The sequence below is a fragment of the Micrasema longulum genome, unplaced genomic scaffold (assembly GCF_059751315.1).
Source record: "Micrasema longulum isolate JH-2025_06_02 unplaced genomic scaffold, ASM5975131v1 h1tg000074l, whole genome shotgun sequence".
Taxonomy (NCBI): Eukaryota; Metazoa; Arthropoda; class Insecta; order Trichoptera; family Brachycentridae; genus Micrasema; species Micrasema longulum.
In genome coordinates, this window is record NW_028277281.1 from 492337 (window position 1) to 628348 (window position 136012).

A 136012-nucleotide genomic window follows, 5' to 3' on the forward strand; every position below is an offset into this window, starting at 1 on the left:
GAGCATCAATGTTAAGCGATGTTTTGAGTATGTCTAAATGCTTGCAGACTGACTGGATTTCCTCCCTAGGGAGTTATTCATATTTTTATTTAACAGAGGAGGAAGACATTTTTCAGGAGGGAATATGGAAGTCTAGGCATTTACAGGGCTTATGACCTGTGATCACTGGTTCAAGTGGCCACTTTACACACTGTGTAGTATTCACTATTCTGCCTATATTCAAACTTCCTGAAAATTATTGAGGAATTTTCCACCTTAGACCTCAGTATTTTAGATTTTTTTTTGAGGAAAAAAATACTGGAATTCTTATTATTTACTCAAATATTTAAATTTTCAGTCCATTTCCTAAAAGTCGTAAATAACTTGTGCTGGAAAAATGGAAATTGAGTTACGGTTGAGTGCGATTTGAGTCTGTGACTTTTGGTCCGTGAGTCCACAATACTATCACAGGACCACAACACGATTCTTGAAATTCCGACTCTTCTCAAATCATCTGTTAAGTACTACATTTTTTAATTAATACGAAAACTTAGTGTCCAGCGCGGCTTCTAAAGTTACTCAGAAACTAAAGAATCGCCTTTTTAGATTTTTGGGTTAAAAGTTTAAGTCTGACTCGCTCGAACTTAAATTCTGCATTTTAGATCAAAACTTTTGTAGCTTCCATTAATGTTACGAACCTGATTGTTTTATGCGAGTAAGTACAATTTTAAAAACATAAGTTACAAAAAAATCCTGAAAAAACCTTTCAGAAATTTACAAAAAAAAAAAAAATTTTCAAAATCCCCATAAAAAAATCATAACTCAAAAACTACGCAAAATCGCTGAACATACATGGGGGTGATTCGGATCCCCCCAATATGAGGCACCTACACTTAACTTTTGAACGTCACTTCTCCGGCCACCTGTATATTTTTTAATCATTAAAATTATAATTGCATCTTTTATTTCTTAAAATAATTCTCCCAGTTTTATTTTGTAAAACAGTGAGTTTCTATTTTGAATAAAAAAATAATATTTTAACAAATATCTCAAGTTGATGCAAATCATAAAAGCAGTTATCACCCCCCTGCTAAAACTTTTCAACGTCCCTTTACAAGACAGGGGATGTAAAATATTGATCAAGTATATATTATTTCAGGCAGGTGTTATATTCGGTTCCCGTACCTGGTAGGGATGAAGAATGCAATAAGTCTCCAATATGAATGGAAAATGACGCAGGGTGCACAGTACTTTATATTTTTCTCCGTATCCGGGCGAATTAAGAATACAGTTTTGTCTGTTAAACAGAACAAAAATCCTAGTGTTTATCCCAGATTTTATCATGCCGATTTAAAGTCTTTAGCCAACATTTAACCATAAGATTTTTTTATCCCGTCAGTTTCGTTCGGTTCCTACTTTTTATTATTTTCTAAAATATATTTAGACCCCTGTACTTAGTAGCTTTACGTGTCATGTACAAGGCTAAGGTATTGAAAAAATCGTTTTTGTTTGTCTTGAAAATGGGATGCTCGATCACTGATTTTGGTTTATTACCTTTATGAGTCCAATCACCATTGTTGCAAAGTTCAAGAACAATGGCGCGCGATAACTACTTTTAACGACAGTGTGGATATTCCATCTGTCCTGCATTCTGCTTCAAGATTAAGGCGTTGTAAACTGAAAAATGGGCACTGAAATAACGAATGTTCGATACTCTGTGAAGAAATATCATCGCATGGACAATAGTCATCATTCTTCAATTTAAACCTATGTATATAGGTAACTTCTCATTGCTCCATGTCCGGTAAAGATTTGGGTCGTTTTGAAAGTACTTTGGTGATGACGACGGTAGTTTGCTTCATCAGCCAGCGTTGGGTTTAGTGATTTTACCTGAAGAAAAAGCGCGGTAATGATCTTCCCAACGCTGCTGCGTATTTTGTTTTATACAGCGTTCAGCAAAGCTCAGGAGAAATTCTGAAAAGAAAGGTGCCGTTCTTTTACAAGTTGCGGCTCTTGCTCGTTCATCCGCTTTCTCGTTTCCTACGATACCAGCATGTCCTCTTATCCAGCATATTTGAATAATCATCTCTCTGATTTTTAGATGCGTGATTTTACTCTGAATATCTACAATGAATGGATTTACCGACCGAGTATCAGTTATAGCTTGAACGCCCGAACGACAATCTGATAATATTTCGAGCACTGCGTTGGAACACAAATTTCAGCGAATCTTGATATTTTTTGTTGCGTGGAAGGTAGGGTAATCCGGTAAGTGACCGGCCGAAACTAGATTTTCAGCTGATACCGAAACCGAATTTCGGCTTCTGTTCTAGTTTCGGCCGGAACAAAAATTTTAAAAAATAAACTATCCGTACAAAGAGACATATTACAAATAATAACGTATCCCTAACTCGACGAGTCCAAGAGCCCTATGTTAAAATACGTAAAAAGTCACTTTAAAACGCCCAAAATTAGGCGAATTAGGAGTACTGTGAAACCTTACGTATTAATTATAAAAAATATTTAATAAAACACAATTTTAAAAAGGCATAAATTTAATAAGTAAATAAATAAGTATTGCAGGAGACTGCTGCGAGATATTGCCCACATTTATATACTCAAAATTAATACAGCTTTCGGTCAAAGAGGATTACTCGGTTAAAGTGTACAATCTATTTCGATTGTCCATAAGGACAATTAGTAAGTAATCTCCATATAAAATTGCCATTATGAAATGGATAGTGGAGGTGGGTTGCGCACGGATCGATGAGTGGATCAAGCCAAATAGGTAAAAAAATATTTCCTGATTATGAAATTTTGTCTGCAAGTTTATATGAATTTAATTGTGTTTTGAGTGATTATTTTAGTTTATTTTGCTCTTTTGTTTACGATTCGGTAAATTACATTTTTATTTTATTATTTTGTTAACTATGATAAATAACTAATTTAAAGCGTGTTTCATTATATTTATTGTAAAATGTTTTCCTCGGCACGGGACACCCCTGGGGAAACATTATTCTGTATAAAAAAAATATAAAAAATTGTAAAAGTATAAATGAATAAATATACTATTAAGCGTGTTGTCCAGATGCCCTTTGAAATATATGTATGTTTGTATATTAATATTTATTTTTTATTTTTGCTATTATTTAATTATGTACGTGCTTCCACTTTCCATTATGTTGTATCCCAACCCAACACAGGGCTGTTGGCCTAATAGAGTTTGGGACACGTCATTATTTTATATTTTTTGTAATATGTTTGTATTTTTATGAATAAAAAAAATAAATTATTTTTAAATCTGTTTAACATTCACCATTCTGCCCATGTTTAAACATTTACATTTCCTCAACTCGTCCATCCATTTTGAGAAGTCTTTACTTACAGCTTCTTTAAGCTGAAACCTTTATAATGTTTGGCATCTCTGCTGCAATAAATATAGATCTAAATAACTATCTTGGGAGGAAATTCATATTCCCTTCTTAAAAATGCTTTCGCTCTCTGTCGCAACAAGTTTAGATTTAAATACTAAGAAGGAAATCTATATTTCCTTCTCAAAAATGTTTCTCCTCTCTGTTGCAACAAATTTAGATCTAAATAACTCTCTAGGAAGGAAATCCAGCATGTCTGTGATTTTTTGGACATACTCAAAACATTGTTCTAATGTTTTTTAGCATTTTTTGGTTCGTTGTTATGTTATAATAACAGTTTTTAATGTACGCTGTAGGAACTTTAATTTCAGCCATAGAAGAATTATAAAAATATAAATATGAAAGATCTTAGAACTATAGTCAATAAATCACAAGATCAGTCTAGTTTTTATGTTATTTATGTATTTATTTATTTATTATTTATATACGGCCTAAGCCAATTACAACAGTTACATGAAGAAACATGAATGCAAGAAACTGATCAAAAAGAACATAGCAAAGACAAACAAGGGCAAAACAATAATAGTATACAATATATTAAAAAAAACGAAAGATCAAAAACTTTGAGCTAAACCATGCCAATCCAACTTCATCCCACACTGTTTAGTCGCGAAGAGATCTACGAAAAGCCGGAAGATCTATCCCAAAAAATTCGTGTGATGAATTGACTAATCTACACATTCTGGACATTGGGGCATAAAAACCAAAGTTGCTCTTAGAAGATTTTATAAATAGCAAATTTTGAAATCAAGGTTCGTAGGTTTTCACGGCCTTCAGAATACAGATAGTGTTTTTCTGGGTTATTATGCCGTGTTTGTGGGCTTTGTATTGCCGACGTTTCGGAGCACATTGCAGTGTCCATCTTCAGGGCTGAATGTATGAGTGTAGTTTTTAGTGTGTTTAATTGTGAGGAATTTGTACCGTGTCGCAGTCGGGCAATGTATGTGGTTAAGTGTGTGGGGTTTGTACCGTGGGCTTTGGAAGCTACCATGCTACTACTACTTTTCCATGCTACCTCACATCACCACCCATCTCAAAAATTAGGCATCATAAACACGCTGGCCAGAAGGGCAACACGTATTTGTGAAGAAAGTAACCTAGAAGAGGAATTGAATATACTGACAAAAGTATTAGAAAGTAATGGCTATGAAAAGAAGGATATAAAAAGAATAATAATGTCGGTAACAAATCCAAAGAATATTTCCAAGATGGATGATGCTAATACGGATAAAAGAATAGCGTTCCTTCCCTATGTCAAAAATGTCACGGATAGAATTGCAAAAACGCTTAAGAAACGGCACATAAGGACAGTGTTCGGTACGACCTCAAAAGTAAGAAACTTACTAAAATCAGTAAAAGATCGGGACCCACTTGAAACAGATGGAGTATATAAATTAAATTGCAAAAGCTGTGAAACAGTCTACATAGGGCAGACTGCCAGAAACATAATGACAAGAATAAAAGAGCACAAGAGTGCATGCAAGTTGGGCTACCCGGATAAATCAGCTCTTGCAGAGCACTACATAGAAACAGGGCATAATTTCTCATTTGAGCCAAATGTCCTTGGAAAGCCCAAAAATCATCAAGCCCGTTTAATAAAGGAAGCCATAGAAATATACAAGCATCCTAATAACATAAACAGGGATGATGGGTTACGACTACGAACCTCATGGTACCCGGTGCTTCCAAAGCCCACGGTACAAACCCCACACACTTAACCACATACATTGCCCGACTGCGACACGGTACAAATTCCTCACAATTAAACACACTAAAAACTACACTCATACATTCAGCCCTGAAGATGGACACTGCAATGTGCTCCGAAACGTCGGCAATACAAAGCCCACAAACACGGCATAATAACCCAGAAAAACACTATCTGTAGCAAATTTTGACTTCTGGTGACACGGTTGGGAACATGAAAAGAAATTGATTGCAACAGAGATGGGACATCACTTAAAGAATTAAGTATTTTGAAAATGCATGTAAGGTCCATCTCAGTTCTACGTCTCTCTAGACGTTATATTAGACAGTGGAAATACAATACCAAATGATTTGAATGGACAATAATCCAATATCTCAAATTGTGCTAATTTTACACCCGAGTACAGCCGAACGTAATCCGACACATCCCGGGAGCCTTATGCTGTAAGGATGTGACATTTGTCACCCGATAGTCAATTGGGCATCTCGATTGCTTTGTCATAATGCTATTCTTGAAAACCCTCCGACAGTTTAATTACAAAGACGAACGAGAAAATGGCAACACTAGCAAATCCGCATTTATCTATGGCCTATGGCCTCCTGCCACACGTAAACTTTTATTGTTTCTTGTCAGACTTCTTCCGTTGAACATTTTGTGTATGGAATATTATTTAAAAAATATATATTTTCCTGAGACCCTGCAACATTGATAATTATTGTTCGCCTTTGACATAACACACATCTACATGTTATTAGAAATATTTCATATTCATTTAATGGATTTTTAAAACATATTGTATAATACATATCTCAAATACGTATTTTGACATTGACGAGCGAAAAAAATAATTTGAAATCATGCTTCTAGTGAAACTTCATTTGATAATGGATTAAAAATAAGTACAGTTATATTTGCTGCACATTTGTTGATACGCCATCATCATAACATTGATCAGTGTTGTAAATTTTAAGTTAAAATACAACAAAAATACCTACTCGTCATTTAAAAGCAAACGCCGAGCGTTTTACAAGAAGAAAGTTTTCAGTTTCAGTGCTGCAGAGCAGCGTTTATTTTATAATTAAAAAATACAAACAAGAATTTGTTACTAAGTCTAAAGACTTTTCGGTGGAACACATTTGTTTTATGACAGGTTTATATTACATTTATTTTACTTATATTTTACAAATTTATTCATAAACAGGTACTATAAAGTATCTAGAAGATATTTCTTCAGTTCTTTTTTTTTTCATTTGAAGATCTTTCATGTTAATGATGGTTTGTGGGAGGTCATTGAACAATCTTGGAACAACGCAATTTAATGTTCGCTCTCCGAAGTAATTTGTAATTCGGGGAACAAACAGGGAGCCCTTAGTTTTTAATCTAGTGTTGTGAGTGTGGGAAACTCTTTTTTTATATTCCGGATCAACAAAGTGATCTGCAATCAATTTGTAGTCACAAAGTTGTTTTACCGGCAGGACATTACAGAATTTAAAATATACACCTTCGCCCATATGTTTCGTCTCACGGATTATGCTATCCGGTACAATTCCCCTCAACAGTCTCACCTGAATATCATAAATTTTACCCAGATGAGACTGGAAGGCCCAGACACGCACTCCGTAAGATATTATGGATTCAATGAGCGAGGTATAAATGTATCTTAATGTTTTGAAAGGGAGTATGCTTTTGATTTCATAAATCAATCTAGTGTTGTGAGTGTGGGAAACTCTTTTTTTTATTCCGGATCAACAAAGTGATCTGCAATCAATTTGTAGTCACAAAGTTGTTTTACCGGCAGGACATTACAGAATTTAAAATATACACCTTGGCCCATATGTTTGTTTTGCCTCACGGATTATGTTATCCGGTACAATCCCCCTCAACAGACAGTTTGACAGCTGATGTTACAATGTCGCATTCGCTTGTCAATTTAATCTAGTGTTGTGAGTGTGGGAAACTCTTTTTTTATATTCCGGATCAACAAAGTGATCTGCAATCAATTTGTAGTCACAAAGTTGTTTTACCGGCAGGACATTACAGAATTTAAAATATACACCTTGGCCCATATGTTTGTTTTGCCTCACGGATTATGCTATCCGGTACAATCCCCCTCAACAGACAGTTTGACAGCTGATGTTACAATGTCGCATTCGCTTGTCAATGTCGAGTGCTTTGGGGCACTCGAGAAAAAGATGGTCGATTGGTTTTCAATCGACTGCATTCGTATGGGTGGTTCAAGAATGCTGTCACTCATCGAATTACGGAAGTCGCATACGATTCTAAAGACGAATGAGTCCAGCCCAGTCCAGTGAGCCGAAGTTTCGTTCAAAAATGTCGGCCACTAGCAATCATACAAATTTTTCAGTGTATTTCACCTTCAGGCACAATATTTCACTTTATTCTGCCAGAAAATTAACCCAGGGCCTCGAGCATGGTAAGGCAACCTTATCTCCACTCGATTTCGTTCTACAAGATTTTTACCGGAGAGCAGCCATCGAGTCGAAAAACACTCGTCCAAGGTGTTATTTTTTTTATTTTTTTTATTTAAATCTTAAAATAGGGCACACATATCATACATATTGTTATGTGTGTTCTAATAATAACATTGCAAATATATTTAATTTATAAATTGTTTATCACATATGTCTTGACCATTATTTTAAATTTTGATATGTTTTTTTCTTCATAAATATTTTTTTCCATTTCGTAATACTTTTTAATTGCTTTAAATAAAATTTAATTTTGTGACTTTGCCTTTTTTCTAAATGGAAGTCTAATTTTGTTCTTTTCTCTAGTATTGTGATCGTGTTCATGCTGGTTCCGATCAATTTTTTTCCAAAATTCTGTTTTTTTATTAGAGTTTATAATTTTATGAACAAATATCATTGTATTGTAAAATATTCTTTGTTTATATGTTAATAATTTCATTTCATTTACCATCGACTTTACCCTCGTATATCTGTTTTTTTTCAAAATGATTCTAAAGGCTTTATTTTGTAATACAGTTAGTTTATCTATGTTTTCTTTGTTTGATAAAAATAAAATGCTACTACAGTAGTTAACGTGTGGTTCAATAATTGCTTTGTAAATAGTTTTGCAGGAGTCCTTATCAATAAATCTTCTGATCCTTCCCAAAATTGATATTTTTTTTGCAATCTGATTTATTACCATCTTAGCGTTTTGGTGAAATGTAAGTTTTGAATCCACATTTCACTCACAGAGCTGTATTTTTAATCAGTCAGGGTTCACTGCGACACTTTAACACCGTTTATGTCAAAACACCCTCGGGACTCGTTGTAAGTAATTTATAAATAATCATTTTTTGTAAGAATGCATACTTGTGGGTTTTGAGAACGCGCAGCCGGTTTAATGTAATTACGAAAGTAAACGTAACTCGTTAGTGACACAGGATAAATGTATAAGCAAGTTAGTGTAGAGGCTGTTTTATACGGATAACTAGTAGACAGACGCCTTACGCTTAAATCCAAGTCGCTGGCCCTATAGCATGGAATACGTTCCCAGAGAGGAGCGAGGCTGTGAGAGTGAAGTGATATTTCGAAAAAAAACTTAAAACCCACTTGTTCTCTAAATCATTTGAATAAATCCGGAGCATGTGATAGCAATATTAATTGTTTTACTTAAATTACAAATTTCTAAGTTTCAATGAAATTTATTATTTTTTTATTTTTCTTATTTATTTATTTAATTTTACAATACGCCCAAGGGCATTTACAAAAACTATACATGTAAGAAAAGTTAAGAGAAGGTAATATAGAAGTCTAGGCATCTACAGGGCTTAAGACCTGTCAATGGCTGGTTTAAGTGGCCACTTTGCACACTGTGCCCATTCACCATTCTGCCCATATTTGAACTGTTGAATTGTTGATAAATCCACCAAATTTAAACATTGAAACCAATATATTTGTCAACAATATTTTGAGTTTGTCAAAATTTTTGCAGACAAGGACTGGATTCAACTCCCTGGGGAGCTGTTTATATTAACATGTTACAACAGAGATGAACAGAGACAGGTTATAAGCCCTGTAGATGCCTAGACTTTTATATTACCTTTTCTTAAATGTTCTTCATCTCTGTTGTAATATGTTAATATAAACAGCTCCCCAGGGAGTTGAATCCAGTCCTTATCTACAAAAATTCGGACAAACTCAAAATATTGTTGATAAATTACCTGGTCCATGAAGAAGTATAGAAATTGGAAAAATAACATTTTCAGGCATTGCCTAGTATGCAGGTGAATTTTTTTTTTTTTTTTTAAAGGATTAACCCGCTAAGCCTCTATCTTGAGGCTTGTCAGCAGGTGGGATAGAGAGGATATGTAAAGAGGTAATGAAAAATCCAATGAAGATCTCTGGGTAAAACTGACATACGATCTCGATATTACGTTCATTTGTGTATTATATTTCCCTCCGGCGAGTGAGACGAATATATATCAACTGTTCTTTGACAGGGTATTGTCCAGTTTAGAGCTACTTCGGGACAAAAGTGTCATTATATTGGGGGACTTTAACATGCATTCAGCAAAAAACATAAAAAGTATAGAGGCTAACCTCACTTTTTTGTGCTCGGTGTTGGGTCTTTCGCAGTATAATTATATTTTGAACTCTAGGGGTAGAACGCTGGACTTAATATTCAGTAGAAGAGTTGTTGGTGTGTTTCGGTCATTATCACCTCTTACAAGAGAAGATAATTATCACCCCGCACTTGAATTTTGTTACAATCTGATTGCAGATCGCCCCCGTCGATCCAGAGTTCCCGCGGAGGGTACGGTTAGTCAAAGAGGATGGAATTTTCATAAAGGCGACTTTGACCGACTGTACTCTCTCATGGACGGTATCGACTGGGGCGAGATGTATAAAATATCAGATGTAAATGAAGCGGTACAATATTTTTATTGTATTGTTGAAGGTGTATTTGATTCCTGCTTCCCTAGAAAATCTCAGGCTACTGGTGGGAGGCGATATCCGAAGTGGTTTTCTAGGGATATTGTTAGAAACATACAGACTAAGCATTTCTATCATAAAAAGTGGAAAGCTTCTGGCTGTCGCGGTGATTATGAGATGTTTGGGTGTTACAGATCTGTCGTAAGACGTAGCATTCGATTGGCGTACCGGGAGTTCATTTCCAGCATGGAAAGCAACATTCTTCATGATCCTAATACCTTTTGGGACTATATAAGGTCACAAAAGGCGGATGGTGGGAGTGTTGACTCCATGACATGGGGTGAAAAATTGGTTCGAGGTGCAAACATAGCTGAAGCGTTTGCAGGTCATTTTAAAACAGTATATAGCAATGAACCTCCGCTTCTAGATGTTAATATTGCTAAGCAATGTTCACAGACCGGTGCACAGTTTATTGATGTTCAAAATATCAATGAGAAGGATGTGGCCGACACTATCAAAAAATTAAGTAATACTAATTCTCTCGGACCAGATTTTATTCCGACATTCTTCCTAAAAGGTTGTGTGGAACTGATCAAAAAACCCCTCTGTTTTTTGTATAATCTTTCTTTTAATACGGGGGTCTTCCCAGAAACATGGAAGACGTCAAAAGTAACACCTATACATAAAAGTGGATCTAAGTCATCAGTAGAAAATTACAGACCTGTAGCTGTTCTTTCTGCACCAGCGAAGGTATTTGAAATTATCATATGTAGAATCGTCACTTCCCGAGTAGAGCCATTTATTATTGATGAACAACATGGGTTCAGGAAAGGCCGCTCGGTTGAAACCAATCTAATGGTTTTTACAAACTACGTCACGGAAGCTCTGGATGCAGGACATCAGGTAGACTGTTCATATAATGACTTCGCCAAGGCCTTTGATACTGTCGACCATGATGTCTTGTTAAATAAGCTGTATGAGATCGGTTTCTCGGATGGTATGTTAAAATTAATGGCGAGCTACCTCCAAAACAGAAACCAATACGTCTCCTACGGTCTATTCGCGTCAGAGTGTTTCCATACTTTCTCGGGTGTCCCGCAAGGCTCTAACCTGGGTCCATTGTTGTTCTCAATTTTCATTAATAATATTAAAAATGTAATTTTGAACTCGCGTTTTCTGTTGTTTGCGGATGACTTAAAACTGTTTTTAAAGGTGACAACTTCTGACGATTTTCGTCTTCTCCAAGCGGATATATCTAATATATCTGAATGGGGAAGGCGAAACAAACTTAGGTTTAATGTTTCCAAGTGTTCGGTCACGTCCTTCACTAGGGCCCAAAAAACTCTTTTTTTTCGCTACAAAATGAATGACCAGAATCTGATACGAACATCGAATGTTAAGGATCTGGGCGTTAGATTTGTAAGCACTCTGACATTTCATGAACACATAGAGACAATCAGTGGTGATGCATTGAAGATGTTAGGATTTGTTCTGCGTACTGCCAGGGTTTTCGAAAATACCCGCGTACTGAGAACTCTTTACAACTCCTTGGTGCGAAGTAGACTCGAGAGTGGCTCGATGATTTGGGGGCCACATGAACTGAAGTACTCTCTTATGATAGAGAAAATCCAAAAGAAGTTTCTGAGATATCTCTACATGAGAGAGTGCGGGTATTATCCTTGGCTCTACCCGACCGAGTTTCTCCAGGGTATGCTTGGCTACAACAGTTTAGAGACTAGAAGGAATGTGTATTTGACCACACATTTTCTGAAATTCGATAATTCTGAAATTATGATGAGCATTGGTTTGTATGTTCCTGATAATTACCTAAGACAGCGTCAGCATAGATTGTTTCATATTCCGATATTCAGGACCAACCTGCCTATGGTTATGCCTGTTGGAAGAGCTACCGCTATGTTGAACAACATCGCTCTGGATATTGATCTGTTCCATGTATCCGAAGGGGTTTTCCGGAGCAGGATTCTTCGACTCCTTTGACATGAGTCTCTTTCGTGTATTTTTTTTCCTTTTTTATAATATGTACGTATTGAATATATTTTTGTAATGTATATGTTATATTTAAAATAAATAAATTGAATTGAATTGAATTGAATTGAAAAAATACATTACAACACCCAGACCAATTGAGAAAAAAACCTGTCTTGGATTTTTTTCTTACAACTAGCGGGAATCGAACCCGCGACGCCAGTTTCACAGTTGGCCGTCTAACCAACTGCGCCATGGCGCCTGATAATTCAATTAGATGAATCTCACCCGCATAAATAAATGTTTCAGATCTTTAACTTCACAAACATCAACAGATGAAAGAATTGAAGGAATAAAGATGTTCAAATAATAATAAATAGTTTTAAACAGTGCATTTAAGAACTTTCCTACGATACCAGCATGTCCTCTTATCCAGCATATTTGAATGATCATCTCTCTTATTTTTGGATGCTTAATTTTACTCTGAATATCTACAATGAATAGATTTACCGACCGAGTATCTGTTATAGCTTGAACGCCCGAACGACAATCTGATTATATTTTTGTAATAACCCATCTCTCTGGTGGTTTCTTTAATAACCATTCGAGAGCTTCTCGTATTGCGAGTAGCTCAGCCTGGAAAACTGAGCAAAAATTATCTAATTTAAATGTTCTGCCTGGTAATTCTTTATCACTCTCAAAAGGAACGAATGCCGCTCCCTCTTTTCCGTCGAGCAGGCTACCATCCGTAAAGATTCTAATTTCATTGGGAGCATAAGGAGGTATATCTTTGTCAAGTAAAAGAATATTTTCGGGAATTCTTTCGCACGGGTGAGGTAAATCGAAGGTATTATATTACAATAATGGCACTTTATAAGTTATCCATAATAAAACGGATATTTGGAAAAAATATATTGTGTTAAAACGCGAATTGATAAGGATCTTTTATGCAAATGCCCCGTCACAACAGATCTCCACAGGTCGCAGTGACTTTTATTACTTTAAAAATAAAAAAAGTTATATTTCCCTGTTCTTAGCAATTTTATTTTCCATATTTCTGACCCGTGTAAAACGACCGTGAGTAATTTCTTATGTAATCGTGCAAGGAGAACGCAATGCTGGGAATGCACAAGGCGCATAGATTTAGACGACCTTTGCTTATTATGAAGCATAGCAGGGTTGCCAAAAACAAAACTGTTTGTTTTTGTCATTAAAATAAATTAATTGAAAGATAACTGATCACATAACACTAGAATTTGATCCAGGATACGGCTCTACCTAATGTAGGGAGTACCGCTTTACCCACCGTTAAACTACTGGGAGTCATCATTAATTCTGACCTTTCTCTTGACGCTCAAATTAGTAGAACGATAAGTTCATGCTTCTACCAGCTGAGACAAATTAAATGCATACGCAAAAATTTGCCGGTTGATGCCGCCCGTCAATTAATAAATGCGTTTGTAGTGTCTAGAGTCGATTATTGTAATGGTATCTATGCAGGTCTACCAATGAACAAAATGACTCGCCTACAATCTGTATTGAATGCCGCAGCGAGACTTATTTTCGGAATCTTTTAATTCAGTCATATCACTCCACTACTTCGGGAACTACACTGGCTACGTTTTCCACAGATGGTCGAATACAAACTCTGTTGGCTTATGTATAAGTCACTGCACAACTCGGCTCCGGAATATCTAAGGGAACTATGCATTCCAGATGAACAAGCTGACAGGCGTCTAACGCTTAGATCAGCTACGTCTACGGCGAGAGGAAAAGTTATTATACCTCTACGCAAACAGCGCACTAAATTTAGTGAACGCGCATTTGCGGTCGCAGGCCCTATGGCATAGAATGCTCTCCCAGCAGAGGTGCGAGGCTGTGAAAGTGAAGTGATGTTTCGGAAAAAACTTAAAACCCACTTGTTCTCTAAATCATTTAAATAAATCCGTAGCACGTGACAACAAAATAAATTATTTTATCTAATTACAAATTTAAAAGCTTCAATTCAATTAATTTAACAATAGAATCACCATGTAAAGCGCCCTTGAGGTATTTTATTACGAAAATGGCGCTACATAAGTTATCCATAATAATAATAGGGCATAGATTTAAGAATAGTCCAGAAGGCGCGTAAAATCATATTTGAATACATCGGACTGTGTCCAAAAATCCCCCCGCTATGCCCCACTTTCGCCAAGCGCATTCGTGATGTCACCGCTTAATATTGCACGATGGGAAAAAATATAATCATAACACAAATGTAAGGTAAAAAAAAAAAAAGCAATCTGTTAATTTAAATATTGATTGACACAACAGAGTAGATAAGTAAAGGGAGTAATTGAATTAATGAACTTCGAGCTTAAAATATAAAACAAATTTTATTTTATATAAAACGGATATTTTTATATTATGTTAAATAATATTTGATGTTTTAAAGATAATGTCGGTCAAATGTCCACCACAGAGTTGTTTAATCCTATATCCAATTTTCATTAGTTCTCTCATTAGATGAGCAAAAAAGGGTAAAAAAATTTACTACCCTGGCAACACTAACGAAGTGTTCATTTTGTTTCTTTGACAATCTGACAGACGGAAAAATAATTCAATTTTTAAGTAATGCATTTGCTACATACACATTCATTTGCTAATTACACGTGAAATGTGATTCTTTCCTGTTTCTTAAAGATCATTGCAGTATTTTTGCACTATAAAAGGACACAACGCGGCATAGTTGAATTCAAATCAGGAATTGCGTACTGAGCGACGTATACAATGAAACTATGGGTCAAAACGTAAAACTACTAATTTATGAGTAGTTTAGTCGCCTTCTGTTTGATGCGCGTATGCGGTTTCTGGACTATTCTTAATTCTATGCAGTAAGGATTCTTACGCGAAACTTTAATTTTCAAAAATATATAACTTATAAATTAAATACATGTTTTACATAATTTATGAAATTAAATTAATTTATTAAAAACTGCAATTGACAAATGCGTGAGAAATCAATGCATGACATGTAAATCTAGCTTTTTTCTGTTGTTTTATTATTGTTTTCTTGTTTATTCAAATTAATAAAAATAAAGGAACAAAAAAAACTAGATGTACCTGTCATACATTGATTTCTCACTCTCATTTATTTATTTATTCAAAGGGATATGGTGAAAGAGTGGTTTCCCGTTGCCTTCTCTGGTGGATTTTCCTGTCGGGGTTACCTTCCCTTAGCTGGTTGGTTCTGGTTTGGAGGCGCCAGAAACTCGCCTTTCATCCTCTCGTTATCTGCTGCGATCACACCGTTACGAGTGTGATCCCATTGCCCGGGGTTCGCGACGTGGACGCTAACGAGTAGGACTAGTCAGTAGTGTTGCCAGCGGAGTGCAACTGGGCGTACGCAGCATTTTATAGAATCACACCCTCCAGCAAGATGTGACTCACTGCGACCCTACCGACAATTCGAACCCCATGTTTCTTTATATAAATAAATTAAATTTAAAAAAAAGATATTTATCATAATTAATATGTTAAGTCAAGATTCGTGCTAATATTGATATTTTCGATTAGTTACAATATTTGAGTTTGTCTAAATGTTTGTAGATAGAATACGGCGGCCTCCGTGGTGTAGTGGTCAAGACGCTTGACTCACACACGAAAGGTTCCGGGTTCGATTCCCGGTGAGAACACAAAAATTAAAATGTGTATTTTCTCAAGCCTGGGTGTTCTGTGATGTAATTCACCACTGTAATTGGGCCTCCTGGCCTGTTGTGGTGCAAAAATAAATAAAACAAAAAAATACTGAATTTCATCTCTTCGGGAGTCATTAAGATTAACAAATTACAACAGTGATGGAGAATACCTTAAAGAGGGAAATATGGAATTCTAGACATTTACGGGGCTTATGACCCGTCATTGGCTGGTTTAAGTGGCTTCCATATTCCCCTTTTTAAGGTATTTTCCATCCCGTTGTAATTTGTCAATCTTAATGAAATCTAGTATTTTGTCTACAAACATTTGGATAAACTCAAATATTGTAATAAAACCGACTGTTCCAAGAAGAAGTTTAAAAATTGGAAAATTGTTTTCAGGCGTTGTCTAGTATGTGAAATAATTCAGTCAGATGAATCTCTTCACAACAATAAAGATTTCAACTCTTTGACTTCACTTAAATCAACAGGTGGAAAAATTGAAGAAATATGGATGTTCAACCGTGGGAAAAATGGTGAATGTTACAGAGTGTAAAGTAGCCAATTAAAGTTTTTAATTCTTCGTTTTTTATACTTACGCACACACACACACACACGCACCATTTCCCTCATTCATTCACACGCGCATATGCACACTCTCCCTCATTCATTCACACATTCACATAAACACACATGAATACAAACGTCACACACATAAAATAATGTAAGCTCTTTTCTTATATATTATTTTATTTTATTTATTTTTATTTGGGAAAAAACAACAGTTTTTACATGTTTTGTATACAGAAAATAAGTATATGTATATATATATATATATATAAACGAAAATTGTAAAAACAGTCAACACAAATTTTCCACAGTGGTGTAAGCTATTGATAAAGTACATTATCGGTATTAAAATAAAAGCAATCTAAAAATTAAGAAATGTTAGACAAGTAGAAGTTGCAAATAAAATAAAAATACATTTATTTAAATACAGTAATAAAAATAAAGTAAAAAGAAACAAGATAAATTTAAATTTAAATAATAAGAAAAGAAAAAAGTTTTATAAAAATAATGTAAAGGGTACAAAATATGATAATGTACGAGTATGTGTTTTATTAGATCTACAGTGGATTGTTTTAATTAGCTCCAGTATTGTTTATATATTTCTACTCATTTCTTTATGTTAGGGCTGTAAAAATGCCAAATAAAATAAAATAAATAAACCAGCCAATGCCAGCCCTGTAAATGCCTAGACTGCCATATTCCCCTCTTTAAGGGATTCTCCATCCCTGTTGTAATTTGTTGACTTTCGATTAACGCGTGCTTTTCGAAAATCGTCTATCTTTCGGCGAATTGTCCCATCCTTGTTTTAGAGGATCGGCAGGGTGTCAAGTGCCACGGGCCACGGTTGAATGGCCGCGCCTTGAGGACGGCCAGCGGCGCTGGTGCGAACTGGAACAGAAGCGATCTGCTGCGTACCTCAACGCTGGCGCTGCGAGGGTTGCAGAGAGGATAGACAGCCAGGAAGCTGCCAATTTACGATTTTTAATTTAATTCAGAAAACTTTTTTTTCGTCTGTGCGTAGTGTCCTAGAGTTTGGCTCTCCGATTTCTAATCCTCAATATTTATTTATTTATACTTTTACATTGTTCGTATTCTTTTTTTTTCTATGGAATAATGTTCCCTCACTAGGGTGGGATGTCCCGTGCCGAGAGAAACATTTTACAAAATGTGAAATATGCCTTAAAATAGCTATTTAACAAAGTTAACATAATAATAACAGCTTACCCGCCACATACCGCACACCGCATCTGAGGACATAAGTCTCCTTGGCGGCGCCCACATACACGGAAAATTTGCTCGTTGTCAAACGAGAAAAGCTGCCCGAAGGAACCCTCTGAAATCTGGTAGCCTTAGCATCTTTGTGCTAAAAGAAAGTAATCCAGAAGTACATAATGTGTACTTTATTGGAATGAGAAGAGAGGGAGTGAATTCTTCACTGTCTGGGATTAAATTGATTGGACATGATCAATTCGCCGAAATGATTACAAAACTTTTTAAAAGCCTAAAAAAACGTAATAAATCCAATTAACCTAATTATCATTGCGATAAGAAACAGCTTACCCACCACATACCGCACACCGCATCTGAGGACATAAGTCTCCTTGGCGGCGCCCACATACACGGAAAATTTGCTCGTTGTCAAACGAGAAAAGCTGCCCGAAGGAACTCTCTGAAATCTGGTAGCCTTAGCATCTTTGTGCTAAAAGAAAATCTTCATTCGGTTCAAAAGAGAAGCTCCATTCGGTAATCATAGATAATGAGATAAGAAACAATAAAAACTAAAATAATCATAAAAAACATAACTAATTTATATAGACCAATAATTGTCCTTGTGGATAGTGGAAGTAGATTGTACACTTTAACCGAGTAGTAGGCCAATCCTCTTTGACCGAAGGTTGTAAATATTTTTTTATTTTTTTGCAGCATCAGGGTGGAGTATCTAGTAACTCTTGTATTTGTAACGAAAGTTAGAGAATAACCAATTTTTTTCTTTTTTGCTTAGTTCGTAGTCATATTCGTACCAGTTACCGAAATATTAATTAATTAAATACAATTTGCAACCCCGCTACATCACAGGAACGGGCGGGTTAATTGAGACAAAAATCATTAAGAATCACTATAGATGTTTTAAGAATAAATAAATACGTTTGAACAAATAACAACAGGGATGGAGAATACCTTAAATAAGGGAATATGGAAGTCTAGGGCTAATGACCTGTCATTGGCTGGTTTAAGTGGCCACTTTACACACTGTGGAACATTCACCATTCTGCCCACGTTTGAACATCCACATTTCCTCAACCCTTCCATCTGTTGACTTTTGTGAAGTAAAAGAGCTAAAACCTTTATTATGCGGGTGAGATTCGTCTGGCTGAACCAAATCACCTACTAGGAAACGCCTGAAAACAATTTTCCAGTTTGTATACTTCTTCTTTTACCAGGTAATTAAATCAACAATGTTTGAGCATGGCGAGTCCAGCCAGTCTGCAAGCATTTGGACATACTCAAACATTGTTAAATAATGAACATGCTTAAGCTATCGCAGTTATAAGTCAACGCGTGTGTAATCTCTAAGTCAACGCTCGTGTCGGTTTGTTTTTTGTTTTCCTTGTAAATAAATACAGTTCATTGGTGAAATATCGGCGTTTACTGTAAAAAAATAATACAATATATTGCATTTCCAAAATAGTAAGGAGTATCTAGTACAAAAAAGTGAAAATTTAATTACAATTACTGTGGCGACTGCTTTTCTTGACATTTGGCTTTCCAACCGCCGCGCCGGCCAAATGTAATAAATAGCATGATTAATAATAAATAAATAAATAAAATAGCGGTTTTGGAATATTTTCCATATTTACACCGGTGAAATTCAAATATGTGATTGCGCAGCAGGATTATATGTCGCGAAACGTAAATATTTTGTACATTTAATATAAGGTGTTCACTGATGTTCTTTTGTAATCGCGAATACAATAAACAACCATTGTGAGAAATTGTTATCACGTCGCTTATTAACACGTTAATCGTTATTTGTGATTGAGCTCTGATCTGTTAGACATTTTAAATTTATATTCTGCTTAACTCTTGACTTTTAACTTTTACTTTTACATACGAGTACATTGACTACTAGTATCTAATGAATTATTGATGGTTGTGAATTTTTAGTAATAAATACTAAAGATACTTCCTTTCAAGGTAATGCCGCTGCATGACATAACTATACTATTTTAAATATCGTCAACTTTTCTGCTCACTCAAATTTAAAACACACATTTGATCATAATATTCTTAATTACAATACGCGTTACTCGGGGAATCTTCGTGTGTCTAAGTTTCGCTCAACAAAGTTTGGCAGTAGGTCCTTGGAAAATATTGGCCGTTCCGAATATAATAAACTGCCTGGTGATCTAAGACACGAAAAACTTAATAAAAAATCCAGAAGTGTCGCAATTCAAAAATATTTCTTAAATCTTTTTGATATTGATAATTATTAATGTAATTTATATAAGATGGTGTTTTTTGTTTCTTATACAATTTCTAGTATTTAAAAAATAAATTTATATATTATTATTTGTATAAACATGTTTATTCTGATCTTTCCGGCTGTTAATTTTTATCTGCTATTCATTGTTTTTATAAATGTAAATAATATTATTAAGTCAGTATAAATATAATCTTCACCAACAAGCTACAAAAAGTGGCTTGGTGGGATTTTAGTTTTAGTAAAAATATAAAAAGTGATTTTTTAAAAAAAAAAATTATATATAATGTTTTCTTTTTATTTCGGATGTATTAATTTGTATGATATTATGTGTTGTCAAAAAATGTTTTTTCTTATGTACGGTCCCAAATGAGTTTCTAATAACTCCTATGAGTATAATATGTACTTTTTGTCTTATATGTTTTATTAATAATAAAAAATTAAAAAATTATAAAATATATATATATATAAATGTTCATGGAAGCAGAGAGAGGAGGAAGGTAGAGTTGGAACTATATCATGTCTTCTCCCTTTTATGTTCTTTTTATTACGAGTGACGGAAAACAATATTTTCAATAACCTATTGATCAAATCGCTCTACGACCGCATATCATAATATCGATGGCTTAGAACTAAAATATTGTAAATCTGATTTTAGCCGAAAGTGAGTTAAGTACTGAAAAGTATTAAGTTTAGCCTATTTATTTATTTTGTTCATTAACGTTTACAAAAAATAAGAATACATGTTAACATACTAAAGAAAAAACACAGAATATACAGAAAAAATATGTGAAATTAGTTTGAAAGGATACAATAAAAATTTATACAAAGTAAAAAAAAACAAGAATAACAAAGGTCAGCAAGAAAAAACAAAGATAGCTTATGAAATAAATTCTGTAAAGCAAACAAAGTAAATAAAGTGTTACGGTAAGCAAGAAAAAAATGTATGTTAAATTAATAATCAAGTAAGCATATATTATCGCGAAAGAAAAAGAAATAAAAATATATATCTATGAAATGCTTATTTACCAATACTACAATTCAATTTGACATAATAGTAAAAAATAAAAAACAAGTATAAGGTAATAAAAATAAACAAGTAAGTATTTTTTTAGTTTATGGAATTGAATTGTCAATAATAGTTTGACGAGCAGCTACAAATAAACAAGATATTGTGGACTTATACGATAATAAAGTATTGGACAGAATGTCTATATTTTTATGTACGAGTATTAAAATATTGCATCTCCTAAGCCTACCAATCTAAAGATATATACTTATTAAAATCAATCTAAAGATATATACTTTCGGACAAAGGGATTTTGAGTATTATTAAATTAAAATCTATAACCTACTTCCACTATCTATTAAAACAATTAGTAACGAGAAAATGTTTAAAAAGGCTATAAAAATGGATTGTGGAGCTAGGTAGAAGTAAAATGGATTGTCTTATTCGGCCATACCAATATTGAATCAACTGCTCTACGAGTGTATAGCTTATGTTAGGTTTTTGTTATTTTCATTGTGTTTTTTGTAATATAAATAATATAGATGTAAATAAATACCTTGTTTTTTAAACTGTCTAAATATTTGTTGATTATCTTCGTTTTTTTAAGTTAGTCTTCTTTGTTTGTTCTCAAATGTATTTTTTTTAAAAATATATTGTTAAGTGTCCTCGGCACGGAAAAACCCCAGTGAGGTCACATTATTTTTATTATTAATTATAGTTTGTAAGCAAAAAATATGAATAAATAAATAAAAATATGTAGTAGATTGCAAAAAAATATCAATTTTGGGAAGGATCAGAAGATTTATTGATAAGGACTCTTGCAAAACTATTTACAAAGCAATTATTGAACCACACGTTAACTACTGTAGTAGCATTTTATTTTTATCAAACAAAGAAAACATAGATAAACTAACTGTATTACAAAATAAAGCCTTTAGAATCATTTTGAAAAAAAACAGATATACGAGGGTAAAGTCGATGGTAAATGAAATGAAATTATTAACATATAAACAAAGAATATTTTACAATACAATGATATTTTTTCATAAAATTATAAACTCTAATAAAAAAACAGCATTTTGGAAAAAAATTTATTGGAACCCGCATGAACACGATCACAATACTAGAGAAAAGAACAAAATTAGACTTCCATTTAGGAAAAAGGAAAAGTCACAAAATTCAATTTTATTTAAAGCAATTAAAAAGTATTACGAAATGGTCAAGACATATGTGATAAACAATTTATAAATTAAATATATTTGCAATGTTATTATTAGAACACACATAACAATATGTATGATATGTGTGCCCTACTTTAAGATTTAAATAAAATAAATAAATAAATCCTTTGGACAATATTTTTAAAAGCACATATATAGTATTTCCATTACAATATATTTATTTTCATGCCAAATAAAAGTTCATGCCAAAATATTTTATTTAGATCATATACAAAACCTTATTTCTATAAAATAGGATTAAATCTTCCAAAATGTGCCAAGCTTCAAATGCAAATTCAAATTTTCTTAGTATTTATTATGATTTATGCAGGTACAATATTATAGTTCTAAGCCATCGATATTTTAGTCATATAATTATAAATGACTATTTTCTGGGTGGTTCTGTGAAAATCAACTCAAAACACAATTATTATTAACCACGCGATAAACGTAGCTTTATTACATACTATTTTGAAACAATACATGCACAAAAGTTTATTAAAAAATACCACAATGAATTTCAGCAGATATTTCCATTTTTGTTTAACGTCAATACCGAGCCGATTCCTTTTAAAATGAATAATGTCGAAAACGGCCACTGCAAACGCCACAAACGTCTCGCACAGAGACATGCATATTTTATAGGCCCAAATTTTTTAAAATTATTTTTTACTGATAATATTTCAAAATTTTCCTTCTTTTAAAATTCGTGCACTATCCTGGATTCAAACTAAAGATATGAACTCTTTTTTTCTATGATTTATTTTGTTGCCCTTTCATATATATAGCACCAACCTGAGAATAGCATAGTTGACTTTATAGTTGTGGCGATTCAAATTTAAATAATTACTACTTAAAGTATCTTAAATATATTGTGTGGGACATTGTTAGATTCCTAAACATTTCTTCTTCGTGTGAGTTTATAAATTGTTGTGAAATTGTGTGTTTCTTAATGACAGTTCTCAATCTTCGGATTTGATATTTTACACTGTGAGTATTGTCACATTGATTTGTTTACTTCATCCTTGGAGTATATAGATGTACATACTCTAAGACTTCATCCAATATTCACGGATAAATATTATTAAAAGAGACCATAGACTACTGAACTTATTTAAATAAAAAAACCATAAACAAACAATGTCTACAAGATCGAATTCCACAGAGCAGAAGTTCATGGAATATATAGACAAAAAGTTTACTGAACTAAAAACAGATTTATTCCGTAAAATGGAAGCAGAGTTCTTGGATATTAAAAAATTCCAAGATTTTATTAATGTTAAATATGAAGAGATAAATTCGAATCTAAAAGTACTGATGGATTTACCAAAGAAACATGAAAAATTATTATTAGAATGTAAAATATATGAAGACAGAATTACTGCTATTGAAATAAAACTTGCAGAGGCTGAGCAAACAACCCTAAAAAATTCGGTGGAAATAAGTGGCATAAAAATTTTACCATCGGAAACTACTCTAGAAGCTTCCAATAGAATAGCAAAATCTTTTGGCATACAACTAGACCCCTTGGACAAGGCTATTATTCCTCAGGCGATAGCAAACAAACCCCGTCTACTCATATTTAAGTTTAACGAACACGACAAACTTAAGACAATCGTAAATTCTAAAAAAAATCCCCAAATCTTAAAAGACATCTGTGCTGAAAATTCAAAAATTTACATAAACGAAGCAAAATCCAAATACTACAGGGACCTATTTTGGAATACAAAAATTATATCTAAGGAAAAGGACTACAAATTTGTGTGGTTTAAAAATGGAAAGATTTTGGCCAGAAAATCGGATGACTCTGAAATTTTCCAGATTAAACATTTTAAAGATATAATGAGAAAATTCATCTAGCTACTTATGGCTTGTGCCAAATGAATTTTATGTATACTTTTTTACATTATGCTTCCTGATAATATAGATTATTTTGATCAAAATTGTTCACCAAAAACAATAGTGACAACCTCTATATCTGATTTGAATACAGTTCTTACTACCAAATATACACCACAATTAAAAATCATGCACCAAAATATTAGAAGTATAAACAAAAATTTTGAAGAATTTATAGTAATGCTTCATGAAATAAAACATGAATTTGACATTATAATCCTTTCAGAATGCAGAATAAATCTTAATAAATATACTCCGAAAAACATAAAAAACTATAAAGTTTTCAATACTACCAAACATCACCAACAAAATGACGGAGTGATTGTGTATATAAAAAATAACATTTACGCCACAGTGGTAGAAGTCTCTATTGAACATGCAAATTGTCTGAAACTGACTATAAATAATGACACATGTATACTGGGAATATATAGATCTCCATCAGTTAAAGATATATCTCCATTTCTTCATACCTTGGACTCCACACTCACTGAAATACGAGATATCAGGAATTTATATCTTATTGGAGACATCAACATCAACACTCTGGATTCAGAACATCGACACGCTAGAGCAAATGACTATGAATTTCTTCTCCTTGCTCATGGCCTACTGAGTGCCATAAATCAACCTACTCGTGTAGATATTAACCCAGCCAGTGTAAATACAACTGGAACTTGCATAGATCATATAATGATTAAGTCGAATAAAGACTTTAACACGGTAATTCACCAATCCACTATAACCGACCATTATACTCTTATTTTTACTACTCAAACAGAGCTCACCCAGAATTCTCATAATTATTCTTCAATTAAAAATAAAATTGATTATGATAAACTAACCAACTCATTAACATCGAAAAATTGGGATGAACTATATTCAATCAGCAACCTAGAAGATAGCTGGAATTATTTCATTGAATTCCTACAGACAACAATACGTCAATCTGAATCTCCCACCATTAAAATTGCACATAAAAATAAAACAAAAAAACCATGGATAACACAAGGTCTGCTTAAAAGCATTAGGAAAAGAGATAAACTACATCAACAAACAAAGAATAACATTTATGACATTAACCTACTTAAATTGTACAAACAATATCGTAATCTTTGTTCTAAACTTGTAAAAACATCTAGAGAAAATTACTACAAAACCCTCATCCAGGAAAATAATGACCCAAAAAGATTTTGGCAAATTATAAGAGAGATGTCCTATACTACTAATAAAGGCACATTACAACCAACTGAAATTAGAAAGGAAGATAAAAATATCAATTTTGAGGAAAATTCTGAAGAACTACTCAATTTTATAAATAATTACTTCGCCAAAGTTGGATCCAATTTGGCAGAAAAAATTGATAGACCTGGTACCCATTTAGCCTTTGCTAGTACCACCAAATCTAAATCAGTATTTAAAATCTCTCCAACGACTGAAGACGAAATCAAAATCATCATTAATTCTATGAAGGCTAGTAGCTCTTCAGGTACTGACGAAATTACAATGAAAACTGTTAAAACCATATGCAATAATATATTGAAGCCACTTTGCTTCCTTATTAATAAAACCATAGAAGAAAGCACCTTTCCAAATAGTTTAAAATTAGGATCCGTAATACCCGTATATAAGAACGGAAATAAATTAGACATAATTAACTATAGACCCATAACTATATTAAATACATTTTCAAAAATTATTGAAAAAGTTATCAAACTTCAATTATCTACATATCTAGAAAATAATAACATTTTGTCAGAAAATCAATTCGGCTTTCGAGAAAAAAAAGGAACAACAGATGCAATAGCAAAAATGATCCAGTTTATAACTACCCATTTGGATAGAGGTGATAAATGTATTGGTATCTTTCTCGATCTATCTAAAGCATTTGATACTATAAATCATGTTACACTTTTCCAAAAACTTAGAGGAATAGGCATCGACAATAAAGAACTAAAATTATTTCAAAGTTATATGCACGACAGAAAACAAGTTGTCAAAATAAATAATAAAATAAGTGACCAAACCAATATTACCTACGGAGTACCTCAAGGTAGTATTCTAGGACCAATCTTATTCTTAATATACATAAATGATCTGTGTCATTTAAACATTGATGGTTCTGTTATAAGTTTTGCTGATGACACCGTTCTATTATTCAAAGATAAGACATGGAAGGAAACATACGAAAAATCCGAAAGATATCTGAATATAGTAAAGGCATGGCTAGATACTAATTACTTAACTCTTAATAAATCTAAAACTAACTTCATTCCATTTCAAATCAGTTCTAGAACCTATTCACAAAATGCTGATTTTAACATCAAACTACATAATAATAATTGTCTTCAAAGTGCTCATTGTAATTGCCCAATACTGGATAGGACAGACAATGTCAAATACTTAGGAGTTATTATTGATATAAATTTAAAGTGGAAACAGCAGATTGAAAATGTTACTAATAAACTTAAGAAATTAACGTATTTATTCAAAACAATTCGAAATATAATTAATGTACAGGAACTTTTAAAGATTTATTTTGCATTGTGCCAATCAATTTTGGAGTACGGTATAATCGGTTGGGGTGGTGCGAGTGACACAGTTCTAAATAGTGTATTGGTTGCACAAAAATCCATCATTAAAATAATACTCAGAGTCCCGATACAGACATCCACTGAAGAAATATTCCATAAATCACAACTTATGACACCAAAACAATTATACGCTAAAACAATACTCACTTATAGATTCAAACACTACTCTTACTCAAATGAAAGACATAACCCCCACAATACATCACATACAAATAATATAATCACTAGATCCTCAACACATAAACAACTTAAACAAATACAAACTAATACCACTTTCAGACAAAGGGATTTTGAGTATTATTCAATTAAAATCTATAACCTACTTCCACTATCTATTAAAGCAATTAGTAATGAGAAAATGTTTAAAAAGGCTATAAAAAAATGGATAGTGGAGCTAGGTAGAAGTAAAATGGATTGTCTCATTCGCCCATACCAATGCTGAATCAACTGCTCCACAACTGTATGGCTATTGCTAGGTTTCTGTTGTTTTCATTGTGTGTTTTGTAGTGTTTTGTAATATAAATAATATAGATGTATATAAATACCTTGTTTTTAAAACTGTCTGAATATTTGTTTAATTATGTTTGTTTTTTAAGTGAGTCTTCTTTGTTTATTCTCAAATGTAATAAAAAAAAACTAAATTGTTAAGTGTCCTCGGCACGGGAAACCCCAGTGAGGTCACATTATTTTAATTATTAATTTATAGTTTGTAAGCGAAAAATATGAATAAATAAAAAAAAAAAAATAAATAATAAGAAATATTTTTGTGTTTTATTAAATATTTTTTAATTACTATAAAAAATACCATATTATCTTTTACAGAATATTTTATTTTTTCTTTCTTATGTTACACAAAAATATTATAACTGTCCATTATTTATTATAGGAGCAAAAATTCATTAACATTTTCTTGTATACCCACGAACAGGCCATGCCTTAGTGGGATTTTTTTGTTTACTAGTTTTGGTATTAATATGCATTTCATTGCTATGTAATTATGCTTTATTTTTTTAATACTCTGTTTTATCACTTATGTTTATTGTAAAAAAACAAATATATATATATATATATGTATACATATATATATGTCCAAATGTTTCTAGACAGTCTGGGTTTCGTCAGTAATTAAGATCTAAATTGAACATAGTTTTGCAGAACCAAGCCAGCCATAGAAAAGTGAATCTAAGATAATAGCACTTGTGTGAAAAGAGTGAATAATTCAATTTACGCAACAATCGGAATGTTTTTTTATTCTGATTACTACTACTTCTACCATCACATCATTTCCCCGTAGGGGTAACATTCACCAGTCTACCTATGTTTGAACATCCGCATTTTCTCAAACCTATTTTTGGGCCAGGGAAATTTTTTTTTAGCCGGCTTCTAAAACAGTTTTTCCACCTCTGATCCGAGGACAATGGTGGATAGATAAATGTTCCTCTTTGCCCCTTGACATGGGTCTCATGTCGTATGATATAATACTATAAAACAAATAAATAACTTGATTGTGAGCCATAAATCTACCCACATCCTCGTCATAACACTTCCCTTCTTTCCTCCACTCGTTTGTAATAAAATGGTTGTAAATATTGGAAGCCCAGGGCCGGTTGCTTAAAGAAAATACAATGTGAAGAAAAAATAGTACATGTTTCTTGATAAAGCTTTGGTTTTGTTTTACTTTTTCATTTAACTTTTTTCTAAGTAAAAATAACAGATAATTGGACATAAATAAATTGTTCACAGCATGCAATGTGTTAAAAACAATGAATTTGTGGGGGTCATATTTATTTATTTGTTTATATTTACACTTTATATTAATATTCAATAAATATACATATAAGGGCGGGCATATTGCCAAGGCAATTTTTTCCTACCTACCCAAACCGTTCAGTTTGAGAAAATTACAAGCACATGGACATATTAAATGCGAAACAATAATGTTCTGTTCCTCGATCAGCACAGCACAAACTATGGCTCGCATGCACCAATGTCCCGATTGTGTCGCATTGTAAACTCGAGACAAGATCTGGACTTTTTTGGTGCCAGTCTTTCTAGATTTAAACAATCACTAAAATATATCAGATCTTCTCTTGATGTAGTAATTATTACTTAATTTTTGTCCTAACTTTAATTTTCTTTAGTTGTATTTTATTTCAATTGTCCCTGTATATATTATAAAGAAATGGATTTAAATGGACTTTATAAGTCATGAATGCGTGCTTAATTAGTCTGACTAATTCATGCGTTTACTAATGTATAACATCCCAAAGTGCGTATGAAGACTGGACGGAAGAAACATGCTCAGTCAATAATAGTTTTTTTTTTTTTCACATTTCTTACTGACTGTTTTTTTTTTTTTTTTTAATTTATTTACAAACCCTTACGGATTATAACATTAATTTTACAAAAAATAACATAAATTTTTTTCATTCATACTCTGTTGTTCAAAATAATATTTTTTACATCTTTTGAAAAGTTTGTCTGAGTCTTTTGTTTAGTTTTGTCTGGTAGTTTATTGTATAATTTCAGCAACTGGTTCATTAGTCTTGATTGTCCTTGTCTTGTTTTAGAAAGTTGGATATGGTATTTGTCTGATATTCTCGTATTATGTCCATGTTGACTACAATTTTTTACAAGTTTTAGTTCTTCGTCTACAATTACATTAGTGGCTAATTTATGGATAAATTTTAATGATTCTAGTTGAAAGAGTTCAGTTATATTTAATTGCTTAGTTTGTTTAAAAAGTTCTCTAGTTGCAGTTAGATAGGGAAGGTCATATACTAACGTTAATATTTTATTTTGTTGTCTTTGTAGTCTGTTTATGTCATTTAGACATCCTGCTCCCCATAGTTGTTGCGTATAACATTTTTTTTTTTACGTAGGCTTCATACATTAGAATTTTTTCCGTTTTTGGAAAAAAGTTTTTGATTTTTAAAAAAAGACTCGATAATGTCGCCACTTTGCTAATTAAATTGTTGATATGAATTGTCCATGTCAATTGCCTGTCTATTGTTAGTCCTTAGTATTTAACATGTTAAATTTTAGTAAGTCGTTCATTATTTATTATTTATTATTTATTTATTTATTTATATTTTTTCCTCTTGATTCGAAACTTTTTGACAACTTCGTTGATGACTGATAATATTTATAACGTTTTTTAGATTACATAACCGTGCGTATCTACAGGTAAAATTTACAGATTGGTATATTTTACTCAAATTCATGAGCAAACTGCCTAAGTAAGGTTATTTTCCCTTCAGTCTTCTAATATTTATTTGTGTTTTCTTGGTAGCATTCATTCGCTCATTGTCGCGCTACGGTCAAGGTTGTATTTTGAGTTTAGAGTGTTTGATTTTCATCAGAAAAAATGAAGATTTCTGTAAATTTTTTGAGGTATCTCTACATGAGGGAGTATGGTAGTTATCCGTGGCTCTATCCCACTGGGCTCCTCTTGGGTATGCTTGGGACCAATAGTTTGCAACTTAGAAGGGATGGGTCTACACTGACCCATTTTTTCAGACTGTTAAGGGGTTTCATCGATAACTCGGCCATTTTAGAGAGTATCAATTTTTATGTTCCTGATGGCTATCTCCGACAGCGTCAGCACAGACTGTTTTACCTCCCGGTTTCCAGAACCAACCTGCCTCTGGTCACGCCGATTGGAAGAGCAGTCAAGCAGCTGAACATTATCACTTTGGAGATCGACATCTTTCACATTAGTGAAACTATGTTTAAGAGGCAAATACTCTTGCTATTAAGTCTAGGCACTTACAGAGCTTATGACCTGTAGTTAGCTGGTTTAAGTGGCCACTTTACACACTGTAAGATTTGCCATTCTGCCCATGTTTGAACATCCACATTTCCTCAACTCTTTCATCTGTGGACTTTTGTGAAGTGCTGAAACCTTTATCACGTGGCTGTCAACAGATGGAAGAGTTGAGGAAATGTGGCTGTTCAAACGTGGGCAGAATGGTGAATGTTACAGTGTGTAAAGTGGCCACTTAAACCAGCCAATGACAGGTCATAAGCCCTGTAAATGCCTAGACTTCCATATTCCCTTCTCAAAAATGTTTCCCTCTCTGTTGAAATAAATTTAAATATGAACAACTCCCTAGGAAGAAAATCCAGCCAATCTGCAAGCATTTGGACATAATCAAACATTGTTTTATTATTACTATTTTTTTATTTTTTTTAAAACCAACTAAACTTCTAAACACAGTTCTATATTTTATTTGTTTATATTGTATTTTTTTAAATTTACTTTGTTTGAACACTCATCTTATTATTTTTATTTTTATACCTACTATGCTTCTTAACACTGATCCTATCTTTAATTTCTTTATATTGTATTTTTAAAAATTTATCTTGTTTATATACTCATCTTTTTTTTATACCAACTTAAATTCTTAACACTATTCTATCTTTTATTGCTTTATATTGTATTTTTTTAATTTTATGTGGTTTATGTACTCATGTTTTATATATCTTCCATGTATATAAAAGCCTTATGGGCGTAAAAAAATAATAAAATTAAAAAATATTCAATTACAAGTAACCAATGGAGACATTAAAAATTTTCATACAAGTTTAGACGTTTTCGTACGTATTTTTGTTCATTTATTTCAAAATAAACGAATGAATCTCTACAATGAATTAAATGAAACATCAAAGAGCCGGCTCTGTTTATCTACATCTGATAATTTATCGCACTTGCAAGCGCGCATTGTTTTTCACGCTTGTCGACATGGGTATTTATCGTGGCCAGATAAATAATATGTCAACATCATAACAACACCACAGCCCCATACGATAATGGCAATTTTACTGTTAGCAGTTAGCACTGACATTGATACGGAACCAAATTTACGACTGGCACGCTTGACTGAAGAGCTGATATCCCGGCTCGGTTCCCGGCGGCGCAAGCAACTTCGAATACGGGTAGGTGCTGTTGCGGTGTTCTCCTGTTCGTTAAGTTTTCATCGACCATGTGAGGACTACGCCAAATGTAGACGGACTGTATCTGAATTACGCTATTTACATAATTATTAAATAATAAAGTAGCCTCTTTTAACCTACTCTCCAAAATGCATCTTAATTTCCCCTTTCGGGTGACAAGAAATAAGTATTTATTCCATCTGCCAGGCTGTAGCACTAACTAAGCTTTAGTTTCGACTTTAAACCATCATGAATCCAATGCATATTTAATAATGATCAGTCGCATCATTTTTGAGAGTATTTAAATGCTGGGCTTCATTTTTAGAACTTCCAAACCCTTTATAAAACCAAACACTTTGAAAACTTTACATTACACTTTTGCACGCAGTAACTTGGAGTTTGCATCCGTCGTGTGGAGCCCACAATACATAACAAACATAAAAAGGATTGAAAATGTTTAACGAAAATTTTAAAAACAATAAAACGCTTTGCACTTACAGCCAATCTGCTAAACAAAATAGATTTTTTACCCCTGAAAATAGACGCACTAAATCTAAATTATGCTATTTATATAAATTATTAAAAAATAAAGTAGACTCTTTTATCCTACTCTCCAAAATTAATCTTAATGTCCCCTTTCGCGTGACAAGAAATAAGTATTTGTTCCATCTGCCAGTCTGTAGCACTAACTATGCACAACACTCTTTCCTCTATCGTTCTTGCTCTAAATATAATGCTTTTTTTTCATCTATTGATAAATTTTACATGCCCCTTAATTTATTTAAAATTATTTCTCTCATTTGACTCATTATTTCTGGCTGCGATACGATCCCACTTACTATTTAATGATGCTCACACTTACACACACCTGAACACTTACTCCTACAATAATACATATAAACACACGTCTACACTTACTCTCATAACACAATTTAATAATATGTATGATTCTTATTTAGAAATTTCGCTGGTCTGTCTTTAAACGATTTTTTTTTTAATGTTATTTTATTATTGTCGACTGTTTGTTTCTTTAAAATAAATAAATAAATGTGTAGTTTTATATAGAATAGAAGTTGCTGAAACAACTTATCAAAATTACTAGAAGAAGAGGAAATCAAAAACATATTTTAGTGCCATGTACCGTATTTTGCTTACCACTTCATCCCTTGATGCCCAAAATCCCCAAAATCCCCGGACGGTCAAACCAAGTCGTGGAAAGGGAGAAGGCATAGAATTAAGAATAGTCCAGAAGGAGAGTAGAATCATATTTGAATACATCGGACTGTGTCCGAAAATCCCCCCCACTTTCGCCGCGCGCATTCGTGAAGTCACCGCGTAATGTTACACGATGGAAAAAAATATAATCATAACGCAAATGTAAGCTAAAAAATAAAGCAATCTGTTAATTTCTCTAAAATTTTATTGTGCACGCGAAAAAATTGTTTGACACTACATAGTAGATAAGTAAAGGGTCATTATTTAATAAGAGTAATTGAATTAATGAACTTTGAACTTAAAATATAACACAAACTTTATTTTACATAAAACGGATATTTTTATATCATGTTAAATAATATTTGATGTTTTAAAGATAATGTCAGTCTAATGTCCAAGATAGAGTTGTTTAATCCGAGATACAATTTTTATTATTTCTCTGATTAGATGAGCAAAGTAGGGTAAACAAATTTACTACCCTGGCAACACTAACGAAATGTTCATTTTGCTTCTTCGACAATCTGACAGATGGAAAAATAATTCAATTTTTACACATACACATTCATTTGCTAATTACACATGAAATGTGATTGCATCCTGTTTCTTTAAGATCCTATCAGTATTTCTACACTTTAAGAGGACACAACACGGCATAATTGAATTAAAATCAGCAGTTGCGTACTGAGCGACGTCTACAAAGAAACTAATGGGCCAAAACGTAAACCTACTCATTTATGGGTAGTTGAGTCGCCTTCTGTTTGATAAACATTTAAATGGACAGAACACATACAATATATAACACAAAAAATTAGAAAACTTTCCCATATCTTCAAGTTGATACGTAACATCTTATCCCTAATTAAACTCAAACAACTATATTATATTTTATGTAACTCAATTATAACTTATGGGATAATAGGATGGGGAGGCACTTATAAATCAATATTAAAACCTCTCGAATCTGCTGAAAACCCGATTGTAAAAATAATTTTTCAAAAGCTCTTCGGGTACCTTCAGGTCAAGTTGCTCGAAGAATTTGATATATTAGATATTAGACAATTATATATATCTAGAATCATTATGTTTGTGAAAGCAAATCTCAAAAGGAACACTCCCACACTACCAGAAGTCAAACTAAAGAGTGGGTCATGGGGTCTACCACAAACTCTGAATTCGGGCAAAGAAATTTCAGGTTTATGGGCCTCAAAATCAATATGTTACCCGAACATTACAAAACCATGACCCGAGCTCAATTAAATACATTTGTAACTAAATAGTTACTGGATTTAGATAGAGAAAATCGGAAAACTTACTAAATAATATTCTAATCTAATAAATGGTATATATATATTGTATAACTTTACAATAAATTAACTAGTAGATAGTCATGTTATTGTGTATTTTTGCATAAAAATGTCTGCTTTAAAACAGGTTGTACCTAATTAGGCAGACTAGACATAATCCAGAGCAATCTATTACCTAAGCGTGTATGTAGTAGATAAATAATTTATAATTTTTGTTAATAAACCATGATTATTAATGGTAAGCTGTGCATAATCGCTTTTTTAGACAATTCGCCCCTGCTGCAGGTGGTTATATACAAGTATTCAATAAAATTTCGTAAATTTACTGTCTAAAGAATGTAAACGCGAGTGTTAGATATTCATTCGCCTTCTCAGCATCTTGGCAAGGTCGTTCTCGACAAACGTTGGCGTGTTATAATTACGAACGAGCTAACTGTGAAGCGGGTAACCGTTTGTTGTCATTATGTGAATTCTCTGATTTATTGTATCTGTGGTGAGGAGACAATTGCGAGACGGGACTAATATCTTTCATCCGTTGGATCAAGTCAGTATTATATTAACAACAGCCAATGTTCCCGTTAGATCGAACGGGAAACGGAGATCTGTTTGGGCAGGCTGCAATTTATTATAAAACGTCTTAAATATAAAATAAATTAAACCAACAATATTTTGAGTTTGTCCATGACAAAGATTGGACAGACGGTGCGTGTTATGTTGACCTCCCATCTTCTTCTTTACTACTACTACTACTGCCATCTCGCCATTTCTCCGCACTCCTGTCTGATGGTAAAACGATGCATCTATAGTTGCATCTTTTTGCCGTAATACGACTCAAAATATTCTGCTCTCTGAGATCTGTCATATGGTAGTTAAGATAATTTTTTATAAAGCTTCCTAGCCAATTGCCAACTTGGTGTAACTGTTGTGTGCCCTTTTTTATATGGTATCGAAACTATTTTATTTTTGATCTGGCTTGACATTTTTATATGGGAGGTTACTGATACACGTGCTCTGTAAAGGGCAACAACGCAGTGTTGCCAGATCGCTTGCAGTGTTGCCAGTCTCATTATTTTTCTGCCACACCTCGTACAGTACTTAGATATTGGTTATCTTGCGATTTCTCCAAGTGGCACCTTTCTGAACTGAAGCTGTTATTATCCATTCCATTTAATGTAAAGATTCACTTTATAACCCAATACATTGGTTCCAGGAGGACACATTGAAATTAGATTCCTAACTTAGTACGTCGTGACTACAACAATTTATTATTAAATGTAAAGTTGAATGTTATTAATTATAAGTACAGTAAAGCCAACGAGTGTAGTTGGAGACATCTTGCTATCTTCTAAAGTGAACCAAATATAAAAATTCCATCTTCGAAGCTGCCTTTTATTGACAACTGGAGGGGGATGCGATTACTCTCAACACCTCACACGGCACATAGCACTTCCATATTCCCTTCTCAAAAATGTTTTCCAATCCAGCCAGTCTGCTAGCATTTGGACATACTCAAACATTGTTGAATTAACTACCTGGTAAAATAAGAAGTATATAAATCGGCAAATTGTTTTCAGGCGTTGCCTAGTAGGTGATTTGGTTCAGCCGGATGAATCTCACCCACGTAATAAAGGTTTCAGCTCTTTTACTTCACAAAAGTCAACAGATGGAAGAGTTGAGGAAATGTAGATATTCAAACATGGGCAGAATGGTGAATGTTACACAGTGTGTAAAATGGCCACTTAAACCAGCCAATGACAGGTCATAAGCTGTGTAAACGCCTAGACTTCCATATTCCCTACTCAAATTTTTTTTCCCTCTCTGTTTAAATAAATTGAAATATTTATCTTTTTTTCATAATTTAAGTTTACAATTGACGGGCCTATTGCCAAATGGTAATTTCTTCAAACCAATCCATAAAATATGAGTGTTATTAAATTTTTACTTAAATTAGTAATCGTGAATGTTTCAAAGTGTGTAAAGTGGCCACTTAAACCAACCAATGACCGGTCATAAGCCCTGTAAATGCCTAGACTTCCATATTCCCTTCTCAAAAATGTTTTCCCTCTCTGTTGCAATAAATGTGAATAACTCCCTAGGGAGGAAATCCAGCCAGTCTGCAAGCATTTGGACATAGTCAAAACATTGTTGATATTTTTTTTGATCACTTAAAACATACAAAAATACAAATAAAAGTCTACTAAATCGTTTTCTTATTTAGCTAAATAGGCTTTCATACATATTAAGGCATTTGACGCCTTATCGGAAATCCGACTTCTATTTTTAGTAGCGAAATTGCATACCATTTAAAAAAACTCTTTCACACTCTGCGGAAGTTGGTTTAACAGATAATTAAGCTTTGTATAGCAACTTTAAATTCGGAGTATATTTTCCAGAGGTATCAAGTAATTGATAATTCTTGTTTAATTTCAATAAACATTGTCGCGTTTTTTAAACTTCCTTATGAGCTTTACTTGTACATGTAGATTCCTTTAGTTCATCAAATGTTTTTTCTCGACATTTCGGCGAATTCCACATAATTCAGCTCGTTTTCATAACTGTCGGAATCGGATTCTGTCGGTAAAGGAAATAACCGTCGAAATAGTGACTGCTTGGCTGATGAAGTCAGTTTTTTTCCCGAAGGTCGGGGATTCCCAATTAAAATTTTACCGGAGTCGAAATCGATCATTTTCCCGGATATTCCCGGGTTTCCGAAATTCCGAATCCGGGAAAGAAATCCTAATCACGACAAAAAACTGCCCGTTACGTAAGTAAATAAATAAATTCTAGAATTGATAATAATAAGTATGAAAAAAGCATTTGATAGTCTTTACAAACCTACACTCTGGAAAATACTAGAAGCATATAGGATACCGTAAAACTAATCGAACTTATTAAAGCCTTTCACTCAAGTAGCGGATGCCAAATCAAAATTAACAATGTTGTCATATATTGGTTTGAGGTCACCATCGGAGCTCGCCAAGGTTGCGTCCTCGCACCCTTCTTTTTTATAATCCTTATGGACTTCAATCTTAGAAATTCAATTCCACTAGATCAAGGAATATCCATCTCCCCCTTCCAAAAACTCTGCGACCTAGAGTATGTCGCTGATGCGGTTTTATTTGACGATTCAGTCGGGGGTCTTCAGGTCACGCATGGGCTTAAAAATCAATATTGCGAAAACCCACGTACTGTGTAACACTTCGTGCCTTGATGCTCAAAATCCCCTGACTCTGTCAAACCAAATCATTGAAAGGGTCGAGAGTTTCAAATACCTGGGAGTATATATTACAGAAAATGGCAGCTTTCTAAAAATAACTGGGAGTGCGACTAGAAATAGCAGGCGCCACATTCAACAGTATGAAGGCTGTGTGAAGATCGGATATTTACTTACTGAAAATTAAATTCCACCTATATAGCGCCTGCATAACACACATTCTCCTCTACGGATGCAAATCGTGGCACCTCACTAGGGCCCAAAACAGCAAAATACCGAGTTTTGAGAATAGGTGTCTCGGAAGAATTTCGCGTGCGCGGTGGTTAGTATTTGTGAGGAATAAAGTAGTGAGAGAACGGGCGCTGCAAATTACGGTAACAACTGTCATCAAGCGGAGGCGATACTGTTTGCTGGGCCATATACTGCGGATGCCTCCTGAGTTGTCTTCTTTACAAAGCATCAGGTTCTCGACGCCCAGGACGTCCACTGCCGACTGTTCGTTGGCAGTTTATGTCAGAACTTCGGGTCGCGAACCTGACTTGGGAGGACGCACGGGGAGCCGATAGAGATGCAAGAAGGTTCATTGTGGACACCATATGCCCTAACTAAACATGGAATAATGGTGATGAGAATGAATAATTTTTCCATGTCTATACTTTAATGGCGTGTTAACCATTAAAGGTATTAGCGGTATAATTTATAATGATCTCACTTTGTACGGTTTTATCGTAATAAATTTATTAGGTTCCGTTAGATCGACATTCAGTCATTAATAAAATCTAATGATTTGATACCCACTAATAAACTGTGCTCTCCTACACAAAACTGTGTTGTTTTGTTCTGAGGATAGGATTAAGCGAGAATTTGCTAGATTTCATACGGGTTTGAGACCATCTCACTATCCATATATCGATATATATTATAATAGAACAAAATAAATCAAAAATTACAATTTTATATCTAAAAAACAAAAATAGAAAATTAAAAGTACCTATTAAACATAAAATTAAGAATAGTCCATAAGGAGCGTAGAATCATATTTGGATACATCGGACTGTGTCCAAAAATTCCCCCACTATACCCCGCTTTCACCCCGCGCATTCGTGATATCGCCGCCTAATGTTTGACGATGGGAAAATATATAATCATAACACAAATGCAAGGTACAAAAAAAAGGAATCTGTTAATTTGTCTAAAATTTTAATGTGCACGGGGAAATATTGATTGACACAACAGAGTAGATAAGTAAAGGGTCATTTAATAAGAGTAATTGAATTAATGAATTTTAAACTTGAAATATAAAACAAATTTTATTTTACATAAAACGGATATTTTTATATCATGTTAAATAATATTTGATGTTTTAAAGATAATGTTGGTCAAATGTCCATGATAGAATTGTTTAATCCGAGATCCAATTTTCATTATTTCTCTCATTAGATGAGCAAAGTAGGGTAAAAAATTTACTACCCTGGCAACACTAACGAAATGTCCATTTTGATTTCTTCAACAATCTGACAGGTGGAAAAATAATTCAAGTTTAAAGTAATGTATTTGCTACATAAACATTCATTCACTAATTACACATGAAATGTGATTCTATCCTGTTTCTTTATGATCCTAGCAGTATTTTTACACTATAAAAGGACACAACACGGCATAGTTGAATTCAAATCAGGGGTCGCGTACTAAGCGACGTCTACAAAAAACTAGTGGGTCAAAACGTAAAACTACTCATTTATAAGTAGTTTATTCGCCTTATGTTTGATGCTCGTATGCGGTTTCTGGACGATTCTGGATCTTTGGCTCTTTTGACTAATGAGTTTGCCGACCACTGGTCTAGTGCCATAATCCAGGGAGAAACTGCCGTCATACAGTTGTACGAAGAAGTAGGACCGCGTATGGAACATCTGAATGGCTATGAAAATCTAACAATATTGGTAAAACTAAGTAATCTTCAAATGAAGAACATTTTGAATAGTTGAATAATATAACATCTTAATCATAGAATTAAGAATATTCCAGAAACCGCATACGCACATCAAACAGAAGGCGACTAAACTACTCATAAATGAGTAGGTTTACGTTTTGACCCATTAGTTTCTTTATAGACGTCGGCGTCGCTCAGTACGCAACTCCTGATTTGAATTCAACTATGCCGTGTTGTGTCCTTTTAAAGTGTAGAAATACTGCTAGGATCTTAAAGAAACGGGATGGTATCAAATTTCATGTGTAATTAGCAAACAAATGTTTAAGTACCAAATGCATTACTTAAAAATTGAATTATTTTTCCATCTGTCAGATTGTCGCAGAAACAAAATGAACATTTCGTTAGTGTTGCCAGGGCAGTAAATTTTTTTACCCTACTTTGCTCATCTTATAAGAGAAATAATGAAAATTGGACCTCGGATTAAACAACTTTTTTGTGGACATTTGACCGACATTATCTTCAAAACATCAAATATTATTTAACATGGTACAAAAATATCCCTTTAGGGTAAAATAAAATTCGTTTTAAGTTTAAAGTTCATTAATTCAATTACTCTTATTAAATGACCCTTTACTTATCTACTCTGTTGTGTCATTCAATATTTCCGCGTGCGCAATAAAATTTTAGAGAAATTAACAGATATCTTTTTTTTTACCGTACATTTGTGTTATGATTAATTTTTTTTCCATCGTGCAACATTACGCGGTGACGTCACGAATGCGCGCGGCGAAAGTTGGGCATAGTGAGGGAGATGTATTCAAATATGATTCTACGCTCCTTCTGGACTATTGTTAATTCTATGATCTTAATATTTACAAGCATTATTACGTAAATAATCATATTTATATGATTGTCGAATCCATTACGTAGGTTTGTTACTAACGGGTGTCGCGCTTGCCCGACCGTTGACATAATTTGGGTTCCGCTCATTAAACTGCGGGTCTTATGCATGGGAAAATAAATCTTCACGCTCTGGAAATAAGGGCAATTTTCGACGCGCCTATTAAAATAGTTTTGACAGCGCCATCTTGGTAGTGATGATAAAATTTCTGCTATTGAAATTTTATTTCATAAGCATCAGTTCAGTGCTACGGGAAATTGGATATAAATTAGAGCATTTGATTGCGAAACAAAGTTTCTCTAAAATCAATAAAAAAAATACTAAGAATTATTTTAATAAAAACGAACTACTTTAAATGACGTCACAAGTTCTTCTAAACCAACCAATTAAAGAGTTAACATAAATACTCTTTTTCAAAACGTTAAGATACATATATACCTCGCTCATTGAATCCATTATATCTTACGGAGTGCGTGTCTGGGCCTTCCAGTCTCATCTGGGTAAAATTTATGATATTCAGGTGAGACTGTTGAGGGAAATTGTACCGGATAGCATAATCCGTGAGTCGAAACATGTGAGCGAAGGTGTATATTTTAAAGTCTGTAATGTCCTGCCGGTAAAACAACTTTGTGACTACAAATTGATTGTAGATCACTTTGTTGATCCGGAATATAAAAAAAGAGTTTTCCATACTCACGACACTAGATTAAAAACGAAGGGCTCCCTGTTTGTTCCCCGAATTACAAATTACTTCGGAGAGCGAACATTAAATTGCGTTGTTCCAAGATTGTTCAATGATCTCCCACAAACCATCATTAACATAAAAGATCTTCAAATGAAAAAAAAAGAACTGAAGAAATATCTTCTAGATACTTTATAGTGCCTGTTTATGAATAAATTTGTAAAATATAAATAAAATAAATGTAATATAAACCTGTCATAAAAAAAAATGTGTCCCACCGAAAAGTCTTTAGACTTAGTGGGTAACAAATTCTTGTATCTATTTTTTAATTATAAAATAAACGCTGCTCTGCAGCACTAAAAAAAAAAAAAAAAACATTAAGGTAGTGCATCATTTTAATGTTCCTTTATAATATGTAAGTAAATCAGCGCCAGAGACTACACATAGTTAATAATTATAGTTTGGAAAATATCTGTACCTCAGAGGCAGACAGGTGCAAATCCAGAATTTGATGAAATGACATTTTGATTTTTGTATCCAGTTTATGACCACAAAAAATCAATGTTGGAATTTTTTGAGGGGACCCCCCTAAAAGCTGTCAATTGTCTAAGAAATGAGATTGGTGAAGTTTCAGCTCAATTGGATAAGGTTAACTCGTGCCTCATCAAGGTTGAAGTTTTAACTTTCTAAGATTTTTTTTTTTAATAAAATACCTAACAATTTAATTACATACGCTGTCCAGATTTTGCTTTATTTATTTTTTTAATTGGTACATAAAAAGGGGTGTAGTTAAAACTGTTTCCAAAGTAAATACAGCACAATCCAAATTGAAAATAATGGATTTAGGAGCAAAGAAAAGCAAAAAGGTATAAAACACAAGAAGAAATAATGTTCTAAATTTTATTTAAATATAAAAAAGAAAGTATTATAAAAGAAAGAAGTTTTTATTATTTTTATTTACATTTACAATTAATTATCAGATTAAGGTGGTAGATAACATGGCTTTTGAGTCAGGGTTTTTTTTTCGATATTCCGATACAACTTGTAACTGAAACTGTCTTGCATTAATTTTACCTCTCTTTCAGCTGTGTCATTGACAACCTTGAAACCGTTCATTATTTTTTTGCTTTTAAATAGTGTGCATTTTCACACCATATCTGTATCTAAAAAATCTGTATCAATTTCGAATCTTTTGAAAAAATTAAGAGTTTGATGAGAAACAGAAAAATAAATATCTTTGTCCAATGAATTGTCCACTCGATGGAGACTGAGTTTTGCTTCCACGTCCCTATCACCACATGTTTTTTCTTCAATTGGAATTAATTGTAGACTTTTTAGAGCCATGCTTGTTTTGACACTTTTTTCTAAATTTTCATCGAAGAAAGAAAATGTGACTTGCTCAGACTTGAGGTACCACAGATGATTTATCATTTTAGACAGTGCCTTGTCTGCAAGTTCTTTATCGATTTCTCCACATTTTAAACAAGTAGTTTTCGTTTTATGAGGAAAAAACGGCGATTTTTTTCAAGAAATCTTTTTTTTCAAATTTAATTTCGATGAGGCACGGGTTAACGTTATCCAATTGAGCCAAAACTTTCCAAATCTTATTTTCTAGACAAAAAGCAAATATAAGGGGTGTCCCGCCGGCATTAGAACGAAAATATTTTTTCACCTTATACCATGTCCATTGATTTTGAAGTTCACAAAAGTCAACAGATGGAAGAGTTTAGGAAATGTGATGTTTAAACATATGCAGAACGGTGAATGTTACAGTGTGTAATGTGGCAAAAACTAAAGGCCACTTAAACCAGCCAATGACAGGTCATAAGCCCTGTAAATGCCTAGACTTCCATATTCCCTTCTCAAAAATGTTTTCCCTCTTTGTTGCAACAAATTTAAATAAAAGTAATCAACTCAAATGTCTTTATTTTTTCAATTTATAGATTTTAATTTAGATTTGTTCAATACATAGATTTATTTATTCAATACATAGATTTTCTACAGTACAGAAATCCTACAGTCATTTCTCTCTTCTATCCGTGCCTCATGTCTGAGGATGGTGACTACGCCTGACTCCAGGCGTGGCTCGTCTGTGGACAGTCTCCCTCCATCTGGAACGGTATTGCGCTCTTCTATAGGCATTTGTCAGTGATGATTCTGATAATTCAGTTACTGTGCCACTCCATCTTGTCGGTCGACGTCCACGCGACCTTGTCCCTTCGACACTTCCCAGGAGAGCAGTTTTCTCCAAACTATCACCTGGAAATATGCCCAAAGAACTGCAGGATTCTTTTCTCGCACGTGGTCATTTACACAATAATATAAGAAATGATTTCAAACCCATAATTAACAATGTACATAATGTGTCAAAAGTTTATATAAGAATCATAAGCTATAGGAGAATCTTAAAAACAAAATATTAAATGTTTGTACATAATATTTACCATTATACATTTTAAAGAAAAATGAAAAAATAATATTGCATTTACCTATAGTTACGGACCTACAACAATAACGCCCGAGTGCTGTCGCTAATTTCCTTTTTGAATTTAGTAATATTCAAGTTGAATATATCGCTCGCATCATTAATTCCAAAATCATATTAGGGCTTTCGAAAGTCTGTTAAACAGTTTTCAAAAGGAGTTTCTTGGGATCTGAATGACATAGTTTGGAGGAAGAAACAACGGTAATTTTTCCGTCATAACTTATCAAATCAGTGAAATTTTGATGGGCAAGAGCATTTGGAGGCATCTTTGGTTATTTCATTCTCTGGCCCTTCTTCGAAAGATCTTGCCCTGAAATGCATATTTCCTTCTCGATATGTTCTCTGTTTTATATGAATTAATAAAAAATACGAATACGATAATAAAAACCATCAAATGTTTCTAAAATTTTATTGCAGCCTTATAAATATACATATATAATTATTTGGCATCGTAAGAATAAAATTATCCGTCAATTGGATTTATAATCATCACAAAAAGACTAATAAACTTAAATAAATCAATAATCAACCAGTGGAAGAACGAAGAAACATGGATGTTCAAACATAGGCAAAATGGTGAATGATAGTATGTAAAGTTACCACTTAAACCAGCCAATGACTGATGTTATTTGATGTAATTGACATAACTACAATATGGATAACAATTATATCAATTTGCTGCAACTCGCTAAGAAACAGTCTGAAAGCTGTCTGGATATCGGACATTTACCCGGTAAAAACCAAATGATACCTATACAATGCCTGTATAGCACTTTTTCTCCTCTCCTGGCCCCTGGCCTAAAACAGCATACAATTCAGGTTTGAGAATGGGTTCCTGAAAAGAATACTGGGTGTGCATTGGTATGAATTTGTAAGGAACGCAGAAATAAGACAACGGATGAAGCAACCTCCAGTGACAACTGTCATCGAGCCAGTGGCGATACGACCAGCGGGCCATTGGGTATAGTTCGTTTGCAGATCGTTCCTGAACTACGAGTCGCGACCTGACTTGGGATGACACTGGAGTCGGCCAGACAGATTTCACGGAGACCATATGCTCCATCTACGGAGCAGACACGGATGAAATGAGTGAAGTATGAAAACACGTAGAAAAAAATATTTTAAATGATGTTTTTTCAATTAAATATTTCATCAATGTTTGAGTATGTCCAAATGCTTGCAGGCTGGCTGGATTTCCTCCTTAGGGAGTTATTCATATTTAAATTTATTGCAACAGAGAGGGAAAACATTATTGAGAAGGGAATATGGAAGTCTTAAAGGTTTCAGCATAGAATTAAGAATAGTCCAGAAACCGCATACGCACATCAAACAGAAGGCGACCCAACTACTCATAAATGAGTAGGTTTACATTTTGACCCATTAGTTTTTTTGTAGACGTCGCTCAGTACGCAACTCCTGATTTGAATTCAACTATGCCGTGTTGTGTTCTTTTAAAGTGTACAAATACTGCTAGGATCTTAAAGAAACAGGATGCAATCACATTTCATGTGTAATAGCAAATGAATATGTATGTAACAAATGCATTACTTAAAAATTGAATTATGTTTCCATCTGTCAGATTGTCGAAGAAACAAAATGACCATTTCGTTAGTGTTGCCGGGGTAGTAAATTTTTTACCCTACTTTGCTCATCTTATGAGAGAAATAATAAAAATTGGATCTTGGATTAAACAACTCTATCGTGGACATTTGACTGACATTATCTTTAAAGCATCAAATATTATTTAACATAAAATAAAAATATCCATTTTATGTAAAATAAAATTTGTTTTATATTTAATGTTTAAAGTTCATTAATTCAATTACTTTTATTAATAGACTCTTTACTTATCTACTCTGTTGTGTCAGTCAATATTTCCGCGTGCACAATAAAATTTTAGAGAAATTAACAGATTGCTTTTTTTACCTTACATACATTTGTGTTATAATTATATTTTTTCCTATCGTGCAATATTATGCGGCGGCATCACGAATGCGCGCGGCGAAAGTGAGGCACAGTCTGGGGGGTATTGTTGGACACAGTCCGATGTATTCAAATATGATTCTACACTCCTTCTGGACTATTCTTAATTCTACGAGTTTCAGCTCCTATACTTCACAAAAGTCAACAGATGTAAGAATTGAGGAAATGTGGATGTTTAAACATGGGCAGAATGGTGAATGTTACACAGTGTGTAAAGTGGCCACTTAAACCAGCCAATGACGGGTCATAAGCTCTGTAAATGCCTAGACTTCCATTTTCCCTTCTCAAAAATGTTTTCCCTTACTTTTGCAATAAATTGAAATATTTCATAGTCAGTCTCTGAAGCGGAAGGCAGAGGTGACACGCGGAGACATTTCAGATGATCTTTGCCCAAGAACGGGCGACGCGCCTTGTTTGTTTGCTAGGCTTACATCGTTTCTCTTTCATTTACAAGGGCTGCAAAACTGAAGCCAGGTTTTTGCTGAATTTCAGCACGCCGAACTAAAAGGGCTACCCATCACCGCCTTAGGGCATTCACAGGAACATGAATGATACAAATAGGCTACTTGCGGCAAATTGACAAAGTTAATACCCTACCATAATTGGTAGTTTAAACTTGTATACGACACATCGGGCATGTGGTGTCGTGATCCAGCCAAGAGTCGAAGCAGTGTCGGTGGAATTTGTGGCCACATCGAAGCGTGCTGATGACGCCCCCGCCGTTTACATTCTCCAGACAGATGGCACACTCCACCACCGCTAGGGAGATTCTACACTTACAGATGGGACAGCGCTTCTTGACCGCGCTCCACTGCTCCAGGCACTGCGGGTGGCAAGCGTGGGAACACGGGAGCGGACTGACGGCTTCAGCGCCTTTAAAAACGTCTAAACAAACCACGCACTTGTTGGTCACATTGAACCATTTGATCCTCCGCTTACAAACCGGGCATTTCTTGGCCTGCGGTAGGTATTCGTCCATACACTGCGTATGCAGAAGATGCCCGCATTTAGTTCTGCGCTTGGGCATCGCGCTGTCTTCAAACCGCTCGAAACAAATTGTGCAATTGAGTTCATAATCGAAATCGTCATCGGATCCTTCCGGTGTCGACGAATAATCATTGTCGTCAAATTCTCTCTCGACATCCTCATAATGGAATCCATATCTCTCTCTCGCTAGGTTGTAGACATCCACAAACTCATCAGCATCGCTAGGTTCTTCACTCGCTGCAGATTCATTCAGTCGACAGAAATAATCTTCTAAGACTGTATGCATGTACATTATATTCTTCTTGCAAATCGGACACCTCTGTTTTGCCGATAAGTACTGCTTCAGGCAGTCATCGTGGAATGTGTGGGAGCAGCCGGTAGTGAACGTGACATCTCGGCTATTCAGAATGTCCAGGCAAACCACGCATTTGTTTGTGGTGTTTATCCAATTGGGTATCGAAGTTTGGCAGACTGGACAGTGTTTAGTGATGGGAAGCCACTTGTTCATGCACTCCGTGTGGAGTTTATGGCCGCACTTGGTCACCCGGTGGGGACCGGCGAAGCGGACGCCGAAGTCGAGGCCGCAGTAGGCGCACGCGGTCTTGTGGTTAATGTGACCGCTAGACGAGCCGGCGTACTGGGAACCGGACATGTGGTTCATTGCACTCCAACTGCGAGAAAAATCAACATTAATTCTATATTATTAAAAAGATCTCGGAGTTGTGATTACTTGTGATCTTAAATGGGAAGTGAGAGCTTTATAAAGAAGAAAAAATAAAATAATTTGAGATAAATAAGTCCCTCAGATAACAACATAATATTAAAATTCCTAAACTCCACACAAGTCATGGTCAAAATAGCTTTGTCTTTAAAGGTGTAAAAAATTATAATAATCTTCCCAGTGAACTAAAAACAATTAAAAATAATACATCAATAAATAAATTTAAAGTAAATCTAAAGAAATTTTTTGAACACATGTAAAAACTACATTAAATTTTAATTAGTATGAATGTATTATTGTTTTATGTTTTTTTCTTTATATATCCTATGTTTTTATTTTTTTCTCATATTCTCGTATATTTAAAATTATATAAACTCTTATAAATAAACATCTACAACGGTGTAAGTCACTATCCAAGCACAAGAGTTAGTCTCTTTTTTTGGAGAGTTACAGTGATAACATTTACTAGATGTATAAAAATATATTTGTATAGAATTTTTAAAAAACATGTACCTTTTATGAAATTTATTAATAAAAATAAAAATATATATTTTATTTTATTCAGAAAACATACAGTCATACATAAAAAGTATTTAAAACAACGATATTCTAACATAAAAAGACCAATTAAGTTTTCATAAATTATGTAAAAGATTTAAACATAAAATGTGACAAAAAAATTTCATAAATAAGAAACTCAAGTGAGAAAAGAATAGTTGTTAACGTTTTCCATGGAGGTTATCATTGGTAATAGATAAAAATACCGAATGCACACTCCGAGCCATCCACGCACACACACATGAACGCACATATAAAACATACACAAACACACACATTACATGCGGCACATATACATAGCACAAACCACTCGAGATGTACATTCAGCAACTATCCCAAATAATCGACCCCATGAAGAAATTTTCTGTACAAATGCAACATGCAGTTAAAAATGTCTACATCAATTCTGAGTCCATTATAATATGGGTGGGCCTTAAATTAATGTCTAGTTTCAATTAACAAAAAATAAATGATTGTAGAACTTAGAAATGCTTTATTTATATTTTCAGAAACTGCAATAATTGGAAATTTTAATGATATCGAAGTTTCAAAATTTATACTGCCAAGTGAGTTCCACCAGCTTGTTGACAATGTTTAAGGCGGATTTGCAAATTCTCAAAAACACGTTGACAAGTTGCTGCGGGATGGCGTTCATTTCCGTACAAGTTTTGTTTTAACTGATTTATTGTTGTAAGATTGTCTTATATTTCAGGCGAATTAAGCGGACAAAGGCAACCTCTTCTGGCTCTTTCTAGAGCATATAGGACATGCTCAACGGATGCACTCCCGGTTCTAACGGGCATGTTTCCTTTGGATCTGGAGGTTCAGCGACGATCTGCAAATTTCCACCTAAAAAGAAGGCGTTCCTCTGTTATTGGTGGCGTCCGCCTACTCCCAACTGAAGGAATGTCTCAATCTAATATAAAAAAATGACTTTAAATGCTCTTCTTAATGCTTGGCAATCGCGATGGGAATCTTCCCCTTCAGGGAGGGTTACCTTTCTTTTTTTTCCTTCAATCCGCCAGCGCTTAGAATCTTCTTGGGTTATCCACGATCACTGGACTACGCAGTTTTTATCAGGTCGTGGTAAATTTAATCAAAAATTATTTGTTTTTAATATTGTTGACTCCCCTTCGTGCTGCTGCGGATATCCTAACCAATCTTCTGAACACATCCTGTGGTCTTGTCCCTTTCCCCTTCTCTATGATTACCGAATGGAGCTTCCCGCTACTATCCGTGGCCCTGTTATAGGTCCTGTCGGATATACAGATCTGGTGGCTTCTAAAAAGAATTTCGAGGCTTTTAAAAAGTTTTGTAATCATTTCGGCGAATTGATCATGTCCAATCAATTAAATCCCAGTCAGTGAAGAATTCACTTCCCTCTCTTCTCAATCCAATGAAGTACATATTATGTACTTCTGGATTACTTTCTTTCAGCACAAAGATGCTAAGGCTACCAGATTTCAGAGACCTCCTTCGGGCAGCTTTTCTCCTTTGACAACGAGAAAATTTTCCGTGTATGTGGGCACCACCAAGGAGACTTATGTCCTCAGATGCGGTGTGCGGTATGTGGTGGGTAAAATGAGTTTGAAATGAGTTTCCCGGGGAACATCTCCTTCAAACGGTTGACGATCGGTATCATTCGGCTTCAACTCTTGCATCAGCTGAATTTTACAGGCTTTTAGATGTAAATCGTAGCGTAAAATTCTTCGTAAAGTGGTCCTCTTGTTGTTTAAGGCTTGGCTTCTCTTGCGAGTCAATTGTCGTGGATTTTCCCTTGATGATTCACTAAAACGCTGAATAACTTCTGGTATCCTCGCTGACTTCGGGAGGCCTTCATTCATTATTCTAACCGTTGAGCCGGGTGTCTCCAACATTTTGATCAATTTCCGATTAGACTTTGCGCTTGGTGCTTGACTAATGTCTCATAAACCGAATTGAGCACGGTACATTCGTCTCAAAATCGTCACGAAATAATTGTTTACGTAATATGTTTACGAACACAAAACGCGCGCTGCTATTCCATGAATGGCTCCATGGCGACTAAAAATTCCACAAAATAGCACGTCTAACGCTACCCCCCGCACCTACCCTAGGTATTATTAAAAAAATAACGAAACACAGTTAAAGCCCACCTGTATAAGCAATGAGTTTACTTGACCTTTAAAAATAATGTCAATGGGCTCACATATTACTTTAAATGTTCCGATAAAACCTATAATTTAAACCCAAACAGTGCACAAAAGTTAGTTTGTAACATCTTAAGAACTAGTATAAACTTTTAATAATATTACAATTTTTTTATCAAAATTTCTCAATAACATATTTTTTCAAATTAATTTTAAATATTTTTGATGTTTGAAGCACTTACTTTATGGAACATTATTATTTAATATATTAAAATAAAATAAAATCACTTTGTTTTTATGTACCACTTATATTTTTTATGAAGATGGCATCGAAATTCTACATACAAACAAAAAAGGATATGCACTTGATTATTTTGAAATATTGGAGATTAGAAAAGCTGTAAATAAAAATTTAAATATTATTAATAATCAAATAAATCTTAGTAATAGTCCCAATTTAAATATGTATATAGTTTTGAGATTCTGTTTTTCTCCTCATTGGTAATCTTATCTTTTTTTTACCTCTTGTTTCATATGTATGACATTGTTGGTTAAATTTTATTATTGTTTTTATTTTATTCATCCCCTTAATTATTTTATGTATAAAAATTGCCACATTATATTTAATTTTCTGCTTAGGTGGCAAAATGTTTCAGCAATTTATGTACCTAAACAATTTCGGAGATGTGAACTTGCCCCAATAGAGTATAAGTCGATATTCGAAGTATTTGAAAGGGGAAGTCAGGTTACTGACTGCATAATAAATGTAAACAACTAATGTTTTGAACAAGTAGAAGAATTTGTATATCTGGGAAGCATGTTTTCAAGAGATGGAAGAGTAGAAAAAGATGTTGAAAGGAGAGTGAATGCGGGCAACAAAATGAACGGAGTACTAAGCACAGTAATTACTAATAAAAATATGTCAATCTAAGCTAAACTGGCAGTGCACAACGGAGTTTTAGTCTCGACACGTATGTATGGAAGTGAAACATGGAACTGGCAGAAGAAGGATGAAAGCCGCGGTTGAAATTCGATCTTTTAGACGAATGTGTGGTAACTCAATGTATGACAGGGTTACGAATTATGAAATCAGGCAAGAGTGTAAATCTGAGTCAAGTATAATTGATAAGATTAAGAAAGGGTCTCTGAGATGGTTTGGTCACGTAGAACGAATGGACGACAAAAGAGTGGTAAACAAGTATATATGGCAAAAATGAACGGTAACGTGAGACGAGGACAACCAAGGAAGACGTGGCATGATCAGATAAACCAAAATCTTAAGTCTGGTCATGTCAAAAACAGACAGTACCGAAAGGCATGTATGACAAGATGTATGAATGTGGAAGAAGCTAGGAATGTATGCCAGGATAGACGTGTGTAGCGGTCCATTCTCTCAGCCTACCCCTACGGAGAAATGGCATGATGGTGGTAGTAGTAGTAGTTTTTTTTTTGTAAATTGTTGGAATTACGCTAGTATTTATTTTCAATTCCTGCTCATACAGCCATAGTCGACAAGTCGTATTACTGATTGATAAAAATGTTGTCTGCTGCACGGGACTGTAGAATCAATATTGCATCATCAAAAAACATGGCCAGCAAATACTTCTTTCGCAAGAAGCATCACATAAAATGAACGAGAAACATCTCTGTTGTATTTTTAATAATTGACTTTTCTGTTAGGTACTTCATCTCTCCATCCCAGAACGTCCCGACGAGACCCTAGAAAAATATGGCAACCCTAGTTATATTACTGTGTAGGAAACGCTACCACCAAAACTTGATTCCATTTTTTTAACTCCCTTCAATTTCTATAAAACATTATGATTATGTATCGTACTTTCAAAAAGATATTGGTTTCGTAACGTCTCGTTTGGAGCGCCTGTTTTGAGGCTGAAATTTCACTATTTTCACCAACCGGTATCAGCATATTAGCATTCGATAAGAAACGCAATGGTGTATTTCACATAAATCACACGCTAACGAAATGATTTGATAATTTGACGGTCCAAGCCTCGATCTAAAGTCACATAAAACGATTTCACAAGCACATTTTTAAATGGAATATTTTTACGGGAGTCTAATTGTATTTGTATTCGAGAAAATGTATTTCAACTATGAATAAAAAACGTTTTATTTAAACATACCAGTCAATTCCAAACAGTAAATGGAGGTTATAATATAAAATCGAATGTATTTTAGCAACAAGTTAACAGAGATAAAGATAACACGAGCGGTTGAAACTTGAAACAATTGAAAGTTGAAAAGAATGAAAATGAAAAGATTCGTTTGTTTTTTGTTTTCAGCGTTGCCAACAATGCCAACATCTGACAAGTATCAAGCGAAATTCAGTAAATACTATCTTCTTCTTCTATATATATAAAAATTAATGTATTATAGACTCGATAACTACTGGACCAATCTACATGCGATTTTTCACAAAATAAGAATAATAATATCGTTAATATGTTTATCAGAAGAAAAGTTATGAACGAATATGTTTTTCATCAAACTTTCAGGCTAAAATGCATATTCCAAAAAATTCGGAGAATGTTGTTTTATTTGTATTTTTAAAAAGTTAGTATTTTAACGTTTACGTTTGAATGGATGCTGAATTGATTAATTTCCTTACGATTTTTTGAACTTTACTGACATTTGATACCTTTTTGAAAAACTGATTCTTACACAAAATGCACCACTGTTCGTAAATAGCGCAGAGTTTGACATTTGCGAAAAGAATTCTATATTTGAAAATTTACAATTCATATTTTGGAATTCAACCATAAACAAGTACTTATGGGTCATCTGGTTTAATTTGTCACAGTTCACAGTTGATCGAAACTTCCATTAAAAGGATAACATCATAGCCCGGAAAGGTCTTTGAAATTTGAAATAGCACAGCATTGTGTGAGGGCTATGACAGTTGCCAACAGGCAAGAATTTAATATTATTTTTTAGTAGGTACTATGTACGCTCAGGGTCTAATTCCACTAGTGTTGAAAAGTATTAAGGATGTTAGTTAAATAAAAATAGAATTGAGCAAACTATGCCGTGTACTTGGCTCGCGCCAGTGTTATGCATAGTTCACAAGAGGGCAGAATAATATTGTACATACAGTATACATCTCACATGACCATAAATTTAAAATACAGGGCAGTGTCTTGGTCTCTATTTTCGGTTCAAAGGCGAAAAAATGTCCGGTGTCTATAAAGTGTTCCGCTATTGCAGATTTGTCAGGATGCCCAATTTTACACGCTCTTTTGTGTTCGTCAATCCTTTTATTTGCTGTGCGCCCTGTTTGTCCTATGTACACTTTATCACATCCTTGGCAACTTAGTTTATAAACGGCTTCCGTTTCCAGGGGGTTCTTATCTTTTGGGTTCAATAAATGGTTCTTTATTTTTCCCACAGTCACAAACGTTGTTCCAATATAATATTTTTTCAGCACTTTGGCTATCCTGTCAGTAACATTTTGTGCATATGGTAGAAATACACAGTCACCCAAACAATATAAACAAAGACGGCGGGCTGAAATTAAACTCAACATGGTCCCCCCCAGAAAGCAGTGAAACTTGGTACAAACTTGATTTAAGATTGATGGAGGGTTGAAAAGGACAATTTGACGCGACAAGTTTTTATTAAAAGTTGCTGGAATCTTGTTACAAGTTTGAAGAGACAAGTTTTTGCCGAAACTTGCTGGAAACTTATGTCAATAACGGTATTTCAGAATCCGAAAGTCATAGAATGATGATCAACACATTGCCATATACATTAAAATACGAAGAGAATTATTTTTTTGATTTAAACCGTTATATTTAATCCAAGGACTTTTCTACAAGATTGATCTTTTTTCGCACCACAACAGGCCGTGAGGCCCAATTACAGTAATGAAAAACAGCACGGTACACCTACCCAGATAGCAATTTAAACTTGCCTCAAGCTTGTATCAAGTTTGAAGTATCAAGAGTTCAAGCTTGACCCAAGTTTGAGATTGCAACTTTGTAAACTTGAGGCAAGTTTAAAGCAAACGTCCTAGTTACCATCCAACAAACTTTCATGATGTTTGTTTTTAAAAACATCCTACAAGTTTGCCACACCAACTTTCATGCAATTTTGGGTTTATTTCTACAAAGCCACAAAAAAACTCGAAGCTTCTTAAAAATATTAAAATCAAATAAAATATCTTGTTTTTAATACTCAGTATAAATATACTGAGCAAAAATAAATATTTTGAATAAATACGGGATCCCTCCTATTTTTATTAAAGCGTGCTACCAAAATTTATCTTTCCCAGTTTTTATCTTATTTAAAAAGTCTCTCCAGGAATGTGTTTTTCCATCTCAATGGAAGAAAGCAAACAGCAAATATCTCATCCACTGCATAATGTTTACAACAGTTTCAACTGATTAATTATTAAATATCACAAACATTATACTATTATTGAATTGAATTGATTGAATTATGTTTTATTTACAGAACGAAAAGGCTGTTGATAATATATGTATATAATAAACCAATACTTTAACCCTAGACGCTCTTATACTTCACAAAAGTTAACAGATGGAAGAGTTGAGGAAATGAAGATGTTTAAACATAGGCAGAACGCTTAATGTTACACAGTTTGTAAAGTGGCCACTTCAACAAGCCAATGACAGTACATAAGCCCAGTAAATACCTAGACTTCCATATGTCCTTCCCAAATGTTTCCCCTTTGTTGCAACAAATTTTGATTTGAATATCGGATACTTTTTACCATGAGAAATCCCGCCAGTCGAAAAGCTAGTAAGTCATAAAACAGTTTTTATTTATTTGTTTCAGAGTTGAGAGACAAAATAATGCACCGGACTCTGATCTCCAGTCAATTGTCAGAATTATTTGTCATCACATCACCTGACATCACCTGACATCACATCATCTGACTTTGTTGTCAAAAATAGCCCGTATTTTTTATTTATTCTAAATAAATAAACTGAGTAATAATAACAAGATATTTTATTTAATATTAATATATTTTTAAGAAGGTTCGTGTTTTTTGTTTTTTATTTTTTTTGGTTTGTGTTTTTTTTGTGTTTTTTTGTTGTTTTTTCTGGGTCAAGCTTGAACTCTTGATACTTCAAACTTGATACAAGCTTGAGGCAAGTTTAAATTGCTATCTGGGCCAGCACTACATACTACAAAAATGAATAGAAATGTGTCTGCCGACTGCAACACGGTACAAATTACTAGTACCGTCAAACATGACAATTTTGCCCAGCAATAACAATTTTGCCCACTGCCGAAATCCTTAACAAAAAATCATGTATTAAAGTAAGAAAAATTACTGATATCATTAGAATTACATTTGGTAGGTACTTAAACACATGCTTTTTTTCTACAAAACACTCAGTTTACCCTGAAGATGGCTCATGCAATGGTAGCCAAAACGTCGGAACAAATCCAACACACACGGTATCACCCAAAAAAGGAACATATTAATAACAGTGACAAACTTGATACAGGCTTGAGTCAAGTTTATATTGCTATCTGGGTTGACATGAATTATTTGACATCACAACATCATCTGACTTTCTTGGCAAAAATAGCCTGTATTTTTTATTATTTATTCAAAATAAATATACTGAGTTATAATAACAAGATATTTTATTTAATTTCAATATTTTTAAGAAGCTTCGAGTTTTTTGTGGCTTTGTATAAATAAACCCAAATTGCATGAATATTGGTGTGGCAACCTTGTAGGATGTTTGTAAAAACAAACATATAAGTTCGTTGGATGGTATCTAGGAAGTTTGATTTAAACTTGCCTCAAGTTTACAGAGTTGCAATCTCAAACTTGGGTCAAGCTTTCACTCTTGATACTTCAAACTTGATGCAAGCTTGAGTCAAGTTTACATTGCTATCTGGGTGTGTTGTTACTCAAAACGATTTTTTATTTTTTTGGTATTTATTTACTACTAAATAAAGAAACCTTGCAGTTTATATAAAACATCTTCAGATTTATCATTTTTTTAAAAGTTATTTCTTGAATTTCTTTATGGCCGCTGTTTCAGTATCGTGAGGCAAGTCATTGTACATTTTTAGTCCATTGTTCAAAAGTCAGGATTGGCCCATTCTTGTTTTGGCTCTTTGTATGTGGTAGTGTTCTGATCTTGGAGTAATAATACGCTACCGGCTAATAGTCGCCCATGCCGACAAAAAACATTCTACGATTATCAACTAGGAAGTTAGCTACCATTTGCGGCAATACAACGCGGGCCGTATGCACTAAGGTCGAGAATTGCAAGCGCAAACTGAAACAGTCTGTCGCACGTTTGTTGTTAAACTAAAAACTGCTCTTCTCGTGTTGTGATTGTGTACAATGTCAGTTACTCTTGTCAGCGAAATGTCATCGCCTTTGATGTGTCCTTGTGTTATTTTGCGAATTAGCTCTAGTGTTTCTAGTTTTCTCAGGCTGTTTAAAAGGTAAAAGATAATTGAATTCGCCTTCCATATCCTTGGTACATTAATGTTCTTTCTTTTTGCGGAACATATTGTTTTATTTTATAGAACATGCAATTGAGCTTTGTGTTGGTCTATTTCATTTTAATATAACAATAAATAAAATACCATCTCCAAAACATTTAAAAGGAGATAAGCATTTTTCAATGGGGAAATATCACTTTTTTTTGCAACTTAAAATCAATAAAGGTCTATGAAATACTGTAGAGCATAGGTTCCCAAAGTTGACCCGTCTAACAAAAACTTCCAATCTTGGGACCCACCTCTTAGCTGTCTTAGAGAAAAGAGGGCATAAATATTGGTAATGCTCAGATTCCCCAGTGGCGAGTCGTCGAGTTGAGAACTACTTAACGCTGTCTTATTTGTTCTAATTGAAGTGTTACTAATATGAATGAAAGACTGTTGGAATAAGAAACACAACTTTTTTCACCAAATTCCTCCACGGACTGGCGGCGGACTTCTTTGAAGCTGGATTTCAAAAGTGGATAAGTCGTCAACAAAAATGCGTTGAAAAATCTGGTGATTACGATGAAAAATAGTTAAGAAATTAAGCTTTCCAATGATGTATTTTTCAGTTCAAATAAAAAATGCCTTAAACCTGAAAAAATCTGAGAACCTTATATTTTACACAACCCTCGTATTATTTTTATCGGTATTTGTAGTATGTTATATTTCTCTATTGCAAAAGGAATGATAAGATGGAAGATTTAACTCGACATTAGTTCTAAAAATTATTTATTCAAAATAATTGACATTTTAACATAAATCATTAGAAATAATAAGTCACATTAATTAAGGCAATTATTTTATCACATTATGACACCGCCCGTGATATGATTTTTACAAAAATTGTGCTTATCAAATCCGATAACAATAAACTTTATCAACGACATAATATATAATCTACAGTATCTCTGTTTAAATCGCGTCTGAAGAAACATCTCCTTTCTCTTCCTTAATCTCTCCTTCTTTTCTCTAATTCTTTTTCCCGTTGAATACTAGTATTGGTTTTAGGTAATTTATATACAAACATCGCTATTTTTATTTCCATATATCTTATCTTTAGTTTATTGATTATTGAATGAATGATTATTAATACGTTTTGAAACTTGAATTATATACATGACACTTTCATTTTACCGGTCGGTTGGAAGAAATTGCCATTTGGCAATAAGCTTGTCAATATACAAGTTAAATAAATAAAATATAAAAGATATTATTAAATGGAGACACCTTGCGAGCCTAAAGTCAGTGCATTACTGTAGGGAGGAAGGAAATTGGCTTCAATGCCATTTTCCTCTGACCTTTGTCATGATCAGACGTGATGCTACGCAGAAAAAATAGCACTGTATGTGGTGAGAAAATGCTTTAATATACAGTACTGGTGGATTTTTATAAGCTGGCCCGTGCGCTATACTTACACATACGCATTGTGTAGTATCAGTGAATAAGCCCATGGTATTACCTACATCGCACGGCATACGCATTATGAAAATAATATCTGTCTCCCTCGCGCTCAGACGCGCTTATGAGGGTGACATAAACAACTGTTGCTTTATTAGTTGCTAATGATATGGTAATACAATATACACAGGATGCTTCTGCGTTCGTCTGAATTTTGCTGCGATTCTTGATAGTAAAAATATAATAATATGTACAAATATTAAATTATGGATTAAAAACACTGGTTTATAAATATGTAGGTATTTTCATTTAATCAAATCATGAATATGTCGATTATGTAGTGATGGTGCTTTCGCAAAACTTAAACAAAAACATTTTTAATGTACAGAATACTGATTCTTAAAATCTTCTCTCCTCGCGTCCATCATCAGGGTTGATGTTGATGATGGACGCTGTAACGCGATCCGAAACGTCGGTAGAGAGTACGAACGACACACGGCATAATAACCCAGAAAAACTTATTGTGCATCTTAACGGCCGTGAAAATCTAAGAAGTTTAACTTAGTTTTTAACCACTATTTTTTTTTTCTTTCCACCAACCGGTTTCATAGCTAAACAAGTTTCTTTCTCAAGGTTTACTTAACTAATGAATTATTTGAGATATGAATTCGATGAGACATTCAAGTTTGTTAATAAAAATTCTCGGTTGAAGTTCAATGTAATTTACCATTCCCGTTCACACACAAAAATAATGTAGACGTACATATCAGGCGCGTGCGGTGAATATAATCAGTAGGTATGCCAACAAAAAAATCATGTCTTTACCCTTAGTAGGCATGATAGTACCTACATAGTATAGGTATAAGTAAATATCTAATTAAAATCAATCTAGCATAGAATCACTTTTATAAACTGCGCTCGAGGTGTTATATTACGAAAATTATGCTATACAGTAAAACCCCCTTTTTAGGGTTTTTCAAGGGAGCAAGAAAAAAAAGTGTAAAACTGAGGAAAACGCTAAAGTGAGGAAATTAAAAATGTATGGAAAAAAAATAGGAATTACAAAAAAATAATATTGATTTGCTACACTATAGTGTACGTATACTTCCAGAAAAGTTGTAAAAACGGTGATAAGTGGAAATTGTCAATATTTTTTTTTACCTATTTTCAATGATTTCACTAAAAATATTTTTATATTTTGTTATGGTTTTACCACTTACATAGGGCACATGTTGCATTTTATCAGCTGGGGGTAGATAATAACGTACCACCCAAGATGTTAAGTTGGTACCTAGCTCTCAGATGCATTTAGTATTTTAGCCTTCTGCTAAAATAATGGGTCTCCCCTATGGGATGACACTTATCTTATCTTATCGCTATTTGTAATCCCAAAATCGTGTATTTTAAATTCTGTTATCTACAGCTGCTATTTTAAAAGGCAACTAACAGAATCCATTAGTAAAGTACCACATGCATCGCCAAATGGGGGCATGTAGACAGAAATAACCATGAAGATAAAAATAACTACCCAAAAATTGTATTATATAAGTTCCTACACAACTACACAGTCCTTTGAGGATGAATTAGAAATGTGATCTCTCGAGGTTACAGCGTCCCTCTGACGTAATACTTGGTTTTAATATACACGGTATCTTTCAAGTGTCACAGTAAAATGGTTTATGTAATGTCTTTCAAGTAAATAAATTAACTTGGACTTGGAGTGTTGAATCTCTGTGTGCTACACTACATCGGCACATAACAGAGGGGAGAGATAACAATTTTTTCAGATAATATTATGTAATCTGTTTTTTTATTTGATTTAAAAACAGCATGTTAAAATTACTTTACGTGTAAATAAAAAAAGAACAGAAATGTAATATTGAATTCGCATAATTTTCCCCTAAATGTTGGGAAATTTTATTTATACGGTATCACTTTTTTTCTATGGCATCCCTAAAAACAACTGTCATAGATTGTGGCAAAACTATTTCCACTTTTATGACAACTTTTCAGAACATCTTTTTTACTTTAAATATTTCTACTGTTTTAAACATCGCAATTTGATGATATTACAACTTTATTGTTTCTAAACGTTTGCGAACTGCGTATCATGATTTGTACAAGTCAATATGATGTTTTTGTTCAAATGAAAACTAAGACTAACCGGTCAAATACTCCGATATATCAAATAAAAGGTCAATTACTCTGCAACAACAACAACAAACTATCACACCGTTTCTCCGTAGGGGTAGGCAGAGAGGATAGAACGCCATATCACTCTATCTTGGCATACAGACCTCGCTTCCTCTACATTCATATATCTTCTAATGCACGCACGCCGATTATTCCTACTTTTGACATGTCCATCTTTAAGTATTTGATGGACTTGATCGTGCCATGTCTTTCTCGGTCTTCCTCGTTTTCTGCATCCATCAACAATTGCATCGTAGATCCTTTTAGCCATTCTTTCGCTGTCCATTCGCTCTACATGTCCAAACCAACGCAGCACCCCTTCCTTGATTCCGTCAATAATGCATGTCTCAGCCTTACACACTTGGCGGATCTCGACATTTGTGCACCTATCGTACATCGTTTTACCACACATTCGCCTGAGGGATCGCATTTCGACAGCATTTTTTACTTACTTTCATCATTATTTTTCCAATCCATACTTCGCTCCCATACATTAGAGTTGGAACTAGAACTCCATTGTGAACTGCTAGTTTTGCCTGCTTTGAATTTAGGTTAAGACAATAATTTATCTATACGAGTCTTGTAGAGCAATTTGACAACGCTATGAACCTAAATGCGCGTGCGCGTAAATTCGATCACTAGTTAGAGGTGTGTAGTTCGCAAACGACCTTGTCATACTGACAAGGTCGGAAACATTGAACTAGAGATATGTTTCTTTCATCTCGGTCAGTTAGTTCGTGAACGAAAAGATCGCCGAACTAAATGGCTCTTTGTGTCATTTGGATCTTTCATATCTTCTTGCCTTGTGGATCTCTAGCTCATTTCGTTCATTCATTGAACGAGATTGTGTCCATATCTCTGTGGTTAGTGGGTAGATTAGGTACCTACATATACACTCTGCGTCTATAGTAGGTACCTAAATGACTAGACTGGCTGCTTTGTTCTTTGTTCCTTTATCGTCCCGCGCGCTGCACTTGAAATTTAATTGACACTAATTATGAAATGAAAACTAATTTTAAATCGGGTTGTGGTCCTGTGGCTAGTGTCTCGGACTCACGGACCGAAGGTCCGTGGTTCGAATCCCACTCTACCCCAACTCGATTCCATGTTCTAATAGTGAGTTATTTACAACTCGTTGAAAATGGCCCTCAAAATTAAATATTTGGGTAAATCATAAGAACGCAAATAATTCTTTTTTTAAATAAAAAAAATGAAAAATGTCATGATAAAAATACTATTTTATGAATTATTATTTACGTTGAGATGTAAACCTTAGGTATTCATATTTCAGTACTGCACTCAAATGTGAACAAGAGGTTAGTTTGTTCGCTGGAGATTATTAGGTATTCATATTTCATTAATGCCCTCAAATGTGAACAAGAGGTTAGTTTGTTCGCTGGAGATTATTAGGTATTCATATTTCATTAATGCCCTCAAATGTGAACAAGAGGTTAGTTTGTTCGCTGGAGATTATTAGATATTGTATATTTTTCTGTTCAATATCAATATTTAAAGTAACACTTTTATTAATTAATTTATTTATTTACTAATTCATTTTAAAAATATTAATATTCACAAACCTATAATAATTAATTAACATAAAACATATACATAATTGCCGTAATAATGAACATAAAACATATTAAGTTACTTAAAATAAATAGTGATTAAAATATAGCAGAATAACAATCCAATCGGAAGATATAACATTAAAAATAATTACAAATAAAACAATGTAAAAAATAAAAACCTAATGAGGAACTTCAGCCCTACGGGAAATTGGATACAAAAAATGTTTTCTTAAGCGGGGTAAAAATTAGAGCATTAAATTGTACCCCAAAGTTTCTTGAAAATGTACAGAAAAAATAATCAAAAATATTTTGATAAAAACGCACTACTTTAAATGACGTCACTGGTTCATGTGAATCAACCTATGATCTGAGAGCTATGGAAGATTTCCGGTCTGCTTGTCGCTTCTGGACCAATGGGAAGAACTGAATGAGAATAAGCGGAAATGAACCTCTGACGTTACACGCGGAGTTATTTCAGAAATACAAAACTTTGAAAAATCGTAGCGCCGATAATACGATATATAAAAATAATTTTTATTGACTTAGTTTAACAGTCTATTAATAAATAATTTTTTTTTAAAAACCACTGAACTTCCTCATTGTGGAAAAACTTTTAAGGTCATTTTGTGCTAGAGGCCTATTATTGTTTTTTTCTTTTTTTTACATTTGCAATAGTTTATTTTTATTTATTTCATTTTATTTTTGCACCACAACAGGCCAGGAGGCCCAATTACAGTGGTGAATTATATCACAGAACACCCAGGCATAAGAAAAATCACATTTTAATTTTTGTGTTCTCACCGGGAATCGAACCCGGAACCTTCCGTGCGTGAGTCAAGCGTCTTGACCAATACACCACGGAGGCCGCCAATAATAATATATTGTGTAACTGCACGCGTTTTAAATATAAAAACCTACTTTAAAAAAAAGCTAACCCGATAAGGGGGTTTAAAATATTTATTATTTAAAAAAATAACAAAAAATTAAGTGTTAAAGTAAAAAAAAAACTAATAAACCTTGCATGAAATATAATTTTCGTGTTAATTTGTAAAATCTATATATTTAACATTCTTTTTGAAAATAAAACAATTCATCTGTTTTCTACAGGTTTGTGATGTTCCAAAAAATCTAAAAAATAATATTATAAAATCTATGAAGAAGATCATCCTGACAAACCAGCCAAACGTTTAAAATTACGTATTGCTTTATTCACAGCTCAGATAAATAAAGAAATGTTTTTAAAAAAGACTATGCCTATTAATTATGTACACACTTCTATTTAAATTTTGGTACTCCTGTTTTGTATTTACTTTTTATCTTACAATTGCAATATCCTGGACTTATTTTTTGCTTTTTTTACATTTTTGTATTTAAAAAAAAAAAAAAACTCGCTTCTTAGTGTTAGTTATAGTTAAAATCAACAAATTACAACAGGGATGGAGAACACCTTAAATAAGGGAATATGGAAGTCTAGGCATTTGCCTATGTTTGAACATCCATATTTCTTAAAGTTAAGTTAGTAGTAATTATTATTATACAAATACCATATAAACTGGCTTGGTGAGAACTGTAATAAAAATAAATAAATGTAATATTATATGTAAATAACAAATAAATAAAAAAATAGAATAACCACTGACCGATTTCGTGACATAGCCAGTATCGAAGATGTCGCAAAAAAAAATATTCAAAATTTGTGGATTTAAGCATCTCTCATCTTTTATTCCTGTAATAAATTGTGTAAGCTATTCTAATTTCAACTTTTTTCAGTCAGATCACAGACGATAAATGGTGAACTAGGAATATTCAAGAGACTTTCTGCATAGGGGGCATGTGGAACTGTGGTTCTGCCAGGTGTCGAGACAATATCTGTGGAATCCATGGCCGCACGGTGCTCGTTTCTTGTCCTCAATTACGATGAGTTCAAAACAAATGCAACACTTATCCACGGGCCGTTGCGTTTCGATGCATTTCCTGCAGATTGGGCATTTCCTGGTAGTTTCCTTCAACTTGTTCAAGCATTCCAAGTGAAGCCGGTGACCGCATGGAATATTCGTAGCATCTGGGTGTTTGTAGCTTAAACTCTCGAGGCAAGCTACGCACTTGTTCTCGGTGTTTATCCAGTTGATGAACTTCCCACACGTCGGACACTGCTTGGTCTTGGACAGTTCCCGGTCCATACAGCGTCTGTGAAACGTATGCCCGCAATAAGTTACCTTTGTCTTAACTCTTTTGAGTTCTAACGATAATCCGCAGATTTTGCATGTTTTGTTGAGTTCTTCATTTGAGCCGGGCTCTGCAGTTCTGTTACTTTGATTCGTTGTGTCCCTAGAATAGTTGGATGTTTGTGGAGATGGTGCAGAGGTTCCATTAGAGGCTGGTTGATTATGTCGAGCCGGTGAAGATCTTCGATAAGAGGCTGGTTGATTATATCCCCTAAAAAACACAAATTAATTATTTTTAGTAAAAAAAACATCGATGGCTAGCAGCAATGATGTATAATGAGGAAATTCAGTGGCTTTTTATTTATTTGTTAATAGGCTATTAAACTATGCTAAAAAAAAAATTTAAAAATTATCTATCGTATTATCAACGCTATGATTTTTTAAAGTTTTGTATTTCTGAAATTAATCTCCCTCAAATTGGTTTGTAGGTCCTAATTTTAATAATTTGTAAGATATCCGCGTAAATGGAACCTCAAAAGAAAGAGCGATTATCAAGCATGTTTCCAAAAAGGTTTAAACAAAAAAGCACACACCGCTTTTTTTAAAATAAGGTTTAAAAAAGTATTATTAATAATTTATATTTTTTATGAACTTTAAATATCTGAAAAAAAATGCCTAATGACACAGAGGCCTAAAACATGTTTTGCTAGATTGCTTACACATTACTTTAATTAAATAAAATAAACATTTACTGATTTATCATTCAATTGTATTTGGTGTTTGCTGTCTGTATTTGGTGCATTCTTAGCCAATGAGAAGTCGTCTTATGTTTACGTAAATAGTAAAAATTAGCGTCGCCTTTGTCCACGGTATCAATCGTTTACGTAAATGGCATGTGCCAAAAAGAGCCAACTATATCTCCGGTTGCATCCCGCCTCTAGTTCATTTCAGCTCCGACCTTGTCGCTGACAACACGTGTTCAGGATCCCGGTCAGATTTCACAAAATTTATGAGACTCCCTTGGTCCATAATACAACTGCATAAAAAACATTTGTTAGCGAAACAATGTAACCTACTACAATATGTCAAATGAACTTATTTACTAAGTTTCTCAATAAAATCTACCCTACACTATTTGCATTACGTAAAACTAATTTTGGAACTAACAAAGACAAATATATTGATTTCAATGTTTAACCCTTACGCTGCTACGCAGTTTTTCAAGAATCTAATCAGAAATCCTCTTATTTATACATTTAAAAAATATTTTATCGAATACGTTGTTTTCCAAACACACTACTGTTTTATCAATTAATAGCAATTCCAAGAAAAATCTTCCATTTCATAAATATCTAATTCAAGCCCAATGGAGTGAGCAAGATAGACAATTTGTGCCACAAATAGACAATTTTCGTACAGCGGTTGTAAACCCTTTCTTAATTGAAAATAAAAACAAACAAAACTGATCTCGTACTGCAATCTCAAGGCGCATTGTTATTATTGAAACGAAATAATTATGATAGTTTTTTTGTTGATTGCGGGGCAAAGTGCTCTGTTATATATTATCAGACATACCACTTCCATCAATGCATCTAAACAAAAATTGAGTAAAATATATCTTGAAATTTGTTGCAACAGAGAGGGAAAACATTTTTGCCAAGGGATATGGAAGTCTAGGCATTTACAGGACTTATGATCTATCATTGGCTGGTTTAAATGACCACTTTACACACTGCGAAATATTCACCATTCATGATTATTTTTACATTACCTCAACTCTTGCATCTGTTGACTTTTGCAAACTAAAAGAGCTGAAACCTTTATTGAATTCGGCGAGTTTCATCTGGATAAATTATTTCACCTCCTAGGTAATGTCTAGAATTACTTTAAATTTTTTATGCAAGTTATTTTAATCAACAATATTTTGAGTATGTCCAAATGTTTGTAGGGAGTTATTTAGATTGAAACTTAAAGGTAACCGGTAAATGTACTAAGAAGTGATATTATTTCTTGGTAGTTGTTTTAATATAATTTTAATTATAAAAAATAATGTTTTTGTACAACTGTCTCACAAATTGATATCTCTTCTAAGAAAAATATTGTTATAAAATATATTGTACACGAAATCGAAGAAGCTTTTCTGAAGTATTTTTGGATCAATATCAAGCTGATATACCTCATTTACGTTTTGTTTGTAGAATAGTTTGTAGAATAGTTTGTAGAATAGAGTTTGTATCGTAATAATTACGTTTTGTTAGTAGAGTAATAATTACTACCTAATGAACAGCTAAAACATTTTGATTTCCCATTACTGTGGGTACCCATTATAATAAATTAACAAATGATTTTTTTAATATTCAAACATCCTAATTGACAATCATTAGGTTCCATGGTGAATTATTTGTATGTTTTATGACTCTTTACTTATTTGTTTATATTCTTAATTATGGGGTTTTCCGGTGATATAGGGACCTCACTAGATAAGAGTTATTATATTAAAGGTAAAGTATTCAATTAGTTATTCATTACGGAAGTACATCAATATTTTCATAATCACTGAATCGGGTTCAATAGCGGGGAAAACACCAAATATAATTATTTTCCTCAAATATCATATAGGTGATTAAAAATCTAACTATTAACATTGATTTATTTTTTATTTCACTGTTTTTGGAATGTAAAAAAGTTCACTGTTTCAGGTCCCGACTAGCTAGAAGTTTCCTGTGTTTAGTAGTTTCTCTTTTCTTAAAAGCACTGCGAATTTAAACATCATAAGTAAATTTATAATGAGGATGTTTAGTGGTTTAAAAAAAAAAATTGTTAATGGACAAAGCTTTTTTTTTTCAATTTTTATGTATCGTACTATCAGCGCTACGATCTTTTAAAGTTTTGTATTTCTGACATAAATCAGCGTGTGACGTCGCAAGTTCTCTTCCGCTTCTTCTCGGTTAGTTCTGTTGATTGGTCCATTGACGATTAGCAAACCGGAAATCTTACACAACCCTCTTATCATTGATTGATTCATATGAACAAGTGACGTCGTTCAAAGTTGTTGGTTTTCATTAAAATATTTTTAATGATTTTTTATTCATTTTCAAGAAACTTTGCCTTACAATTTAATGCTTAAATTTTTACTGCGCGTAAGAAAACATTTTTTGTATAAAATTTTCGGTAGGGCTGAAATAGGTACGAAACTAAACAATAACCCGTCGAATAAGTCAGTTTTATGTTTTGAAAATGTTTTATACCACTGACGGTTAAGTGCAACAAGCAGTTCCCGAATTCATTTACCCTTTTGGGGATTATGACGTCAGCATCAGTCTAGCTAGAACTTTATGATAGGGATTAACAACAACGATATATCGTTGTTTAGCAGTATAAGGGTTAAAATATATATTTAAGAACCAAAATGTATTTACAAGTAATTCAAATAGATCAAGTCAAAGAAGGAATCGTGTGCTAGAAATACCACATTGTAAAACGAGGCTAGCACAGAGACTTACATATTTTTTTATGGACCCAAAAATTTAAAATTCTTTTTTTACTGATAATATTTCATTGATCCCAAACATTCAAAATTTTCATTTTTTTAAAAAACACGCACTATCCTGGATTCAAACTAAAGATATGAACTCTTTTTTTCTATGATATATTTTGTTGCCCTTTTTATACGTTTTAATATTTTTACGTTTTTTTTTTAATATTTTTTATTTCCTTTTTAATTAGTATACAATAAAAAAGAACCTTTTAATCTTTTACAGAATATTTTCTTTTCTCTTTCTTATATTACACAAAAATATTATAACAGTCTATTTATTATAGGAGCAAAAATTCATAAACATTTTTTGTATACCCACGAACAGGCCATGCCTTTGTGGGAATTTTTGTTTACTATTTTTACCGTTAATTTGTATTTCTTTGCTATGTTATTACCCTTTTTTTTTAATACTCTGTTTTACATCTTATGTATATTGTAAAAAAAAAAAAAATTAAAAATAAGAATTCATAACTTAATAAATAAATCGGCCTCGTGGTGTAGTGGTCAGTGCATTTGCCTACCACGGAAGAGGTCTCGGGTTCGATTCCTGACATGATTGACATAAAATATTTATTTAAACATGTGTTTTCACATCAGAATATTCCGTAGTTCCTGGACTGACACCTGATGTGTAAGACTGATTATCTTACCTTCGTGTAACAAAAATGATCAAGTTACGATGCGATTGGTGAATTCATTTCTCCCTAACGCCAAAGTAAAAGCTAATAAAATAATATATAAGCATCATTTGGTTATATTTTAAAGAATTTCTTTACTGGCCCGGAAATCGGTAGATAAATACTCACGCCTGTTCTCGATAATTTTTGAAAGCCAAGTAAATTGCTACCCCGAGGGCTACAATGATTCCAATTTGAGGGATGGCGGAAGGAAGAGACATGTTTTGTATCTGAAAGTAAAATTCATATTTTTAACAGTAGTTGATTCCATTATATACTGATTTATTTATATTGATTTATTTACACCCATAGAGTTTTCACATTGTGGTTTACACAAATAGTAAAGTATACATCAGCGCCGTGGCGAATAGTCCGCATAAGCGACTATGCGCATTATAATATATATGGCTTACCATTACACTTGACTATCGATAATAGATGTTATATGTAGAAATATATATATATACAGTGAAACCTGTATCTATCGTTTTAAAAGGGACTTATTGAAATAAACTATGAATGCGGGAATAAGAGGTTAATACACAAGGAGATAAGATCGGGTAAAGATACCGCCCTGGCAATCTGCATTACCATTGGCAGGTTCAAATTCTAAAAAAAGATACAAGTTTCAGGTGTAAATAAAAGTATTTAAATAAAATTAGAAGGAAGAACAAAAACAAAAAATATTGAAGTTTATTGCATTAGAAATAATCTTTCATCGACGTTTGTTTTTTTACTGTTTTATTCCCGTAAGTCAACATTATACTTTCCGCTTTGCAAATAATATTTTTTGGCATCAGTTATTGAATGCGAGTAGTAGAATGTTTTTAATCTTTCGAAGATAGTGCATGCTTTTGAAAATGAAGGCACAGGCGGCGGCTCCTCTTCAGCTGTCTCCTTCAACCTTGCTTCACACGAGCTTTCGATAGTTTCTATCCCACACGTTGGGATATTGTCTTCAAATGTGACAAAATTGTTGAAATTCGTCTGTATCAAGTCTTAGCCAATCATCTTCAGAAACCTTAACTTGTTCTAATTGTCATTATATCTCTCTCTCTCTTTCGAACGTTCTGCGCATTAGAACATACACAGAATATTAATATATGTCAAATACGCATCATCTTTAAAACAGGTGATAATACTAATATAAAAAATTATCGTCCTATCTGTATTCAATCTACAATATCAAAACTTTTTGAGTCATTAGTATTGGATCAAATTTATCCAAAATTACTAGATTTGATAGAACATAATCAGCACGGTTTTGTGAAGGGTAGATCTACCGCCACGAATCTACTTCTGTACCAAAATTATATTGTGGAGGCATTTACTAGAAAAAAACAAGTTGACAGCATATACACTGATTTTTCGAAGGCATTCGATAAGGTGTCTCATAAACTTCTTTTAAGGAAATTACAAGCGTCGGGGATAGAAGGTAAATTGTTGGAGTGGTTTTCATGTTATTTACTTAATAGAAAATTACATGTTAAAGTTAATTCTACAAAATCACAACCATTTTACGCTTCTAGCGGCTTACCACAGGGAAGTCACTTGGGACCAGTACTGTTTTTAATTTTCATTAATGACATTGTTTCCATTTTTGAGGATGTAGAAGTTGTCTTGTTTGCAGACGACATAAAAATATATAAGGAAATATCAAATGTTAATGATTGTAAAACACTTCAGTTAAACTTAAATAAACTAAATAGTTGGTGCATACAAAATAATTTGTTTTTGAATGTAAGTAAGTGCAAATCAATTACTTTCTGTCGTAAAAAAAACCCTATTATGTATGAATACACTATAAATGATATATTGCTCGAAAGAGTGAGCGAAATAAGAGACCTGGGTATAGTGTTTGATGTAAAATTAGATTTCGTTAATCATATTAACAACATAACGAACAAAAGCATGAAAACATTAGGTTTCCTGCTTCGCACTGTCAAAGATTTTAATTCACTTAAAGTAATAAATATTTTGTATGTAGCACTAGTTCGTAGTCAGTTAGAATATAATTCCACTGTGTGGTCTCCTCAGTATAAATTACACATAAGGAACATAGAGAGAATTCAAAAAAAGTATTTGAGATTCGTAAATTTTAAATTAAATATTCCCTTAGATAACATAAATTACACGTATTTATTAGACACTTTAAATTTAATTTTATTAGAAGATCGTAGAAAAATAAATGACCTCCTTTTTTATTTTATATTTTAAATTCGGAGCTCGATTGTTGTGAACTCCTGAATCTCATTAACTTCAAAATACCTAATCGACTAGAAGTACGGAGTTGTTTGCAACTACGAGTACATACGTGGGTACTAACTATGCACGACACTCTCCCATTCCGCGTTTACATTCCTTGGCCAACAAATTTACTTGTGAAATAGACATTTTTAATACGACAATTATCAATTTTAAAACGTTCTTAAATGCACTGTTTGAAACAAATTATTAATGTCGTAATAAAACTTTCTTTTTCATACAATTCTTTCTCTGTTTTTGATGTGTATTATTATTATCTTATCTCTTTCTGATATTAATTTATCAAATATTTTTGTGTACCGTATATTATATTATTTTCACATATATACTTACTGTTAACTAATTTTCATTATTTGTTTTTAACAATAATTTGTTGACACCATTTTTTTATAATTATAAGTATATGAAAATGTAATTAATTTTTTGTTTGAATTCTTTACAAGTTATTTACAATTTGCTTTTTAATTCAATTACTTTTATTATATCCATTTATTTTTTTTTTTCTTTTTTACAATGTTAAGTTTCACTTTTTATTTTGCATGGCAGTATGCTTCTTATTGTTTCTAAATGTATACAAAAAAGCATTGTTTATCTTTTAAATTTTTACGCACTATGTTTGTACTTATCTGTATATTTTTTGTAAATGCCCCTTGGGCGTATTGTAAAATTAAATAAATAAAATAAATAAATAATTCAAACGATGAATGCGGTAAAATGGTGGATAGAGAAACAATCGATGCAATCAATTTTTGTATGTTTTATATGAAATTATTTTGGAGTTGGAAGAAATAAACGACACATCCGGGAAAACGATTATTCGAGGAACGATATATAGAGGTTTCACAGTATATATATGTGGGAATTCTGGCAACACCGGGCGGAAGCGGATGCGAGACGCCAGTCAATGTACGAGCGGCGTTGTGCGGAGACCCAGTTGAAATCTTAAAAGTGATTGTATGAATCAAGTCTAATAAAGAAGTTTAATAAGAAATGTTTTCGTTTTATCCTATTCACTGTTCTAATCCTACAACTTGGGGGCTCGTCCGGGATACGAAAAAAAGTGAATTAAATCGGAAATAGCGAGTTACGAAGAAGTTTCGAGAAGAAAAAAGACGCCATTTTTAAAATAGCCGTTGCGATTTGCGATTCATAAAGTGAATTAAAATCGGAAATAGCGAGTTACGAGAAGAAAAAAAAGACGCCATTTTTAAAATAGCCGTTGCGATTTGCAATTCATATTCAAGTGAAATTACGAATCGAGTGATTCCGAGAACAATTGTGTAAACTGCAAACATAGATTTATATTATATCTAAAAACATTTCGTGCCGATTTTGACATAACCGTGAAGCGACATTTTGTAAATTTTGAATCGTTTTCGACTCGGTGACAGCGCGCAACATGCCTCCGAAAATCGACAAGGCGGATGGAGAAACGGCAAAATTCACATTTAAGGACATTGAAGATGCCCTGACTGTATTTAGCGGCGAAGACAACTCCTGCGTCGACAAGTTTTTTGAAGATTTCGAAGATGCTGCGAATTTGGCGAATTGGAACAGCGTGGAGAAATTTATTTATACGAAAAAATTATTACGAGGAACGGCTCAGCTTTTCGTTAAATCGGAGTCATTTAAATCATGGTACGAGTTGAAAAAGGGCCTACAAGAAGAGTTTGGGAAAAAAGTTAATCCAGCCGCCATTCATCGCCTACTAGCAACGACAATGAAACTACGCGACCAAAGTTGCATCCATTATTTTTATCAAATGAGGGAGATAAGCAATCGCGGAAACATAGATGATGAATCTTTAATGGAATACGTTATCGACGGCATATCTGATTCGGAAATAAACAAATCCATTCTATATGGTGTAACAAGTCTGAAAGAATTTAAATGTAAACTCGATATATATTCCAAAATATCGATAAAGCAAAGGTCAAAGGGTGAGACCTTTAAAAATCAATTAAAAGAAAGTTATCCTAAAGTATCGAAAGACAGGTGTTTTAACTGCGGAGGGATTGGCCACAGGTCTGGAGAATGTAAATTTAAAGATAAGGGAACGAGGTGTTTTAAATGTAACGACTTTGGGCACATTGCGTCCAAATGTTCTAATTTAAGAGTAAATACCTCCAAGACCACACTGAAAGTAACCGTCCAAGAATCAGAATCTCCGCTCTACAAAACAGTAATGTTAGGAGGGAAATCAGCAAAAGCATTCATAGACACTGGTAGTGATTTAAATTTGATGACAATTTCGCAGTTATTGAAGATGGACCAGGTTAATCTAATCGACGATCCCTTAGAGCTCCGAGGAATAGCAGAAAAAAAGGTGACCACAGTTGGACATTTCGAGACGATGATGAAGATAGATGATTGTGAGTTCCCAACTACCTTTCATATAGTACATGACGCAGTGCTTCCCATGACAGTCCTCCTTGGCAGGGCTATTTTACAGAACGTCGACATGATGGTGCGTGTTGGAGGAGTTGAAGTCACAGAGAATACTGTAGATGAACAAGTAAAGAGTTTATACTTAATCGAAACAAAAGATAACTACGATCATGTAGAGTTAGGAGACGAGATTTACCGAGAGAGAATAAACACAATGGCCTTCAATTATTCTAGGGAGTTGCCTAGAGTTAAAGAAACAAATATTAAGATGAGAATTGCTTTGGAAGATGAGGCACCCATTTACCAGCCACCCCGACGTTTATCCCCTCGGGAACTAGAAGTTGTAAATAACCAAGTAGCGGAATGGCTCAACGATGGGATTATTCGCCCAAGCAGATCCGACTTCGCGAGTCCAGTAGTGTTGTCAAAAAAGAAAAGTGGGGAGATGCGTCTGTGCATAGACTACAGGAGACTTAACAAGAAGACGATCAAAGAAAGATTTCCAATCCCGCTGATAGATGATCAAATAGACAAACTACGAAATGCCAAAGTTTTCACTACGCTTGATTTGAAAAATGCATTTTTCCATGTACCAGTAGAAGATAATTCCATCAAATACACTTCGTTTATCATACCAAATGGACAATTTGAGTTCTTGAAAACCCCTTTTGGTTTATCCAACGGACCAGCTGTTTTTCAAACTTTCATCAATGCTGTGTTTAGAGATATGATGCTGAGTGGAATTGTCCTTACTTACCTAGATGACCTAATTGTTCCTTCCAACGATGAAGAAGAAGGCCTACAAAGATTGGAACTAGTCCTGAATAGAATGAATGAGTATGGACTAATAATTAATTGGAAGAAGTGCAGAATACTGATGAGGTCCGTAGAGTATCTCGGACATGAGATCCAAGAGAATGAAATTAGACCGAGTAGATTAAAGACCAACGCTGTGACTAGGTATCCAATACCGAAAACCTTAAAAGATGTCCAGTCTTACTTAGGGCTGACAGGATACTTTCGGAAGTTTATACATAACTATTCTAAAATAGCAAAACCACTGACGAATCTACTGAAGAAGGAAAATGAATTCATATTCGAAATCGAGGAAAAGACGGCCTTTGAGATGTTGAAGAAGATTTTGTCAAATGACCCCGTTTTAAAGATCTATGATCCTCATTTACCAACTGAACTACACACAGATGCAAGCTGCGAGGGATACGGTGCAGTTTTACTTCAAAAGGATCCGTACGATAATAAGATGCATCCCGTATATTATATGAGTAAGAAGACAACAGATGCAGAACGAAAATATCCCAGCTATGAACTAGAGGTACTTGCGATTATAAATGCTTTAAAGAAATTCAGAGTTTACCTATTGGGACTGAGCTTCAAGATTGTGACAGACTGTAAGGCCTTTGTCCTTACCCTGAAGAAGAAGGATCTCGCACCACGAGTCGCCAGGTGGGCACTACTGCTTGAAGAGTATGATTACGTCGTGGAACATCGAGCTGGCGAGAGACTAAGACACGCTGATTCACTAAGCCGACACCCTGTTGATTGCTTTATTCTTGAAAACGAACTAATAGCGCGATTGAGAAGGGCCCAATCCAACGATGAGTATTTAAATGCCATACGAGAGTTACTCACTCTTGGGAAGAGACACGAAGACTACACCTTAGATGGAGGAGTAGTCTACAGGGAACAAGGAGGCTATAAGCTTATAGTAGTTCCAAAAACTATGCAGACTGAATTAATAAGAATGTACCATGATCGTGGCCATTTTGGCATTACCAAGACAAGAGAACTTCTAGAGAGAGAGTTCTGGATAAAAGATTGTGCAGCAAAAATAAAACGATGCATTGAAAATTGCGTGGCCTGTATATTAGTAGACCGAAAGAGAGGAAAGCGGGAAGGTTTCCTACATCCTATAGACAAAGGTGATAGCCCATTAGACACTTATCACATAGACCACTTAGGACCGCTGCCTTCAACAAATAAAAACTATAAATATATTCTAACAATAGTAGATGCTTTTACTAAGTTTGTGTGGATCTATAGCACAAAGACTACAAATACTACAGAAGTTTTAAATGCCCTGAACCTGCAGCAACAGACGTTCGGGAATTCCAGAAGAATTATAACAGACAGAGGTGCTGCATTCACGTCCACGGAATTTAAAGAATACTGTGAGATACAAAATATTGAGCTTATCAACATAACAACTGGACAACCACGTGCGAATGGGCAAGTAGAACGCATGCACCAGATTATCATTGCTGTCATATCAAAGCTTAGCATAGATGACCCCACTAAGTGGTACAAATTTACCAGTAGGACACAGCAGTTTTTAAACAACACATTCCAAAGAAGTATTGGTCGCACACCATTTGAAGTATTGGTAGGTAAAAAGCAAAGGAGTCAGGAGGACTTCAAGATTGAAGAAATAATCAGCACTGAGCTTCTGGAACAATTTATGAGTGAGCGGGAAGAAGTGCGTGAATCTGCAAGGCAGGAAATCGAAAAAGTACAAAGAGAGAACCGGCGCGAATTTAATAAGAAAAGGAAAGCTAGTAACAAGTATGCTGTTGATGATTTAGTTGCAGTGAAGCGAAGTCAATATGGACCTGGTCTAAAGCTCTGTGCTAAGTTCTTTGGACCATACAAGGTCACCAAAGTATGTGGGAAAGACAGATATAACCTGCTAAGAGTTGGTGGAACTGAAGGCTCACGGGAGACGACGGCGTCAGCAGACCTGATGAAGCCTTGGAGAGTGGACGACACCGATGATGATTCATCCGAGGCGGATGACTTGCAGGATGACCGAGTTGTGGGAATTCTGGCAACACCGGGCGGAAGCGGATGCGAGACGCCAGTCAATGTACGAGCGGCGTTGTGCGGAGACCCAGTTGAAATCTTAAAAGTGATTGTATGAATCAAGTCTAATAAAGAAGTTTAATAAGAAATGTTTTCGTTTTATCCTATTCACTGTTCTAATCCTACATATATTCCTCCAAAAATAAATATAAATATCGGCGCCCGGCCCGTTCCCAGTGAAGGAAGAAACTAGCAGATTACATCACTACGCATCATGGTGCACTAGGTTATATATCAGGCGATAATTATGATACAGTGATAAATAAGATTAATTATGACTTAAGAAATATTTCAAAATAGTTAAAAGTGAAAAATTAATATATTACAACAGAGATGAAGAACATTTAAGAGAAGGTAATATGGAAGTCTAGGCATCTACAGGGCTTATGACCTGTCAATGACTGGTTTAAGTGGCCACTTTACACACTGTGTAACATTCACCATTCTGCCTATATTTGAACATCCATATTCCTTCGATTCTTTAATCTGTTGATGTTTGTGAAGTTAAAGAGCTGAAACCTGAAGAAGTCCTTGTCTACAAAAATTTGGACAAACTCAAAATATTGTTGAAAAGTGAATAAATTAAAATTAAATATCGCAAAAACAAAATATATGAATATTGAGGAGAAAAAATATACTCCTGGATACAATATTAGTATTAATAATCTAGCCATAAATTCTGTGGAAGAAATAAAGTATCTCAGAGTTTACTTACTTTATTTGTTTATTTATTAACGGACTTTATCCATGTATACAATTTATAGGGTTTAAATATTACAATAAAAGAATAGTTTAAAACATTTAAAAAAAAGAAAAACATTGACAAACATAAGGGACATCGAGACAAGATCTGGACTATTTATTTAGTGCTCGTTTAAATCGTTGTAAACTTAAACCAAAAAAGTCCAGATCGTGTCTTGAGTCAACAATACGACAAAGACGGGTCATTGGAGAATTAAGGCCATAGTTTGTTCTATGCTGATCGATGAACAGTACTTAATTGTTTCTCAACCTACGAGTCGGAATATTGAATTTTACTTGTCCCAGTAATGATGGAACATCGATTATACCATTTAGTATGCCGAACATATATATATAGTCAATATTAGTTCTACGTTTTTGTAAACTAGAAATATTGAACAATGACTCTATATCAGCATAAGAATAGTTACCTCACTCTAGTCCAAGCATCCACGCTACTTTTCGAAGCGAGTGATGTTGGACTGATTCAATGTGATTTATGTTATTGACATAGAATGGATACCAGACCACGGAGGCATATTCTAGAAGAGGGCGAACAGTTGAGCAATAAAGAGTTTTGATTGTACGGACATTAGTAAAATCAGAGGATATTCTGTTAACGAAGCCAAGTAATTTCAGTGATTTATTTACTGTATTATCTATATGCTCGTTGTATGTCAGTTTATAGTCCAAAACAACTCCTAAATCTCTGATGGACTTGACTACATCAATTTTGGAGTTTTCCATTACGTCCTCGAAAGAAATCGGTCGTTTCATTCTATGAAATGACATTTTTTTATATTTAGTTCTAATTTATTGACTTTTCACCATCGGTTAAAAGAGTAAATGTCTGATTGAAGAAGAAAACAGTCTTGTAAAGTTTGAATGATTTTGAAAATTTTGTTGTCGTCCGCGAAGAGCCAAAAGCGAGAGTAAGAGAATGATTAGATAAATATTTCAATTTCAATATGTAACAAAATAAAATTCATTTACGGGATGATTGAGAAATGTAATAGATGTAAAGAGTAGTGTTCTTATCTATAAAACAATCATGGTGTATGGTAAGTAAATCCTTAAGCCTTGTTTACACGAAGACAATACAATGGATTGACAATATTGTCATGTCCCGGCTCCGTGGACAGCCTCGATCACACAGAACATAAACGCTGGGACAATACGAAAATTCGGCCGCAGTTCACACGTCACCGCTACGAAAATGAATACACGACGTCGTTTGTTACGAGCGAGTTTTCGAAAAATATGATTTCTTTTATACCAAGATGTATCGGAATTGTTGCAAGATGAACTAGATAATAATAATAAGAAAACTCTATGGATTAGGAATTGGATGGCGAGCAAATATCTAAAAATGGTCACTTGAAATCGTATTGTTATTATATATCGAGTCTTAAAAAAGAGGAACGAAAGCAGTTGAACTTTCCGACAAATGCTTGACGATTGTGAGATGGCCAATTTATAAACAAATGAATACCTAATATTTTTAATTGAATCGGCATTCACTTCGTAACACTCCATTATAAATTATTATGAAAATAAAACTTTACTATTTAATTCTAAGTCAAAAACAGAGCTGCTAAACAAGAGTGGCATTTACCAGATATCATGCGAATGCAAAAAAGTCTATATTGGACAAACAGCGCGAAACCTTAAAACTAGGCTAAACGAACACCGCCGTTGCCTGACCAATAATAATTTCTCGGAGTTCGCGAATCATATAATAGACAGTAACCACTCATTTCATAATCACACCCTAAAACTCCTGCACCAAGTAAATAACAAAGGCAGTAATATGAATAATTTAGAAATTATAGAAATTCACAAAAATTTAAATTCTGAAAACAACCCAATTAATAATCACACATTCAACTGGCCTCGCCTTTATTGACTATGTTCCCTTTGCGACCACCCTCACCGCACTCACCCTCTTAGACCCGCGTCTGTTAACACTCTCTTAGCCGAGCGATGTCTTCCCACACATTAAATCTTAGACTTACTTATTGCAACTTCCACTTATGTGCTAAATTTTAAGAAATAAATTCGACTTAATGTTCTGTCCACGTTTTCATATCTGTACTTAAGATAACCATCCATTCATATGCCAACACCTTAGATAAGAAAAAAACCCCCCTGCTCTAACTGATTCCTTTCACTGATTAATCTGTTTATTTTTTAAATTTATTTCAACAGAGAGGGAAAAATTTTTGAGAAGGGAATATGGAAGTCTAGGCATTTACAGGGCTTATGATCTGTCATTGGCTGGTTTAAGTGGCCACTTTACACACCGTGTAACATTCACCATTCTGCCCATGTTTGAATATCCACATTTCCTCAACTCTTCCATCTGTTGACTTTTGTGAAGTTAAAGAGCTGAAACCTGGGATTCGAATCCCCCATAGACTGATTTGGTCAATTTCACTTTATGTGCATAAGCGTTCGGCAAACTAACAAAAATGTATAAAATACACGAATAAGTAAAATATGTGTGCGCGAAAATATGAATAAATTATTGCACGGTCATAAACACTTCCAATGTTTTATTCTCCTGATGCCATATACAAGTAGGAGTAGCCATAGAGTAGAAAGCACTCATTTCACTCAGTTCTGATTCTACTTCACAAACAGAAGTGTATTCTGCTTCCATCAGGACACAGAAACAATTTATAGTTCCCGGCATTATATTTCGTACATCGGCACTTGGAAATGGTCTGTCGGCCATTTCATCAAACTTGACATTGTAGAGCGTCGTTCAGATTCCAATCAGAGCAGGGCTGTTCAAGTTTACATACTTATAATGAGGAATTACAGCCAAACCCGGAATTAAATTTTGAAAATGTTATCGTGTACACGTGAATATTTAAAAATTTTGGAGTAGGATGAAATATCTCAAAAACGCACGCAAAAATAAATAAAAAATGTTAAAAATAGTATTCATTTTAAAATCGTAAATAATGACGTCACTCCTTATATCTACGTGTAGTATTTCCGGTTTCCGCTTAAAGCCCCCGCAACGTTTGACCATAGAAAAAAAAGGGTATAATTTGACCTTTCAACCAGAGATTATGTCAACTTTCTAGGTTTTTCTAAATCGAAACGTTCGTAAAAACAACCATAACATAGAAATGAGCAAATTACGATCAACTAAATGAAGTAATCAAAGCAATATTCCATAGATTCTTGTCAGGTCAGTGAAAGTGAGAACGCCAACCGTTTCATGACGTCACTACTGAAAAGTGACACACTGATTACAGTCATTTGGCGCGGTATTTGATAAATGTAACTAAAAAATCATATCTTTGTAAATAACGCACAAAAATATATATATTTTTGCTTAGTTAAATAGTACGCTAATAGAAAAAAAAAATTAGAAAACAGTGGAATTCCTCATTGTAAGCATTATAAATAATAAAAAAAATTATAAATAACTGTTAGCATTTTTATAACTGATGACTTATGAGATGTCAAACTTTAGAGAAGAAGGGATGGTTTATTTTTGTTCAATTTACAAATTAATATGCTATTTTTAGATTTACAAATTGTTAGGAACAAAATAACCTAAGTAAGGGTAATAACGGGGAGTTAATTTATAAATTGAACAACTGCTTACGGTAAACTAATTCTTATTATTTGTTTTTAACATTAATTTGTTAATACCATTTTTTTTAGATGTATATATGTACATTTTTAATTATTTGCTTTTTAATTCAATCACTTTTCTTCTATCAATATTTTTTTCTTTTTTACTATGTAAAGTTTCACTTTTTATTTTGCATAGCATTATGCTTTTTTTGTTTCTACATGTATACAAAAAAGCGTTGTTTATTTTTTAAATGATTACTTACTATGTTTGTACTTACATGTATATTTTTTGTAAATGCCCCTTGGGCGTATTGTAAAATTAAATAAAAAATAAATCTAAAGGCCGTTTTGCATTGGGCATAAAATGGTACAAGATCTTGTGCAAGTTCTAGAAAATTGAAGTTGACAAGTGACAGTTAAAAATATTATAGTGGGTTGCGCGCGCAGATATTGGCCCAAATATTGTTTGAAAAATAGGACGTATGTTATGTTTTTATAATTTGACCACATATTTCATCCAATTTGTGTATTTATGACACAATATTTATTGGACCAAATTCTGAACAAGATCTTGTACCATTTACGGACCGTATAATCGGGCTTAACAAAAATAAACGATCACTTCTTCTGTAACATTTGACATCTCATAAGTCATCAGTCATAAAAATGCTTACAGTTATTTAATTATATATCATGAAAATTCAACATATCTAGAATTTTCGAAAAATTGGTGTTAAGAATTATTTGAGAGAAATTAAATACTTGCGGAAACCAATTTGGATTTAAAGCAGCTCTATCAACAGATATGGCAACATTTGCATTAAAACAAACAGGGCCTACCATAAATCAATAAAAACGAATACGTACGCGTGCTTTCTGGATCTGAGTAAAGCGTTTGACCGCGTAAATCATAAAATGTTATGGAATAAAATGGAGAAGAGAGGAATTCCATCTTGTATTATCAATACTCTGGCAGCTTGGCACACACAATGGGAAAATATTGTAAAATTGGGAGATGCTACATCTTCGCCTTTTTATTTAAAATGTGGAGATGATCTTACCGTGCTCCTTAATTCAACCAAAGTCAGATGTCATGTAAACGGTGTCTGTGCTAACAATGTTGGTTATGCAGATGATATGGTATTATTGACCCCATCTATTAATCGTATGAGATTGTTGCTCAATATTTGCAAAAAATATGTAAACGACCACAATATGATATACAATGCCAAAATATCTGCTATACTTATATTTAAATACAAGAGGTCATTTTCTGAATTCGTGCACCCACCTGTATTGCTGGACAACAGTTTAACGGTAACCGCAAAAGTCAAGTATCTAGGGCACATACTGACTGATGATTGTAAAGATGATCAGGACATAGAGAGACAGAGGAGAGCCATCGATGTCAGGGCCTTTATGCTGGCAAGACGCTTCTTTCAGTGCAGTGACGAAGAGAAGAAAATCATCTTTACATGTATTTGACATCCATGTATATAGCGGAACTATGGAACAATTATACGCAAGCAGCATGGAATAATTAAGGGTCACATATAATAATTCATACTGCCTAGGTACTGCAGTGCCTCCGAAATGTTTACAGCTGGGCGGGTAAACGAAGAGAGGTTCTGAGCTACTGGCGGGAGACTTCTATGACTAGGGAATCAAAAAGATGGTGACCCGGAAAAAGTGCATCGAAGTCAACAGGGACTATGTAGAAAAATAGGTGAAAGTCTAAGCTTTCCAATGATGTATTGCTCGTTGTAAATAAAAATGGTTTTCATTTTTAAAAAAAATAGGGAAACTTATTTTACGGACAACCCTCATATTAACGGATACTGTACTACGGCCCATTTAAATCTTTAATAAACGATTTCTAATAAACTATTCAAATGCGTACTTTCTTCTTTACCACATCCGCTCCTGGGTGGAGCATGTGGACATCACCAGTCGCCTCCGGGAGACCCTACCGCCAGCCGGCACTTTCGCCCCCTCCGCCGAATAAGGTCGAAGGGTCGTCACCGACGGCCTTCCAGGACGGTGCGAGCCCGCAGGTTTAAAGAACGGGCAACTCGGGTTTAGGTTCTCCCGAGGCATGGGTAGCACGTGCTCTACATTATCTCCGATGAGAACGGTTCAGTGATTTCCATGAAGTCGCGTACATCGTTTTTTAAATTTGGCATCGGCTCAATGTTTTTGTTGATTTGAAGTCTGATTCGGTTTCTGATCAAATTTCACAGAAGGAAGCAGATTAAATGTAATACAGGATAATGAAGTTATCAATTTGGCCTTAATACAGAGAAAAATAAATATCCAAAGATCCATGACCAGTCTTTACAACTACCGCGAAACCTTCCAATTTTGCCTGCTTTTTTGCTATTATGTTGGTTTTCTTTTAAAAAAATGTATGTTACGCTTTTTTTTTTTTTAAAAAGAAATATTTGCGTTCTTATGATTTACCCAAATATTTAATTTTGAGGGCCATTCTCAACGAGTTGTAAATAACTCACTATTAGAAAATGGAATCAAGTTGGGGTAGAGTGGGATTCGAACGACGGACCTTCGGTCCGTGAGTCCGAGCACTAGCCACGGGACCACAACCCGATATATTTTAATTACGAAGAATGACCTTGGTAATCATTAAATTGGGTTGCAATTGTAAATTCAGTCATATTTAAATGCGATTTCAAGCAATTTAAAATTTTGATGGCGGGCAAAATTACCACCACATGTTAAATTATCTCATATGGCGTTCTTGTCTAAGAACTACTTTATCGAATTATTAGTTCAAGGGCAAAATTAATGTTTGAACATATTTTCAATGGCTAACTAATAAAATATTCGTCTAAAAACAATTGGGCAAATTTACCCGCCGAACTCTATTTGTTTTCATACAAGCAATTGATAGGCCTTAGGGTTGTCAAAATCTGGTTGATAACTTAAGAAAAATTAATAAATCTCGTTTATTTAAAGAAATGTTTTATTTTTTAATGTTTTATACCTAAATGACAATTTTTAATATCAGGTAGGTACACACATTTTTTCGCACAGTGATTCAGAATACGATATTACGAGCTACTTGGGGTAGAAACCCATTAACATAGAAATGGCAAATTGTAAGTAATTGGGGAAGCGCATTAGTTTTTGAGCTCCCACAGTAAATTTTAAGTCGATTCGTTGAAATTTTGACCGTTATTACGTACCTAATCCCATGCGATAACAAAATCGGTTCATTTGCATCGTTTCGCCGCTAACTGCCACACTTCTTTACGTTGTTCCTTTAAGTGCATTTGTGTTATATTCATCCTTATTTTTGGTTCATGATGGCTTCAGCTTTTACAGATAAGACATTTTTTTTTTTTTGACAAACGTTATTTATTTAACTGAAAAAGAAAAATAAAACTCAGCATCGAAAAATCATCACACCTTTTTTAAAAGTTATCTTTTCCCAGCACATACATATTTTTTTATGTTCTTGCGTATTTATCTAGCTTTCAAATAAATCTAGTTTTAACCCTTGTATAGCCTCGTTTAGGGAGTAAGATTTTTTGTCCTCAGGTTTTTGCCCCCCGCACGAGAAATAACACGCCTTCTTCTTTTCGATCTCTTATGTCGTGACAATATTGTCAACCGAGCAAAATAGGGAGCTTCCATTGCTTCCACAATAAATTATGCTACGTCTAAGTTGCCAAGGCTTCCAAAAGATGACATTAAGAAATAAGTGAAAGTGTTTGCTGCTGTTCTGACCAGAAAATGGAAGGTAGCTCGAAAAAGGATCAATTCTTTGCACAGTTGGCTACAAGAAGAGCTCTGGTCAGCGCAAAACCAAGATGCTGGTGAAGTTACATCTGCACAACTTGCCGATACACCCACTTGACCTGTAGCAGGACCGGCATCTTAGCATCTTAGACAGTTTAAAGAACAGGCAACTCGGGTTTAGGTTCTCCCGAGGCATGCGCAGCACGTGTCCGAGCCGGGTCCACCGCCGCATCCTCGAGACGCTCATTATGGGAGGCTGCTGCGTCTGTTCTCGGACTTCAACGTTAGTCATAAAATCGAACCAATATAATAGTGTATAACACTAACAAAAATCGCGTTTTTACTTGGTTCATCGACGGCACTAACACATTAATAGAGGCTATTAAACATTTGAACGCACCGTGCACTATCTCCCATTTCATTTATAGAAAACGTCACTGAAAAATTACAAATTTAATTATTAAAATTACGTATGAGAACGACTTATTCTACACTATCTCCGAGGAGAACGGTTTAGTGATTTCCATGACGTCGCGTACATCTTTTTTTAAATTTGGCGTCGGCTCAATGTTTTTGTTGATTTGAAGTCTAATTCGGGTTTCTGTACTAATTTCACAGAAGGAAGCAGATACAATGTAATACAGGATAATGAAGTTATCAATTTGGCCGTGATTCAGAGAAAAATAAATATCCAAAGATCCATGACCAGTCTTTCTAACTACCCACCTTCCTAGTTGGAAACACAATAACGTCAATACCAGACTGACTACAACAGATTTAGTAAAACATTATTTAAGTTGTAAAAGTATAAATTATGTGTACTTGCCTTTCGTTCAATAAATCGAAATAAATATTCTCAGAGACTCCGAACAGTCCGAACTGAAGAATTGCTTTATCTTCTGGGCCTGTGGTCCGTGCAAAAGATCACCACAGACTATCACTGCCAGCGTTGCCAGACCCGATCAAGCGAAAAAAGGTAGATTCAGAAAAATAAATCGGTAGATTTCGGTAGATTCGGGAGAGGGAGTGGGAGGGGAGGAGGGGGGCAAAATAAATTTGACAGTTGTTCGAAATTAAAGCGCCGTTTTGCCTAAGGCCTTTGTTTTAAATACGCTTGGTAAATGAACAATTGAAAACCAAAAGGACTGCAATAAGTGAATCACCAAAATATAGTGGTTTATAATGTCTTCTTTTTCTTACAAAAAAAATGTAATATAAAAAATAATAATAGGTACTTATAATACACAGATTAAAATTCAAAATATTATTTTATTGAATGAATGACACAATTTTATCAAAATATATCGTATTTTTATTGTCAAACAAAGAAATAATTAACGTTTTAAAGTTCTTTCAGTGCAACTTAAAACTGAATCAAAACTGCTAGGTAACTGCTAAAGCACTGAACAAATTATCTACATTTCACTTCATAAATTAGACAAATATACATTTTTCAATAATGTCATGAAATTCTATGCCATGATTTATTTTACCATATTATATTCAAGAATACTAGCCAATTCCATAATTAATATATCATTCACTGTATACTTATGTACGATAGATAAGCAATTTTTTTAATAAGCAGCTGATCGCAATCGAAGTGAGCAAACAAGCAATAAATTATTATAATATGAATTTGTTTTATTTGCATTGAACTTTTGTTCTGTGGAAAAAATAAGGAAATGTATAAAAATCGGTAGAATTTCAATCGAATTCGGTAGATCGGTAGATTGCTCCCAAAATCGGTAGATCTGGCAACGCTGGATTGTACACATATAAACAGAGATTATGCATGACACATGACAGTGTGTACAACATACGAACGTACAATAATGATAATCTAACTATTCGATTATGAAAATAATCGAATCGATTATTAGATTTTTGTATTAATTTGTAATCTTCATTCGTAATAGTATATGAGGGTACTACTTACAAACCCGGCAAAATCCCCGTGGCTTGTGTTGCAGACTCACGGATCATAGGTCCGAGGTTCGAACCCCACTCTACCTCAACTTGATCCCATTTTCTAATAGTGAGTTATTTACAACTCGTTGAAAATGCCCCCAAAATCAAAATATTTGGGTAAATTATTAGAACGAATTTTTTTTTCAATTTTAAATAATGTAAGGCGTTTTTATGCATAATTTTACTAAAATCATTGACAAATATAAATATTATCAAATTTAAATGGGTACAAACCAATCAAATAAATGTCAGTCTACTTTAATTATACCGTGCCGTTCAGATTAAGATGATATGTGTGAAATAGGTTATTCTCCGTCGGATATTACGAGGTTGGTTTATTTATTTGGAAAGAGTTGTTATAATGAACCACGCTGGGGTCGCTTGGTCCCCCCCGTTCGAATCATGTGTAAGTATTAGATGCTTAGTGAGGGAAAGGTTAAATAAGTATAGGACAGTGTTTTTTTTCTAGTAAAAAAAATGGCCGAACCATTTAACCTGCTAGACAACCCCTGTAGTTTTTTTTTAAAGTTATATGCTTCTTATACCAGTTAGTTTAATCAACAATGTTTTGGGTATGTCCAAATGTCCGAATCTTACCCAGATGGTAAAGGTTTCAGCTCTTTTACTTCACAAAAGTCAACAGATAGAAGAGATGAGGAAATGTAGATGTTTAAACATAGGCAAAACGGTGGACGTTACACAGTGAGTAAAGTGACCACTTAAACTAGTGAATTACAGCTCATAAGCTCCGTAAATGCCCAAACTTCCATATTTCTTTCTCAAAATTGTTATCATTCTCTGTTGCAACAAATTTGGTTCTAAATAAACTCCCTAGGGAAGAAATCCAGTCTGTCTACAAACATTTGGACATACCAAAAACATTGTTGATTAATCTAACTTATATAGAAGTATAAAAAATTGAAAAATTGTTTTCAGGTAGTTGTCTAGTAGGTGAAATGGTTCAGCCGGATGAATCTCACCCACATGATAAAAGGTTTCAGCTCTTTTACTTCACAAAAGTTAACAGATGGAAGAGTTGAGGAAATGTACATGTTCAAACCTGTCTGTACAGAACGGTGAATGTTACACAGTGTGTAAAGTGTCCACTATAACCCGCCAATGGCAGGACATAAGCCCTGTTCCTATATTTCCATATTCCTTTCTCAAAATGTTTCCACTTCTGTTGCAAATATTTTTTTTATTTTAAAAAAGGAAATATTTGTGTTTTTATTATTTACCCAAATATTTCAATTTTGGGGCCATTTTCAACGAGTTGTAAATAACTCAATATTAGAAAATGAGAATCAAGTTGGGGTAGAGTGAGATTCGACCCTCGGACCTTCGATCCGTGAGTCCGCAACACTAGCCACGGGACCACAACCCAATTTAAATAAAGATTTGAATATCAGATACTTTTTACCATGATAAATCCCGCTAGTCATAAAACAGTTTTATTTATTTGTTTCAGAACTAAGAGACAAAAAAATGCACCGGACTCTGATCTCCAGTCAATTGACATGAATTATTTGACACCACAACATCATCTGACTTTCTTGGCAAAAATAGCCTGTAATTTTTATTATTTTATTTTATTTTATTTTATTTTATTTTATTTTATTTTATTTTATTTTATTTTATTTTATTTTATTTTATTTTATTTTATTTTATTTTATTTTATTTTATTTTATTTTATTTTATTTTATTTTATTTTATTTTATTTTATTTTATTTTATTTTATTTTATTTTATTTTATTTTATTTTATTTTATTTTATTTTATTTTATTTTATTTTATTTTATTTTATTTTATTTTATTTTATTTTATTTTATTTTATTTTATTTTATTTTATTTTATTTTATTTTATTTTATTTTATTTTATTTTATTTTATTTTATTTTATTTTATTTTATTTTATTTTATTTTATTTTATTTTATTTTATTTTATTTTATTTTATTTTATTTTATTTGGGAAATCAACAATTCTACATACATATTTTTAGTAAACAAACAGATATAGTGTATAAACTCAGAACTAATAACAGATTTCCACATAGTAAAGAAAATATATCACATATCAAATAAATACATACAATTTATACATATAAAAATGTTATTTTCATGTACTCAATAATCAAAGATTTTTAAAATATTTATTTTAAGAACATTAAGTTACTGTAAATTGGGCGGGATAAGGACCAAAATTCTTGAAGAGAGGATAGGGAGGGGAGGGGAGATGTACATATTTATTATTATAATGTCTACTAAGTTACATAATACATTTTTAGGGTAAATTTTAAATCTGACAGAGTGATGTTTGTGTAATCTATATTATTAAATTTTGTATTGTACATTGAAAAAGTCCTATGAAAAAAAGCATTTTTAACATACGATGTTTTACTTATTGATACATGAAACAGGTGGTACCGTCTACAAATCCTGACTGGCACATGTATTGTTATTAAACCAAGCAGCTCTGTACAGTCAACCATTTCTGTCATAATTTTGTAAAGCAGTAGTTGGTCCGCACACACTCTGCGGTATTGAAGAGAAATGATTCCATGGAAGGTGGAGGCAGTGAGAGTAGATACATAAGAAATACCGGTTTTGGATTTAAGGTACTTTATAAGTTTGTTTTGAATATTTTCTATTCTACTTGTATATATATGGCATACTGGGGATTCTATATCTGAGAGGCGTATTCCAAATGGCTTCTGACAAATGTATAATATAATGAAATAAGGGCCTTTGGATTATTAAAGTGTTTACTCATTCGAATTATGAAACCTAACATGCTCAATGCTTTGAAGGTAATTTTATTGATATGCGATTCAAAAAGTAGTTTTGAGTCTAAAACAATCCCAAGATCTTTAATTTCGTGCTTTCTCATTAGTACATTATTGTTTAGTTTGTAATCAAAATTAAGAATTTTTCTTTTCCTTGTGAATGTAATACAGACACATTTTTTTATATTCAAAAACAGTTTAGTTTCAATACAATAGTCAGTTAGACGATTAAGATCGTCTTGAATCATGAGGCAATCTTCTCGAGATTTAACTTTAGCGTATATTTTCATATCATCGGCATAAAGAAGAAATTTTGAATAATGAAAGCAAACATCAATGTCATTTATATATATATATATAAGAAATAATAGGGGACCGAGTAGACTTCCCTGGGGAACACCAGAGGAGATTTCTGCCCAGTCAGATTTATACCCACCAATTACTACCGATTGACATCGATTACTAATATATGATATCAGCCAGCGCAGAAGATCACCATGTATACCTATAGCCAAAAGTTTGCGTGTTAAGACTAAATGATCAACTTTGTCAAAGGCTTTACTGTAGTCAGTATATATAGCATCAGTTTGGAAACCACTTTCCATTGTGTTTAAAATATCATTTGTAAATAAAGTAAGGTTTGTAACGGTCGAGCGTCCGGAGAAAAAGCTATGTTGTTAAGGACAGATATAGGATTTTACTGCATGGAATAATTTTTCGTAAATAATTTTTTCAAATAATTTAGCGAATGTCGATAGTATTGAAATTGGCCTATAGTTGTTTGCGTCATTTTTTGATCCAGATTTAAATATTGGTGTGATGTTTGCTTTCTTCCATTGAGATGGAAAAACACATTCCTGGAGAGACTTTTTAAATAAGATAAAAACTGGGAAAGATAAATTTTGGTAGCACGCTTTAATAAAAATAGGAGGGTCCCGTATTTATTCAAAATATTTATTTTTGCTCAGTATATTTATACTGGGTATTAAAAACAAGATATTTTATTTGATTTTAATATTTTTAAGAAGCTTCGAGTTTTTTTGTGGCTTTGTAGAAATAAACCCAAAATTGCATGAAAGTTGGTGTGGCAAACTTGTAGGATGTTTTTAAAAACAAACATCATGAAAGTTTGTTGGATGGTAACTAGGAAGTTTGATTTAAACTTGCCTCAAGTTTACAGAGTTGCAATCTTAAACTTGGGTCAAGCTTTCACTCTTGATACTCGTACTTCAAACTTGATACAAGCTTGAGTCAAGTTTACATTGCTATCTGGAATGAATTATTAAGGATATACAAATAAATTATTGTTTTCCGTAAACGTGTTTAATTCAGCGTAACTAAATGATACAAAGTTTTTAAAAAATCATGAATATTTTAGAGAAAAAAACATAATTGGCTTCGTATGCATTTTTTTTCAAAAATCTTTACACAACAGTTTTAAAATTGAAGTCCTTCTGAATTGAAAGCATATACAACTCGTCAGCAGGTTCTTTTATGCTGCTTCGATTTTTCAAACTTAACCTGCATTAATCATAATTTTATTTGAAAAAAATGAAATATTTTACAATGTATACTATTACAAACTATCATTAATAGAAAAATCTAATAATCAAACTATTCGATTATGAAAATATTCGAACCATTCGATTATGAAAATAATCTAATTATTCGATTATGAAAATAATCTAATTATTCGATTATGAAAATAATCTAATAGTTTGATTTTCGTTATTGTACGTTGTATGCATTTCAATAATCCTAATCGTTTGTTTTGTGTTTTGTTGGTTTTTGCATCTGCGGTTTAGGCTTGCAAACTTTCGTTACTTTTGAGTAATCGGAGTTATTCGTTACTTTCGCATAAGTATTCGTTACTTTCTGTTGGCGGAGAGCGGGGAACCCCCCGAAGTAACGAATTAGTACTTTGTGAACAGCGTTGCCGCACGCACAGCGCTGAACTTTTTATAAATAGATATGATACATTGTGAACAGCTTGGCTGTGTTTGATAACATATTAATATTATTAATATTTCTTTGAAACATGTTTATTTTTTACATTATGAAAAGTTTACAAGAGATTTCACCCATTCGGACCAAAATAAAACACTGCTGTCAACAGTTTTCAGAATAACTAAGCATTGTCATGTACTGTATTGTCTCAACTAACTTATGAGGCATTAGGTTAAAGAAAAAATTGTAGCGTGTCTCAGTCATTGCTATATTTGGCGGGCAGTAAACATTTACAAGGACGATAGACATCATATTATATAGTAATATAATAATAAGTAATATGTATTTGTATTTTATTCCAGTAAAATGGCCACATAGTGCAGAGCCAATTCTACCATATAAAATCAAATTATCTTATAAATTTTATACTCGAAGCACTTGAGAACAAGGAAGAAGATATTACCAGAAGAACTGCATACCTACCATATGTACAGAATGTTACTGGCAGCTGACGGGATAGCCAAAGTGCTGAATAAAATTGAATAGAATAATATTGGAACGACGTTTGGGGCTGTGGGAAAAATAAAGAACCATTTATTGAACCCAAAAGATAAGAATCCCCTGGAAACGGAAGCTGTTTATAAACTGAGTTGCCAAGGATGTGATAAAGTGTACATAGGACAAACAGGGCGCACAGCAAAGAAAAGGATTGACGGACACAAAAGAGCGTGTAAACTTGGGCATCCTCACAAATCTGCAATAGCGGAACACTATAGACACCGGACATTTTTCCACCTTTGAACCGAAAATTTTGCATAAACCCAGTAATTACAGTGTACGAATAATAAAAGAGGCGATTGAAATACACAGACACCCAAATAACATAAACAAAGACAACGGGCTTAAATTAAACTCAACATGGTTCCCAGCACTACATACTACAAAAATGAATAGAAATGTGCCTACTGCCGACTGCGACACAGTACAAATTACTAGTACTTAAACACATACTTTTTCTACATTAACATTAACATTAACATTTTTTTTGCACCACTACAGGCCAGGAGGCCTAATTACAGTGGTGAATTACATCACAGAGCACCCAGGCTTGAGAAAAATCACATTTTTAATTTTTGTGTTCTCACCGGGAATCGAACCCGGAACCTTCCGTGCGTGAGTCAAGCATCTTGACCACTACACCACGGAGGCCTACAAAACACTCAGTTTACCTTGAAGATGGCTTCTGCAATGGTAGCCAAAACGTCGGAACAAATCCAACACACACGGTATCACCCAAAAAAGAAACATATCAAAGCACTTAATTATCTTATTTAATATCCTTATGGTGGCCTCAGCATATCCCGCCATCGCTCGAACGGGGGTGAGTGGATCCGCCCTGCAGTGGCTTGGAGAAGCGCGTTGTTGGAGCTTTTCAGGCATTCCCATAGGGTCCAAGCTCTCTGGCGAAGTAGGGCAGCGAAGGTGTTTACCCGTCCAGCTGTAAACATTTCGGAGGCACTGCGGTACCTAGGCAGGCGTGATTATAGGTGACCCTCAATTTATTCCACGCGCTGTATACGTGGATGTCAAATACGATATGAAGATGATTTTCTTGCTAGCATAGAGGCGCTGACATTTATGGCTCTTCTCTGTCTCTGTATGTGCCCTAGATAGTTGGCTTTTGAAGTTACTGTTAAACTGTTGTTGTCCAGGAACACAGGTGGTGATGGGTGCACGAGTTCAGAAAACGACTTCATGTGTTTAAATACAAGAATATAGGAATATATGTATGAAATAAGTACAAGAATATAGGCAAAGCCATTGATATGTATAACATCAAGGAAGAGAGGACCAGATGGGAATGGAGATGATTATACAATGAAAGCATCCACCCCTTTCCCGAAACTGTTCATAAAGACTTGAGTCTTTCTTCAGTTTCGCATATCAATATCAATTTTTTTAAAAACTAATCAAGCAAAAGTTTAATATTTCTTTACTATCAAACCGCGAAAATAACAAAACAAATAGACTTTAAAAACTTTCATTGTACCCCTCACTGCAGTATTGTCAGTTTGTGATCAATCAAATACACATGGTCAGCACAATCACCTTTTTCTAATTTCCCAGTTTGACAGCGGAGAAATACAGTGTTAGTTCCAAATTGAGACCGCGGCCGCACGCTCCAGATCTCGCATCGGAAAGGAAGAAGAACGTAGTAATACAAACAAATCAATCAACGACACGAAAGCCAAATACATATAGGAAACATTAGAATAATTTGCCCCATACAACATGCACTCAATCAACAGAAGAAAAATAATACGTATCTATAACAAATCACAGAGAAACATCAAATTATCAAGACACTACCGGCAAAATCCTAACACAGATCCTAACATGATCCCTATCCAACTCAGGCGAAATTACTTTTCTTCATAGTACTAAATTCCTCGCAAAAACCATTTTCCTAATACCAACAGTAGAAACAATCCTATGCAAAGACCTTAATCGTCCTAACAATCTCTCAGACCTTAAAGCAGACGAAACTGGCCCTAGAGCATGGTCGGCGCGTGGTTCTCTCGAGTTAGTCTACTATTTAGATTTGTAATTTACCATTTCCCTTCTATGGGACAAGAACAACACAGACGGACAAGAGTTCAGTTCCGACAACCAATGCTAGTACCCAAGTATGTATCCTTTTTGTTATACTGGGATGTTTGTTGGCAAACCTGAGAATTCCAGGCAAGGCGGAACGAAAACCATAATAGTTCTATGGTTTTCCGCATGAAAAAGTAAATTTTGTAAAAGGTTTCTTTTTGTATTTTATAATTTTATAGAGCTTGGTAGATTGGGGGCCTTATGCTGGAAAGGCGCGACATTTTGTCCCCCACTCGACAACAGTTGAGTGGTCATCTCGATCGCCTTGTCGAATTGCTATCACAGACTACAGATATCTATTGCTATTCTTGAAAAACCCTCGACAATTTTGCTATACAGCGAATGAAAAGTGAAAACACTAACAAATATGTATTATCTATGGCTTTCGTGTCATTTTTAAACAGACGTGGGTAACTCAAAATAATTTTTTGAGCTGCGGGTCAGCTCGCAGCTCGATTACTTGAGCTGGAGGTTTGAATAGGCTCGATTACTTGAGCTGGAGGTTTGAATAGGCTCGCAGATCAGCTCAAACTATTTTATGCCACTGTCGCGATCTCAGGCGCAAAACGGCAGTGAGCCGAACGATACAGGTCGCATCGTTCGGCCCAAAAAAATGTATGGTGCATCGAATCACCGCTAACGCGCTATTCGGCTGACCTGAAGCGTCGCGTACACGTACAATTCGACCGAAACTCACAAGAACCGCTGTGAGCCGCCTTTTAGAAGTTTGAGCTGCAGCTCAACAGCTCAAAGTGTTCAAACCGTATTTTTGAACCGGTTTAAAATTGAGTTACCCATGCCTACTTGTAAACTTCAATTTTATTCCGCTGTATATTGTTTCTAGCCAAATTTGCTCCTTTAGGTATTTTGTGTTTGTTATAATTTTATGACAAAAGAAAATGTTTTATTGACACACAGCAACAGTTTAAATTATTGTTGGTTCGATATAACACACGTAGACAGTTTAAATGAAATACGTAATACCTATTCGTTTAATGGATTTGAAAAGCTTATTATTATCTCAAATATGTATTTGACATCGACATACGGTGTTTCATTTCAGAAACGATTGAAAATACATATAGATATATTATTTGCACATTTCTCGATACACGACCAAATCCTAACATTAATTACAGATGTTAATTTAAAGTTATATAGTAAAAATGAAATTTAAATTCTGGTTGTTCAAAGATGAATGGCGAGCGTTTTATACGAAGAAAGTTTGCCAGCCGAAGGTAGGATGTCCCATTGGATTGTCAATGTCGAGAAAAATTCAACTGGTTTTTTACTAATTTCACTCGCATGGGTGGTTCACATCTATGCCAGCTATGAAAATTTGCGCAGGCTGCTCTAAAAGCATTGAGCTCCGTCGAGATCAATCCTAAATTAGCTTAGTTCATGGGCCAGGAGGCAGAGCGTAATGCCCTGACAAAAAGTACCTGGTCAGCACCATGCGAAGGAACTGATAAAAGGGCAATCGCAAAGGTTTGCCTTCGACCTCATAAAGCTCAGCCTCATCAAGTGAGGCTTCTCACTAGAGCCCGCCCGGGGCACTGCAGATTGAACAAACACCGCGCTAGAATGAACCTTTCCCAAACTTCTAGATGTAGGTTCTGCGGTGCAGATGAGGAAACGCCTATACACATTCTATGTGAATGTGACGCTTTACATCATAAAAGGAGCCTCATCCTCGGGGGTCCACTGGGTAAACCTGAAGATGTTAAAGAGCTAGCTCCTACCTAATAGCCCGATACTTTACGGATCTGGGCTTGGAGGGGGAGATCTATCAAAATGTAAACTCTCGCCTTCCACACAGTAGCCAGGCTCTTTTTAGACCTGGGCTTGGAGGGCGAGAATTATTCACGGGGACCCGTCACAATAGATCTTCACAAGTCGCAGGAACTTGAATAGCACTGACCCCCACCTCTAAGAATAAGAATAAGAATGGGCGGTTCAAGAATACTGTCACTCGTCAATTTACATAAGTCGCATGCGATTCTTAATACGAATGCGTCCAGCATAAGGTCCCAGGCGCATTGAAGAGTGAATTGAAGATTTTGAACAGGAGTAACAGATCAGATTTATTTCTATGATCTTAAAGAGAGAGAATATATTTAAAATAGTTTTGAGCTCATTACATGTATATTGTGTCGTTTGTCAGTTTACGCTTTTATATAATTTGTCTTTTATTTCGTTTTCAGTTTCAGTGCTGCAGAGCAGCGTTTATTTCATAATTAAAAAAATACATATTATAATTTGTTACCCATTAAGTGTAAAGACTTTTCGGTGGGACACATTTTTTTTTTATGACAGGTGTATATTACATTTATTTTATTTATATTTTACAGATTTATTTATAAACAGGCACTATAAAGTATCTAGAAGATATTTCTTCAGTTCTTTTTTTTTCATTTGAAGATTTTTCATGTTAATGATGGTTTGTGGGAGATCATTGAACAATCTTGGAACAACGCATTTTAATGTTCGCTCTCCGAAGTAATTTGTAATTCGGGGAACAGACGGGAGCCCTTAGTTTTTAATCTAGTGTTGTGAGTGTGGAAACTCTTTTTTTATATTCATTTCATTTATTTATTTTGGTTACATTGAGACAATTACAGAGTATCCAATTAATTCTCAACACATACAAAATATACATATCAGATTTATTAAATAGAAAAGAGAAAAAAAAAGTTATGTAAAATTGACATACATATTATAATTTGGAAATTGCTCTCCTAAGAGAAATCCCACTGAGTGCCACCACAATGATTTCATCTCTGTTTACATTGCCAGTGTGTTTGTTTGTAAACCTCGATGAGGAATTCCACTGTTTTCTAATTTATTTTTTATCTATTAGCGTACTATTTAACTAAGCAAAAATATTTATTTTTTATTTTTTTGTGCGTTATTTACAAAGATATGATTTTTTAAAGTTACATTTATCAAATACCGCGCCAAATGACTGTAATCAGTGTGTCACTTTTCAGGAGTGACGTCATGAAACGGTTTCTTACTTTCACTGACCGCGGTAAGTTGTATTTCTCCAGCCAATAACAAAACTGACAAGAATCTATGGAATATTGCTTTGATTACTTCATTTAGTTGATCGTAATTTGCTCATTTCTATGTTATGGTTGTTTTTACGAACGTTTCGATTTAGAAAAACCTAGAAAGTTGACATTATCTCTGGTTGAAAGGTCAAATTATACTCTTTTTTTTTTCTATGGTCAAACGTTGCGGGGGCTTTAAGCGGTAACCGGAAATACTACACGTAGATATAAGGAGTGACGTCATTATTTACGATTTTAAAATGAATACTATTTTTAACATTTTTTATTTATTTTTGCGTGCGTTTTTGAGATATTTCATCCTGCTCCAAAATTTTTCAATATTAACGTGTACACGAAAACATTTTTAAAATTTAATTCCGGGTTGGGCTGGAATTCCTCATTGCTTATTTTACTCGTGAGCTTAGTGACTTTTCGGCCTCCAGGAGATTATACAAATACCCACAGATAAATAACGTCACAAGTTACATCAACCCCGGTGGACCCACAGTACAATAGCCCAGGGACGCCGATATCTTTGTTGAGTGTCGATTCAACTCTAGCTTAAAGCTTGGATGTGATTCGTACGGGTTTATGGTTGTTGAACGCTTCGTAGAACTCCTTCAACACATCTTCGGTTTCTTCCCTACCCGGATCGCTGCCCATCAGGAACGGGGCCACGATGCGCACGACGGGCTCCGGGGAGTTCACGTGCACATCGTGGTTTCCTTCCACTATAGCCGTGCGAAAGTGCGGATTGTTTTTCACGTGGTGCTCCAAGACGTGCGGTTGTACCATCTGGATCATTCTGTTCACGGAGCTGTCTGCGAAGACTATCAGATGGGGAATGCTCATCCCTCCGTAGAGCTCGATTTGATATTGGATGGAGAAAGTGGGAACCGGCATTACTTTCATGCGCTGCTCCCAGCAAAGTCTGTAAAAAGAAAGAATAATTTATTTCAACAATGTTTTGAGTATGTCCAAATGCTTGCAGACTGGCTGGATTTCCACCTAGGGAGTTATTCATAATGTTTTTGAATAGAGATTTTAATCTAGATATGAATAACTCCGCATCTAAATTAAATTCCTATTCTATTCCTAAAGAGACTGTTGCCGACGTAAAGCACCTAAACCAACTTGGCGGCCCTTCCTGGGGCTTTTAATGTAGCATAGGAGCTTCAGTATGTGTAAGCGATGTACCACCTCCTCAATAAAGACCAGTATTTGTCGCTTTCGGGGGTGGTCATCGCCATACTGAAGCAAATATAGATTAGAAATCATAATAATATTATTATCTGCCTATGCTACATATTTTTGATTATTCTGTATGAGTGTTGATCGCCGCGCGGTCGGCGGGGAACTGCGGCCGGGTAGCGGGAGGGTGGGGACCTTATACGTGGCGCGAGAGAGACCGATAGAGCCGGCGAATGTGCTCGCTATCTCTCTCGCCGCGTGATTGGTCAACCTAGTACCGCCCGCTATTGGCCTAGCACCGCCGCCGCACGGCAAAATGTATTGTATATATAGCCCCGCCGGGGAAAGAATAAATTAGTCATCTCGTCACACTACTAAGGGTTTTTACTCTCCACCTCGTCTCCCTGCCTCGCTTCAAACCGGACCTCATCGCCACCTGTATTCGAACACCGCTACCCCCTGGACTTGGAACTCGGATACTCTTTGGATTGGATTTTGGACCCCGGATAATTTGGACCCTTGGCTACTTCCCCGGAACACACCCCGCCATTCCCGCCGACGGAGAGATACCGGCCTTACAACCCGGTTGCCTGATTCAGGATTGCGGCCGCCAGTGCTACTCACTAGCGACCCCGCAAGGGATCTCTAGGCAGCGATACCTCCCCCGGAGCTTATCGTTTGTCGGCCGAGGCCCGCCTACGCCCAGCCACTCTGCGTTGACACCAGCACCGACAGAAATACAGTTCTTGTGACGGGCGCGATTGCTACGATAGAAGGAGTGATCCGCCGCGTCTGTTACAGAGACTATTCGTTTGCTGATTGCTAAAAGAACTGCTACTTCACAAATGTCAACAGATGATAGAGTTGAGGAAATGTGATGTTCAAACACAGGCAGAATGGTGAATGTTACACAGTGTGTAAAGTGGCCACTTAAACCGGCCAATGACCTGTAAATGCCTAGACTTCCATATTCCCTTCTCTAAAATGTTTTCCCTCTCTGTTGCAACAAATTTAGATAATTACTTATTTATTTACGGTTCGAAAGAACCAGTATAAGACCTGATCATCATCATCATCTTTTCCTTATTGCCATCCGGTGGTGAATAGTGTGCATGTTCGGACGCGTTGGTGATTGCGTCCCCCTAAATTTAATTTATTTTATTTGATTTATTAATTATAAAAACGGCCTAAGCCAATTACAACAGTTACATGAAGAAACATAAATACAAGAAACTGAACAAAAAGAACATAAAACTATGTAGCAAAGGCAAACAAGGGCAATACAATAATGGTATACAATATATTCTTAAACACGAAAGACTTCGAGCTAAACGGTTGTGGTCCCGTGGCTAGAGTTGCGGACTCACGGCCCGGAGGTCCGAGGTTCAAACCCCACTCTACCCCAACTTGATTTCCATTTTCTAAAAGTGAGTTATTTACAACTCGTTGAAAATGGCCACCAAATTTGAAATATTTGGGTAAATTATAAGAACGCTAATATTTATTTTTTATAAAAAAAAAACCATGCCAATCCAACTTCATCCCACACTGTTTTAGTCGCGAAGAGATCTACGAAAAGCCGGAAGATCTATCCTAAAGAATTCCAAGTCGCGTGATTAATCGACTTATCTACACATTCTGGACATTGGGGCATATAAAAGTTGCTCTTAGAAGATTTATTAAATAGCAGATTTTGAGTTCTGGTGACACGGTTGGGAACACGAAAATACAGATAGTGTTTTTCTGGGTTATTATGCCGTGTTTGTGGGCTTTGTATTGCCGACGTTTCGGAGCACATTGCAGTGTCCATCTTCAGGGCTGAATGTATGATTGTAGTTTTTAGTGTGTTTAATTGTGTGTATGAGTGTAGTTTTTAGTGTGTTTAATTGTGTGTAATCACAATTAAACACACTAAAAACTACACTCATACATTCAGCCCTGAAGATGGACACTGCAATGTGCTCCGAAACATCGGCAATACAAAGCCCACAAACACGGCATAATAACCCAGAAAAACACTATCTGTATTCTGAAGGCCGTGAAAACCTACGAACCTTGAACACGAAAATAAATTAATTGCAACAGAGATGGGACATCACTTAAAGCATTAAGTATTTTGAAAATGCATATAAGGTCCATCTCAGTTCTACGTCTCTCCAATGAAGACAGATTAAGAGATTGCTCTATTTCAAAATAGGAATCCCTTTGCAATCCGAGCAACCATGCCACTTTTCTTAGAAAACGGTGTTGGACAGACTCGATATGGTCAATATGAGTCCTGTAGAATGGAGACCAAATAGGAGAAGCGTATTCTAGATGGGGTGGAACTAGTGAGCAATAAAGAGTTTTGATGGTATTAATATTTTTGAAGTCCGCCGTCACTCTATTGATAAAACCGAGAAGTTTGAGAGATTTGTTTACAATATTATCAATGTGTTCATGTTTATTATTATGATTTATATATTGTTCATTAATACTATGCATTCTACGGTGAAGGTCTAAGTGTATTTTAGTATTTGCATATTATGATGCCACCAGGGCCTCGATTATGATGGGAAGATAAAGACGTCACACCTTCACCTTGACGGTATAGTTGAAGATAAATTCCCTCTAGCGATTATAAAGATATACTACCGACCCCCCCCCTTCAAGTTTTGGGTAGGTACATCGATATGAATCAAGGGGAAGCGTACGTCACTGTACACATATCTACGCTCTAAAATGACAGCTTCAGTATTACGTCATGGTTGAATATAAAAGTCTCCCGACCGACTACAAAGGTATAGTGCCGATATAGTACCGGTATAGTACCATCAAGTTTTGATGTAAATACATTGGTTTATACCGACGGGTCTAGAACTCCTCGATATGTTTATCTATGCATTAAAAGTGTCAAAAATTTTGTTCCACTGAGCAATTTTTCCTTTAATTATGATTTATTAAATGTTTTAATCATTTTGAGGCTGGCACTTTTTTTCTTAAAAGCCTATTAAAAATATGAGAGAAATAAGTAAGTTTTGAAGTCGAATTAAATTCCGACATAACTGTCACTTTAGTAAAACGAACGCCTAGATGTGAAAATAATGTCGCCAGATTCGGTCCTATTAATAAATAAGAGTATCTAGGCGTTAGAAAGTTACCACTCTAAAAAAATAATTTAGTTATTATATTTTTTCCTTCTGCTTAACTATCTTTCCGAGTGTATGTATCGAGACGTTAAAGGAGCCGGCATTGTAGTCGATCGGTAGATACATACAGACGATCGTTAAGCGTACCGTCTAGGTGATTTCCAAAAGTCATACAAAATTCATGTTCGAGTGAGCATTTTTTGCTTGAATTGGGATTTATTGGAGTTTATAATCGCTTTGAAGTGAGCACTTTTTATTACGGAAGCCTATTTAAAATATAAATGAGAACTATTTTAAATGTTAATTACGTCCAAGGAACGCGGACTGACTGTTTGCGGTCATTCCATTGGCTTGTTTCGATCATATGATGTGGATATGACAAGTAGGTAGAACATACCGAGGTAGATACAGATAGTACAGAAGTTAAGTATACCGTCTCGATATATACAGATGAAGATAGCGTTCATAATCGAGGCACAGGATGAATAAATCCAAGTCTGGTAGCTTATAAACAGCTTACCAGCTGTCAGAGTACCAGTCCTCGGGTTGGCGAGGGTCGGACAAATGTTGTAACAGACGCGGCGGATCACTGCTTCGTCCGTAGCAATCGCGCCCGTCACAAGAACTGTATTTCTATAGGTGCTGGTGTCAAACGCAGAGTGGCCGGGCGTAGGCGGGCCTCGGCCGACGAACGATAAGCTCCGGGGGAGGTATCGTCGCCTAGAGATCCCTTGCGGGGTCGCTAGCGAGTAGCGCTGGCGGCCGCAATCCTGAGTCAGGCAACCGGGTTGTAAGGCCGGTATCTCTCCGTTGGTGGGAACGGCGGGGTGTGTTCCGGGGAAGTATCCAAGGGTCCAAATTATCCGGGGTCCAAAATCCAATCCAAAGGGTATCCGAGTTCCAAGTCCAGGGTGGTAGCGGTGTTCGAATCCAGGTGGCGATGAGGTCCGGTTTGAAGCGAGGTAGGGAGGTGAAGTGGAGAGTAGAAAGCCTTAGTAGTGTGGTGAGATGACTGACTTTATTTTTCCCCGGCGGGGCTATATATACAACATTTTGCCGTGCGGCGGCGGGCTAGGCCAATAGCGGGCGGTGCTAGGTTGACCAATCACGCGGCGAGAGAGATAGCGAGCACATTTGCCGGCTCTATCGGTCTCTCTCGCGCCACGTATAAGGTCCCCACCCTCCCGCTACCGGCCGCAGTTCCCCGCCGACCGCGCGGCGATCAACACTCATACAGAACAACATAAAAACACATTATGGGCATACAAATATTTTCATGAATTCTAATCTATATGTGGGCTTCAGTATGGCGATCACCACCCCCGAAAGTGACAAATACTAGTCTTTATTGAGGAGGTGGTAGATCGCTTACACATACTGAAGCCTCCTATGCTACATTAAAGCCCCAGGAAGGGCCGCCAAGTTGGTGCATGCTTTTACGTCGGCAACACTCCCCCCTGCCGAGGAGGCATCTCTGCGCCGACGTCGTCCTTGATCTGCAACACGGCGAGCTTGACGGCGGGTCGTGTGTAGGTTCCGGTGGCTGTCTGGACCCGGGCGCTCCTGACTTGTCCATCCTTCCCTGGTGTGACTGCTATGACGCGTCCCCGCGGCCATTCATTCCGCGGGAGGGCGGCGTCCGTTATTATGACCAGGTCATCGACCATGATCGGTGTGGTGGCCTGTTGCCACTTCTGTCGCTGTGCCAACGTCGGGAGATATTCCCTCATCCATCTTTTCCAAAATGCGTCGGCTAGTTTCTGCGCCACCCGCCATTGTTTTCTGAGGCACAGTTCGGGCGGCGCGTCTCTGTAATCGGCCAGATGCGGCTGGGCCCCGCTCGACCCGATGAGAAAGTGCATCGGAGTCAGTGGAGCGTCGTCTCGGCTATCAAGCGAGACGTGGGTTAGGGGCCGAGTGTTTACTGTGTACTCGGCCTCCGCTATCGCTGTCATTAGCGTTTCCTCTCGGGGGGCTTGTTCCTTTAGAATCACCATAAGCGCCCCCTTTATCGACCGGACGAGCCGTTCCCAGGCTCCCCCCATGTGTGGTGCCGATGGCGGGTTGAACACCCATTTGATCCCTCTCCTTGTTGCCTCGTTCTGTAGTTCGGGATCGTGAGCTAGTTCCTTCATGGCGGCCGCCATCTCTTTGTCTGCGCCTCTGAAGTTCGTCCCGTTGTCCGAGTAGAGCGTTGTCGGATGTCCTCTGCGGGCCGCCATCCTTCTGAGGGCCTGCACCGTCGAGTCAGTACTCAACGACGGTGTAATCTCAATATGCACGGCCCTCGTAACCATGCACGTAAACAGGGCCCCGTATCGTTTCTCCCGGCGTCTTCCGATAGTTACGTATACGGGCCCGAACATGTCCACCCCACAGTGGGTAAAAGGCCTTACGTGATGATCGAGTCGGCCGGCAGGCAGCTGTCCCATGAGCGGAGGCTGCGGGCGGGCCTTCTGTATTCGACAGTAGCGGCACTCGTATATAATTTTCCTTATATTTGTCCGTAATCGTGTTATAAAGAACTGTTGTCTGAGTTCGCTGAGTGTCCGCTCTGTACTTGCGTGTTGCCGCGACTCGTGATAATGCCTTATCAATAGACGCGTATAGGCGTGCGCTCCGTCCAGTATGACGGGCGCCTTTAGTTGCTCGCTCACCGCGGGCGCTTCCATAATTCGCGTCCCCATCCTGAGGACGCTATCTTTATCGAGGTAGGGAGTGAGACCCAGCAGGCGGCTGTTCCGCGGGAGGCACTCCCCCCGTCTAATTGCGGCTATCTCGGCGTGGTAACTGTCTGTCTGGCTTATAAGTATCCACGCCCTCTCTGATGCCTTGAGTTCCGGGGCGATGAGTGTCGCGCTTCCTGTATTCTTTTTCCTGCAGCGGTTTATGAAGCGCAACACCCACGCTGTAGTCCTGATCAGCCTCCGCCAGGAGGAAAATCTTCTTTCGTCCGGGAGGGCTGTCATCACGATGGCACTGTTCGCACACTTTATTTCACTGCTTGTATCCGGGGTCGCCGTTATTACCTTGAGCGGCGGCCATTCACTTTTATTTTTCTTTATGAAACTCGGCCCACTGAACCACATGCCGGCCGGGGAGATGTCTGGTATCTCGCCGTCCCGCGTCCCGAGATCAGCGGGGTTCTTCTTTCCTGGTACCCACCGCCACTCTCGAGCGTTTGTCAGCTCATCTATTTCCCCTAGGCGGTGGGCTACAAATGGCGTGAAGATACGCGAATCACTCTGGACCCAGCACAGCACCGTAGTAGAATCTGTCCAGTAGTAGGTATCGCGTATATTACTTCCGCATTCTTTCTTAATTGTGGCCGCCAGTCGCGCGGCCATGAGCGCGGCTTGTAATTCCAGGCGTGGAATTGATAGCGCTCGTAGCGGGCTAACTCGGCACTTGCTGGCCATGAACGTCGCATTCCTTCCGGCGGCGTTCTCCTCCACGATGTAGGCTACGGCGCAGCTCGCTTGTTCCGAGGCATCGGAAAATACGTGCAGCTCTACTGGCTGGCCCTTGGCGCTCGATACGCGCCGCGGTATAGCGCACTCGGTATTGCGTAATATGTCCACCCAAGTGCGCCATTTCTCTGCGTGTTCTTCATTCACTTGTTCGTCCCACTCTATGTGGGAGCGCCACACATCTTGTAGCAGTATTCGCGGGCGTATTGTCAAACACCCTACGAAACCGAGCGGATCGAAAATGCTCATAACTTCACTTAGCATCTGCCGTTTTGTAGGCCTCTCTGTTGGAACCTCCCGTGACACTTTAAATTTAAATTGAAACTCGTCTGTCACCGGGTCCCATTTGATGCCGAGGACCCTTTCTGTTACGGAGGTTCCGCTAATTATTTCGCGTGCGCTTTTCTCTCTCAGACTTGAAGGAATCGCTTCCATTACGGAGGGATCATTACTCGCCCAATTCGCGAGGATGAATCCGCCCCGCCGTAGTAGTTCGCTGACATCGTGGCGCAGTTGTATCGCCTCTGTTGCACTGTCTACGGCATCCATATAGTCGTCCATGTAGAATTTATTTCGCACAGCATCCCTGGCGGCGGCCATCTCTTGCCCGTGATCTTCTGCGACTTGATTTCTCACGTACTGTGCGCTGCTCGGTGAACACGCCGCGCCGAACGTCATCGACGTCATAATCATTTCCCGAATTTCTTCTTCGGGACTATCGCGCCAGAGGAACAGCTGCGCCCTCTGGTCTTCTTTTCTTATTTTAATTTGGAGAAACATCTCCCTTATATCTGCTGCCAGCGCGATCTTTCCCTCGCGAAATCGCATTATATTTCCCATAAGCGATGAGAGAAGGTCCGGGCCGTTGGCCAACATGTCGTTCAATGACTTCCCGTTGCAGCGGCTGGCGGCGTCAAATACTATCCGTATTTTATCCGGTTTATTTACGTTCGTCACTGCGAAATGCGGCAAAAACCAAAGCCCACTCGCAGTGTCTTGTCTTTCAGCCAGCGTCAGTTCCCGGGCATACCCCTTGTCTAGATATTCTTTAATCTTTAACTTGTAAGCCGCGGCGAATTCACTGTTTTTACTGAACTTTTTCTCTATGCTTAAAAATCGATTCAGCGCTGTACGGCGATTATCCGGTAAACACATTCGATTGTCTTTCCACAGTAGCCCTGTCTCGTACTGTCCTTGCGGTAGGAAACGTGTCGTGGCTCTCATGGTTTCTGTGGCTCGCGCCTCCTGACGCGATATCTTGGCTGTCGAACTTATACCTAACGCGTCGACGGCGTAATTCTGTTTAACTAGATTTTCTAGTCTCTGTTCTGTACTAAGCGCCATTAGTATGCTGGCGTTAGTCTGGCGTGTCCGCCCACCGTGTATCACCTTTCCTAAGGCGATGTATTCCCCGCATCTCCGTGCCTCTCTCGTCACTATGAGAGAGGCGTTATCTTGGCCGATGAGTAACTGCGGGCACACTTGTCGCATCCTGCCTTCCCCTTCAATCACGGGCTGTAGCGGCAGACTCAGCTTCTGTATTGTGTTTGCGCGGAGAGTGAATAAATCTTCCGTAACTCCGCGCACTTTAATTGTGACTTTTCTTGATGCACTATCTGTTACGCACATTCCGCCGGCACCGTGGATTTTTAATCCTCGAGTCTCTCCCGGCGCGCCGATGTCGTTTGCTATTTTTGCGTCAATCAATGTCACGGTTGATCCCTCATCTAGTAACGCGTACGCGTTCACTCGTCCTCGCGGACCACTTAACATGACGGGAATCACTTTTAGGAGGACCGGTTCCTCCCGAGCGTAGGTGCTCGTCACTATATTATTCGTCCGCGAACTGTGGCCGTAATCGTAGTTTCTTTCATTTGAACTCGCGGCGCGGGTTTCGTTCGCGGTCGGTCTGTTTCCCCCGGCGCCCGCCGCTGCAGGCGTGTCGCGGCGGGCACTATTATCTGGCGCTCGTATATCGGCGCTAGACCGAGCTTCACTGATATCGGCACTATTTCTGTCGTGTAATGTCTTGTGATGTGTTCGGCGACATCCATCGAGGCCGCACTTTTTTACATTTCTACACTTTATCGCCCGATGAGTGTTCGATAAACACGAAAAACACAAATTCTTTCGCTTCACTATGTCCCATCTTTCCGAAATACTACACTCTATGTATTCCTGGCACGTTTGTAGTAAATGTCCTCGTCCGCACAAAACACATGACGCTATACTTTTCCCGTTTCCCTCTGTTGAAATCACTGTATGCACTTGTTCTCGCTTCTGTGGCTTCTCGCGTTGTTTTCCGCTGTACACTTGCGGCTCTATTCCGCCGCCTATCATCGAAGATTCCGTTAAATCTTCCAAAAAGAGCGCGAAATCCTTCGCGGAGGGCCTCACCCGGTTTCCTCTTCTGCTGTACCACCAGAGAGACTTCATGCACAGCGGTAACTTGCTCACTAGTTCACTTAGTAGTTGTGGCGTAGACATGTAATCGCCACCGAAGCCTTCTAAGGTCGCTATCGCGTTCCGAACTGCGCTAGACAGATCTACTAATGCTTGCGTAGATCCGTCGTTCTGAATGCAGCGGAGCCTTCTCACTTTTTCCAACAAGGAAGACGCTACAATGTCCGGCTGGCCGTAGTGTAGCTCCAACGTCTTCATTATCACCCTCACTTGGCTTGGATCCACTAGTAATGACGACACAGATTCTCTTGCCCGTCCTTTTAACGCACGCTGTAGACGCAGGAGGTTTTCTGGATCCGAAAGGCAGCACATCTCCGTCGACTGAGTGTACTGCGATTTGAAAGTAGCCCATTCCTGCGGCTCTCCGGCGAAGGCGGGTAGGTCCTTGGCAGTAGATTGGCGCGCTATCATGGCGCCGACTCTGCTAACGTCCTCTGGGGCTGAAGTCGGGCTTCTTCCTTGCGAAGCCTCTAGTAGAATCGCCATTTTTGACAGCACCGTCATGATGCCGTCCATATCCGTAGCACGCGGCGCGGGCTCGGGATTCGTCTCCAAGGGCACGCGTCGGTCTTGATCGTGTAGTGAAGCACGGAGCGTTCGAACCTGCGTCCTCAGCCGCTGGACTGTATCTTCGGATGTGTCCGACTCGGCTGAGTCCTGATCTGTAGCAGGGTCTTCTCTCGGTTCCGTGCCTCCTCGACCCGAGCGGAGTGAAGGGGTTCTCGAAGTCATCTCTAGGCGCTCTGCGATGAATATCCGGTTCTTCTCGAAGGACCAACTTGTAACAGACGCGGCGGATCACTGCTTCGTCCGTAGCAATCGCGCCCGTCACAAGAACTGTATTTCTATAGGTGCTGGTGTCAAACGCAGAGTGGCCGGGCGTAGGCGGGCCTCGGCCGACGAACGATAAGCTCCGGGGGAGGTATCGTCGCCTAGAGATCCCTTGCGGGGTCGCTAGCGAGTAGCGCTGGCGGCCGCAATCCTGAGTCAGGCAACCGGGTTGTAAGGCCGGTATCTCTCCGTTGGTGGGAACGGCGGGGTGTGTTCCGGGGAAGTATCCAAGGGTCCAAATTATCCGGGGTCCAAAATCCAATCCAAAGGGTATCCGAGTTCCAAGTCCAGGGTGGTAGCGGTGTTCGAATCCAGGTGGCGATGAGGTCCGGTTTGAAGCGAGGTAGGGAGGTGAAGTGGAGAGTAGAAAGCCTTAGTAGTGTGGTGAGATGACTGACTTTATTTTTCCCCGGCGGGGCTATATATACAACATTTTGCCGTGCGGCGGCGGGCTAGGCCAATAGCGGGCGGTGCTAGGTTGACCAATCACGCGGCGAGAGAGATAGCGAGCACATTTGCCGGCTCTATCGGTCTCTCTCGCGCCACGTATAAGGTCCCCACCCTCCCGCTACCGGCCGCAGTTCCCCGCCGACCGCGCGGCGATCAACACTCATACAGAACAACATAAAAACACATTATGGGCATACAAATATTTTCATGAATTCTAATCTATATGTGGGCTTCAGTATGGCGATCACCACCCCCGAAAGTGACAAATACTAGTCTTTATTGAGGAGGTGGTAGATCGCTTACACATACTGAAGCCTCCTATGCTACATTAAAGCCCCAGGAAGGGCCGCCAAGTTGGTGCATGCTTTTACGTCGGCAACAAATGTTATACCAGGAAGCTATAGAAATGTCGAAGCATCGCCGGGGGAAGTGTGCGCGTGTTCGGGGGAACAGCGTTAGAAAAATCGGTACAAAATCTTTTTCCCTTCCAATCCAAGAGGTGGAATAAATAAATCAACCCCGGTGAGAGATAAAAACTAACCTGTAAACACCGTTCCCGGCAGGTATAAGAGCCCGAGCCAAAACATATCTTCCGGCAGCTTCTGTTAGTCCACGACTTCTCACAACAGTCTCTAGAGCCTAAAAATTGAAAGGGTTTAATTTTCAAGTTCAATTTTATATACATAACAATATTGTTCAACATAGAGATAGCCCTTCCAACAGGCATAACCATTGGCAGGTTGTTCCTGTATATTGGAATGTGAAACAGTCTATGCTGACATAAAAGCTAATGCTCCGCATAATTTCAGGGTTGTCAATAATACTGCGCAACAATCAAAAGAAGTGCATAGTTAAATACACATTCCTTCTGGTCCTCAAACTGCTGTAACCGAGTGTGTCCTGGAGGATCTCAGTGAAAGGAAACAGTTTATAGGGGTTAATAATTCCATTATCTTCAGATGTACCACAGGGTGTTCACCTTGCTCCTTTGCTATTCAATCTATTTACCAATGATCTAAAAAATGTTTTTCTTATTTCATTGATTCGGCTGTTTGCTGACAACACTAAGATTCTGCAACAGATTGACAACCCTTCCGATTGTTCACTATTACAATCTGATTTACTGTCTTTTAGCACCTGGTGCTCATCCAATAATCTACATATCGACTTAGGAGCAAGGTTATGAGATTTTTTGTCTAGAAAATCCAATCGTATACGACTACTCACTGAACGATGAAATATTATCATCTGTGTCTAGTATACGAGATTTAGGTATTATATTTGACACTAAACTTTCTTTTACAGTTCATATTGAATATGTTATCAATAAATCCTTAAAACTTCTTGGATTTATTAACAGATACACAACTGACTTCAAAAATATCTATACCGCAAAATAAAAAATAAATAAATATTAAAAAAGAGACTAGCTCTTGTGCTTGGAGAGCGACTTACACTATTTTATTTATTTAGTACTTTGGTTGTATAATTTCTAAAATACGTAAGAAAAAAATTTATTGTACGTACAAAAAAAAAAAAACAGAAAATAATAATGCAGTAATACTAATTAAAATAGAAAGCTGTTTTTACTCGGGTTAAAAAAATTAATATATTGATATTTTGTAGTAAAATTGTTCCGGACGGGCAGATTTAATGTAAAAATTAGTTAGGAACCCCAGTATCTGTAATCTGAGTGCTAGACCCTCAATAAAGTAGAAGGTTCGCTTCCGGGCCTGGCCTCAGCGATACCAGGGAAATTATAGCCTAGAAACTATTGTAAAAATAACAAATGATAATAATTTGCCATGTTACAAGCCCGCTATAAAATAAATAAAATGTATATGTTGCGTGCCTTGCGGCTACAGGTGAAATGGCCCATAATGGCCTAGCGTGCCGGTGTTCACAAGACCTGCGACCGACACAGTACCTGGAGTGGTGGGGGTAGGGTGAGCCCTTCCACCCGGCCACTCGGTGCAGCGCTACGGCACGCTCTGCCAAAGACGCGCGGCGCTTTAAAAGGCTGTTATTTAGGCATAGAATTAAGAATAGTTCAGAAACTGCATACGAGCATCAAACAGAAGGCGACTAAACTAATCATAAACGAGTAGGTTTACGTTTTGACCCATTAGTTTCTTTGTAGACGTCGCTCAGTACGCAACTCCTGATTTGAATTCAACTATGCCGTGTTGTGTCCTTTTTAAGTGTAGAAATACTGTTAGGATCTTAAAGAAACAGGATGGGATCACATTTCATGTGTAATTGGCAAATGAATGTGTAAATAGCAAATAAATTACTAAAAATTGAATTATTTTTCCATCTGTCAGATTGTCGAAGAAATCAAAATGGACATTTCGTTAGTATTGCCAGGGTAGTAATTTTTTTTATCTTACTTTGCTCATCTAATGAGAGAACTAATGAAAATTGGACCTCGGATTAAACAACGCCGTTGTGGACATTTGGCCGACATTATCTTTAAAACATAAAATATTATTTAACATGATATAAAAATATCTATTTTACGTAAAATAAAATTTGTTTTATATTTTAAGTTTAAAGTTCATTAATTCAATTACTCTTATTAAATGACCCTTTACTTATCTACTCTGTTGTTTCAATCAATATTTCCGCATGCACAATAAAATTTTAGAGAAATTAACAGATCGCTTATTTTTTACGTTATATTTGTGTTATGATTATATTTTTTCCCATCGTGCAACATTATGCGGTGACGTCACGAATGCGCGCGGCGAAAGTGGGGCATAGTGGGATTTTAGGACACAGTCCGATGTATTCAAATATGATTCTACCCTCCTTCTGGACTATTCTTAATTCTATGTATTTGGGATTGTTAAAACAGTTGAGCTCTAGTCTGACAAGTAAACATCACGTTTTATTTCCGTCTTTCCGCCCTGAGTGTTCTCCGGTCTTCGCTTCGCCTCTCTATACCGCTCGGACCAGATGGAAAGTCCTCTCCTATCGAGTTTGACTCGTAGTCGGTGCCGTCCGGCATTCTCTTCCGGCCCCGCCTGGCAGGGTGGCCTCCCATTTAGGCCGGGCAGCCTGACTGCAGCAGATGCCGGTGACGAACGGAAAGATTTGGGAATACTCGAAATACTGCGGAGCAAAAATATAGTTTACCTGGTCATAGGTATAAAGCCGTCCAAACTCTGCCTTGGATGTGAATCTTTCGTAATTCTTTTCGTCGTAAAAGCTTTCATAAATTCTCTTGTACCAGAGGGGGAAGTTATACGCTTCCACATTAACATATGTAAGAGAATCCAGAGAAATGAAGCGATCAATCACGTTGGGGTATATAATGTTGAACAAGAGACCTGAAAATGTGATAGATATTGACCTTGTAATGTGTAATGTGTGAGGTGACCTTTGTGACCGTATGTATGTTCAAATAAACACTAAATACAGATATCAAATAGCAAAAGTTAAAAATATTATTTCAAATAAATGCAGAATTAAAAACAGTCTCCAAATGGCTTAAAGCAAATAAGCTAAAACTAAAGTTCAAAATCGGGTTGTGGTCCTGTGGCTAGTGTCTCGGACTCACGGACCGAAGGTCCGCGGTTCGAATCCCACTCTACCCCAACTCGATTCCATTTTCTAATAGTGAGTTATTTACAACTCGTTGAAAATGGCCCTCAAAATTAAATATTTGGGTAAATCATAAGAACGCAAATATTTCTTTTTCTTTTTAAAAAAAAAAAAAAAAAAAAAAATGTAGGAAAAACAAAATGTATGATAATGGGTAAGAAACGCTGTTTTAACAGTGATCACAGTGTTGAATTAGATGGAGAAGTTCTTGAGAATGTTGAAAGCATAAAATATTTAGGAGTTTGGATTGACTCTAAATTATCTTTTTCAAAAAATGCAGACTATACGAGTAAGAAAATCGCAAAGAAGGTATCCCTGTCAGGAAGGATAAGGAATAAATTAAACATTAAAACCTCTCTGCTGATATTTAAAAGTATTATCGTTCCCCACATTGATTATTGCTCCAGTATTTTATATTTAAGTAATGAAGGAGATCTAAAGAGACTCCAAATAATACAAAACAAAGCGATGAGGATAATATTAAGATGTGGGAGACGAACAAATTTTAAGAAAATGATTCAACTTCTAGATATCATGACAATTGATCAAAGAATCAAATTCAATGTTGCCAATGAAATAAACAAAATTATTAAAGGAATAGTTCCGGGATATTTTCAAAATAAACTAAAAAATAATGAGTTCTTTCATAGAAACTATGCAACAAGAGGATCTAAAAATATAAGACTGGAAAAGAAATCAAAAGCAATGTCCCAGAACTGCCTTATGTACAAGAGAATACAACTATTTGAAGAAATGCCAGAAAGCATAAAAAATGAAATTAATCTAAATATATTTAAAATTAAATGTAAAAAGTATATATGTGAAAAATATTAGGTAGTATATGGTGTAAATAGTGAATATAATTAATGAAAATGTACATATATGAAACAGTTAATATTATAAATTAGGATACTAAGTGTATAATAGTGATAAATAATGTTAGAATAAGTATAGATGTAAATATTGTGTTGTAAATATATATTAGACTATGTTACATAGAACTAAATAAATAAATCCAATAGAAAATAATTTGGGAGTACCCCGAGGCTCAGTGCTAGGGCTTATATTATTTATCATATACATAAATGACATGGGTGAATCTCTTAAATATTGTAAGATTCAACTTTTTGCAGATGATGCACTGGTTTACATATCGGGCGATAATTATGATACAATGATAAATCACGATTTGGAAAATATATCAAAATGGTTAAAAGTGAATAAATTAAAATTAAACATCTCAAAAACAGAATATATGGATATTGTGAGAAAAAATATACCCCAGGCATAAAATATTAATATTGATTATTTAAATACATATTCTGTGGACGAAATAAAATATCTCGGGGTTTACTTGGATAGATATTTGAATTTCAAAACACATTCTCAAAATGTAACGAAAAAAAAATCATTTATGGGAAGATTGCAAAATGTAATTAGACGTAAAGAGTAGCGACAATATTTTGAGTTTGTCCAAATTTTTGTAGACAAGGACTGGATTCAACTCCCTGGGGAGCTGTTTATATTAACATATTACAACAGAGATGAAGAACATTCAAGAGAAGGCAATATGGAAGTCTAGGCATCTACAGGGCTTATGACCTGTCAATGGCTGGTTTAAGTGGCCACTTTACACACTGTGCAACATTCACCATTCCGCCTATTCAAGCAACTCGATAAACTTGAACGACTTCAGAATACATGCATAAGGTACATTTTGGTCTTAGGAAATATGACCACATTTCTGATTATCATAGGCAACTGAAATGGCTCAAAATTAGACAGCGGAGAGACTATCACTCCCTCTCACTTCTGTTCAATGTACTTCATAGTCCTAACACTCCTATATACCTGCGTGAAAAATTTCAACGCTTATCAGTTCATGGTTTACCTCTTCGTTCTAATTCTCAAGGCACTCTCTTAATACCCATCCACAATTCCTCTTTCTTCTCTAACTCATATAGTGTCCATGCGGCTCCACTGTGGAATCATCTCCCATCCACCATCAGAGATGTTACTACATTATCTCTGTTTAAATCACGTCTGAAGAAACATCTCCTTTCTCTTACTTAATCTCTCCTCCTTTCCTCTTTCCTCTTTTTTCCCCTTTTCCCATTGAGTAATAGTTTTGAATTAAGGTAATTTATAAACAAATACGTTTATTTCTATTTTTATATATCTTTAGCTTTTTAATTTTTTTTTTCTATTGAATATGTTCTGTAACTTGAATTATAAAAATAAAACTTTTATTTTATTGGTCGGTTGGAAGAAATTGCCATTTGGCAAAAAGCCCGCCAATGTACAAATAACATTATGTACAAAAAGTTAAATAAATATTATTCATCATTATTAGATAGTTTGAAAATTTAAATCACAGGAAAAAGGACGCATTTGAAGAAGAAAATTTTTATCTATCATTACGACAATGCGCCTGCTCATCCATCGTTAGTTACGCAAGTAAAATTGTACAAAATCGGATTTGAACAGATTTCTCAGCCACCGTATTCGCCAGACCTGACCCCCAGCGACCTCTGCCTGTTTCCAAACCTGAAGAGATGGCTCACCGGGAAGCGATTTTATTTGAATGAGAAACTCATATTAAAGCTGAAGCCTATTTTGGAGAGTTTCCGAAGGACTACCTTTTAGACGAGATAAAAAAGTTAGAAAATCGTTGGACTCGCCGTGTCGGCTTAAAAGAAATGCGTGTTGAAAAATAAAACCGAATTCGGCCAAAAAAATGTTTTCTTGTTTCACTTATTCCAAACTTTTTGATTCACTTAGTATAAATATTTACATCTATCTCTATCTATATATTATTACTCTAGAAATGATTGATTGCGTCTGTCCTGTACGGGCTTATTTTGCCGGCTAGTAATTTTTTTTTTTAGTTTATGTACATCCGAAGCAAAAAGTTTCGTAAGTGAGTTGAAAGTATGTGATTTTGGTTCATATATTGGATAATTTTAGCTTAAAGTTTCACAAATCGGCCGCTAGATGGCAGGATATTTTAATGTTTTTATTTTGCTTATAAAATAATATCTAAATCTAGATTTACATTTCATTATTTAATAAAATATTTGCAACGGGTATTTATTTCTCATGCTAATAAAAAACAACCTTTGAAACCTCAAACTTACATAGCAATAACTTCTAAACTAGTATTTTCCAACCCTTTTTCAAAACAAGTAGAAAAATAACGGGAGATCCTTCCCCTGGACTGACTTTTGCTTTATTTGGGGAGGTTGCAGTCACGAGCAATAAATAAAGTCCTGAAAGGGTAGGCGGGGTATCGTCCAGGGTTCTGGTTCTATTTCACAATTGAAACAGTATGCTGCTATTAGCTTGGACCTGATAGATGGATACTTACCGATTTGAGCACCCAAAGAATGTCCGACAAAGGTAAACTTTTGGAGTTTGTAATGATCTACCACCAATTTGAGTGTCGGAATGAAGTCGTATATGTACAGAGGCTGTCCTGGTGGGAAAGCTGTGGATTTCCCACACCCGGGCAACTCCGGCATGAGTATTCTGAATCCATTAGGTAACCTTTAAGTAAATAAATATATACATATACACACATGTTCATACACCAGTAGCTCGATCACAAATAACTATCGACGTGCTTAAAAACATGCTTAAGCTAGGGTTTCCTAGGACAGCGGTGCCCGTATTTTAACGGCCGTAGTGAACGGTGATGCAGTGGACAGCCGTCGTAAAGGTGATTAGAGAGTGGTTTCCTAGGAAAACGGTGTTAAATGGTGTTGATAACACCGCTTTCCTAGAAAACCACACTCTAGTCACCTTTACGACGGCTGTCCACTGCATCACCGTTCACTACGGCCGTTAAAATACGGGCACCGCTGTCCTAGGAAACCCTAGCTTAAGCATTTGAGCGATCACAATGAACATAAATTATTATGAAAATAAAACTTTGTTATCAGTGTTACACAATTTTATTCTTTTACAAGAACACAACTATAGTTTCGGGAGAGCACTCCTCCCATCGACGGGCGATATAAAACTAATACAGTAAACACAGAATATTGTTCACAATGTCATCGAATCTAAACAAAAAATAAACAGATTAATCAGTGAAACTTAGAGCAGGGGGGTTTTTTCTTATCTAAGGTGTTGGCATATAAATGGATGGTTATCTAAAGTTGGTATTAGGAAAATGGTTTTTGTGAGGAATTCAGTACTATGACGAAAAGTAATTTCGCCTGAGTTGGATAGGGATCATGTTAGGATCCGTGTTAGGATTTTGCCGGTAGTGTCTTGATAATTTGATGTTTCTCTGTGATTTGTTATAGATACGTATTGTTTTTTTTCTGTTGATTGAGTGCATGTTGTATAGGGCAAATTATTCTAATGTTTCCTATATGTATTTGGGTTTCGTGTCGTTGATTGATTTGTTTGTATTACTACGTTCTTCTTCCTTTCCGATGCGGGATCTGGAGCGTGCGGCCGCGGTCTCAATTTGGAACTAACACTGTATTTCTCCGCTGTCAAACTGGGAAATTAGAAAAAGGTGATTGTGCTGACCACGTGTATTTGATTGATCACAAACTGACAATACTGCAGTGAGGGGTACGGTGAAAGTTTTTAAAGTTTATTTGTTTTGTTATTTTCGCGGTTTGATTGTAAAGAAATATTAAACTTGTGCTTAATTAGTTTTTTAAAAAATTGATATTGATATGCGAAACTGAAGAAAGACTCGAGTCTTTATGAACAGTTTCGGGAAAGGGGTGGATGCTTTCATTGTCGACTGTTCGTCGGCAGTTCGTGTCAGAACTACGGGACGCAATCCAGACATGGGAGGATGCGCAGGAGCTGACAGCCGACAGAAACGCTTGGAGGATCTTCGTGGACACCATATGCTCCAGCTAGGGAGCAGACATGGAATTATGATCTGCAAAATATTTTCTATTTTAAACGTTGTTTCCGATACGTTAAAAGACCCAATGCTTACCAAATAATTCATCAGCATCCTCCTTCCTCCATCTGATGGTGAATAGGGCACAGCATTGGTCCTCAAGAATGGTAGGCGAACATGTCAACCGAGGCGGAATTTTCCGAGAGTAGCCATCAAGTGGAAGACATTCATCCAGGATCCTGGTTTTACTTCACACAGAGAACTGTACTCTTCATCGGCCTGGACACAGAGACCCGCCTGAACCGAATTAATAAATAAATAAATGACTAATAACCTGTTCACAAGGGGAGTGAAGGTCCCAGCTGAATCCGAAAGCCCGTGAAGAAATATGACCGGGGTTCCATCCGTAGGACCGGCACACACAACTGTAAATAAACATACATATATATATAAATGTCAGCCTCGTTGTGTAGTGGTCAGCGCATTCGCCTACCATGCTAGAGGTCTCGGGCTCGATTCCCGACATGGTTGACATGAAATGTTTAATGATTGTGATAAAATAATAAATAAACTTATCAATGAAAGAAGAATTTGTGTATCTGGGAAGTATGTTTACTAGGTATGAAAAGACCGAGAAAGATATTGAAAGGAGGGTAAGCGCCGGGAACAGGGTGAACGGTGCACTAAAATCTACTTTGGCAAACAAATGTTTATCGCAAGAGGCTAAACTAGCAGTTCACAGCGGAGTTCTAGTGCCAACTCTAATGTATGAGAGCGATGTATGGAATTGGAAAAATGATGATGAAAGTAGGTTAAATGCTGAAGAAATGCGATCCCTCAGGCGAATGTGTGGCAAAACGATGTATGATAGGTGCACAAATGTCGAGATCCGTAAACTGTAAGGCTGAGATATGCATTATCGACAGAATCAAGAAAGGGGTGCTGCGTTGGTTTGGACATATAGAGCGAATGGACAACCAAAGAACGGCTAAAAGGATCTACGATGCGAATGTTGATGGATGCAGAAAACGAGGAAGGCCGAGAAAGACATGGCACGATCAAGTCCATCAAATACTTGAAGATGGACATGTCAAAAGTAGGAATAATCGGCGTGCATGCATGAGAAGATGTATGAATGTAGAGGAAGCGAGGTATGTGTACCAAGATATAGTGATATGGCGTTCTATCCTTTCTGCCTACCCCTACGGGGAAACGGCGTGATGGTTTGTTTGTATGAAACTTCTTGGTTTAGTTTTACTTTTTATTATTTTGACCAACAAGCGCTTTCACCTAAGTAGGCATCTTTAAGACTGGTGAATTGTTTACAACGTTTACAGCTTTTATACTATTTTGGAAATAAGAAGATCAAATAAGTATTTTATCAGGGAACAGAAAACATAAATATTTGCAACTAGTTTGCTAAACAGTTCATTATTGGGAGTTTTTGGACCGAAATTGGGATTAAGCTTTTATTATTTAAAAGGTGGGAAAAGAACACATGGCAAAATACAACAGAGTGAGAAATAATAAAAAAAATAATTTAAAAATTAATAAAAAGTAAAACTAAATCAAGATGTTTCAAAAATAAGTTTATTTATAATTTTATCATGATCATTAACTATGGAGTTTTATCAAGAAATATCAACAAAAAACATCAATATTATGAAATATTTATTTAATAAAAAGTTTTTACTTAAATTTATTTCAACAGAGAGGGAAAACATTTTTGTGAAGGAAATATGGAAGTCTAGGCATTTACAGGGCTTATGACCTGTCAATGGCTGGTTTAAGTGGCCACTTTACACACTGTAACATTACCATTCTGCCCATGTTTAAACATCCACATTTCCTCAACTCTTCCATCCGTTGACTTTTGTGAAGTAGAAGAGTTGAAACATTTATCACGTGGGTGAGATTCATCCGGCTGAACCAAATCACCCATTAAGCAACGCCTAAAAACAATTTTCCAATTTTATACATCTTCTTTTACCAGGTGGTTAGTTAAAAAATGTTTGAGTATGTCCAAATGACGATGACAGGTCATAAGCCCTGTAAATGCCTGGACCTCCATATTCCCTTCTCAAAAATGTTTTCCCTCTCTGTTGAAATAAATTAAAATATGATAACTCCCTAGGGAGGAAATCCAGCTAGTCTGCAAGCATTTGGACATACTAATACAATGTTTTAATATTTCAAATCTAACAGCTGAAAACATGAAAAAACCATTGGGTATCGCTAACGACTCGGGCGAAACGTGCACCCGCGCCAACTTCCCGAGAGCTACTGAGTAGCTATATAGTACTGGACTACGTGACTGACTGAGAGTATACTTTTGATGATATTTGTAATTTATCCCCGATTTCCGATAAAATGTTTTTTTTTGTGCCTTATAAGTACTTATTATCTAATAACAAATTATTTCAGTCAATACGTAAATGTGTAATGGAGGAATTCTGAAAATCTAAACCCAATATTTATTATATTTATAAAGATATTATAGTTATTAGACGCAACGTGAACTAGCTACATATCACCGGGGAGGGAGGATTAAGTGTCCTCCACAGACTACAGATATCTTGTGTCCTCGGCACGGGTTACCCCAGTGAGGTCACATTATTTTATTATTAATTATAGTTTGTAAGAGAAAAATATAAATTTAAAAATATTAAAAAAACATTTAAATTGATTTTTATCAGTATGGCCAATAATGCATTTAAAGGGTTTTTATCAGACTACCGACGATATCATGGATCAAAGTTCAAAAATAAAACTCGCAAAAAACTTTAATTGGACTTATGACAGTAGCCGAAGTATTGCAATTGGCAACTCGTTATTTTATAGTTTGGTTTTTACTTAATCGTGAAAACCGATCGAAGTTCAGCAACAAATATATCTAATAACGATTTTTAAATACATCATAATATTTACCACAAATTTTCCCCCAAGGAGCGTCGATGTATTGGTCGTCGAATATCATTATTATTCTGAACTTTTCACTTAACAAATCTAGTTTGAGTAGTCAGAGGAAAATGGAAGAAAAGTTTCCTATATTTTCTTCGATTTCAACGCCGAAATGTACAGATACTACCGAAACGAGTAACAAAATACAAGGATTTGTAGTCGTGTTGTAGTCAACGATAAGAAGCACAGATTATATATCTACTGAAAGGCGGTGTGACAGCTGACTGTGACTAGGGATGCATACGATACATCGATGTTCTTTTAAAGATTATCGATGCTTTAAAGGATCGATGTATAATATGTTTCAAAACATCGATACATCGCTAAAAAAAACATCGGATAAAACATCGATGTATCGAAATGGCTTCAGAGTAATAATTCGCTCCCGCTTATAGAGATGCCCTTTAGCTCTATTGCATAAAACAATAGCGTTCCAAATTTTTGGTTTGGATTTTAGTTTAACAACAAAGTGTAACGAACGGTTTCGGTTTGCGCTTTCAATATACCTAGATACCTAGATAGATACCTTTCAAGATACCTAGCTACCAGGGGCGTGTAGTGAGATTTTCGACATTAGAGACAAATTATTAGATGTAACAATAATAATGTTATGAAGTATTTTCGACGAAAAACATTTGTAATTATTTGAATAACAATTAGATCAATTTAGTAGATTTTGAACTATTTTATTTCAAATAAACATCACTCTTAATTATGTGATAATGCTTGAATTAAATTCTCAATATCATTTCGTTTTCTTACTCCATCACAAAATAATTCTAATATGTTCAATGTCGAAATACCACCATGGCAACGGTGTGACTCGACACAGCGTCGCGGACTATTCGCGTCAAAACTAGATAAAAAATGTAAGAAAAATCATGTATCGGGCAAAGGAGATTGCCTTCACAACCCACCACAATCTAGTCAGAATCTTCGTTTACACCTGCGCTCGGATTGCGAGTTTAGTGCGGTGTCGGAAGCGAAATTTATATTTAGTTCCTTCGTTCTTTGTTTGTGTTCGATGCTCAAGATAAGCCAGTAGCTATATAGCTATTACGCGCCGGCCGGTACGTGCATGGTGAATAATCTTTGTGCGCATGACTACGCTGGCGAATGGATGTGCTTGGGGAGTGCGTTACCTTTTTTGTAGGTAGTGATTTAGTAAAACTCCTCTGCAATTTACCAAAATTATTAATAAAATTATTATTTCTTCATAATAATCTAAATGCAAGGTATTATGGCTGATAATTCAATTATCAAACACCATATTTTTTTTATTTATTTGTTCCATGCGTTCTATGGACGGACCACGCATACGGTACCTACGGCCCGTTGTATTGCTGTAAATTGTTCCTATGTAGTTTACCCTGAATATGGCTTCTGTAACGGTAGCCGAAACGTCGGAATGGATCCAACCACATGTATATACTATTAAATAGATCTAACCTACACGGGATCACCCAAAAAAGACGTCGATGGCAATCCATCATCGTGTATGTAATATCACCGCCAGCGTTGCCAACTCTACCGATTTCGGGAGAAATCGACTTATGAGCGGTGTGAAAAAATCGTGACCACCACCCCGGCTGTTTCTTAAATAGCAGTTTGTGGCAGCGTGGCTCGTCTAGCTGATAACACACCGAAATATATACCGATTTATCTTTCAAATCTATCGATTTCAACTTGATGGAGGTTGGCAATGCTGATCATCGTACAAGTTATCCAGTGATGCCATTTGGCGGTAAACATAAATATTCAAACATTGTTAAAAAAATATGTATATAATTGAATTGTGCACAAAAGAAATATTTTTACCGTCAAACGTGACGATTTTGCCCAGTTTTAACAAACTTTTACAATATCAATTTTTTTTGTACGGGACTACTCCTATCCATTTTGTTGAATAGTGATACTAATTATTCTGAGCATTTTTAGAAGTACAAAACGTTTGCTTTTCTTTTATTTATGCAATTTTAGAAGACAAAACATGCTGGGCAAAATTATCTCCACTTGTTGACAATTTTGCCCACTGTTATTTTTGGTTTTATCATCCTTATCACACGGTTTATTAATACTTTTTGGGCGAAAAAAACTGTAAAATCAATGAAAAAAACCGGTAGGCGAAATTGTCAACTATTTCCTAATGTTTTCTATACAATGCGGATTTGTGGGCCAGGGTTGGCACATAATTGGATTTTTAACAAAACCCAAGGAGTTTATCTCTAATCCTTTTAATTTGTTCGTGTTTGACTATGCATAAGCCAATTAATTGTTTTTTACAAACCATTTCAGTTCTGATGCGATTTTCGTAATTAAGGGAGCTTGCCCCCAAAACTACTTTTCTTTAAATGTGTATGTAGAAAAAAAACGATCTTTATTTTTTGTATAGCAGTGTAATTATTTGCTAGATTACCTATACTTTGAAATTGTATTTTATGTACAGAATTCATAATATTTTGTTTGTTTTATTTTCTTCTTTAGACTGTTAAAAATATTTATACAAAAAACATTTCAAATAAAAAATAAGTCTTCATAATTTCACAAAAAGCTGGCAAATTTAATAAATAAAACTTTCTAAAATGTGGTCAGATATTCTTACATTATTTTTGAATGGTAAAAATTAAAATTAGTTTTTGTATGGCAATTTTTTATTTACTCACAGAAAATGACCCAATCTTGCAGTTTTTAAGATTTACATTGAATTTATGAAAACCTTGACGCAATATTACAGGTTCAGCTAAAGACTTCACTATGTTCCAATTAAATACATCAGCAATATCCTCAACTTGAGATCAGACAAAGCTCCATTACGTTTGCGTTTTACAAATGACATAACAATATTAAAATTGTGGTAGTTGATGCGCTGATAACTTAACCGACATAATATTTGTCATTTTGCCTATCAACAGTGTTAAACTTTACTAAAACGAAAGCGACTTCTTCGCCGTTATTAATTTCAAGCGGATCAGACACCGTTTTATCAAAATCTGTTGTTTCCGTGTCGCTATGACATTTTTTTTCAATGTTCTCCTCTATAAGGTGTAGGTATCTTTTGATCCTGATGGCAGAGAAAAATTGGATGGATTGTTTACCAATTGCTGTGTGGTATAAAAAGTTTAAATGAACGGAATAACTGGCTTGTCATTTTCAGCGTGTATTTGAGTTGAAACCCCCATCAGATTTTTTAATCTTATTTGTTAAATCTTTGGCAAAAAATCTGATTTGTGTGCCAGTTTGAACAAAACATCCCGTTACCTCGTTTAAAATCATGTTTTTGCCATTTATTTCATTTTCTTTTATATTTTCCACTTTGTTTATTTCTACTTTCTTGGATAATTTTTTTTCAGTGTAGTATGTAGCGACAACCCTAGACGTGAGCAAAATTGTCAAAACACTAGCTAAGACATCTAAGACAATTTTGTCCACTTAAATATCTATTGTGTTTGTTCAAATAGATATACAGAAATACGTTCTATAGCGTCTTTATTATGTATGCAATGAAATATATAAAACTTACTTGCCTCCTTTCAACACAAACTCCGCAACAACAAAAGTTTTGACAATATTTGTAGGCATACACAAACAGACCTTCAAGTTTAACTTCAAATTTCAAGTGATCAACTGAAGCTGGCGGTAAACTAAATATTTAGTTTTGCTATGGAACTATCAAAATATACTTACCAAATGTAATTTTTATGATACCAATAACTTTTTTTACTTTAAAACTTGATTTTGTTAAGGAATTCGGCAGTGGGCAAAATTGTCATGGCTGGGAAAAATTGTCATGTTTGACGGTACCTAAATGTTAAAAAAGGTAATTTTACTTAACAGAAGTTTTAAAAATATTTATATCTCTCATAATTTTCAAAATTTAAATTTTTTTAATGTAAAAAAAAGTTATCTTGAATCTTATCTACAGGGTAAAATGTTTTCGGTATGAAAAATTTAATATGTTTCCATTTTTTTTTTCTAAACATGTTCAATTACCGGTTACGAACGAAGATACTTTGAATTTTCATACATATATCAAATATACACATTTGTACATTAATATCGATAATATAGCGATGAAGATAGCGTTTGTAATCGCGGCCCAGTGTAGTTTAACAGTTAGTTTTGTTATTTTTTAGGGTTTAGTGTGGACACTATTGGTGGATGGTTAAGTACTTTATTATCATCGATTTTTTTTTTTTTGTAGATTGTAACACTTACCGGCACTTTTTTTTGTTCGTATGATTTTGACGTAAGATAAGCAGTAATCTGTGGATTTCATTTTCCGGTTTCCGAGTTTTCCTCGGTCGAAATTTTGGTCGCGGTGTGGGTTCAATTTTTATAAGTGTACTTTGATCTGTTACAAAATTTCCAAAATGTTGAAAGAGGCAGCCTACGTAGCTGTTCCATTATTGGTAACAGTGGGTCTGATAAGGAAATATCTGGACCGTATTTGGGGGCATTGCAAAAGTTCACACTCTCTGCGGGGTAAAACTTTTTTGATTACCGGCGCCAATTGCGGCATTGGCTATGAAACGGCTAAAGCTCTCGTAAAAAGGAACGCGAGGGTGATATTCGCTTGCAGAGATGCCGACAGCGCCAAGAACGCCATCAAAGAAATTAGAAAACAGCAAAAAACCGGAGGAGAGATGGTATGTTTTTGTTGAATTCTTTAGGCAATAAATAAATTAGATATAAGAATGCTCTAAAGGTCACCCAATGATATTTATAAATTAAAAGATTGCAAAATTAATAATAAACTTAATTTATTATTCTTGATGTGTAGACATTTATGTATTTTTAAATTTAATTTTAATTAGTAGTATTTATTCAACAATGTTTGAGTATGTCCAAATGCTTGTAGACTGGCTGGATTTCCTCCCTAGGAGTTATTCACATTTAAATTTATATCAACAGAGAGGGAAAACATTTTTGAGAAGGGAATTTATTTATTTTATTTTATTTTATTCAGAAAACATACAGTCATACAAAATAAGTATTAAAAACAACAATTTTTTAACATAAAAAGACCAATTAAGTTTTCATAAATTAAAAACATATAAACATTAAATGTGACAAAAAAATAAATAAGAATTTTAAGTGAGAAAAGAATAATTGTTGACATTTGTGTTTTCCATGGAGGTAATAAATTAAAATAAATAAAAATACCGAATGTACACTCCGAGCCATCCACGCACACACATGAACGCACATATAAAACATACACAAACATATACATTACATGCGGCACATATACATAGCACAAACCACTCAAGATGCACATTCAGCAACTATCCCAAATAATCGACCCCATGAAAAAATTTTCTGTACAAATGCAACATGCAGTTAAAAATGTCTACATCAATACTGAGTCTGTTATAATTTCTACAGGTACGTCTAATGAATGAATTCGAGGTATAATTGTTTTTACAAGTTGGTACATAAAAAGGGGAATTTAATCTAGTATTGCGAAGAGGACAACGGAAACCAATATTTTGTAAAAGATACGGCGAATCAACTATATTATTGAGAATTTTGAAAAGAAAAATTAAATCAAGTAAGGTGTCTTTTTTGTAGAATATGGAATTCTAGGCATTTACAGGGCTTATGACCTGTCATTGGCTGGTTTCAGTGGCCACTTTACACAACAACTGTAACATTCACCATTATGCCCATGTTTAAACATCCACATTTCCTCAACTCTTCCATCTGCTTACTTTTGTGAAGTAAAGGAGCTGAAACCTTTATTATGTGGGTGAGATTATATGATGTGCGTAAAAAAATAATTAATAATTCAAATGAAAATTCTTGAATATGTATCTTTTTTGGGTGGTCCTGTGTAAGTTGGATTCGTTCCGACGTTTCGGCTACCATCGCAGGAGCCATCTTCAGAGTAAACTGTCACGCAGTTGATAACGGTGACCGTGAAAACCTTCCCACTTATCTAAAATTCTTGAAGTTTTTATTTACTCGATTTTAAGCTTATCTTAAAAAAATTCACTCAGAATGTACTAGTCTAATATGGTTCATTTTGATAAAATCATTATCAGTAAAACAATGATGATAAGTTTGTTTAAAACAAAAGGAATTTGTCAAAGTCTAATAATTGAATACTGGTACATATTTATCTGCAAGATCTATATTTATCAATTGTTGAAAGTCAGACTGATCACCCATAAAGTAAATTTGCGACTGAATCAATTAAAAGATTTTTTACGTACAAAAATGAGCATATCTTTTAAAATTTTGAATCGATTCTAAAACAACATGGGTGTTATCTAAAACTACTAGGATTTGCAACAATGTTTTGAGTTTGTCCAAATTTTTGTAGACGAGGACAGTTTTCAATCCCATAAGGAGCTGTTAATATTAACATATTACAACGAAACTAAGAACGTTGTAGAGAAGGAAATAGAGAAGTTTAGGCATCTACAGGGCTAATGACCTGTCAATGGCTGGTTTAATGGCCACTTTACACACTCAATTTTCTTTACACAGTCAATTTTAATATTCCCCTTCGTCGAACTCTCAGAGTAATAATGCGTAACCTATAGAGAAGCCCAAATGTAGGAAAACCATTCTATGACTATTGGGTATTAAGTTAGCTACAGTTCGCAGCAAAACAATGGGCCGTACTCAGGTCGACAATTACCAAATGGATATAAATTTGCATTGTAATTACTTTTACCTGTAATGTAATGTACCTGTGTATTTATCATTGCAGGGTTATTGCAATCTATTTTTCTATAATTCGCCTATATTTATTTTATAAAACTGAAAATACATGTTTGTGTTTATTTTTTTATTTATTTATTCATTTTATTCACAATATATTTATGTTATATTTATTGATACCTAAATCCCAACTCCATTGAACCAAAGTCCTGTGTTGAATTTGTTTGTTTGTCCGTCACATCTCCGAATTGGCGAGTCGTAGCGGCCTGAAATTTGGACATCATTTTAGATGTGATTCCAAGGTTAACGTTGCTATTTTTGAGTAAAATTTTAATCGACCTCTACTCGATAAAAACTCCAAACTTTATATGGATGCCTAGTGCGGCCCCCTACATATTACCCATAATCAACTGTCATTATCAACAGTAAACATACTTTAATTCACAAATTTATCTCCTAAATTTAGAAATAATAGTATCTGAAGTAAATATGTTGATATAAAGAAAGTTTTTAAGCAACATAATACACGTGTTGGGACAATAAATGCCAAAAATCAATGTAAATCATGGGAAAATATTCGGAATCAATTACCTGTGAAAACTGACTCCTTTAACACATTTTTATTTTTTTTTTAAAAAAGAAATATTTGCGTTCTTATGATTTACCCAAATATTTAATTTTGAGGGCCATTTTCAACGAGTTGTAAATAACTCACTATTAGAAAATGGAATCGAGTTGGGGTAGAGTGGGATTCGAACCGCGAACCTTCGATCCGTGAGTCCGAGACACTAGCCACAAGACCACAACCCGATTTAAAATATAGTCGAACTCGGTTATAACGATCACGGAAACAGAGATCTCGGATGTAACGAGGAAACATTAGTTGACATTTTAGTTCATGGTTTTCTCCATACAATTATTCACTGTCATACCGAACAAAAATTACACAAAAAATCTTCAATTGTTAAAAAAATCTTTGTCGAAATAAAAACCTAAGTGATAAAATCCAAATGGTCGGCTGACGTAAAGGATAAATACCGCCGGGCGTTGGGATCGGATTATGTTTTTGATAGCTATGTCAGTGTCTAGGTACCTAATTGGATTTTTTGCCGACAATATTGAAAAATGAACACACATGGTTTTTAAAAAATCCAAACTTTGTGAACTTAGTAAGTGCCGGTTCGGCACATTTCTACAATTTACAGCTGCTTTTGTAGTTTATGAATGACATGCTTGTTTTGGGGGGTTTTACGGGGTTTTTTAGAATTTTTAATGTTCTATGCTTATTTTAATACACAATAAACATTACAAGTGGGTGATGTCAAATAAGTTCTAGACCAGATCAGTTAAAACTTAACCCCTTAATTATAAACGTGTCTACTAACAAGAGGAAGTGTCTCTCAATTTGTGAAAAAGTGGCAATTATTTGTGAAATCGAACATGGCGCGAAAAATGTGGAATTGTGTACAAAGTTTTCTCTATCTTTATCCACAGTGTCAACACTACTCACTGAACGATGACATATTATCTTCTGTGTCTAGTATACGAGATTTGGGTATTATACTTGACACTAAACTTTACAATTCATATTGAACATGTTATCAATAAATCCTTAAAACTCTCTTCTATTCCCTAGTTCGCCCGCACCTAGAGTATTCCTCTGTTATCGGGCAATGTTGATGTTCACATCAAGAATATTGAATCACTTCAACATCGTTTTTTAAGAAAGATAGGCTAGAGGTTGGGCTTATCCCTCTGGATTTATTTCGGCGGTCTTGAAGAGAAGATATATACAAGGTAGTTTCTAACTCATTATACGTATATAGGTCTCTACCTATATACGTATAATGAGTTAGAAACTACCTTGTATATATCTTCTCTTCAAGACCGCCGAAATAAATCCGACCTTCTAGTCCTATTTAAAATTCTCAACTCACTCTTTGATGCGCCTGAACTACTGAGCTCAATAAAATTAAATATCCCAACTAGAAACCGAGTCTTTTTAATTTTGCTATAATAATTTTCTATGTATAAATGTGTCCATAAAAATGCCCATTGGGCGTATAAATATATAAATAGATAATTAAATAAAATAATTGTGGAAAAATAATTATATTTATTTGTCTGCATTTGAAAAGAATATCACGGACATAAAAAAAATTAGAAAGTGCGATCGTACTAATGTCGATGACACATTGCTCTAACGGTTTTCTAATTGAAGAAACGCAGGGATTTTCATCAATGTACCATATTTACTTGTTTACTTACTGACAACATGCAATAGCGATTTTATAAAAAAAACATTTCTCAGGTAACGAGTAACGCTTATAATGAGCAAATTCAATAGGTCCCATCTTCCTCGTAATAACCAAGTTCGACTGTATATCTAATTGAGCGTAGCATTGGCCTTCCCCATTGGAGATGATGCAACCTTCGGCAAAGCATCAACATCAAGCTATTATTTTCTTTTCAGATAATAATGCAAGTTGATTTGTCATCCCTGGAGTCGATCAAAGCCTTCGCCAATGTGGTAAAAACTGGTTTCAACAAGATCGATGTGTTGATAAACAACGCCGGAGTATACTTGCCTATAGCCATGGACTCTAAAACCCAAGACGGGTTCGAAGCACACTTTGGAGTGAACCATCTGGGCCATTTCCTCCTGACGAACTTGCTGCTTGAATTATTGGAGAAGGCGGCACCGAGTCGGTAAGTTTACTTTTATTTTTTACACAAATGTTTTTTTTTTTTAATCGGAAAGCAGACAGACCGTTATTTAATTATTTTATTTATTGATAAAGATTTATATACATATGTTGTAGGCTTTTACATGTTTTACATCTTTATATATATAATTCCTCTGTACGTGTGATGTCACTGAACTCTGGTTGCGGTTTTCAGAGAAATATAGATATTAGCGCTGTGCGTGTTCGTAGATATTAAAATCTTTAATCGAATATGTAAAAAAAAAGTTAGGAGCATAAATGTTTTATTCATCGATCTACCAGGGTTGCATTCGGGGAGAATGCTTTTACAAAAAAATGGAAAGATGTTTTTTGTGTATAAAAAAAGTTTTTTTTTTAATGTTTACTAAAAGCATTTGTTTTTTGTGGATCTCAATCAGATTCTTTTCTTAAATTCCGTAGAATTTCTACCCAATATTTATTTTTACAGGATTTTTGGTAACACTAAAATAATATAAAATTCAATACATTAAAAAAAATCGTATTCCTACATAAGTACACCCCTTTGTTGGTGAGAAGACCAAAGTTTGACGTTTGCAAAAAGAATGCCATATCTGAAAAAATATTTATTTTATGTTTTGGAATTTAACCATGAAGAAGTACCTAGGTTCCTACTTAAATTCAATATTTGAATATTAACCGTTTTTAGTTTTGGAATTTAATCACAAACAAGTGTCTAGGTACCTACTTATCAATGAAAAGTCTTTTTCCAAGCTAATAGCAGGCAAGCCAACGTTCGGGCAGGACGTCTGTGGGGTCCGCTAGTATATAGATATAAAGACAGACATGTGTTTTACATCGACCCTGGTGTAGTCAACGCGTTTGTCTTCCATGCGGGAGGTCTCGGGTTCGATTCCCGGCATGGGTGACATGAAATATTTTTTTAAAAAGGTGTTTTTACAGTAGAATATTTCATAGTCCCTGGACTGGTACCTGAAGCGTAAGACTGATCACCTCACTTTCATGTTACAAATATGATCAAGATACACTGCGATTGGCGTACCAATGCAGTGCCAAAAAGTAGCAAAAAAAGTTTTCAAAAAAGAATTAGAAAAAAAAATAATATAAAAAACCATCTTCCATATTAGTAAAAAACATATGGGTGTACATAAAGTACAACATACACGGTTTTTCAGGGCCAGACCGCGAAACTTCAGAGGAACATTAATAAAAATCTAAATAATTTTTTTACAAAATGTCATTTATAAAAAAACTTATTTCAGAATTGTAATTCTCTCCTCTACCCTACACGAACGAGGCCAGATTGACTTTGACGATTTGAACTTGACCAGCACAATAGCCGCCGTGAAAGCAGGCGACAAGGAAGTCTCCAAAAAAACAAAGAGAATGAATCCCGGCTACTGCAACTCCAAGCTGATGAATGTATACCACGGCAGAGCCCTTGCAGAAAGAACTAAAGATAAGGGAATCGATGTGTTCATGGTCTGCCCGGGATTTACTTACACCAGTCTGTTTAGGTACATTTATTTTTCACTTATTTGATTATAAATTTGTATAAACCAGTTAACCATTTCCCAAACTTTCATCTAAGAGACGGCGTTTCGACCAACAACTGATATGCAACAAAAGTTCCTTGTTTTTATCCTCCTTTCATATTTTTTCTAATCCAGTACGTAACCGATCTTTTCATGTTCCTCGTTTCTTTCTCCATTCTATTCTCTCTAATCGATATTTTCACATTCCTTGTTTAACTTTTTAGTTTTTTATTGATTTAATTTTTTAAGATCCTCATTACTATTTAATTTGTTTTAACTATGTATTTTTTTTTTATTACATCTTTTACTTTATTTTTTAATATGTTTTTTTTTTCTCTTTCTACTCGGTATTTTGCTATGTTTTTTTTAAATATGCTTTTTGCTATACACATACATTATTTTTTTACTATGACTTTAAATATGTATTATAGCACCCGCTTTTTCCCTGTACATTTTTTCGCATATTGTTATCCGTTTCTTACGAGATAGTTACATATAAACAACTCCTCTAACATATGGTATAGGTTTGCATATTCGGCCGCATTCCAATGCGATGCCCTCCAGCCACCCGCGCTTACCTCAGGCCCCGCGAGACCCGTAAATTTCTCATTTCCCCCTCGATTTTGTCCTTTATAAGGCGGATTTCTAGCCCCAGAAGTCAGAGTATTCAGGGTCGTCCTCTAACCTTTCTGCTTACCTAACTTCTTGGTACTTTTTGGTAAGGACACCCACTCGGGGCTCTCCTAGCGAACCAGCTTGCTTTCCTTTTCTGGAACTCTTTGGTACTAGACTACGCCCTGACTCTCATCCCGTACAGTCATATTATACTGTCAACCCTTGCTAACCTAGTTGCTTGCCTTATTTGGCTCATCCGGGTTCTTTGGTCAGACATATAATTTGATTAATCGAGATCCTAGTAATTGATCCCAAGTACCTACTCAGTGAAGTACAAATGCTGGCTGTTCGGCCCTTTCATACGGTGCGAGACATCATATTACTAGGAAGAGCTAGTTCGGTTGTCCGATGCACACACGTGTTTTGGCCACTGGAACCCGAGATCTCCCCCTGTTGTGAATAACAATTCCGCTGCCTCTCAATCTGTAAAATCAGTGCTTGTCAACCCGTGTAACCAACGATATTGTATTAAGTTAATTTCCTAGTGCTTGTACTGTATGTAAAGTATAAACTGAATCAATAAATATCTTTGAAATATAACTAGACGTGTTATAAAGTGATTACTGTTTTTTTTTTTTTTTTTAAATAAAGCAACAAAGCAACTTTGTATAAATTATAATTTTGTATATGTAATATTTTTTTTATTTTATTTTATTTTTTTATTTAATTTTACAATACGCCCAAGGGGCATTTACAAAAAATATACAGGTAAGTACAAAACATAGTGCGTAAAAATTTAAAAGATAAACAATGCTTTTTTGTATACATTTAGAAACAATAAGAAGCATACTGCCATGCAAAATAAAAAGTGAAACTTTATATAGTAAAAAAGAAAAAAAATAAAAATTAAATGGATATAATAAAAGTAATTGAATTAAAAAGCAAATTGTAAATAACTTGTAAAGAATTCAAACAAAAAAATAAATACATTTTCATATACTTATAAGTATAAAAAAATGGTATCAACAAATTATTGTTAAAAACAAATAATGAAAATTAGTTAACAGTAAGTATATATGTGAAAATAATATAATATACGGTACACAAAAATATTTGATAAATTAATATCAGAAAGAGATAAGATAATAATAATACACATCAAAAACAGAGAAAGAATTGTATGAAAAAGAAAGTTTTATTACGACATTAATAATTTGTTTCAAACAGTACATTTAAGAACGTTTTAAAATTGCCGTATTAAAAATGTTGATAATTGTCGTATTAAAAATGTCTATTTCACAAGTAAATTTGTTGGCTAAGGAATGTAAATTGTGTATGATATAAATAAATAAATAAATAACTGTAACTAATCAATCTATTTTAATGCTTATATAGAAATTTCACTGGTCCATTGGAATTGAGTTTCATTTGTACACGTCTAATTTATAACATGTACTGTATTTTTCCTGAATAAAATAAATAACACAAAATAAAAAATATTTTTTTTCAGGCAAGTATTCAGATGGTATCACTTGGTACTGATGGCTCCAATATTTTTGTTCTACATGAGATCAGCCAAGCAGGTAAAGTACTCATATTCATTTTGTAAATTTTCATTCTAATTGAAAATTATAACATTTTACTAAAGTTTATATACATTTTCATGCCCGAGCTGATGAAAAATACAGTTTTAAAATTCTGGCAATACATCAAACTGCGTGATGTACAAATATAAACTCTTACATAAATGACCTTTCATTGTATAATTTAAAGGAAAAATAATATTCTCAGCTATATAAATCCTCCCACCATATAAATACTTCAGTTTCACGAGGATATAGCCGTCTTTTCACTTCTAATATTTTTTGGACTGACTGCTTTTGCTGTCGTTTCTTAAATGAGAGAAAGGATTTGAATGGCAATAGCTGAAATAACCCCGAACATATTAAAAAGCCCCGTTTCATGAGCTGACCGCGCCTTCAATTAAACCAGAATCCTGGGCCTGCGTTTTTCTCTCGATGTCTATTCTCAGATAAAAATCCTTTAAAAGTAGATGGAGTGGAGATAAGGCCCTTCGCCTACCATGCTTAAGGTCCCCGTTTGATTCCTAGTAATTTTATAAGTAATTTATTTTTATTTATTTTATTTTATTTTATTTTTATTTTATTAGGGAAATCAACAGTTCTACATACATATTTTTAGTAAACAAACAGATATAGTGTATAAACTCAGAACCAATAACAGATTTCCACATAGTATACAAAGTTAGTAAAGAATATATATATTACATATCAAATAAATACAAACAATTTATACATATAAAAATGTTATTTTCAAGTACTCAATAATCAAAGATTTTTTAAATATTAATTTTAAGAACATTAAGTTACAGTAAATTGGGCGGGATAAGGAATTTTGAATCCTCTATCCTTACCTCTGTTTTGTATAAACACATTGAACTCCTTAATAAAGATACCAGTCTCGAGGATGTCGCGAAAGCGGTGAAACCGATCACTGGATATTCCAAATTTGTGGATTAAAGTATCACTCGTCTTTTATTTTTATAATAAATTACAATGAATTTCCATCCAGAATTTTCCCTTACACACTTCAATCTTATAAGTATACTGTAGACTTCACGTCGTTTTATTTAATATCCAGAGTTGTATTACTAAAGAAGATTTTATATACATTATATTCTTGTAAATGGGGGTCTGAGCCAAATGAGCTCCTGAGGTCACTGCGACCCGTGTAGATCTATTGGGACTGGTCCCCGTAAATTAATTCTCACCCATCTGAAGGCTTGGCTTGCCATACTAGGCTTGCCTAAGTTTTTGAAGAGGGCGAGTGCTTTCATATCCGTTTCTTCATCTCCTCCTCTAAGCCCAAGTCCTTAAAGTAATGGGCTATTAGGTAGGGGCGAGTACTCTCACATCCTCAAGTTTGACCAACAGTCCACCAAGGATGCGCCTTCTTTTGTGATATAAATTGTCACATTCACAAAACATGTGTAAAGGTGTTTCGTCATCTGCACTGCAGAATCTACATCTAGAAGTTTCACAGAGATTCATTCTAGCAATGTGTTTATTCATTTACATTTTTTTTATATATATTTGGATCCCTGTATTTAGTAGCCTTACATGTCATGTGCAAGGCTAAGGTACTCGGAAAAAAATGTTTTTGTTTGTCTTGGAAATGAGATGTTCGATCACTGATTTTGGTTTATTACCTTTATGAGTCCAATCACCATTGTTGCAAAGTCCAAGAACAATGGCGCGTGATAACTACTTTTAACTACAGTGTGGATATCTGTTAAGGATATTCCATCTTTCCTGCATTCTGCTTTAAGATTATGGCGTTGTAAACTGAAAAATGGGCACTGAAATAACAGATGTTCGATACTCTGTGAAGAAATATCATCGCATGGACAATAGTCATCATTCCTTAATTTAAACCTATATAGGTAACTTCTCATAGCTCCGAATCCGGTAAAATTTTGGGTCGTTTCGAAAGTACTTTGGTGATGACGACGGAAGTTTGCTGCATCAGCCAGCGTTGGGTTTAGTGATTTTACCTGTAGAAGAAGCGCCGTAATGATCCTCCCAATGCTGCTACGTATTTTGTTTTATACAGAATTTAGCAAAGCCAAGGGAAAATTCTGAGAAGAGAGGTGCCGTTCTTTTACAAGTTGCGGCTCTTGCTCGTTCATCCGCTCTTTCATTTCCTACAATACCAGCATGTTCTCTTATCTGAGCAGAAATTGTCTAATTTAAATGTTCTGCCTGGTAATTCTTTATCACCCTCAAAAGGAACGAATGCCGCTCCCACTTTGCCGTCGAGCAAAAGGTGTTTATTCACATGCAGTGCCCTGTAAGGGCTCTTGTGATAACTCTCACTAGGTTTCTGCTTAGTAACCTTTGAGAGTACCCCTTAAGTCGTTCCTTTTTGTACTCATTATACATAGTGAAATGGATAATTTTCTATTTTTTATAATATTATAAGCTTCCGTATTTGCATGCCCGTCACTGTACGTAGACTTAAAAGAGAATCGAAGAACTAATTTGTTTCATATGACATTATTTCAGGGTTCACAGAGCGTACTGCACTGTGCTACTGAGGCCAACTTGGAGGGTCACACTGGATCGTTCTTCCGGAACTGTGCTCCGTACACTTCTAAAGTCAAGTTCGATAAAGCGATCGAGGATAAACTCTGGGAAGTTAGCGAGGCTCTTGTTGAAGCCGGCAAACCGCTGTAGGCCGGTAAATTTAGTTTGGGGCAAATGTCTTTCAGTTGATAGAATATTATTAGCAATTAAAACCCATATACAGTAAGTTTACCACCGATTGGGCTGCTATGGACTGATTTACAGTACGTTGACTCTCAATCTGTCAAAAAAATGAAGCAGATCAATAGGTACAAAAATGTAGAGTACATTGGCTTGATTTGCCAAAAATAAACACAAAACTCTCATTATAGATTGAGTTTTTCTACTGACGTTTCTCGGTGGATTGCATTTTAATTATAATAATAAAAATACGTGGAAAAAAATAGGAAACTCACGTGGTAAGGTGAATATATAAGTAAAATGTTTACGTAAAAAATGATAAATATGTATTAGAGTGGGCCGATGATGTATGAAGTTTTTTTTTTTAGATATCAAAGTGAAAGGGGTCTAAAAAGTTGTCTTTTGGATCGCATTGAACGTAAAAATTATTAAAAAAAATATTCCATACTACTTTTGGCCCTGAACAGAAGTTAGAAGTTTATAACTGTCTAAACATTTTTTTATTATCTATATTGATAAAATTATTTTTTTGTTCGTAAAGATATAACTTAATCACATTACAAATTTGAACACGTTTTAAAACTACCGAAATGCAAAAAATTTACACTCCGCGGAACTGATTCCGTTGAGCGCCTGACTAAAATTGACAAAAACAATGGCACATCAAAACAATGCTACCCATTTATTACAAAACAAAGTGCAACTCACGCCCTTGGATGCTTATATAATAAGATTTAATGCGGATTATACAATTTAATGAGATTGATTTTCTTACTTAAATACGAAATGACAGCCGGTTTAGGGCAAAAAATTGACTTTTTGGAAAACTTCAAGCTCTGGTTGAGGGCCAAAACTAGTATCAAATATTTTTTTATATATTTTTTGCATCCCGAGTAATCCGAAAGGCAAATTTTTAGACCCCTTTCATTTCAAAATTCGGAAAAAAAAAATATCAGCCCACCCTAATATGTATGCAGCTGTAAAAAATCGTTATAAAAAATGGTTATAAACAATATTATTTTTATTGTTTTACACTGTTATTTTTAAAGCTAGGTTTTAATTTGTTTAATGCATTCACGATGGTGCCATTTTAAGGACAAATTATGTGTAAGATTATCTTCCTTGTAAAGAGCATTTGTGTATTTTAATGATACAATTATTATTTTATATTATGTACAATCTATTGTAGTCAGCATTACAAGTTTATTAGGTTTTGTTGACATACCTTTTTAACATGTTTGTGGGCATTTTTTTCTCATAAGATCCACCCATCCATTCCTTGTATTGACCCATATCATAACTTATTTATTTTTGGAATATTTAGCTTCCAACTCAAATTTGTTGCAACAGAAAAACATTTTCGAGAAGGAAATATGGGAGTCCAGGCATTTATTTACAGGGCTTATGACCTGTCATTGGCTGGTTTTAGTAACCACTGTACACACTGTGTAACATTCACCATTTTGCCTCTGTTTAAACATCCACATTTCCTCAACTCTTCCGTCTGTTGACTTTTGTGAAGTAAAGGAGCTGAAACCTTTATTGTGTGGGTGAGATTCATCCAGCTGAACCAAATCACCTACTAGGCAACGCCTGGAAACAATTTTCCAATTTTTTTACTTCTTCTTTTACCAGGTAGTTAATTCACCAATA

The 136012-nt window shown here is 35.2% G+C and overlaps 4 protein-coding genes and 1 long non-coding RNA gene across 9 annotated transcripts; 2 read left to right on the forward strand and 3 right to left on the reverse strand.

Moving 5' to 3' along the window:
* Positions 1 to 43516: 43516 nt before the first annotated feature.
* On the reverse strand, positions 43517 to 51857 carry LOC148284946 (uncharacterized). 2 transcript variants are annotated; one of them, XM_088232455.1, is made up of 3 exons: positions 51644 to 51857; positions 51337 to 51516; positions 43517 to 46762 (listed from the first exon to the last, which is right to left on the reverse strand). In XM_088232455.1, the coding sequence occupies exon 3, from the start codon at positions 46750 to 46752 to the stop codon at positions 45715 to 45717; it is 1038 nt and encodes a 345-aa protein (XP_088088581.1). In that variant the 5' UTR covers positions 46753 to 46762; positions 51337 to 51516; positions 51644 to 51857; the 3' UTR covers positions 43517 to 45714. The 2 variants fall into 2 exon arrangements, with proteins under 2 accessions (XP_088088581.1, XP_088088574.1); XM_088232448.1 differs by lacking the exon at positions 51337 to 51516 and having other exon boundaries at positions 51644 to 51853.
* A 4858-nt stretch (positions 51858 to 56715) lies between these two features.
* Positions 56716 to 62645, forward strand: LOC148284947 (uncharacterized). The gene is made up of 2 exons (XR_015823381.1): positions 56716 to 60864; positions 60999 to 62645. It is a non-coding gene; the product is annotated as an uncharacterized LOC148284947 (long non-coding RNA).
* Positions 62646 to 62852: 207 nt separating this feature from the next.
* On the reverse strand, positions 62853 to 84108 carry LOC148284948 (uncharacterized). 4 transcript variants are annotated; one of them, XM_088232488.1, is made up of 5 exons: positions 83993 to 84102; positions 82611 to 82790; positions 80699 to 80843; positions 67669 to 67769; positions 62853 to 63595 (listed from the first exon to the last, which is right to left on the reverse strand). In XM_088232488.1, the coding sequence occupies exons 4-5, from the start codon at positions 67758 to 67760 to the stop codon at positions 62956 to 62958; spliced, it is 732 nt and encodes a 243-aa protein (XP_088088614.1). In that variant the 5' UTR covers positions 67761 to 67769; positions 80699 to 80843; positions 82611 to 82790; positions 83993 to 84102; the 3' UTR covers positions 62853 to 62955. The 4 variants fall into 4 exon arrangements, with proteins under 4 accessions (XP_088088614.1, XP_088088605.1, XP_088088596.1 ...); XM_088232479.1 differs by lacking the exon at positions 80699 to 80843; XM_088232470.1 differs by lacking the exons at positions 80699 to 80843; positions 82611 to 82790 and having other exon boundaries at positions 83993 to 84108.
* A 10602-nt stretch (positions 84109 to 94710) lies between these two features.
* Positions 94711 to 119057, reverse strand: LOC148284949 (serine hydrolase-like protein). Its single transcript, XM_088232512.1, has 6 exons — positions 118517 to 119057; positions 115923 to 116013; positions 114083 to 114261; positions 110248 to 110441; positions 107651 to 107748; positions 94711 to 96507 (listed from the first exon to the last, which is right to left on the reverse strand). The coding sequence occupies exons 1-6, from the start codon at positions 118563 to 118565 to the stop codon at positions 96138 to 96140; spliced, it is 981 nt and encodes a 326-aa protein (XP_088088638.1). The 5' UTR covers positions 118566 to 119057; the 3' UTR covers positions 94711 to 96137.
* A 3741-nt stretch (positions 119058 to 122798) lies between these two features.
* LOC148284950 (retinol dehydrogenase 12-like) lies at positions 122799 to 135002 on the forward strand. The gene is made up of 5 exons (XM_088232523.1): positions 122799 to 123195; positions 127692 to 127927; positions 129186 to 129440; positions 131584 to 131656; positions 134159 to 135002. The coding sequence occupies exons 1-5, from the start codon at positions 122920 to 122922 to the stop codon at positions 134327 to 134329; spliced, it is 1011 nt and encodes a 336-aa protein (XP_088088649.1). The 5' UTR covers positions 122799 to 122919; the 3' UTR covers positions 134330 to 135002.
* The last annotated feature ends 1010 nt before the right edge of the window (positions 135003 to 136012 follow it).

Bases quoted from the DNA above. Each gene is read 5' to 3' on its own strand.
- LOC148284946 (XM_088232455.1), bottom strand. From the start codon at position 46,752: ATGAACCACATGTCCGGTTCCCAGTACGCCGGCTCGTCTAGCGGTCAC.
- LOC148284948 (XM_088232470.1), bottom strand. From the start codon at position 67,760: ATGTCTCTTCCTTCCGCCATCCCTCAAATTGGAATCATTGTAGCCCTC. The intron at 63,596-67,668 runs GTGAGTATTTAT...TGTGTTTTTTAG, and splicing joins AAAAATTATCGAGAACAGGC to GGGATATAATCAACCAGCCT.
- LOC148284949 (XM_088232512.1), bottom strand. From the start codon at position 118,565: ATGATATTCGACGACCAATACATCGACGCTCCTTGGGGGAAAATTTGT. The intron at 110,442-114,082 runs GTAAGTATCCAT...TCACATTTTCAG, and splicing joins TTCTTTGGGTGCTCAAATCG to GTCTCTTGTTCAACATTATA. The intron at 107,749-110,247 runs GTAAACTATATT...TTCAATTTTTAG, and splicing joins GGCTTTATACCTATGACCAG to GCTCTAGAGACTGTTGTGAG.
- LOC148284950 (XM_088232523.1), top strand. From the start codon at position 122,920: ATGTTGAAAGAGGCAGCCTACGTAGCTGTTCCATTATTGGTAACAGTG. The intron at 123,196-127,691 runs GTATGTTTTTGT...TTTTCTTTTCAG, and splicing joins AAAAAACCGGAGGAGAGATG to ATAATAATGCAAGTTGATTT. The intron at 127,928-129,185 runs GTAAGTTTACTT...AACTTATTTCAG, and splicing joins GAGAAGGCGGCACCGAGTCG to AATTGTAATTCTCTCCTCTA.